This window comes from Ursus arctos, unplaced genomic scaffold, assembly GCF_023065955.2.
Source record: "Ursus arctos isolate Adak ecotype North America unplaced genomic scaffold, UrsArc2.0 scaffold_26, whole genome shotgun sequence".
NCBI classification, from domain to species: Eukaryota; Metazoa; Chordata; class Mammalia; order Carnivora; family Ursidae; genus Ursus; species Ursus arctos.
Window position 1 is genome coordinate 7,805,971 of NW_026622941.1, and position 135,150 is coordinate 7,941,120.

The window sequence follows — 135,150 nt, forward strand, 5'->3', positions numbered from 1 at the left end:
ACACCCAATGTGGAGCCCAGCACAGGGCTTGAACTCACAACCCCGAGGTCAAGACCTGAGTGGAGATCAAGAATCAGATGTTTGGGGCGCCTGGGTGGCTCAGTCGTTAAGCGTCTGCCTTCGGCTCAGGGCGTGATCCCAGCATTCTGGGATCGAACCCCACATCAGGCTCCTCCGCTGGGAGCCTGCTTCTTCCTCTCCCACTCCCCCTGCTTGTGTTCCCTCTCTCTCTGTCAAATAAATAAATAAAATCTAAAAAAAAAAATAAAGAATCAGATTCTTAACTGACTGTGCCACCCAGGTGCCCCTACCTTCCTAAGTATTTTAAGTATGATCTCACTAAATATTTTTATATTGATTAAATACTGCTTTTAACTCATTTTGCACACTGGAATTTCTCATAAAATTTTATTTGGAAAGAGTTTCAATTATCCAAAGGTACAAAAATGGAAAAGAACAATGATAAGTAGAGATTGTGGAATATATCTTCTGTAATCCTTGGAGGAAAGAAAGGTGACTTTTGGGTTGTTTTAGGTGACGAGCAGGGATGGGGTTATAGAAAAGAGCATTTATTTCACACGGTATCTTTCTGCATCAGTGATTTTAATATGGATTCTAAGTGGTTATCAATAACTGGTCAGATAATTTTTTTTATGCGCTGCTCTCTGGATTCTGACCTAGTAAATTCTGGGCTCATCCCTCCCCCTCCATCTCCTTCTTGATCCAGTCCACATAGTTGAGTAATTTGGTGTAGAAGCCATAGCCCCTGCTGCACCCGATGCCCCAGGAGACGATGCCCGTGGCCACCCAGCGATCATTGTTCTCATCCTTCACTGCAAAGACCCCTCCACTATCCCCCTGACAGGCATCCTGCTTTAGAGACGGGTCCCCAGCACAGAACATGTTTTGAGAAAACACATCGTTCCTCTTATTTTTCCGGAGCCAGCTCTCACACGCCTCTCGCTTAGCTACGGGCAGACGGATAAACTTGAGGTCATAAGAAAGCCTCTCCTCCATGATCCCAAAGCCACTGACATAGCCCATGAGGCCCCTGTCATAGAAGGTCTCATTGTCAGGGAGGCAGATGGGGAGGAGGTTGGGGCCCAGGGTGACACTATTTTCCAGCTCCAAGAGGGCGATGTCCCCCTCGAAATTGTGGGACTCATCCTGGCGGTAGTCTGGGTGGATGCTGACCCTGCGGACAGGGTGGTTTGCCAGTTTTGTGATCTCTTCCACGCTTACGTGGCCCAGGAACACATCCACAGTGGCGTTGCTTTGTGCGTCGTGATCCTTGGGGTAGAGGGTGTGGGCAGCTGTGAGGATCCAGCGGTCGCCCAGCAGGGCTCCACCCCCTCGCCCATAGATGTTGGTGAAGGCCTGCCAGGGGAAGTTGCCCAGCTTGGCTTTTTGCCCTCCAATGATGCGCTGCTTCTGTTCCACAGGGTGGACGGGTTTTCCACACACTGGAGAGGAGAGACAGGGAAGGCAAGACAAGTCAGGCCTGGGCCGCCTTCTTCCCTTCTGTGGTCAGTCAGTTCCCCCTAGGGCCCCTCTTTCGGCTCCGGGCTCTTTCCTCTTTCTCCTCCCATTCCCACACACCCTCTGTCTTTGGCCTTTTGTCAGCCTCTTCTCCTTGTTCTTGTTTATTTCTTCCTGGGGGTTTTCTTGCTCTTTTTATTCCCAGACTTCCCATCTGCTCAGTGAAAAAGGAATGTCAGGACGGAGTCTGATTCGCTGGATTCCTTTCTCCCTTTCTCCTGGAATATGTCCTCCCCTCTTTCCCTTATTCCTTTTGTCTGTTTTTGACCTCAAGCTGGAGTGTCTCTCCATTCACTTTGTCTCCACTCTCTGTGCACGCTTTTCCTGAGGCCCTGCAGGGCTGCAAAAGGCACTGGGGATGGCCCCAGAGGGCTTCCACTCACCTGGCAAACAGCGAGGAACCTTCGATCCTTCCCATTCATTCTTCCAAATGCCCTCAGCAGTGCAGGTATAGGCCCCTGTGGGAAGAGGGGGCTATGATCAGGCTGGGAGGTTGTGGACAGGGAAACCAGGTCTCAGAGGCCAATGGGCACTGAGTGTGCAGGACAGGGAGGCAGGAGATTCGGAACGACATGGACAAGGACAAAGGAAAAGGTTCAAATACATAAGGATGGAATATCAAAAGTGTTGAGAGGCTCTCTACATATATTTTTGTTTTAATGTCCAGTGAAAAAATCAGAGCACTTCACTCTGTTTGATGTGATCCCTATTTATGGAAAGTAGACATAAAAACTGGAAGGAACGTAGGAAAATCTTATCAGTGATTGCTTCTTGGTAGTGGGATAGTAGACGGTAGCGGTAGCTCCATGTTCTGATTGCTGACAGTGCACCATGCATGTTGCTAAGCGCTTTATCTACGTTATCTCATTTAGGCACTGCAGTGACACTTTCAGGGATGCATTATTATCTTCATTTTTTGGAGGAGGAAACTGAACTTAGATAATTTGCATAAGGTCACAGAACTTCTAAGTTCCAGAACCAAGATGCAAACTGCAGATTGTCTAACTTCAGAGCCAAGCTCTTAAATAATACCATATAATCTATATATAAGATTTTTTTTTCCTTTGGATGTTTCAAACCTACAAAGCATGTGATTTAGTTCATTTTAAAGAAAAGTTTTGAAGATGAGTTTGAGAGTCATTTAGTAAGCCTAAACGCAAAAAAATCACAACATAGGAGTCTGGGGGCTATGTGGGGAGAATGCTGGGGGAAGTCCAGTGATCTAGCTGTAGTGTGGTTGTGGTGGTGATGGTGGTGATAGTAGGGGTGGTGGTGATGGTGGGGGGTGGGGCAGTGGTGATGATGGTGATGATGGTGGTGATGATGGTGGTGGGGGTGGTGGGGTGGTGGTGTTGCTGGTGGTGGTAGAGGTGGGGGTTGGTCATGATGGTGGTGATGCTGGTGGTGATGCTGGTGATCATGGTGAGGTGGTGTTGGTGGAGGTGGAGGTGGGGATGATGATGGTGCTTGCGAGGGTGGCAGTAGTAATGGTCATGGTGGTGGTGGGAGGGAGCCGACTGTTTATGAGACTTAGGACTTTCTTTGTATCAGCTCAGTTGCCTCCTTCAACCCTATTAGATGCTCCTTGGCACTGTACTTTAGGCCCCTGAAGCCAGTGTCCAGGGCAGATACCTCAATATACACCCCTAGGGATTATGTTGGGAAAATCTCAGAAGACGTCCTGAGAAGATGGAAGGGAGAAGGCTGCCATTTGCATGGGTCCCTACCTCGTGCGGTCTCGCTGATGCCGCCTCTGGTGTGCATCTTGTAATACGGCTCCTGGCAGTAGTACTGGATACGGGACTGGTAGGTGTTCACCCCCTTTGTGGTGATGTAATTGAAGGCCCCGTTAGCCAGGCTTTGGGGTGGCCCACAGTCCTTGACTTGGAGAGAACACAGGGCAGTATGAGAGCTGAGAGGGATGGTACTGGAAAGTCTGTGGGAAGAACCTGAGTTTTCTGCCCACAGAACAGGCTGAGAACCTTAGGGAAATATGGTCAGTCGGGGGCGCTTGTGAAGGATAGGAACAAGATGGAGTGAAATTTAGTTCTAGGTAGAGCCCACCAGCGCTGCTGACTGGTTCCTGAGGTGGGCCATAGGCTTCAAGGGACAAGTGAGGGGGGAGGGTGTTTTGGGGGGCTCTTCCTTTCATAGCCTAGGTCTCCATGGCTGGGGGGTGGGAGCTCCCCAGGGGCAGGCACTTGCTGAGTTGTGACTTACTCTTGCACCTGGGCATGGCACGATGCCAGGTGCCATCATCCTGACAGACAGCTGTGAAGGAGAGCAGCACTTGGTTTCCCTGTTTGAGAAGAGGCAGACAGAGGTAGAGGTGCCGTTAGCACAAGGAGGCACTGTGGTTCCCTTCCTGCCTTTCCCACACGGGAGTAGCGGGGAATGTCAGACATTCTCAGGCTCTCAGACCTCTGCACCCCCATGGATGTGGCTCCTTTGTTTTCCTCGAACCAGAGTTGCAGATGGGAGCACTGAGTCACGCAGGGGAAAGTCAGAGCAGGGGCTGATTGTCAGACCCGATAATTCTCTCTCCAGACTCTTGTCTGCTTCCACTACGGTCCAGTTGATGCCCACAATTTTATTTTATTTTATTTTATTTTATTTTATTTTATTTTATTTTATTATTTTATTTTATATTATTTTATTTTGTTTTATTTCATTTTATGTAGGCTCCAGGCCCAACGTGGGGCTTGATCTCACGACCCTGAGATCTAGAGTCGAATGCTCTATGGACTGAACCAGCCAGGTGCCCCTGAACCCCACAACTTTAAATTAAAAAAAAAAAACACGAGCTTGGTAGACCCAAGGGTCACTCCAATTGTATGTTTTTTAAAATAGTATTTTAGTTTACCAGCTTTTGTGAAATTAACCAATAAAACCATGGTCTTTCCTGAGCCTGCAAAGCTGAGGACAGGGTGGGGGGCCCAGGGTGAGAACACCATTGTGCATAAAAAAGCCCTGGGGCATGTACTAGGAGATTTGGTTCCAGTCCTCCTGGACAAAATCATTGTGATGTTGAATGAGTCACTCCTTGCACTCCACCCTGCCTTTTCAGTCCCTAAATCCTACCGTTATCACGCTAGGCCAGTAGGTCATAAACTTCTCTGTACATTAGAATCACCTGGGTAGCTGTAAGTAATCCTAGCTGCCCTCGGAGGACCAATGGAATCAGTCTCTGCCGGGGCTCAGACATCAGTGTTTTAAAATTCGAAGGGTTTTCAATGTGAGGTCAAGTTTGAGAGCAGGTAGACCAGGTGATCTTCCAGCCCAAACATGTGTGAAGCCAGCTGGGGCTCAGCCTAAATCTGGTAGGAACCTACCCACCTGAACTGCTCCTGGAGGGCTGGGTCCGCTCTCTCTGTCGGCCCTAGGCTCTTACCTCCACAAGCTGGTAGCCTTGTTGGCAGGTGACAATGAAGTAGTCACGGAACTGGTATTGAGGCTGTAGGTCCTGGATGATGGTGAACTTGTCTAGGGTCTGGGGCTGGGGGCACTTGATGACTGTCGGGGAGACCAGAGGACATATTTATTTCAGAACCACTGTCCTTCTTTTGTCCCGTCTGATTCTGCCCTGTTGCTGGCCAGTGAGAGAGGCCCCCAGGCAACCTTACTTTCGGTGGTATAATGCAGCTTCCAGCCTCGGCTGTCCCCCGACTCATCTGTGAAGAACAGCAGATCCACCGCATTGCTGTTGCTGTCAAAGTCAGCGGGTCTCTGCTTCCCACAGAACTCGCCGATGTTCCTCCCGCTGGCATAGATCTGGTGGGGAAGAGGGGAGGGCCGTCTCTCCAGTTCAGACATTTTCCCACTGGGCCAGGATGGTGGTGGTGGTGGGAACTCTGCTTTGTGTGTATGTTTTCAGCTGGAGGAGGAAAGGGATCCCCGGGACCCACTTGCCTAGCCCGTGTGCGACGTTGGTCATTCCTGTCCCAGTTGGCCAGAGGATCTAGCGGGAAGCAGGGATGGGAGGAAGGGAGAGCCTCAGGGAGTAGGATGGCTGTACCTGTAGCTGGTCATAGGGGCAGTGTACTTGCTGGTGGTCATCGATCTCGAAAGGCTCCAGGAACTTGAGGTGGAGGGTGAGGCCGCGCTCCACTCGGATGCTGTAGTTGCAGCGCAGGTCAGGGGGGTAGGGCCGGGGGTACTCCAGGCTGGTGATGTAGCCGGATGGCTCTGTGTACAGCTCACTGGCGCACTCGGCTGTGAGAGCAGAGAGGGTGGGGGTCACCACGGACTCTCTGGATGGCCCCGCAGTCCTTGCTTGGCCCCTGCCTCCCTCCCACAGTGCCCCAACCTTACCCTGGCAGGAATGCCCATCCTTCTGAAGCTCATAGCCTGGACGGCAGGAACAGAAGTAGCCACCAACATAGTTGTGACACAGGTGCTGGCACTGGGGCTGGAGATTCTCTTCAACTGAGTTGCGCTGGGAAGCACATTCATCGAGGTCTGGAAGACATTCCAGAAGGAAGGGTTAAATTCCTGCCTGTGGGGACTTCTGCCATGGCTCTGCTCTCAGAAAGGTCATGCACCAGAGACACGCACTAAAGACAAAATCATCTCCTGGCTACCTGGAACTCCAGGCCTTTCTCTTTCTCTCTCTCTTTTTTTGGGGGGTGGGGGAAGGGACCGAGGGGGAAGGAGAGAGAGAATCTTAAGCAGGCTCCATGCCCAGTGTAGAGCCTGACCCAGGGCTCAATCTCATGACCCTGAGATCATGACCCAAGCCGAAACCAAGAGTTGAACATTTAACTGCCTGAGCCACCCAGGAGCCCCAGCTTCAGGCCACTCTAATGCTTTCTGGGAACTGGCCCATGGTGACAGAATCCAAGTTGGCAGGCCTCTCCTGGAAAAAGCTCTCTTGAGGGGAAAAATAAGGAAGGACAGGCTTCCTGCTTCAGTGGATTCAAGATTCCCCTTTTTTTGGTCCCCATGCATCATGCCTACAGCCAGAAAAAAAGACACCTAGGGGCCACTCACCCACAGCTTGGTAGTAGGCCAGGAAGCCCTTATAGAACATAATGGTGCCATTCTCCTCATTGGAGAAATCCGTGTGGAAGGTCAGCAGCATCTTGTTCCCTTGAGACATAAATTCCTTTTCTTCTGGAGGGTTGCCCAGTGGAGAACCCAGTTGCCCACAGAACCTCCCCAGCGTTTTTTTGTCAGCAGAGATCTGGTGGAGCAAGACAGGGGTGGGAAGAAGAGCAGCTGAGGAGACCCGTCCCACGTGGAAGGTCAGCAAAGTCCTCCTCCTGTCCCGAGGAGTGAGTGGTGACCCCCCGGCTGGACCAGCTTCCACCTGGTCTCTCCCCGCGGGGCTCTGGCTGTTGTAAACCTCCCCTTGGTGACTTGCTTTCTTTTTGTTCCCCCAGTGACTTTCATCCGTTCATCTGAGTCTTCAGTGGCTAACTCCTGGCATATTATCCTGTGTTGGTACATCACCCCTTCCCTGTTCTCTGTCCCCTGGCATGTTTCAGACCTTTCTTCATTTCCACCACCTGCCATGCTCATCTTCCACTGGAATCTGGTTGTCTCCACACAGCCCTTAGCACCCATTCATTCCTGGGGACCGGAGTGGTCTGCTGTGTTTTCTGTCCAGTTACTCCACCTCACCTTGTGCGAACCATTCACGTCCAGCCGTGCCTCCTGATACGCTCAGCTAAGTGGGAGCCTCTCCAGCCTCCGCACGGGCTAGCATCACCTAGCTTCCCACTTTCTTCACAGGTTCCTTAACCCCTCAGAAGTGGAAGACATCCTGCCCCCACCCCATCCCTCACCATCCCCGCCACCAAGACCCCTCCCCCCAACCCTGCAAACTTCTCCAGTCCTCTGGGGTAGAAGACATATCGTTTTCATGTTATTCTCTCGTAACCTCCAGAGGGTCTCCTGGGAATGGTATTTACTGCATGTGTGTAGACTCTACTTGAATCCCGAATCTAGAATCTCCTTTTTATTGATATGGAAAGTTGAGACTGGGAAAGCACACTTGGCTGTTACAGAGGTGAGGAGACTGAGCCCATGGACCTTGCTGAGGCTTCTGTTGAGCTACCACCTCACACGGTTCTCTTCCCCATGTTCCTGTTTAGGAAGGCAGCCATGGTGATATTCTACACGGAAACAGGGAAACCGAGGCACAGCAGTTTTCCAAAGACCCCCAGCAAGTCAGCCGATGGGGAAGGTTTTTCTGACTCCTATAGACAGTACATTTCCTGGAAGTGAGGCCTGTATGTTCCCTCCCCTGTGTTTCTCCCTTCAGTGCTCACTAAGGGCCTCTAAGTTCAGGGGACGCCCCATCCATGCTGTCACCAGACTCTCCGAACTCCACTTGGCCATCAGCTCTTGCAGGGCTGGGGCTATGTCCGTGGGTGGGGAATGCTATCCAGGCTGATAAGAGCACAAGTCCTCAGTTTCCAGAGACACCCAGCTCTCCCTCTGCCTCCCAACCTGATCCCCTACCTTGACATAGTCATACAAGCAGCCTTCAGAAGGCTCCAGGTCAAACTGCCAGAAGATGAGCTTCACCCTGAATCCTGTGGGCACTGTGATCACAGTGGTTTTCTCAAAGTTGCTGGGGTAAGGCTTGGGGTACAGAGGAGAAGTCACCTCCCCAAAGAGCTTCTGTGAAACGGGGATGGAGTCTCCCACTCGGCAGAACAGGATCAGCACCAGGAGATATAAGAGCCACCTGCCGACAAGAAAGTGGGTGTCTGGTGCTGGAGGGGTGCGGCACCCCTGCCATTTGGGCAGTGCCTGGGGTGGGGGCTGGGATGGTCATACCACTCGGTATTTTCCTCTCTGGCCATTTTAGACCTTGCAGAGATGTTCTAGGTGGGGGTGGTGAAGTGGCGAGGCTGGTCTCTGCAGCCGCGGCGTTGGGTGTCCTCCCCTCGGGCAATGTCCAGTCTAGAGGTCATCATACGCCCTGTACCTCCCTCCCCATCCTCCTCCCCTGCCCTCTCCCACCACTCCCCTCCCCTTCCCGGAATAGGGCTGGCTTGGGACCAGTTAATGGAGGGCGAGGGTTTCCAGTCATGGCTCTCTGATGGGGCTTCCAAAGGCTCCTATCCAGAGGCAAAGGCCTCTGGGAGAAAGGTCCTATGGATATGGAGTCATGTACTGAGCACACCCCTCGTGGGCACAGTGGGTCCCTTCATCTTGCTGCTCCCCTGCCATGAGCTGGGAGGAAGCAGGGAAGATGGCCATTGCCTCATGGGTGTAAGGTCTCCTCCTCAGGAGGAGGGATGGGGGGGTATGTGTTTGCCTGTGCATGCGTGTGCCTACGGGAATAGGTAAGGTATGTGGGAAGGAGGGGTGTTCCTGTCTCCCCGAATGAATTTGGGAGCAGGGTTGCGTCCCATGCCCAGGATTCTCTCCTCTGGCTTCTCCCTCCCTCCCAGGGCCCCATCAGCCTTACTCACATTTCTCAAGGCCAGTTTTTGGATCCAGGACTCTCCTGACAGCGTCTTCATCCACTCTGTGTTGAGGGAGAGAGCGGTCATGCAGGGGAGGCAAGGGGGAGGGAATGACTGTGGAGGGGAAGGAGGGGACCATTCCGGGAGGAATGTTGTAGGGAATGGACTATTTGCATAAACAAAACGAAAAAAAAAAATCTGTTTGCAGTTTAATGTAGTTTTGGTTTTGAAATCCCTGATGGTGGTGCCACCTGCTGGCCGGCCTGGGGAAGGGCCAAGGAGATGCGCCCGAGTTTTCAGAATGGAGAAAGCCTTTGGTCGGAAGCCCAGACTTCTCGTTTTCTAAATCTGATCTGAATTCTCCCTTTCTTCAGGAACTGCTGCTGTGTTTACAAGGTTCTGACGCCAAAGGCAACGGAAATCGCAGTTGAGGGGGGACTCTCTTTTCTACATTGCCCTGGTCCACGAATCTGGTTCTTCCTGCCCTTAGTCACCCAGGAATGGCCAGCGTTTTAAAGTCCAGGATGGTGTGACAGGAAGCACAAGGCAGAGAGGGCACGGCAGGAGCGGATGGAAGAGAATGGAAGAGCCCCAGCCTGCTTTCCCCATGAATGACACTTAAACATGGAACACAGATTGCTATGTCAGGGTGACCCTGCAGCTGCACTAGGGGCTCTTTTAAGACCCTTCCTCCTCACTTCAGTGAACTCAGACTTGCCAGTGAACTTGGCTGTTAGAGACGCAAGGGAAGCTGAGTGAGGGTAGAGACATCCTCTTCGTCTGGGCATCTGCTCAGGTGTGTGAACCCCTGAGAGTCATGGCTGCCTACGGCTAGGCAGACAGTGTGGCTGTGGACCAACGGTGACTTGGTCTTTTCTGAGAGAAAGCCAGGCCTCCGGGAGGGGGGGCACTCTTGTCTCTGCTGTGCATCAGGCTATAGTCTCCTAATTTAAAAGTTTGCTCTCTGTGGAAGCCTTTCTTGCTCAACTCTCCATGGCTCAAATACCCGACGGCACTGGATTCCAGAGGGAGGCTCAGGCAGAGCTGGCCTCCGACTTGGAGGCCTTGATAGTCTATCCTGCTTGTTTCTCCAATTGGATTCATCCCTCCTTCCCCCCACCCACCTACCCACTCATTCACCCATGTATGGACTACCTATCTAATACGCCAGGCACTTTCCCAAGCAATGGATTGCAAGGACTCACGAAGATGGGGCAGTTCACCATTAGGCAGTGACCAAGTCATCACTGCATGTGGTTAGAGAGCAGGTACAGGAATGGGTGAGGTCAACCAGGGTGTGGAGGGCTCCTCCAGCAGGCCTAAATGTCAGAGCTGAGGAATGAACCTGATGGCAGGGCTGATCCATGACATACTCCCTGATATGACCCATCACCTTGTCAGGTCAGAAAAGACAAAGGATAGAGAAGGGTAAGGACTAGATGAGGAGACAAGAGAGAAGGGGATTCTTTTTTTTTTTTAAGATTTTATTTATTTATTTGTCAGAATGTGTGTGTGAGAGAGAGAGACAGCGAGCGCACAAGGAGGGGGAGTGGCAGGCAGAGGGAGAAGCAGGCTCCCTGCTGAGCAAGCAGCCCAATGTTGGACTCGATCCCAGGACCCTGGGATCATGACCTGAACTGAAGGCAGACGCTTAACTGACTGAGTCACCCAGGCGTCCCAAGAAGGGGAATACTTTGCATTAGCATTTTGACAGCACTGTGTGTGTGTGTGTGTGTGTGTGTGTGTGTGTCTGTGTCTGTGTGTGTTGTGTTCATAGTGGAGAAAGAATGGCAGAGACCACAGGTGAGGAGCAGGTGGTCACAGAAGGTAAGTCTTCACTGAAGTTCTCCTGTCCATCCCAGGGATTCTGAGTTCTGTCCTGGCATCACATACCATGGCTGCAAAGTGACAAACCTGGGCTTCATCAGCTTAGTCCCGGCCTGCCTCCCCTCTGCCCGGCCACTCAAAGAACCTTGACTTGCACATTTGTCGTGTACCCTTGACTTACACCAAGGACAGAAAGAAGAAACAGCCATATGAAGATTACTCCTGCACTGGTTTAAAGACCAGTATTGAAGAGATTGTCTGTTTTATTGTTTATTCCTCTTAGGTTTGGGTTCTGGGGGAAAAAGTTTCTCTACTAAAGTAACGGTATGTTACTTTCTGTGGGTAGATCCAGACAGCTGGATCTATATAGCTCTATAGATACAGGTATGTGTTTTTCTGCCCTGGCAGGGAGAAACATCACTTTTTTCAATTATAAAAACAAATAAAATAAAACAAGTACATGTTCATTAAATACAATTTAGCAAAGTTTAGTAATTGCAGAAAAATAGGGTATTTTAAAGTGTTTTAAAAAAAGATTAATTAATTAATTGATTAATTAATTTGACACAGAGAGAGAGAGAGAGAATACAAGCAGAGGGAACAGGAGAAGCAGGCTCCCCACTGAGCAGGGAGCCCGACTCAGGGCTCAATCCCAGGACCCCAGGATTATGACCAGAGCCAAAGGCAGATGCTTAACCTACTGAGCCACGCATGTGCCCCAAGATTTATTTATTTTATTTTAGAGAGAGAAAGAAAGAGCAAACACAAGCGGGAGGGGCAGAGGGAGAGAGAATTCCCGGCAGACTCTGCACTGATCACAGAGCCCTACTACAGGCTCAGTCCCACGTCCCTGAGACTACGACCTGACCAACACCAAAAGTCAGACACTTAACTGACTGAGCTACCCAGGCGCCCCTAGGGTGTTTTTAATAGCCTTTTATACCTAGGTTTAAAAACAGTTTAAAACATCGAAGGAACCACATGTATGTACAGCTTCGAATCCTGCCGTATTTCAAAGATCAATTTAACCTTTAACGAGGTAGCTAACTTGACCTTCAATGCTAGCAAATTTGCTCTCTTCTGCTTTATGGTATTAATTTTCTATTTCCATTTGAACAATTGTATTTTACTTGTGTCTTTCACTGTAAATCACCTTAAGGCCTTATTAAAAGTCAAAGAGCTGGTCTTCTCAGGTGAAGCCCAGACCCGGGTGTCCAGCAGCGTTAGTGGGTGTCAGCTCCAATATCGAGCCCAGGGCTGGGCTCAGCTTGGGGTCTGCAGGAGATGGGGCCAGCAGGAAAGTGTGAGCCAGTTGTTGTCATCTTCACCGAAGCAGGAATTCTCAGGGAGGACCTGTAAGGATGCGGGGATTGGGAAGGGGAAGCACAGTAGGTCTCGAAGACAATCGGGAGCTATCATGGTGTCCTGGGAAGCCCATGGCGGTCCCATCCCAGCTGTGGGTTTTGGGCAAGTCACTTTATCTCCCTGGGCTTCAGTTTCCTCATTTGTGAAATGTGGATAATAACACCTCCATTGCAAACTTGCTGTGAGGAGTCAATGAAATTACCCGTGAAGAGCCTGGTATGCAGAACATGTAAGTCAAAATGGGCTATTTACTAGGATTGCAGCTAGGAGATATGGTGCGGGCTGAAGCCAATAGTTTGAATGTGTGAAGGCCAACTAGAGGGGCTTTGGAATGTTTCGGAAATGAAAGCACTTAAGACCACATCCCCCATAACCCCACTTGAACAGGGGATGAGAAGGTGACAGTCTCCCGGGAGAGTAGGGAAGAAGCCGTGTCCGCAGGAGATGAAGTTTAAAGCGAAACTGGCTGAGATGTGGGCCAAGCGCAAAACGGAAGGAAGGTGGAAGAGGAGGAGGAGGAGGAGGAAGAGGAGGAAGAGGAGGAGGAGGAAGAGGAGGAAGAGGAGGAAGAGGAGGAGGAGGAAGAGGAGGAAGATGAGGAGTCCTCGGCAGCGGCAGGGGAGCTGGGAAGGAGGAGGAGTTCTCTCGCACAGGGGACAGGGCAGCAGTCACTTGAATAGGGATTCCCTCTCCCCGTCCCCATCCCTGAGCCCAGCCCTCCCTCCTAAGCAGCTCCACCGCTGAGTGGCATTGCTCAAGCGCCCCCAGGGTCAGTCCTTCCCGTCCATCACTCCCTTGATCCAGTCCAGGTAGTTGAGCACTTTGGTGTAGAAGCCATAGCCCTTGCCACAGCCGACGCCCCAGGAGACGATGCCCGTGGCCACCCAGTGATGGGCGCGCTCATCCCATACCACATAGACACCACCGCTGTCCCCCTGGCAGACACTCTGCTGCCTCATCTTATCCCCAGCGCAGAACATGTTGGCAGAAAATACCTCAGACCTCTGCTTCTCCAGCAGCCAGGCCTGGCAGGCCGCCCGCGGGGCCACGGGCAGCCGTGAGTATTTCAGCTCGGTGGTTAACCAGCCCCTGTCCACGCCGAACCCACTGACGTAGCCCCACACGCCGCTGCGGTAGAGGGCCTGGCGCTCGGGCAGACAGACCGGGAGCAGGCTGGGGCCCAGCGGCACGGCGCGCTGCAGTTCCAGGAGCGCGATGTCCCCGTCGAAGTTGTGGGACTCGTGCTGGCGGTAGTCCGGGTGCACCACCACGCGGCGCACTGGGTGGCTCCCCAGCCGCAACATCTCGTCGATGCTTGTGTGGCCCAGGAACACATCCACGCTCCGGTTCCTCCCGAGAAAGATGCCGTCCTTGGGATAGATGGTGTGGGCGGCCGTGAGGATCCACCTGTCGCCCAGCAGGGCCCCGCCTCCGCGACCGTAGATGTTGGTGAAAGCTTGCCAGGGGAAGTTGCCCAACTTGGCTCTGGAGGAACCCAGGGCCTCCTGGTTCTGGGCGATGGGGGTGACGGGCCGGCCGCAGACTGCGAGAGAAGAGAGAGGTACAGGGGACATCAGCAGCTCTATTAAGATGCATTTGTTAAAGACTTGCTTCTGTGAAGCTGTCTCTTCCCCCGTCCTGCCCCAGACATTTTCTTTTTAAATTTTTTTTTATTAAGATTTTTAAAATTTATTTATTTATGTAACAGAGAGACAGCCAGCGAGAGAGGGAACACAGCAGGGGGAGTGGGAGAGGAAGAAGCAGGCTCCCAGCAGAAGAGCCCGATATGGGACTCGATCCCGGAACGCTGGGATCACGCCCTGAGCCGAAGGCAGACACTTAACGACTGCGCCACCCAGGCGCCCCCAGACATTTTCTTTTTAAAAAAGAATCACTCTTATTTATTTTACCTTAATAATAGGACTTAAAATTTTAATTCCAGTGTCATTAACATGCAGCGTTATGTTAGTTTCAGGTGCACAATATAGTGATCAGACAGCTCTACACGTTTCTCGGTGCTCATCACAGTAAGTGTGCTATTGGTCCCCTCACCTGTTTCCCCATCCCTTGGACATTGTAAGGCCTCTTCTTCAGACTCTTGGTGGGGCCATCCTGAGCTAAATCATGCAGCAGGCAGTTTGTCCTCAGTGCCTGTTGCCTCTGTTTTCTGTGTCCTTCCTTCCTCGTTGACGTCTTCCGCCATCACCTGCCCCCCAACCCACTCCCCAAACACTGCATCAGCCTGGCCTGAGAGCTTTCTGAGGGTCAGGAGCGAGATCTGAGAAATTTATTCAGATTGGGTTAGAAAGGCAGTGCTTCACCTCAAAAAAATGGATTTCAAAAACGGTGAACTTGAACCCTCGTATCTTGCTGGTGGGAATGTAAAAGGATGCAGCCCCAGTGGAAAACAGCCTGGCAAGTCCTCAAAAAGTGAAGCCTGCAGGTGTGACGTGACCTAGCAATGCCACTCCTAGGGATATGCCCAGGGGAACAGAAAATATATGTTCGCACAGAAACTCGTACACGAACGCTCATAGCGGCCTTATCCATAAAAGACAAAATGTGGAAACAATCCAAATGTCCTTTAATTGATGAATGGATGAACAAGAGGTGGTATATCCATGGGAAGGAATGGAATCCTGACACCTGCTACAACATGGATGAACCTTGAAAACAGGCTAAATGAAAGAAGCCAGACACAAAAGGCCACATGCTGCACAATTCCCTTTATAGAAAATGTTCAGAACACGCAAATCTACAGAGACAGAAAGTAGATTCCTGGTTGCCAGGGGGTGGGGGAGGGGGACTTGGAGGTGCTGGGTTTCTTTCTGGGGTGATGGGAACGTTCTGGAATTAGTGGTAATGGTGGCGCGACCTTGTGAATATACTGAAAAATGACTGCATGGTGTACTTTAAAATGGCTAAGATGGTGCATTTTATGTTACATAAATTTTATCTTAATAAAAAGTCTTAAGAACATGGCCGACTTCCTGGCCCTGCAGCGTGTAGGTAGGGAGATATTTTGAGGACAGAGAGCCTGTGTATCCTTAACGCAGACCATCCCGAGAGAGGGGTTTCTCTTCCTTCTGCTCTTCTGACCCTCTTCTCCTTTACTGTCCCCTCTGATGAACTTCCTTTATGCTTTTACTTTCTCAGTTATCTCTTGATCCTGAATAAGGGACAAGATTCTTGCCTCTCCTTTTCTGGACCTTCTTGGTTCCCCTCTTCTTCTGCCCCTTCTGCCTTTATCTCTCCCTGTCTACCCTAAGGCTTTCCTTTAACCCTCCGTGTGCCGCTCCCACGGGCCCCACATACAGCTGAGGTTTCTTCAGGAAGCGGCCACTGGGTCGGCGCTGGGAGGTCACTACTCACCAGGCACGCAGTGAGGAAGCTCCTCCCCATCCTGTGTCCCCTTCCAGGGGCCCTGGGGTGTGCAGGTGAGTGTCCCTGAGGAGTGAAATGAGGGGAGGCAGAGAAACAGGTTCAGAATTGGGAGGTGGGGGTGGGAGGTGCCCAGAGCGCCTCGGCCTCTTGGTGGGAGGGAGGCAATAGGAGCCGGTTCTCCCGCAGATGCAGGCGGGGACTCACCTGTTGGCACTGCCTGATAATAGGGCTCCCGGCAGGCATTCTGGATCCTGGAGGGGTGGTCTCCAGGTGCGCTGGTGGCCTCAGAGGCTCCCCTGGCCTGGCCGATGGGCCGACTGTGGGTCACACCTGTCGGAAACCAGTAGTCAGGAGGACCCCAAACTGGCAGCCCAGGGATTGATTCTGGCCCAGGGCCATATTCAGTGTGATTTGCACAGTCTTTCATTTAGAACATTTGAACTATTTTTCACTGATCAGATCATCCATGACAAAAAATGATTAAAGAAATGGAAAATAACTGTGATAAACAGGGTATGGGGAAACAGGCATTTTCATACATGGCTAATCAGTACCTATCAGCAAAACCTCTTTGCAGGGAAATTTAGCAATGCCAAAACTTAAATTGCAAATGCTTTTTTGCCTAACATTTCCATTTCTAAGAATTTGCCGTCCTACGCAGGCGCAAGGATGTATATACAGGGATATCCGCAGCAGGACTGCTTGTGGCTGCAGAGTAGGAGCGGAGGACCAGCGAAATACAGGACGCGCAGCAAATGGACACGACGTGGTCCTTAAAAAGAATTAGGCAATGCTAGCCACGTGTATATGGGATGATCGTTAAGACATATTATTGACGGGCGCCTGGATGGCTCAGTCGGTGAAGCGTCTGCCTTCAGCTCAGGTCATGATCTCAGGGTCCTGGGATCGAGCCCTGAGCTGGGCTCCCTGCTCTGTGGGAAGTCTGCTTCTCTCTTTCCCTCTGCCCTTCTCCCTGCTCGTGCTCTCTCTCTAATAAATGAATAAAATCTTTTAAAAAAGATATATTATTGAGTAAAAAATGCTCAATTTAAGACATTGTGAATATTATGCACCCCTCCCCCACCCCCCATGCAACAATATGTATATTTGAATGGCATGGAATGTCTTTGGAAGCACACCCAGGAAGTGGACAACAGGATTGCTTCCAGACAGGGTAGCCAGGGACTAAGGGCCAGAGATCAGAGAAAGACTTACTTCTTACACTATTCCCATATTATATTATTTTTATTTACCGTATTATTTTATTTTAAAAAAAATTTATCATGTGCATGCATTATCTTTCAAAAAAACCTGAGTTACCATTTGAAAATCCAGAATTTCACTTAAAAAATCTGGACTCGCGGCTTCTCTTGAAAGAAGAGATGATGTGCAAGCATCGGGCCTGTACATCCGCATGGAAACAACTGCTGGAGCTGAGCCACGGCTGCCCCTTTAACTGGGCTGCTCAGCAGCAGGGGCACAGCAGGGGTGGGCGGTGGGGTCACTCAAACTTCCACTTGTCCCTTCAGGAGACAAGGGGCCATGGCTATAGGCAGAGGCTGCACACCCAGGAGGGACACTCACCCACAGCTTGGTAGAGGGCCAGAAAGCCCTTGTGGAGGCCAGTGGTCCCATCCTGAGAGGAGGCGGGGGCTCGGAAAGTCAGCCGCAGTCGGTTCCCGGGGGACACAAACTCCCTCTGACCAGGGGGGCTGCCCAGCGGGGAGCCCTGCTGCCCACAGAACCGGCTTGGATCCATCCCACTGGCTGTGATCTGAAAGGGAGAGGGGGCAGGCAGGTGTGGGGTGAATCTGCACCACAGGGCCACATCCTCTAGAAGGTCTGCACACCTCTGGGGCTCAGAAGCTGTCCCTCGGGGAGCTTTCCTCAAGGAGCGTCCTGTCCCATTACTGACCCCCAGGTATCTTTTATCCGTGACCGGATACCTAGTGTATTTCTTTAGCTTACCGTAAGTATCTCGTAAAGCCCACCGGGGCTTCCTACTTTCAAGAAGCTCCAGGGTTTCTCCAAACTGCCTGCTGGATTATAAATTCTAAGAAGGTAGGAACCACGTCTATTTTGCTCTCCACGGACTCCCTGATGCTCCAAATGGGGCCTATGGCACCACAGCCTTGAATTGACAAATATGCAGACGTAAGTCCTTCCCGTCTCACCTCCTCCACCCCTATCACCTTCCACTCGTCCAAAGAACTTGCAGTGGCCAACATCTGTGAAGCAGCAAGACTCTGCAAAGACTTGAGCCCCTTGGGTTCCTAGCTTTTTCTCTTCTCCTTTTGGAATGTTCCTCCTCTCACCCCAGAAACTTTAAGTGAAGCCCCCTGACAAGGTATGAAATCTACGGACACAAAATGTACACGGTGTGTGTACCCTGGCTAAGGTTGCTTTACTATGTGCTTGAAGCAGGGTGTCTCTGCTTCTGTTCCTTCTGCCTGCCTCCCCCCTGCTCAAATCCCTTGTGGGTCCCCCAACCCAAGGAAGGGCACCTTGGAAGGAGTTCCCCTGGCCCATGCTTCATGCCTAATCTCTTCTCTGGGCACACAGCTCACTGGTCAGCTCATTTGATTTCTGACTTTCATAATGACCTACATATCCTGGGTTCTTGCTAGCTCTTTGTTCTCTCATTCTCCCCAAATCTCAAATTCCTTTAAGGCTCCCTCCAGCTCCATGAGTACAGTAACTGGGGAAAGTTGGCACAAAGAAAAGTTTTCAATCACCTAGAATGTCTTGCTTGGGCATGTCTCAATACTTTTCCTCCCTTAGGACATTAACATATTTAATGTCCCTACTTAAGAGACCTACCTCATGGGGAAGAAGCATTTTACTCTAGGAAACTGTCCTTTATTGACAGACTTGGTTGTTAAATGCTCCAGTTTTCTTCTTACCCTTCCGCATGAGTTGTTGGCTAACTAAAACGACTTAGGAGTCTAACTAAGCAAAGTACAATGAACACCCGACTCCCAGTCCTCAGACCTATGTTAAATTCCAGACTTTGCCCCACCTCCCTGTGTGACACGATTGGGGGGGGGATTTCTTAACCCCAGCTCTCAGTTTCCTCCTATAAAATGGTCCATGAGGCCTCTTCTAGCCAGGACAATATCAGGCCCCATGACAGTTGTCCAGAGTCTGCACAAGAAACAGTGGTGAGGAGGACGCTAAACACTTGCTCATCCCAAATTCATTCTGTTGTGTGTTCCAGAAGCTTGGATTTCATTCATTCATTCATTCATTCATTCATCCCTTCAACAGGTACTGATTATGTCCCATGTGTGAGACACTGTGATAGGTGCTGGGGGTACAGATATGAAGAACACACAGTTCTGCTACCGAGGAGCCCACAGGCCAGTGGAGTATATTGAAAAGTAAAAATGGAACTGGACTCCAGGGTTTTAAGTTCTGCATTTATGGTGTCTGTGTGATTTGCTCTGGAAGCAGAGAGGAGGGAAGGCTCCTCTTCCTGGGCTTGAACTCCCTCCATGACAGGGAAGAGTCAGGCCTGGATGGAAACTGCCCACGACTGAGAAGAGCAGGGCCTCAAGCCAGGTGCTCAACAGACATAGGCTGAATTAAACGAAGCATAGTCCCGACTTCCAGGAAAATCTGAAGCAGTAAACACATGCATTTATCTCCTTTCCCACCTCAAAGCCCCCACACACAACAGCAAAGGGATAAAGCAGTGCATGTAATCGAGGGCAAGGAAGTGAGAGGACGTGACAGCAGAGCAGGGGTGTCGACATTTTGGAAGATGGGACAGAGATGGACAAAAGGCAATGAGCCTGCAAAGGTGGAGGCCACCAGAAAGCAAGCAGGTTCTCAGCACAGAACCCAAGGATTTTCAGAAATTGGGGTAACCAGGCACCCCCGAGGATGAAGATGGAGGAAAGGCTGATGGAAAGCCGGCGTGGGGAGACCTCAGAACTCTAGGTCCCTTTGCCCACCCTGTGCGTCCAGGCAACTCCCTCAGCTCACGCTAGCAGATGACCTGAGCACGAGCCAGACCCTGGACTTGGGGTCCCCCAGCACACTCAACAGAGGAGGTGAAGACCAGTGAGGGAAACAGAGGGCTTAGGTGAAAGTCTACATTATCAAGCAGTGAGATTCCCTCCTCTGCTTGTTTACCAGAATGTTGGCTAGCCTGAGCAGGAGACCAGAGGATTCCGATCTGAGTTCAGCTACAAGCTAATATTTGGGAGGTTCCCCAACAGCACAAATAGGTCACCTTGTTGAGAACTCTATTTTCAAACCCATCACTTCACAAATTGTAGGTATCCACATGGAGCACCCAGTGCCGTCTGAGTATTTCACTCTTAAATATGGACGGCCAAAGATTCTCAGACACTGTACGAAAGTTTCTAACATGATAAGCAGAGACCAAAACAAATGAACAATAAAAGGGAAACTGGATGAAGTAGAGATAATACAAGGAACAGAAGAAACACTTAAAAATAATCCCTGGGGAGGGAAAGGATATTGCCTCTATGAAACGAGAACAATATTCTATACAAAGGTATGTTTGGAAGATAAGAATGAGCCTTTAGATATGAAAAAATACATTAGCAGAAAATAATTAATAAAAAGTTCGTATTTAAGGGGCCCCTGGGTGGCTCAGTTGGTTAAGCATCTGCCTTCAGCTCAGTTCATGATCTCAGGGGCCTGGGATCGAGCCCCATGTAGGGCTCCCTGCTCAGTGGGGAGTCTGCTTTTCCCTCTCCCTCTGCCCCTACCCCTGTTTGTACGCTTGCTCTCTCTCTCAAATAAATAAACAAAATCTTAAAAAAGAAGTTGGTATTTAAAACGAGGAAATCTCCCAGAAAGTGGAGCAAAAAGAGATGGAAAACAGAACAGAATGGATTAATAAAACTGGAGAATCAGTCCTGAATTTACAAGAGCTAAATTTACTTTCTTTCTCCAGAAAGAGAAAATAAAGAAAGCAGACATCTGGAACTTATTTAAAAAATAATACAAGAGCAGTGGGTGGGGAAATGCGTGAAATAGGTGATGGGGATTAAGGAGTTCACATGTCATGACAAGCACCAGGGGTTGTACGGAAGTGCTGAATCACTATATTGTACACCTGAGACTAATATGACACTGTGTGTTAGCTAACTGGAATTTAAATAAGAACTTAAACAAATGAGTAAATGAGAAGAAAAGTACAGCATAAGGAATATAATCAATAATATTATAATAACAGATGGCGACTACACTCCTTGGGGTAAGCACAGAGCAATGTATAGAATTGTGTTGTCAATATGTTGCACAATTGAAACTAAGATAACACTGTATGTCAATTATACTTCAGTAAAATAAAATAAAAAATAAACAGACATAGGCTCAGAAGCCTAAAAAAAACCAAAAAAAACCAAAAACCAAAATAAAACAAGAGCATTCCCAGAATTGAAGGACTATATTTAAAAAGTCTCTAGATCAGGGGCACCTGGGTGGCTCAGTTGGTTAAGTGTCTGCCTTCAGCTCAGGTCATGATCCCGGAGTCCCAGGATTGAGTCCTGGGATCCAGTCCTGGGATCCAGTCCCGCATGGGGCTCCCTGCTCAGCAGGGAGTCTGTTTCTCCCTCTGACCCTCCTCCCTCTCATGGTTTCTCTCTCTCTCTCTCACTCTCTCTCCCTCAAATAACTACATAAAATCTTAAAAAAAGGTCTCTAGATTAAAAAACCCTGTACAATGAGTACAAAAAGATTTGCATCAAGGTACCTGGGAATGAAAACTTAGAATAGTGGCAATAAGGAAAATGTTCCAAAAGTTCTAGACAGAAAAAACTAAGGACCAGGAATCATACTTGTACCAGACTTAACAACACTAGAGCAAGCAGACTGTCTCATCAAAATTCTGAGAGAGAATGGCTTGTAATCCAGAATGCATCCCCAACCCATTATCCATCAACTGTGAGGGTAGAACTAAGGCATTTGGGGGTATGTGAGATCCTTTACAGCTTATTCCCTCATACCCTTTCTGGAGCAGAATGTGCTCCTCCAAAATGAAGGGACTAAACCAGGAAAGAGAATGGTATGGGGTTCAGTTCCAGCACGGACAGGTACAGGAAATGCCCAAAAGGAGGGAAAAGGGAACTTCCAGAACGCGTGAGGCTCTAGAGAGGAAGGAACTCAGACCGAGGAGATAAATCATCACCAGCTCTTTGGGTGGGAGGTCACCAATACAAAGGAGGACCAAGAGCTTGGGATCTGTAGTTGATTATGTCGAGAGGAGATTAAGAGTTGGGGGAGCTTAGTTACAGACAGAACTGAGCAAACTAAAAATCAAAACAAAAACAAACAGAAAACCCAAAAAAACTCTATGCGATTACTGACTCCTGGGAGACCCAAAAGCCGGAGAAGCAAGGACACATAATTATTGTACAGCATGTGCTCAGAAGGGAATATTTTAAAGTCATGACAATGAAAATAACAAAAAATGCTAATAATGGTAGCTTGGGAGGATGGGGTGGGGCAATGCGGTGAAGGTCTAAGAGACGTAAAGCGAGTCCTCACCTTCTATAGTGGGAAATTAAGTGATCATATGCAAAAAAGTAACACAATAAGCATGCTATTTATACACATGGAAGTAAACGCCAGATGGAGCAGCTGCGTGGCTTGTAGGCGCTGCCGCTGGGAGAGGCGCTGGGGCTGGGAAGAAGGCTGGAGGCTGCTGTTTTCATTATAAGCCTTGTCGTATACTTACTTTTTACAAGAACTCCGTGCATGGATTATTTTGATACGAAGGAAATTAAACCCAAAAGATAATGTAAAGTGCTGTTTTTACAGTGTCCTTATCCTGCAGCTTGAAGAGTCACCTAAACTTTTGTTATTATTTAGGCCCAGCTTCCTGATCAGACGGAGCCTGCACTCCACAGATACTTGGTGGATCTTTACTGACTGATGTGTGAGTCCTTGCTCTTTGACGCCAGGGTTTTGCAGTATGTGTGTGTCCCTTGGTACAAATTCCAAAGGCAGGGCCTGCCCCGCCGCCCTCTCTCTTGCTCTGTGGGGCCCAGATGGTAGCAGGGGCGCAGGCAGGGCTGCTGGCGGAAGGCAGTGCCCTGGGGCAGACCTGGCCTCCCAACTAGGCTGCCTGGGCTCCTGACTTGGGCTCTTCATCCATTCTTTGCCATTCAGGGCACAGCCACGTCCCCCTGCCTCTGGGTTCCAGGCCAGGAGGCTCCCTCCCAGAGTCCCTTCAGGACCCCCACCATAGCTCACTGTGACAGAGTCCTGCTCACAGTCCTGGGACGGCTCCAGGTCGAAGTCCTGGAAGACCAGCCTCACGGCAAAGCCCTCTGGAGCCTCGATGTCAGTGGAGCTTTCTTGGCCTTTGAGATATGGCTCCGGATACCCAGGGGATGTCAGCTGCTCGGGTAGCTGCTTGGCCAAGAGCACGGAGCCCTGCGTGGGGCAAGACTGGAGGACTCCCCAGAGGAGTAGCCACCACCTGTGAGTGGGTGAGAGCAAGATATGGCCACACGCCTATAGCCTGGGGCCTGTGGAAATATGAGGAACAGGGGCAGGCGAAGCTGAGAAATAGAGAGGCCCGCAAAGGCATCTGCCGCTGTGGCCTCCGCCCCTGAGGCCTGGGCACCTGCTGGCTCCTCCCTTAATGCCCCTCCTCACCCTGATTCCTTCCGCCTCCCAGCCCACCTAAGCTTGGACTCTTGAGTTTTCCACCACTGCTCGTGTCCCAGGACAGTCTCAGTCAAAGTAGGGCGCTGTTTTCTGCTTCGGCAAATCCCAATCCCACCCTGGGATCTGGGGGAGCAATGGTGGTAGGAGGGAGGGACGTTTAAATATGTTAGTCCTCCTGGCTCTGAGCCTGACCAACTCCAGGGAAGGCTGCTAGAGGCTACAGGCAACTTTCCAGTTCCCCGGCAGTAACTGGTTCTGTGTGTGTGCGCGTGCATGTGTGTGCGTGTGTGTGCACGTCCCTGGGTCCCACCGTTCCCTCTGCCCGCCATTTTCCTCTCCTCCAGGCCTTTCCGTGGGCACACTCACATCTTGCCTGGGCAGCTTGTGGAGTGGGGGCTTCTCCAGTGGGCATTTCCCCACTCTGAGACCAGGCATCTGGAACTGGACATCTGGAACCAGCGAGAGGACTTGGCCCACACCAGGGAACAGGAGGTGGGGCTGGGGAAGGCCCTGCGGGGGAGGAGGAAGAAGTTACTGGAAATGAGTTAAGTAATTCTCCACTGTTCCCTTTTTCCTAATTCTCTGGGTTGAGCGCCACCTGCTGTCTGATTCAGGAATAGTTTGCCCACCACAATACACAGGAAAAACACCTCCCAAACCCCATTTACCCTCAGAAAGTATCAGGGGGCCGGGAAGGCACCAACTCTTGACTCTTGTACTGTTTAAAACTAATTTTTTACCTCGTGCATGTATCACACGGGAGGGTGGCTCCTGCGTGAAGGCTGTCACCTTTAATGGGCCATACCTTTCCCCTCATTTTGTTACCAGACTGCCTCTTGTAGAAAGTGAAGTTTGTGACCCATGAACTTGAGCTGCTCCTTCCTCCTCTGTCATCAAGTATGGGTGGGGAGCACTCGCTTAGGTAGCCTTTTAAATCCTGCCCACAGCCCCTGGAAGCTGGTTGCCCAGACTTCTTTAGACAGATACCAGAGGCCATGGCAGGGGGCAGAGGCTGCCCTTTCTGCACCCCCAGGAGAGACACTCACCCCTGGCTTGGTAAGGGGCGGGAAGCCCTTGTGGAGGCCAATGGTTCCGTCCTCAAAGGAGGCAGGTATGCGGAAAGTCAGCAACAGCCTGCTCCCTGAGGACATGATCTGCCCAGAGAAGGAGGCCAGTGGGGACACCAGCTCCAAGCAGCTTCCCTGGCTGTGATCTGAAAGGGGAGGGGATGGGGGGAAGCCCGCAGATGTGGGGTAAATCTGCAGCATTGGTTGGCACAGGGTCACGTCCTGTTGTGGACTCCAGCTCCGTCTAGAAGGTTTGCACACCTCTGGGGCTCAGAATTATAACATGTGATGGCTTTGTCTCTCTCCCAGTTCCGCGCACCACAAAGGCTGCCGTATGCTAAGAATGGCTCCTCACCCACTCCAGTGCTCTTGGTCCACTCTTCGTTCAAGAGGCTCTCCGGAAACCCTTAGGGACACTTCCAAGCAGTGCCCCAGGCCAGCTAGCAGGCTCCATTAAGGCCAGGACTGTGGCTACCTGGCCCGCCATCAATGATCGCTAACACCGTGCCTAGCGCATGGACATGACCTTGAAACACATGTGGTTGGATCTTGACTATATGGGTAGAAAGCCTCTTAGTTGGCTTCTTTTCTTTCCCTCCCATACTGACCCTCAAATCCCCCTTCCTCCAGCCCCGCTATCACTTTGCTAAGTACTTTCCTGCTACCACTTTCTGGGACCTGACTTCTGCTGCTTCCCCTTCTTCTGCAGGATACCTCCCCTACCCCGCAGAGGCAACAAAACACATACCCTTGTAGTACAGCTCTCTAATACCAGAGTGAGAAAAATCTAAAGATACAAAATATACTAAAAATGGTATACTCCTGTAATACTGTACAATCCGGTAATGGCAATAAGCAGCTCCTTCCAGGCTCTCCCTGGGTCACCCCAAATGACCAGGCTCCTTCTCAAGCACCATCCCTCTGTGTTCTGTTCTACCCTAGAGCATCCTGCCTCCATCCTTAGTCCAAGGGAGAGCTCAGTAGGCAAGTCCTCTCACCCCCGTTCCAGAAGTAACCTCTACTCTGGGCCCATACACTGCTCAGGTCCCTGGTCGTCTGTTTTCCTCCTTTTCGTTACTTCTTCCTTTATTTGTCCCACACCCCCACTGCTTTCCTCCCTTTCTCCAGGCCTTTGTGTTCTTGCTTTCCTCCTCCTCCCTGATCCAAGCCTCAGCTCCGACAGCTTCCTCTCCTCCAAGCCTCATGTCACCCCCTCTTCCTGGAGAGTCTCTGGCTTGAGAAGGCCGCTGCCTACTGAACTTGAGAATTTTTACGGTCTTCAAGTAATAGGGGTACGGTGGAGATGGTGACCCCAAATATCATGGTCAGGGCATTTGTCTTCCTTCTGTCACTGCCAGGGCGGGGTGGCTATGGGCCACACGTTCCAGATCCCCTCCAGTTAATTGGATTTGGGATTTTGCTGCTTCCCTTCCTCCTTTTCCAGCTCTTCCCATGAGGCTGATTCCCAGCTTTCCTGGTAGATCAAATGGCAAGGATTCCCCCTGTTAATTCAAATTATCACAGACTCTTAAACTCTTTGAAAAAGACAAACAGAGGAATGAGATTTTACCTTTATGCTTGAAAGGATAAGACGGTCCCAAAGGTATTCCTCTGGCCTAACAAACAAACAAACAACAATCTCATAAGTCTTTATGCCTTTTTTGAAATTGAAGAGATTTTTTTCAGGGGCACCTGGGTGGTTCAGTCAGTTAAGTACCTGACTCTTGGTTTCAGCTCAGGTCATGATCTCAGGGTCGTGGGATTGAGCCCCGCCTCCAGCTCTGTGCTGGACATGGAGCCTGCTTGGGATTCTCTCTCTCCCTCTCTCCCTCTGCCACCCCCCCTCCATCCCCGCTTTTGTGCACGCGCTCTCTCCCTCTTATGCGTGCTCTCTCTCTCTCTTTAAAAAAATTAATTAATTAAGTATTATTTTCAGACTAATAAGTTATCAACGGCCAACCGGAGTTGCTGACTTTTAAGGTTTACAAATTACATTGTATTGGTCATACAGCAATCTTCTGTGATGTCTGTCTGCATGTCTTAAAAGATTCCTTTGTGCAAATTACACTTCTAAAGATGATATAAATATACATAGAACAGGATTACATATTTTCACACCAGTGGGACTGAATGTTCTTGATTCACCACTTTATCAGAATCAACTCTATGAAGCAGAATCGTGTTTGATTTTCTGCAACTCTAGGATAAGAGGGACTCTGTTCTCATCTTGCTGAGATTTATTTTGTGAGCATTTACGGGGCTTGCTTTTGAAAACTGAGCACCAGAATTTCATTTTAGGGCATTTAGAGGGGGGAAAAAAGGCAGGCCTGAGAAGCTTCAAATGTACAAAAGATAAAGTTAACAAACGGAATATGAGACACATTCTGGTTTTCACCTATAATTGGGAGACAGGTCCAGTTATTCCAGGGCAAGTGAGAAGGTTTGGCCCAAGCAAGGCAATGGGGCTGTGGCCAGGGAAGGCTCCAGGAGGAGGCAGAAGGTCACTAGAAATAGAGTAATTCCCAGCATGACCTTTAAAAAACTCTCTGGGGTAGACAGCACTTACTTGCCATCTGGCTCAGGGATAGCTAGAATGTTGGAGACAGTTTTTTACCCCAATTGAGGCTGGATGTCTCTGAGATCAAGAAGACCTCTTACCACCAACACCCAGACTGAACTTGAAGGAGAAGCTGAAGGAAAGTTTGGTGGGGGCCATGCCAGCTGTTCATTTTTAAAAATTTCTCTTTCAAAGACTCTTTTCTATTTCCTTCTGCTCCAGGTTCTCTATTAATCACTCCCCAGACTGCGGTTGTGTCTCCTCTGTGCCCTTCTTTCCAGACTGGGTGCTCTGGGGGAGAGGAGCGATGGCCATGTGGAAGCCCCAGGACACTGCCTCACAGTGGAGAGAGGAAGGATCTAGTGAAGGCGAGTAGAATTTACCTCCGTGGACTCCTCTGTTGCTGGCCTGCACTGCTCCACCTTGCCTTCAATTGGAGATCTTGAGATACAGCCGCTGTCTGTGGTCCTGCCTTCTCATTGGATGTCAGAGCATGTGAGGTGGCTGACTGTGGTCTGCGCGGCCCATGGGAGGGAAGCATGAGGGTTGAAGTCCAGGTTGGGCCACTTTGTGCCAATTGCAGCAGTGGGAGGAGCAAATGGAGCGACCATAGAGGAAGACTTCTACTGCCCCCTGCAGGTAAAAAGCTCGGACCTGTGGGAACTGCCCAGGAACAAGAGGGAACCTGGCATGAGCCCCCCAGTGACCTGCCCTGGGAGGAAGGGATATTGAAGCAGCCACTGGATCATAAGTCTTGGGGGCCGGGTATTGTGTTGTCTCTGGTTCTTTGTCATATTCTTTTGATTATGTTTCACTATAGGCACTCCCTCATACACCTGTCTAATCACCTATCAGCCCTGCATTTCTTTTCACCCACCCTGATTCACCCACCCTGATTCAAAGAAATTCTTAGAGGCAGAAGTGCTACTATCTCCTCATCATGGTCATCATCTCCCCGAGGAGGTCTGATAGGCCTAATAAGATTGTTAGTGCTTTACCCACAAGGGTATTATCTCTCCCTCTCTTTGTAGCTTTGGTGGACTAACTTTATCCAATCTTCCAGAACACTGTTAGGGTCATCTGTTGGGAGAGCATATGTCTCAGTTTGGTTGAAACTGTCCCAGTTTACACTGGTTGTCCTGGTGTAATTATTACTAGTGCCCTCCTTCCCTTTCAAAAGAGTCCTGGTTTGGACAACAAGCTATCTGGTCATCCGAGGGCAAGGTGCTTTGCAACTACTTCAATATGGAGGCTCTGCTGCATGAGACCTCCCTCTCCCCAGCCGCACCCACTGTCACTTGTCACTGTGGTCGCTACCCCAGTCTGAGCCCTGATTACCCGGAGCCCCTTCTGGCAGCTCTGTGCCCACTAAACCAGTTAGCATGCTTTCATGAACAACAGGACACTGCTCTGGAATCGCATGTAGGACACGTGCTCACCAACATATCTCTGTTCCCTCCCTCTCCACTGAAATCTGAGCCTCCCTTCTCTTTAATACTTAAAAAAATGTCATCTTAATGAACTCAGGTCTGAAAGGTGGGAGGGGACGACTTTGTCCCAAAGTTCTGAGGTCTGTCTACTAACCCCTAAGAACTCATCATGACAAAGAGGTTGGGAATATCCCCCAAAGAACCCTCCTGCTTCTACCCTGCCAGGATGGCTGGAAGGGAGGGCAGGGAGGAGTCCTCAAAACAGAAAAAAAAAAAAAAGAAAGAAAGAAAAGAAAAAAGAAAAAAAGATGGTGCAAGAGATTTTCAGTGTGTTTGGAATGAAAAAACCACTGTAGTGGAGTAGTATTGTAACTCACTCTGTCTCTTGGCAGCAGTGTAGACTGCCCTGTCAAAAACAATTCACCAGGGGCTCCTGGGTGGCACAGAGGTTAAGCGTCTGCCTTTGGCTCAGGGCGTGATCCCGGCGTAATGGGATCGAGCCCCACATCAGGCTCCTCCGCTATGAGCCTGCTTCTTCCTCACCCACTCCCCCTGCTTGTGTTCCCTCTCTCGCTGGCTGTCTCTATCTCTGTCAAATAAATAAATAAAATCTTTAAAAACAAAAACAAAAACAAAAAAAACGATTCATCATCAGAGAGTGGGGATTTGAAGCTGAGACCTTTCCCCCACAGATCACTCAATGAAAGCATTCCTTTGGAAGTTGAATTGTTATAGAGGGAATTCCTCATATGGGTGGAAAACTATCTGTCCCAACTCCTTTTTCTCCCAGGCCTAAGAAGAACTTACATTCAGACCCCAAGACATGCACATTTAGACACATTCATTTATTCAACCAATATTTCTTTCTTTCTTTCTTTCTTTTTTTTTTTAAGATTTTATTCATTTATTTGACAGAGAGAGAGACAGCCAGCGAGAGAGGGAACACAAGCAGGGGGAGTGGGAGAGGAAGAAGCAGGCTTCCAGCGGAGGAGCCTGATGTGGGGCTCGATCCCAGAATGCTGGGATCACGCCCTGAGCCGAAGGCAGACGCCTAACGACTGAGCCACCTAGGTGCCCCGCACTATATTATTCTTAAAGGAAGTATTCAACAAGTGGATATGACAATTATAAATATATATGCCCCCAACAGGGGAGCAGCAAGATACACAAACCAACTCTTAACCAGAATAAAGAGACATATAAATAAAAATACATTAATAGTAGGGGACCTCAACACTCCACTATCAGAAATAGATAGAACACCCTGGCAAAAACTAAGCAAAGAATCAAAGGCTTTGAATGCCATACTCGACGAGTTGGACCTCATAGATATATATGGAACACTACACCCCAGAACCAAAGAATACTCATTCTATTCTAATGCCCATGGAACATTTTCAAGAATAGACCATGTTCTGGGACACAAAACAGGTCTCAGCCGATACCAAAAGGTTGAAATTATCCCCTGCATATTCTCAGACCACAACGCTCTGAAATTGGAACTCAACCACAAGGAAAAATTTGGAAGAAACTCAAACACTTGGAGACTAAGAACCATCCTGCTCAGGAATGACTCGATAAACCAGGAAATCAAAAATCAAATTAAACAATTTATGGAGACCAATGAGAATGAAAATACAACAGTCCAAAACCTATGGGATACTGCAAAGGTGGTCCTAAGGGGGAAATACATAGCCATCCAAGCCTCACTCAAAAGAATAGAAAAATCTAAAATGCAGTTTTTATATTCTCACCTCAAGAAGCTGGAACAGCAACAGAGGGACAGGCCTAATCCACGCACGAGGAAGCAGTTGACCAAAATTAGAGCTGAAATCAATCAAGCAGAAACCAGAAGTACAGTAGAGCAGATCAACAGGACTAGAAGCTGGTTCTTTGAGAGAATCAATAAAATTGACAGACCACTGGCAAGACTTATCCAAAAGAAAAGAGAAAGGACCCAGATTATTAAAATTATGAATGAAAAAGGAGAGGTCACGATGAACACCATTGAAATTGGAAGGATTATTAGAAATTTTTATCAACAGCTATATGCCAACAAACTAAGCAATCTGGAAGAGATGAAATCCTTCCTGGAAACCTATAAACTACCAAGACTGAAACCGGAAGAAATTGATTTCTTAAATAGGCCAATTAATTATGAAGAAATTGAGTCAGTGATAAACAACCTTCCAAATAACAAAACTCCAGGCCCAGACGGTTTTCCTGGGGAATTCTACCAAACATTCAAAGAAGAAATAATACCTATTCTCCTAAAGCTATTTCAAAAAATAGAAACAGAAGGAAAGCTACCAAACTCATTCTATGAGGCCAATATTACCTTGATCCCCAAACCAGGCAAAGACCCCCTCAAAAAGGAGAATTACAGACCGATCTCCCTAATGAATATGGACGCCAAAATCCTCAACAAGATACTTGCTAATAGAATCCAACAGTACATTAAAAGGATTATCCATCACGATCAAGTGGGATTCATACCTGGGATGCAAGCGTGGTTCAATATTCGCAAATCAATCAGCGTGATACATCATATCAACAAGAAAAGACTCAGGAACCATATGATCCTCTCAATCGATGCCGAAAAAGCATTTGACAAAATACGGCATCCTTTCCTGATTAAAACCCTTCAGAGTGTAGGAATAGAAGGTACATTTCTCAATCTCATAAAAGCCATCTATGAAAAGCCTACTGCAAATATTATTCTCAATGGGGAAAAGCTGGAAGCCTTTCCCTTAAGATCAGGAACTCGACAAGGATGCCCACTCTCGCCACTATTATTCAACATAGTACTAGAAGTCCTTGCAACAGCAATCAGACGACAAAAAGGGATCAAAGGTATTCAAATCGGCAAAGAAGAAGTCAAAATGTCTCTCTTCGCAGATGACATGATACTCTATATGGAAAACCCAAAGAAGCCACTCCCAAACTATGAGAAGTTATAGAGCAATTCAGTAACGTGGCGGGATACAAAATCAATGCTCAGAAATCAGTTGCATTTCTATACATGAATAACGAGACCGAAGAAAGAGAAATTAGGGAATCCATCCCATTTACAATAGCACCAAAACCCATACGTTACCTTGGAATTAACTTAACCAGAGACGTAAAGGACCTGTATTCTAGAAACTATAAATCACTCTTGAAAGACATTGAGGAAGACATAAAAAGATGGAAAGATATTCCATGCTCATGGATCGGAAGAATTAACATAGTTAAAATGTCCATGCTACCCAGAGCAATCTACACTTTCAATGCTATCCCGATCAAAATACCAAGGACATTTTTCAAAGAACTGGAACAAATAGTCCTTAAATTTGTATGGAAACAGAAAAGGCCCCGAATCTCCAAGGAACTGTTGAAAAAGAAAAACAAAGCTGGGGGCATCACAATGCCGGATTTCGAGCTGTACTACAAAGCTGTGATCACAAAGACAGCATGGTACTGGCACAAAAACAGACACATAGACCAGTGGAACAGAATAGAGAGCCCAGAAATGGACCCTCGGCTCTTTGGGCAACTAATATTTGATAAAGCAGGAAAAAACATCCAGTGGGAAAAAGACAGTCTCTTCAATAAATGGTGCTGGGAAAATTGGACAGCTACATGCAAAAGAATGAAACTTGACCACTCTCTCACACCATACACAAAAATAAACTCCAAATGGATGAAAGACCTCGATGTGAGACAGGAATCCATCAAAATCCTAGAGGAGAACATAGGCAGCAACCTCTACGACATCGGCCAAAGCAACCTTTTTCATGACACATCCCCAAAGGCAAGAGAAACAAAAGATAAAATGAATTTATGGGACTTCATCAAGATTAAAAGTTTCTGCACAGCCAAGGAAACAGTCAGAAAAACTAAGAGGCAGCCCACGGAATGGGAGAATATATTTGCAAATGACACTACAGATAAAGGACTGGTATCCAGGATCTACAAAGAACTTCTCAAACTCAATACACGAGAAACAAATAAACAAATCAAAAAATGGGCAGAAGATATGAACAGACACTTTTCCAATGAAGACATACAAATGGCTAACAGACACATGAAAAAAGTTCAAAATCATTAGCCATCAAGGAAATTCAAATCAAAACCACACTGAGATACCACCTTACGCCAGTTAGAATGGCAAAAATAGACAAGGCAAGAGACAACAATTGTTGGAGAGGATGTGGAGAAAGGGGATCCCTCCTACATTGTTGGTGGGAATGCAAGTTGGTACAGCCACTCTGGAAAACAGTGTGGAGGTCCCTTAAAAAGTTAAAAATTGAGCTACCCTATGATCCAGCCATTGCACTACTGGGTGTTTACCCCAAAGATACAGACGTAGTGAAGAGAAGGGCCATATGCACCCCAATGTTCATAGCAGCAATGTCCACAATAGCTAAATCGTGGAAGGAGCCGAGATGCCCTTCAACAGATGACTGGATTAAGAAGTTGTGGTCCATATATACAATGGAATATTACTCAGCTATCAGAAAGAACAAGTTCTCAACATTTGCTACAACATGGACGGCACTGGAGGAGATAATGCTAAGTGAAATAAGTCAAGCAGAGAAAGACAACTATCATATGATTTCTCTCATCTATGGAACATAAGAACTAGGATGATCGGTAGGGGAAGAAAGGGATAAAGAAAGGGGGGTAATCAGAAGGGGGAATGAAGCATGAGAGACTATGGACTATGAGAAACAAACTGAGGGCCTCAGAGGGGAAGGGATTGGGGAATGGGATAGACCGGTGATAGGTAGTAAGGAGGGCACGTATTGCATGGTGCACTGGGTGTTATACACAACTAATGAATCATCGAGCCTTACATCAGAAACCGGGGATGTACTGTATGGTGACTAACATAATATAATAAAAAATCAAAAAAAAAAAAAAAAAGGAAACATAAGCAGAGAAATATAAACTTCTGAAAAGAATCAAATGTAAATTTTAGAATTCAAAGATGCAATACTACATGAAATTTAAAAAGATCACCGGAGGGGCTTAATAGAAGCGTGGGGATGGCAGAAGAAAGAGTCAACGACCTTGCAGATAGATAAATAGAAATTATCCAATCTGAAGGTCAGAAGAAAATAGTTTAAAAATGAGCAGAAACTCAGGGATTTGTGGGACAATAAAACAGACAAACAAACCCAAATCCTCTAATATATGTGTTCTTGAGTCCCAGAAGGAGAGGAGAGAGAGAATGAAGCAGAAAAAAATATTCAAAGAAATATGCTGGAAATTTGCCAACTTCAGTGAAAAACAAACACTTTTAGATTCAGGAAGCTCAGTAAATTCAAAGCAGAATGGAAAGTAAAAATAATAACAACAACGACAAAAGCACATCTAGGCCAATCATAGTCAAACTGCTACAAATCAAAGGTAAAGAAAAAATCTTGAAAGCACCCAGACAGAAAGGGCACACTGCTTACAGAGAACATTTTCAATGTCGCTGTTTTCTCATCAGAAACAGTGCAGACTGGAAGACAGTGGAACATCTTTAAAAATCTGGAAGAAACAAAATTGTCAACTCAGAATTGCTTTTCCAGTGAAAATATTCTTCCAGAATGAAGATGAAATAAAACTATTCTCAGATAAAAGAAAACTCGGAGATTTTGCCGTCAATGAACCTGGACGATGAGAAATGCTAAAGGGAGTGTGGGGGCTGGGAGGGAAGGAATCCAGGCAGAAGATAGAACTGCAGGGTGCAGTGAAGAGACATGGTTAGTTTGTAGCTAAATAGAAAATCTGGCTTTTCTTCTTAAGAAAGGCATACCTGTTTAAAGCAAACATTGTAACATTGTATCGTGGGATTTATAAAACATGTAGATGCAACATACACGAAAACCATAGCATAGTGGATAGGGGTAGACCCCTACAGTTCTGGGGTTCTTCATGCAATATTAACTCTAGGGAGTTGGTAAAGCTAAGGATGGGGAGCAGGAGTTCTCTCCAGGGCTGTGGCTCTCAGCCTCTGGTCTGGCAAGCCCTGGGGGTCCCTGAGATCCTTTTGATATGTGTGTGTGTGGGGGGGCGGTGTGAGGTCAAAATTATTTTTACAATAATCCTAAGATATTATTTGTTTTTTTCTCTTTCTTTTTTTTTTTTTTAAAGATTTTATTTATTTATTTGACAGAGATAGAGACAGCCAGCGAGAGAGGGAACATAAGCAGGGGGAGTGGGAGAGGAAGAAGCAGGCTCCCAGCGGAGGAGCCCGATGTGGGGCTCGATGTGGGGCTCGATGTGGGGCTCGATCCCAGAACGCTGGGATCACGCCCTGAGCCGAGGGCAGATGCTTAATAATTGCGCTACCCAGGCACCCCTCTTTCTCTCTTGAGAGAACCATGGAGTTAGCAGAGGCCACGTGAGGTGTGGTGACATCATCCCTTGACGGTGAATTTGTGTATCCTTGTGTTTTAAAATGTTCTCCATTTTAATTTCTAATACAGTGACTGTGAATAGATATAACCTACATAAACAAAAGCTCTTTGAGGTTCTCAATTTGTAAGGGGAATAAGTTTGAGAAGAGCCGCCTTAAAGCAACCAGCAGAAATACTACACAATAAATACAACACGCTGAATACAGTGTGATATAACACGATACAGTGATTTTTCAAAAAGGCAAAAAAGTATAGCTAAAAGGCCAGTCTATCAATTAAATTAAAATGGAATTCTGAACTGGCTTAATTTGCTGGGCTCGTTTCTAACAGGGTGACCTATTAGAAATCGTTCTGGTTGGTCTGGGACTGAGACGTTTCCTGGGACACAGGACTTTCAAAACTAAAACTGGTTCAGCCCCACGCAAACTGGGACAATTGGTTATTTCTAGCCCTTCGATCAACTACTTTGTCCCCCTTTCCCTTGGCCAAATGTGAGCCCCTCAAGAGCAAAAGCCACATCCGCGCTATGTGTAGGCCCCTGACAGGTGAGAGGCCTGGATGAAGGAGCGAAAGGAAGCAAGCTATGAAATTATAAGTACACCCCATGTTCACAAAAATAGAAAACATCCACGAGAAAAATGTGAAATGAATGTGACCATCTTAGAGTAAAGGGATGTGGATGATTTAAAAACTGTTTCTCTGTTTAGTGAAATTTCTGTAATGTTATTAAATCACTTTAATAATTATAAAGTAAATGTATTTAGAATGATAATTGTAGCCAGGTGGCTCTTTCTAAGCCAGACAAGATTAGAGGGTGAGGCCATGGATCCTGAAGATGACGCTAGACCCTGGCTCTGGGGGCATCTTTAATCTGCGTGATTAATGAAGAAGGACTTTCTGTCCTTTGAAACTCAGGCCAGGCACAGATCCTTTCAGCCTTGGGTGGGCTGCTATCTAAAGACAAGTTGATAGCCCGCTGTCTCAACCCCCCCCCCCCCCCAGTCTCTGATTCTCACTTACACCTTCTGCACCTGCTTCTGGGTCCATTGCATTTCATTTCTCACTAAACGAGGAGAGGCAAAGCGCAGAAGTAGAGAGGGGGCATAGTCTCCGAAGTTGTGAATGGGTTGAGAGAAAGCAGAGGGAGTACGTGATGTGAGTGCAGGAGTGCAGGAGAGCATTTTCAGTTTGGATTTTCAGTTTTAGTTTTTAATTTTGAAATTCCTGTTGGTGCTGCCACCCGCTGTCCTCCATCGGGAAGGGCCTTTGAGGAATAGCTCTGGCTTTTCCAGACCAGTGAGGTTTTCCTGCAGCCTTCATTAGACCCCAGCATTTGGAGAGGAGTTTGTTCTTTCCTGGAATCCAAACAGCCATGGGAGACCCTTTAGACACCTTGCCCTGGGCTGGGACACATTGGGGCTTTTATGCCCCCCATCAGGAGAGAGGTACAGGAAAGCTGGAGCAGAGGGGGCTGAGGAGGCCTGAGTCACCCGGGCTGAGATCCTGGGCTTCTGCCTTTAATGGACACTAGAGCTGTGGACAGGGACACCTGGGTGGCTCAGACAGTTAAGCATCTGCCTTCAGCTAGGGTCATGATCCTGGGGTCCTGGGATCAAGTCCTGCCTCGGGCTCCCTGCTCGGTGGGGAGTCTGCTTCTCTCTCTGCCTGATGCTCTCTCTTCTTGTGCTCTCTCTCTGACAAGTAAATAAATAAATCTTAAAAAACAAACAAACAACCACACAAATAGAGCTGTGGACAGAAATGTTGGGGATGGGAGTGACTCTAACAAGAGCTGAGTCCGTCCGGCAATCTCCACTCTGCCCAAGTCATCTCAGGTATGCAAGTTAGGGCCTTGATGCCTATAGGTTAAGAATATTTGGGCAGAAGCTAAATCAACCCCAAAGGAGTGTCAGCCACTAGTGTTGGCCCTCTGGTCCACCTTCCCTACTCTATCAGCTGTCTGTCTACAGCATCAGGTGATCATGCTTCTCCCCAGCTTAAAACCTTTCAATGAATGCACCCTCTGATCCACAAGACAAAGCCCAAGCTACTTAACCATCGTGCCACATTCTTCATTTGTAATTGGCTCTGCTTGCCTTATGCCATGTGGTTCCCTCCTGTCATATGTGTTCTAGCCTCAATGGTGATCTTACTATTTCTAAACATCGACTTGCATTTGCACATGTGACTTCTTGGCCAATTCTGTGTTTTTTAAGCATCAGAGACCAAAAGGTAGCATAACATAGTGGCTAATGGAGTGGGTTCCAGATTCGTCTGGCTCAAATCCACGCACTGCCTCTTAGGAGCTTTGTGACCATGGCCAGCTTATGCAGTTTCTCTGTGCCTCTAAAATCCTCACCTGTAGAAGAAAGATGAAGACAATGGTACCCATAGGTGTGTTGTGAGGATTACATGAGCTAATAATCAAAATTTCTTTGGAGAATGCCTGGTATTTGGTAAACACTCAATAAATATCTTGCTTAGAAAGGCAGAATAGTAGCAAAATAGTTGGGTCAGTGATTTTCAACCAGGAGCAATTTTGCTCCCCAGGGGATACTTGAAAAATATCTAGAAATTTTTGGTTTTCACAGCTGTGGGGATGCTGCTGGCATCTAGTGGGTAGGGCCAAGGAGGCTGCTAAGCATTCGACAATGCACGAGACAGCACCTTCCGCAACAAAAAATTATCTGGCCCAAAATGTCAATAGTGCTGAGGTTGAGAAACTTCAGGTTAGGTGGTCAGGCTCCTCTGGAACCAATCTGTTTGGGTTCAAATCCTGGCTCTGCCTTTGATATGTGACCTTTGGCAAATTACTAAGGAACTCTATGTTCCTTAGTTTTTGTGATGGTTGATTTTATGTGTCACCTTGACCAGGTCAAGGGATGCCCAGATAGCTAATTAAACGTTATTTCTTGGTGTGTACATGAGGGTGTTTCCAGAAGAGATTAGCATTTTAGTTGGTAGACTGAGTAAAGCAGATGGGCCTCCCACTCGGGGACACCATCATCCAATCCACTGAGGGCCTGCCTGAATAGAACGAAAAACAGAGGAAAGGAGGATTAGCTGGGACATTGGTCTTCTGTCTTTGGACTGGGGTTTATACTTCTCAGGCTTTCGGATTCGGACTACAATTATACCGTTGACATTCCTGGGTTTCTGGCTTGCAGCCAGCAGATCATGAAACTCCTCAGCCTCCATAATTGCTTGAGCCAAAAGCTTATAATAAATCTCTGGAGAATCCTGACAATACAGTTTCCTTACCTGTAAAGTAAAGATATCATTATGTCATAGGATTCTTGAGAGGAGTAAATGAGTTGAAAAGTAAATGTCTGGCATGCAGTAATCATGCCATGGCTGCCATCCATTATTATTACTTCTCTCCTCATGGGTCCCCTCCTCTGGGAAGCCCTCCTGGAGTCAGGGCTTTCCCGAGCTTATCACACATTAGCACTTATCTTGATGTATGATAACCACCTGTTCACTTAGTTATCTTTCTTATAAGACTGTGAGCTCCTTGAGGGAGGGACTGTTCTACTGGTTTCAATATCCCAAGACTGAGCATGATGCCTGGCACATGTATCTGTAGGATGAGCCCATGGGATGAGGTGGAGAGGAAGAGGAATGGACCAGGTATTGGAGTTTCCGAGGAAGGTGCCCAAGGAGGAAGAGAGCATGTAGTAGAGAGACAGGTCCAGATGCTGAGGTTGGCAGTGGGGGCAGATGCTCCAAGAGAGGATGCCTAAGGCTCTTTCCTGTTTTCCTGATACAGAGAGCGAGGGAGTGAAGTTGACCCCGAGGATAGCCCTGCCCCACTTACTGTTCTGTAGTGACAGTTCGGGCCATTGTTATGTGACCTTGCTTCTCACTCTTGGGTAGAGAAAGCAGGCATAGGAAGGCAAGGTGCCCTTGAGAGGGCTCGGCTGGCTCTCACCTGGGAACCCTGGCTACTACCTTCTCTGGGCTTCATTAAGTAATAGGGCTATGGGCACTGGTAGTAGTAGATCTGGTCCTGATGAGTGTTCTGCTTCTCTTGGGTGACAGCAGAGGTTACTGTATGCCAGGCTCAGGGGCTGCCCATAGCCAAGACTGTTGGGGAGAGCATAGCAGAAGAGAGAGCCATTAAAACACCTTCCCTGGTGTCCCCCTCTTTCCAGCCATCAGATTTGGGTTCACCTGTTGGCCTCTGCACATAGCCTTCTCCCAGCTGTGTTTCTCCATTTCACCCTCCCTCTTTTCAACAAAGAAATCTTTGGCTCTGGTATCACCATGCTGGCCTTGGAGGGCTGGGGAGGATCCCAAAGATTCCTTACTCTGTGAGGGATAACTGGGCACCCAGGTGTGGCTCTCCCCTGCCTTGTATGCCCGGACACCGCCTTCTGCTCATTGCTACTGGTCTTAAGGACCTTGATGCTCTGTCATTGCAGAATTTGTCAATAAGCTTCCCACTGGCAAAGATCTGATGCTATCTAAGATATTCTCCCTGCCCCTGGATATGTAATCTCTCTAATGACATGAGGCTTCTTGAGTTGCATTTGTCCTATTAAAGCCACAAGGTAAGCTTATACATACGTGAAAGTGGGGGGTATTACCTGAAGATGCCGGACATTCTTTTTAACAATTACCTAGGGAAAAGGTGGGTTCTCAGAAAGTACTCCAGCAGGTGGACCTAAGAGAGGAAAGAAAGGGGGCACTTGCCTACCTCTGAACTTCACTTTCTTAAAGACTTCTAGGGGGCAGACACTGAGATGTGGGTTTCTGGTGCTGGGTGCTCAGATGGTGTCTGGACCTGGGGTTAGGATGGAAGGGCCTAGGACACTGAGTGTAGAGCCATTCCTTTTTGTGGCTGGACAGGTTTTTATTGCCCTAAGTCATTTGCCCATGTCCTTTTGCCAGCCTGGCAAATATTGAGGCTATGGTGCTAGGAAGAGGGTCATTTATGATGAAATTCAAAGCTAAAAATATGTGTTAGTTTCCTGTTGCTGTGTAATAAATCACTCATACATTTAGCAGTTTAAAACAGCAAACATCTATTATTTTACATAGTTTCTGAAGGTCAGAAATCCAGAAGCAGCTTCGATGAGTGATGTTGGCGAGTTTCTCATAGGGCTTCCATCAAGATGTTGGCCAGGGCTGCACTCATCTGAAGGCTTAGCTGGGGCTGGAGGGTCTGCTTCCAAGACGGCTCCCTCACACGATTGTGGGAGGGTCACTTCCACTTACCTGATACAGGGTAGGAGGAGAATCCACAAGAATGGGAATGCTAGGAAGCAGGGATCACTGGGGGCCATCGTGGAGATCGGTTGGGTATCACAGAAATAGACATATTATTTTAGTGCAATAAACGCAGAAGACCAGTTAGTAGGATGTTATTTTTGCTAGGTATGGTTGTATTTCAGATGCATTAACCTGAAGCCGGAAGGCCTTTGGGGGCTCTGACTCTCTTCTTCACCTTAAGATCTGAAGGGCTCCTTCACTCCTCCCTCAAGTAGCAGGACCATACAGATCAAAGTATGACCTACAGGAGACCAAACACCAAAGAAGTGAGGCTTTGGGGAAATAGCAAAGAGTTAAAAAGGACCAAGAAGCTGTTGAGAAGGAGAAAGAAAGAGAAGCAAGGAGAAGCCCTAAATAGAATGCCTTTTCCAACCTAAGGGAGGGTGACTATAGCATGAGTCTTAAGAATCTAGGACAATGGTCCCACACCAGCAGATTGTCTAAAGGGACAAGTTCAGAGCCTGGAGATTCCAGTTCCAAATCTCCCATGCCCCCTGGGCTTTGTGTAGACTTTCAAGCCTGAAATAAAGTCCTTTAATAAAGAACTCTTTAAACATTCTCTGTGTGTGCTTTGCTTGTTAATAGCAAGGCAGATCTCTATACCCTGCACCATCCCTTCCAACCACAATGAGTTTATGGGCGAAGCTGCATTCATACCTCAGATAATTGACTCATATATTACTCTCTGTTCTATTTTGCTTTTGTTTTCTCCAAGACTTTAATAAACCCTTATTTTAAATGGTTCACCTCTGTCCCATCTGTGCTACTCAGTAAGAAATGAGTGGTGGGGAAGCAGAACAGGGTGGGAGTAGCAGCAGAGGTTAGGGGAGCCACCTTGAAGAGAGACAGAATGCTTTGTGATCTAGCTGTTCCTTTGGGGTTCTTTCTCCACTGGGGGCCTTGCAGGATAGACTTCCGTTACACGAAGGATGACAATTTCCTGACTGCTGGGTCAAGGACAGGGAGCAAAGCTTTTCTAAAAACAGTGGGGAACGAGAGAGGGATCCAAGGGGAGGGTGTGGGTGTGAAAGGCAAGAGAGTAGATCTGTCACAGAACACTGAGGCTGAACAGAGAAATAAAATAATTTGTCTGAGATCACACAGCGAGGCTGCAAGAAATGACTCCTTGAGCAGTGCTTTGAGCTCTGCCTTGCCTGTCTGCTTAGGTCAGTGAATACCCATGGCTATTGTTATGTGCATGAAGGAAAGAGAAGAGTAGGTGCTGGCTCTCAGCAGTCTTGTAGAACAGCGCATGAAAAGGCCAGACGGACAATACACACAGCTCTCCCCACACACTGTCCATGGAAGAGGCATATTGTAAGACAGGCTCAGGAGGGATGTGCACATTCACATGGAAGGAAGACTGCCATTGATGCTTAAGTACACCCTCCTCCTCCTGGCTCATCTGACCGTCAGTAGGGGTGGGGAAGCCCTACTGAGGCTTGAAGGGAGGGATCGCTGGGGCTTCACTAGTGACAAGGAGGACAGGGGATATTCTGCAGGGGATCCGGGGCAGGTGGGTGGAGGCCTCTCAGGCAAGGGGGAAGCTTGAGAAAACCACCAGGGTGAGGGGGCGGGGGTCAAGGTGCTGGCTGGATTTGGCATCCATACACAAGAAGAGTGAGGACCAGGGGGGTCAAGGGAAAGTGGCTGCACCTGCATCTGGAGACCGGAGGCTTCTGGAAGCCTAGTGGTCAGGAGGAGAAGTAGCTATCCAGATTCCAGCACCATCTGGGATGGCCCACTTGTCCTCATAGGGATGAGGGGGCCACAGGATTGAGGGAGAGGTTCTGGTCCTGGAGCCCTGCGGCAGGCAGATGTTTTATCTGCCTCAATAGCCAAGGGGAAGGCGATACTATCTCTAAATCTCTGGTATCACATTTATACTTTGGTATAAATATAAGCCACCTAGTGACTTCAGAGGCATTGGTGGTGACACCTTATCCTTAACTGTAGAGTGTAAGGCTTTGGTTCCAGTTAAGAGAATTTCAATCAGCAAGTGAAGAGGTAAGAGATAACAAAACTAATAATAGCTAAGATTCTCAGTTCTTACTCTATTCTGGGTATTACGCTGAGTGATTTTACAGGGAATCGTCACAAAATTCCTTGGAGGAAGGAAAGGCTCTTGGTATTGCTTTGTATGACTGGCAAATGTGTCTTATTTACTGAAATGGTTTTTTTAGTGGTTGGATACGCTCACACAGCTGGTAAGATATGGCAGTTCGACACCAGAGCCTACTCCCCTGACCACTGTGAAATACTCCTTCCCAATTTTGGGTGTGATTTTAGGTTGATCTAGAATTTCTGAGGCAAGTGATTTATCCACAAACTCAAAGGCCTGGCTACGCTGGTGACCCTCTGCTTGGGCACTGGCCATGGGGGACAGAAAAGAGGCTCTCTCTAAGGGCCAGAACAAAAGGGAGGACAGAGGGAAGTGAGATGTGGGACTGGGTAGGTGGAGGAAGGCAGGAGGTTTTCCCCCTGGCGAGGTAGTGGGCCAGGAAGTCCTTGAGAGAACAGTGGTCTCCTTGTTCTTGCTGAAAGGTCAGCTCCATCTCATGCAGAGGCCAATTAGAATCCAAATGTCTTTGGAATCTAAATGGCCTCTGGTGAGGGTGGGTATACCGTGTGGAGCAAGGTGCCCACAGAACTGGCCCAGAGCCATCCTGCTGGCTGAGGTCTAGAGGAGGAGGGGGAGGGCCTGATGGATGCTGATTCCGGCCCCTGGTCAGGCAGGGCCACTCCTTGCACCCTTGGCCTCAGTGGCTTTGACTTCTTCCTCCCTCCCTCCCTCCCTCCCTCCCTCCCTCCCTCCCTCCCTCCCTTCCTTTCCCTCCCTCCCTCTTTCTCTCTTCTCTCTCTCTCTTTTCTTCTCCTTCCTTCCTTCCTTCCTTCCTTCCTTCCTTCCTTCCTTCCTTCCTTCCTTCCTTCCTTCCTTCTCTTTTTCTCTTTCTTTCTACCCTTGATGCAAACCCAGCTACACCCATCAGAGTCCTTCACAGAGCTGCCTGATTTGGCCATCGAGTCCCCTCACCAGATACCCTTTCACCTCCTGCTATACATACAAGGTCTCCCCCATCCTCACCTGTCCATAATCATGGATACAGCACTGGGATGACTCCAGATCAGTCCTTGGGGGCCCTGATGGCATGGGTGCTACTGTGATCGAGGGGGTTATAGCCTGGAGAAGTCAGGGGAGACGTCCCAGAGAGCTGAGTGGGGGTACTGGAGGTGGTGCCCAGGCTGGGTAGGCACAGCAAGCTCCAGAAAAGGAAGAGTCTATGGCAGGGAGAGGCAGGAGGGAAGAAGCAGGCCATCCTTAGCTATATCGGGAACTTCTGACCTCATACTGACCTTTGGGTACGTGAGCCTAGACCAGATGTAGTTCTTGCCTCATAGGGGATAACATTGGGATTGGGGAAAGGTGTCAATATGGCCAGGCCTCTGCTCTCTCTTGGGATCCCAGGATTTGCAGTGGCTTCTACGGATCCCCTGCTGCCAGTAAGGGGTCCAACCACGGTTATAGGATGGAGCTCCTAGCTGGGATGGCCATTGTGATTTAGAGTTGAGGAATTTCCTGCTTTTGCCTGAGCTTTCTTTTCAACATGCAGGTCTGGGTATGTGGGGTGGGGTGGGGTCACATGGAAGAGAGTGGCTGAAGGGAAAGGGGCAGCGGGGAGGGGTACCTGGCTAGACTTTGCTGCTCCTGCCTACTCTCTGGTCCCCTACCAGAACGTGGACCTCGAGGCCTTGGGCAGCATGTGGTTCTCTGCTTCAGAGGGCACACACCTGCTCTTGGTATATCCACTGTTGGTTACTTTCTTCTGCGAAGAGGGATCTGTAGTGACATAGGAATCGAGACTAAAGGATCATCTGAAGTTCAGGCCAGAAGGTTGTTTGTGAGCATGTGGTGCTCTCTGGGCCTGAGGAGGAGTGGGGTAGGGGCCTGGTGGAGTGGGGCTGGCTTAGAAGGGGGTTTTTACTCCCTCTCACATGGAAATAAACCTTTTGGATTGCTGATCATCTCCCTGGGGGCTAGGATGCTGGTCAACAAAGTCAAAGTCAGTCCTGGATCCTCAGCTTTGTGTGCCCCAGGACAGGCTTGGGGGCGGCACTTCCCTCGAAGGCTATGTCCCTCTCTTCTTTCTCAGTTGATGCCCTGGTAATCATCTCTTCCATCTGAGGACAGACGGAGCAGCCTGATTTGAAGGAGAGGTTGGGGTTTTGAGCAGGTGAGTATGTGGGTTGGAAATTGGTGGTGGTGGTACGGTGTGTGTGTGTGTGTGTGCTGCAGGTGTCTGTGCGGTGGGAAAGGGAATATTCAAGAAGGTGGTGGAGGAGGGAGGATTAAACTTGGTGTGATCAGCACCCCCTGCTGCCCACAGGGGGAACAGCAGCCCAGGCTTCCAGTCTCAGTAGCTCTCTGCTCCTGCCCACCCCCTGGGTGATGCTTCTGAAGCTGCTCAGTCCTCCTCTAATGGCTTGTGCTCTTTTGGGGATCTCCAGGCTTCTTGTTGGACTCTGGCTCCTGAAGAGGTAAGGTCAAGTGAAGGACGTGGACTTGCAGTGTGGATGGCTGGATGCTCATGTCCCAGGCATTTTCGGGGTGTTTAGATTGGACCTGACAGTCATCATGGAGGCCTCCAAGTTCCTGGGTCAGCCCCTCTGGCAAGACTAAAGCAAGCGGCGCTGGACCAATATGAAGAGCACAGAAGACAGTCCTGTGGGGAGAGGCTTGGACCTGTGCTGTGAACTCAGAGGGGCCAGGACATTTCAGTGCCCCGGTGACTTAGACAACAGGTGACTATACATGGAGCATTTTCCTTTGGTTTCACTGTACCTTGGAAAAAGACAAGGCAGGATCCAGCAGTCCCCAGAGCTTCTGCTGGGTGGCTTTGTCCAGAGGAGGGCTCTCTACTCCCCACTCTACTGGGGACATCTGCAGAGAGACTGGCAGAGAGTAAGCTATTCAGTTCCACTCTGAGTTCTTTTCTTTTCTTTTCCAAACTCATTCCAGGGCATCTAGTAGGATCAGTGTTCAAAACTAGTGACTGTCTTGAATGTGTAGGGGCTTAGCCATTGCAGGAAGAGGGGGCAGTGGTGATCATCTAATGAGTATAGGCCAGGGACTTTCCAACAACCTCTGCCTCCCACATAGTCAGGATCTGTCCCCATCCCACACTGAGCCCTCTTCTCCCTGACTCTTGCCCCACAGGACTTTTATTCTGAAAGGACGAAGGTCCCTGGAGGTGGGGAGGTGTCCAGAGGCTGGAGCTGGCCCTGACCCTGAACAGGCCCTGCCCTCTGGGCTCTTTTCCAGGGTATTCTGGGACCCTTAGGGAGAAGCCTTGCTCTTCTCACTTTTCCCTCTCATCCTCTGTCCCAGCCTTGCTGGCCTTCAAGCAGAGGGTCCCAATAGCCAGGCATGTCAGTCTTCTTCCTGCTGTTGCCCTCACACCCCCATGTCCCTCATCTTCCTAGCTCTTGGCCTTGTATTTTCCATCTGTTACCCCTTTCAATCTTTTCTAGCCTTCTTGCTGCCTATGCTTCCCAAAGCAGACATGGAGGCCGGGTCATTATTCTGAAGCTTCATAACCCCCTCCAGCACTAGACAAAGGTCTCACCCTGTCCCATTCCACTTCCCCAAAATGTAGCATGGAAATATAAGATAGCCAGGATTCATTCAGACATTGGTACATGTGGTCTGTTGAACTCTGTGTGGGTGAGGCCTTGCCTTGGGCCGGGTTCTGTTGAACACATGCGGCTTTCTTGAGAATAAGGACAGGAAATAGACAAAAGATTCTACCAGTAGTTCCTGTTTAAATTCTTGAACCCTAGTCAGTTTTCCAAAAGTTCCACCAGGACAGAATTCTTACTTGTCCCCAAATGCTCAAAGCTTATTTCTTTCTTAGATGGAAAATAAGGGACCAAATGAACCAAAGAGAGTTGAGATCCATTGTTTTCAAGGGGTCTTTCCCCTTTGCCTGTTTCTTTCATCCAGGAGGCCAGACTGGGAATTGGATCTGAGGCTACTATAGGGCAGTGGAGTGTGAGGAAAAAGGACTTTGGCCTGGGGGGTTGCAAGTTATAGATTAACATGGGGAGGGGTGAGGAGGGACCCGGAGGCAGAGTAAGTGGCCCGAGAAAGGGACTGCTGACCTGGCACAATCTGGGCTTGAAGGGGTACGAGCAAGAGGAGTCTGGGGACCGGTGCCATCTGCAGGGGCCCTCAGCTCCTCTCTGGCTACTTGACCTTCCTGAAGACCTGCTCGCACACTGCATCCCTTGCAGTCAGTTCCTGGGGACAGAGTAGGAATAATGAGGAGAAAGAAGTTTCTTGCCAGCCAGAGTTCCTTTTTCAAGGTCCTTGAGCTCTGTTTAATCCTTTGGGAGACAACAGCTAGAGCATTTGATGTATGGGGAATTGTATCATTGTCCCACACCTTCAACTTTTCACCCCAGAGGAAGGAAGGGAGCTGGGTCATGGAATGTGAAATGGCTAGGCTCTGTCTCTCTAGTCATGATTTATGGACATTCATCTGACTTGTAGCCAGGGCCCACCTGGCCCCTCTATGTCTTCCTCTCTCTACTCTTGCCAGTGCTTTTGTTTTCTTTTTGGTTGCTCTCCTTGGAGGGGGGCAGAGGGTGGCATAGGAGACTGACTCGATTTGGGCAAGGGGATGAGTCCTATCTGGAGGCCCCTCTCCCAGCCCTCACCCAGCTTACCAGATACAACTTCTCTCCCTCTAGCCAGTGTCTCCAGCCTCGGTTGGGGACCTCCCCTTTCTGCACACATACCAGCTGCTCCTCCTCCCAGGTGACTATTGTCTATAGGGAAAGCAGGAATAAGGGAAGATTTGGAGGCAGAACATCCCAAATGCATCCAACTCAGTCTGGCTGGGCGGCCCCTCTTCACACCACCGCTGACACTGTCTTGCTCCAGCCCCTTCATTCTGAGTAAGATGGCTGCTCTGATTCAGTAGGACTCCCTTCCCCAACTCCCAAAGGCCACTGAGGGGGGCCCATAGTTTGTCTACAGTGACTGCTAGGGCAGAGCAGGGATGGAGCGGGATAACGAGGAGTAGAACTGGGGTGGGTGGGTGATGAAGAACAAACACTTTGTCCTTTGGATACTTCCGGCTGGACTGGAGGGTCTTTTGGGAAAGACCAGGGAAGTTGTAAGTCCCACCAGGGAATCTCTCCTCTTTCTTGGTTTCGAGGACAGCTGAAGTGTCCCTGAGAGTGAAGGATCACCCCCAGCCCTGAATCAGAGTGGGGTGGGCCTGGGCATTCCAACCAGCATGTATTAAAGCCTCCCATAGGATAGGCCCTGCTAACCAAGGAGCTCAGAATCTTGGTCAGACAGAGCAGGAAGCAGGTACCTGTGACACCAGGCAAGTGTTGGGGATGGGAGTGGGGAGGGAAGAGCTGAGTCTTCAAGGAAGCAAGGAGTTAGTTAGATTGGAGATGCTGGGAAATTTCTAGCAAGAAAAGGAACAGCATAGAAGAAAGAAGGCCACATAGTTGTTAAGGGCTCTTAAGTAGAGTGGACCTCATCTGGAACATAAGGGATTGTCACTGAGAGGGTTTCATTCATGATGATGTTTATATTTTAGATAAATGCTTGTGGCTACAGTATGCAGAGTGGGTTAGAGAAGGGTTAAGATTGAGGGCCAGATTTGGGCACCAGGCGAGAAATGAGGGCTTGAATGAAGGAGGCACTAGAGGAAGGCTAGGAAGAATCAACAATGTTCAGTGGAAATATAACGGGCCATAAACACAGGCCACATTAGAAAATGCAAGATTCCTAGTAGCCATGTTAGAAAAGGAAAAAGAAACAAGTGAAATTAAATTTAATAATGTATTTTATTTAACCTAGAATATATAAAGTATTATCATTTCAGCATGTGATTAAAATCAAAATCACTGAGATGTTTTACGTTGTTTGGTATTGTCTCAAACCCCACTATGTATGCTATACTTATAACACTCTGTTTGGATTAGTTACATCTCAAGTGTTCGAAGGCCATATATGGTTAGTAGCAACTATACTGGACAGTGAAGACAAGTTATAAAGACTTCTTGACCAACTAGATGTGTGTGTGTGTGTGTGTGTGTGTGTGTGTGTGTGTGTGTTGGGGTGCAGAAGATACAGCTGTGACTCCCAGGTCTCTGGTCTGGCTGGTTATTGCCATTAATAAAGACAGGAAATATAAAGCAGTAATAGTTTGGGTAGGAAGATAATGACTTTGGCTTTGAGCTTGGGGCATGCGGTTGGAAACATCATACAGGCAGATGAAAACTTCACCGTGGAGCTCAGGAGGCAACTCTGGCTGGAGAATCCATGTCAAGGACAGTTTACAGATGGTAGCAGAAAGCATGGGTATAGATGATTTAGCCCATGCTTTGGTGTACAGACAAAAGAGAGAAAGGCAAGAACAAAATACTAGGGGAAACCCCAGTTAAAGGGATTAATAAGAGAGCTAGGGTCTGCAAAGGAGACCAAAAGGAAGGCTTAAGAAACAGAAGGAAATAGAGGATAGTGGACTCATAAAGGCTAAGGGAAAAGAGAGTTTGCAGTGACCAAGAAGGTCACAAGCTAGAGGGTGAGCAAGTATTTCTTCTTTGGACTGATGGTGACCTGCCTTTTTTGTCCTTTCGGCTGGCAATAAGAGGGGGCAGGAGAGAGCGACTTGGGTGACTGTTACCTTGGGGACTCTGCAGCCTACTGTAGTGATCGCTTTTCTCTGCCTCTGGCTGGGAAAGTGCACTTTGTTTTGCCCCAGATTGTTAAGAGGCCCCCACCCGCTCAACCACGTGCCCTCCCCCAAGCCTGAGGGAAAGTACCTGGCATTTTCGTCCATCCACGTTCCTTAGATCCTCCTCAAACTCAACTCCCACCTCGAATTCCAGAATGTAGTTGTGGAATGTGCTGAGGGTCTTCACTGTCATGTGGTTGCCCTGATGGTCAATCTCCTTGTCCGGCTTGAGCAGCAGCGCGATCTTCCGCAGAGCCATGCCGATGTCTGTGGGGGCTACCTCTTAGTGGGGCTCCTACAAGCCAGCCAGGGCTGTGGGCTGCCCCTTAGCTGGGTCTGAGACCATAGACGGACTCTTGCTACCAATGCCCTGGCTAGAAATGGATCCCAAGTCAGGTGCCACCACAGCATCCAACCCCAGAACTCCCTCTTCTCAATGGGACAGAGAGGCAGGGAGGGAAAGGGGAGAAGAGGAGTGAGAGGGGTCTGGGAGGGTGAGGCCATTACTTAGGGCTTGCAGGTAGTCCTCCATGTTCTTCTGTGAGACAAAGCGGTAGTAGCCGGTGAGGTTGGGAGGCATTGTCTGGGCTGGCCAAGATAGAGATCGAGATTTCAGGAGAATATAGCAGGCAGGGTGCGGAGGGAGTGGGTGTTGTCTGGCAGGTGAGGCTGAGAGAGTCCAGGCTAGACTACACACACACACACACACACACACACACACACACACACACACACAGGCTGCGTAAAGGTCTATGCTTACCAGGGTTTTTATAGGGCTGGGCCCTGTTGCAATAAGAGTTCCTACCAGACTTCCTCCCTCCTCTCATAATGAGTTTGGGGCTGGTTCCTGCCATCTGAGGGAGGGGTGGGAACTTGGCAGCTTGGTGCCTGACCTTGGCTTTTCCTGAGGAAGGAACCTGGAGCAGGATCTGGGGCTTTCAGTCATCCAAGACGAGCCTTTTCGAAGGTCAGTTTTGGCTTGCAGCCCATTGTCCGCAGGCTTGGGAAATGTCCCAGAGCTCTGAGGGGGGCGGTCTTCCCTAAGAGAGGTCTGGTCTTGCTGTGTGGAGTGGCAGCCTCCAAGCTCATCCGGGGATGAGTTCTAACAATACCCTGAGATCCTAGGACTGAGTCAGGGATCCTGAAAGGTATGAGGGGGAAGAGGTGGGGAAAGACGGGGGACAGTCAGCTGGCCAGAAGCCACAGTGAAGGAAATGCTAGAGTGCTACCTCCTACAACTCCCTCAGACAGCTTCGCTGAGTTGGGGCCCCGACTCTGGAATTCCAAGCTCTTTGTCCTATAGGGCCATTAGGAAGGAGGCAGAGAAACTGTTCTGCCCAGGCACAGAGGGGGTTGTCAGCATGAGGAGGTGTTGAGTTCAAAGTCTGGAGCAGAGAGTGAAGGAGGTGTTTGGTTGGCTATCCTGGAAAATTTTGACTTGGGACCCAGGGGTTTCCCTGTCCCTCTGTAGTCACTGATGGTACCATCACCTCCAGTTCCCAGCCTTTGGACAGCCCACGCTTACCAGATGTATTACCATGACGGGGGCTGCCTAAATTACCGTGTACCTCACCTCCGCCCCCAACCCTTTCTCCCTCTCTTTCAAACCTACCAACTTCCCTGGCTTCAGAATCAGCTGGGTTGGTTCATCATGGTTTAAGGTGGGAAGTTTGGGGAGAGGGAGGGAGCCTAGGCAGTGGAAAAAATCCCACCTAGTAGTGAATCGTCTGGACAGGTGTGCGTGTGTGTGTGTGTGTGTGTGTGTGTGTGTTGTGTGCAAATCTCTCACTCTTCCTCCAGTCCCAGAACCCTTTCCACCTCCCTGCTGACCATCCCATGGTTTCCTCAAACACCTGGGGCTGGGAACGGAAATGCTAGGATCTCTTGGGTTCAGGCTGTGGGTTTTGCTTTACGGCTCCCAGGAGGCGCGCAGCAGCGACCTGCTGATGGGATGGGCTGTGAAAAGAGGTTAATGCAGAGTTGTTGGTGGTGTGTGTGTGTGGGGGGGGGGGGGGGTGACGTGATACTGCCCCTCCTCGCCTCCCTCAGGTCTCCGTTGACGTCTCCCTTTCCCACCCCCGGGCTTCCAGCTTCTCGATTCTCCCAATGTCCCTCTTATTTCCCACCCCCTCTACGGTTTTCCAGCTTCCGCCCCAGCCCCCGCAGTTCCCTTGCTCCCCCAAATTGCAGTCTAGGGAAAATGCCCTAACACAGTCTCCCGCCCCTGCTCCCCAGTCCCATTGGTTCCCTCCCCCCCTGCAGCACCTGGCCCCCCCCAGCCACCCGATTGGCCAGCCGCCCCATCAGTCCTCGCCTGGCTTGCTGACGTCATCCTGCAGTAGCGGGGATGGGGTGGGAATGAGGGAGAGAGTGAGAACGCCCGGCTCGAGAGCGAACGAGAAGCCTCTGCAAGTCCCCCACCTCAGCCACCTAGGTTGGGGTCTGCGTAGGTCTGCTCTATGGACTAGTGTGCGCGGCGGGCTCTTTTCTGTCCCTGCACTGCGGCCCGGCCCGCTATCTTCCCTCCCTTCCTTGGAGAGCCCCTGCATCCCTCCCCCAAGGTGGAATCAGCCGGCTGGAGGCTCTTGGGGGAGAGCGATCGCCTGGCCCTGCCCTGCCCTGCCCACACCACACCATGACCCTCCTGCTGTTGCCCCTCTTGCTGGCCTCCCTGCTCCCCTCCAGCTCCTGTAACAAAGGTGAGTGAGGTGGGGGAAGGGGGGCACTGAAAGAGGGGTATCCGGCAGAGCCATGTGCGGGCAGGGGTGAGCAGGGGCTGTTGAAGCTCTCTGGCAGATGACAGGTGTGGGTTCTTCCGACCGTTCCCCTTCTCATCCGTTTTCTGAGAGCTGCCCCCTTCTCTCCCTCACATCCCCTTCCCCACACCGTCCTCTCTGGGCTGTTTTACCCATGTGCTTCTCTGGCTCCCATTTGGTCCTCATTTCCATCTTGGGGTCTCTGTCTCCCCCTCCTCCAGTTTCTGCCTGCGGGAGATATCTCAGGTCGCAGAAGGACTTGCCCCTGAAGGGTGATACACATCTCTGGATGGTTCTCCGTGTGCACTGGGGTGTGCCCACACTAAGGGTGTGTGGCAGATCCATCTGGTTCATATCCATCCCATCCTTGGGAGAAATAGTTCCTTGCAGCTCAGCAATTCGGAGCACGTATGTTTTGGCGTGTTCCTCTGCATCCGTACCCTGAGTACAGCTGGGCTGAGGGTTACCAGAGCTGCCCTCTCTGGCAGACAGCAGAGAAATTCAGCTGGGTGAGGCCATCAGAGGGACCAGGGCGGAGGCGGCAGGGAGAGAGGGGTTGGGGGAAGAGGGCTCAGGTAGGTGGAGAAAGGCAGATAAGGGCAGAAGTGGGTGTGTGTGGGGGGTGCTAAATGAGTGGTGAGAGGGAAAGCTGAGAAGGACAAGGGAGAAGAGGTGTGGGAGGGGGATGAGAAGGAGGGTAAAGAGGGTAAAGGTGGAGGCAAAAAAAGAGAGAAGATTGAAAGGTAAATCTAGAACAGGTGGGGAGAGGGGGAAGGGAAAGTCAAGGAAGGAAGGGCAGGGAGCCAGGAGTGAGTGAAGGAAATGAACACAAGCAGAGTCTGTGGCCAAGAAGAGAGGAACAGGGAGACCTGGGGGCGAGCTGTGGAGAGGGTGCCCAGCACTGGACTTGCTACACTGCAGCCCCTTCATCTTCAGGCTGTGGCTCCTCACCTCAGTCTCTGACCTCAGCCCAGCTTCTTAGGCTCTTGCCACTTCCTGTGCTTGCCTTCTGAGCACCATCTTGTGGCTTTCTCCTCTGCCATTAGAGAAAGGAGTTTTGGTGGTCATCTGCAAGAAAGGGGCAGGCATTCCAGTACCAGGAGGCTTTTTGTGGTGTGGTTGGAGGAAAGACTGGAAATAAGGATGTTTTGTTCACCGTCACGTACTGGGCATGTTTCCTTTTGGTGACTCAGTTTCCCTATGATGATATGTCTTCCTCCACCCATGTTTCACTGACAGGCCATCATGAATGTGCTTTGGGGTCCTGGTGGTTGGCATGGTGGGATTAGACAGAGCAAGCAGTGGCAGCTGGAGTGGGGGGTGGTTAGAGGGGAAGGGAACATACTGTGCCTTCTCTGTAGCTCCTCACCAGGCTAACGGGAGATCAGTACTGGGGAGGAGACACAATTGAGTGAGCTGAGTGTTGCAGGAGATGGGGAAATCTAAAGGCTGACTGAGTCCTTCACCCCTCCTGGTTGGCTGGTGGTTGAAGGGAAGAGGGGTGGGGTAGGCAAGAAGTAGAACTAAGTCATGGGTCTGTATAAAAAGCGGGGTTCAGGGAGTATGGGGTTTGGTGGCCTTGTGGGAGACACAGAGATGTGCTGGCTGTGAGTGTGTTCTCTTGAGTGTAGGGATGAGAAGTAGGGAGGGGATTTGTCATGTTTCTAGGCCAGTTCAATAATCCCTCAGGATGTCGGCTGTGCTGGGTCCGGTCATTTGGCATTGATTCCTCTGCTCCATCCCTGTCCCTCTCTGTCCCCCTCCTTCTGTCCTATATTTTCCCTTCTCTTAGGTTGGATGGACTTAGGTTGGGGCTTGGCTGGGAGAAGTGCAGAGTGGAGGGATCAGGACTGAAATGGGGTGATGGTGACGGTGGAGAGGGTAAACACTCAGGATCTCAGGAAACATCTGGATCTTCTTTTTCTAAACTCAACTCCGCCCTTAGTCTAGGCCTTCACTTTCCCAGGGCCTTCTGATGGCCCACCACTGCTCCCTGAATCTCCAGTCTCCACTCTCTAGCACTTGAAATCCCTAAAGAAAATTCTTCACCCTCTGACCACGTCTCCCAGTGGAGATAGTTGTCCCCCTCCTCCCCCAGGATAGGGTGTTGCCACGGAAACCACCTATCTTGCCATAGGAGAAGGCTGTGACCTCTCACAGACCCTCTGACTCCTCTAATGCTGATTTCTTCTCCTCAGCCCTTCCTCCTGCAGGTGTTGCTGCAGCGGGTAGAAAGGGTGATAATGCTGGAATCTAAGTGTCTCTGGGTTGTGTGGGAGTGGAGGGCCAGCTCACAGGTGCTTTCTCTCCTCTCCCTGGGTGGGGGTCAGCCAACAAGCACAAGCCATGGATCGAGGCAGAATACCAAGGCATCGTCATGGAGAATGACAACACGGTCCTGCTGAATCCACCACTCTTTGCCTTGGACAAGGATGCCCCCCTGCGCTATGCAGGTGATTGGGGTTGGGGGATGGCAAGGTGGGTAGGACGGAGAAAAGTGGTTGGGAAGGCAGAGGGCAAGGGAAGAGAGGGGAGGAAGTCCCGAGAGAGGGAGAGCAGTAGAAGTGGGGAAGAGGCCGTGACGAAGTGGTAGACGTAGGCTTAAGGATGTTGGCTGAATAAAGGGAGCCAGAGAGAAGGACATGGGCAGGCAGTGGTTAACTGCATCAAGATTTTGTCAAATCTCAGACCCAGTATCTCTGAGAGGTTGCAGCTCGGGGAAGCTGGTGTTGGAGCTGTATGTCTGATAATTAACACTTTCACGTGTACAAGAGAAGGGCTGAGGTTTGGAAGGAGAGGTGAAGCAGAACCCAAGGCAGAGAGGTTGAGGCTGGGAAGAAGATGCTGGAAGTGGCAAAGGAGAAGGAGCCTCATCCCTCCCTCTCCCCTGGGCCAGGAGAGATCTGTGGCTTCCGGCTCCATGGGTCTGGGGTGCCCTTTGAGGCCGTGATTCTGGACAAAGCAACTGGAGAAGGGCTGATCCGGGCCAAGGAGCCAGTGGACTGTGAGGCCCAGAAGGAGCACACTTTCACCATCCAGGCCTACGACTGCGGCGAGGGCCCCGACGGCGCCAACACCAAGAAGTCCCACAAGTGAGGAAGCCCTTGTCTCCTGCTGCTGGGCTCTTCTCTCTCCTCCCAAGCCCCTCACCATCCTCTGCCCATGCTGTCATTGATACCTATCCCGCCCCTCTCTGTTCATTGGGGTCAGGGACGGAGGCCGTGTCCTCCAGGAGCCTTCACTTAAGGTGATAGAAACATGTAGTAGAACTCATGGGATCTAATCCTGGTTCTGCCATTTATGACCCTGGGCGACTTACTTAGCCTTTCTGGATCTGCTTTTACTTCTCAGTAAAATGGGGAACATGATAATCCCTATTTCTCTAGGTTGTTATGAAGGGTAAAGGAGATGGTTTATGTAAAAAGCGTGTACCGCAGTGCCTGATACGTGGGAAAGGCTCAGTACATGGGAGTTATGATGATGAGGAGCATAACGAGGAGAAGGACGATGAGCATCTCAGCACACATCCGGATTCCTTCCACCTGCCCCACCACTTTGCAGCAGGCACATACTCACACACACGGTATACTCATGCACAGCGCTAGGTGAAGGTGGGCAGGAGAGAGCTCCAGCATGAATGAAACCAGGGCCTGAGAATCCCATGACTGTGCCCAGCTAACTTCTCGTCTGAAAATGGGAGAAAGATTGGTAGCCAGTGTTCCTGGGCCACTAAGAGGCACTGGTAATAAACCGCGCCTTGTGATTCAGTTTCCCATTTGGAGATAGGACCTGCCTCTGGGACCTGGGTGCCTAGATCTTGGTGAGGGGCAGGGCTCAGCACGAAGGGCAGAGCCCCAGGGCTGCTTGCCCCACAGGGCCTGAGTATAGGGGGGGCACATCTGACATGCACACTGCACATGGATGTACAGAAGGCAGCACTCCTCTTGCGCTCATGTCAGATGACTAATGGCTTTTATATAAATACCACTTCCCTTCTCCTAGTTGGTTTTAAAGATTTTATTTATTTATTTATTTATTTATTTATTTATTTATTTATTTTTAAAGATTTATTTATTTGAGAGAGAGAGTGGGAGTGCATGAGCATGTAGCTGGGAGGGGCAGAGAGAGAGGGAGAAAGAAACTCAAGCAGGCTCCATGCTGAGTGGGGAGCCCAATGTGGGGCTTGATCTCAGGACCGTGAGATCAGAACCTGACCCAAAACCAAGAGTTGGCTGTTCAACTGACTGTGCCATCCAGGTGCCCCATAAGGATTTTTATTTTTAAGTAATTTCTATACCCAACGTAGGGCTCAAACTCACAACCCTGGGACCAAGAATTGGATACTCCACTGACTGAGCCAGACGGGCACCCCATCCCCTGGTTGGTTTTAATTTGGCTTTTATTCCGTGTCTTCCTTGATTATCCCATTGGATTTGATTATTGTGGAGGAACAACCAGCTGGATACAAAATTTTGTTTTACCCCTTGTCTTGGCACCCAACCTATAGCATTCTGTACAGGATTCATCCAAGTCAGCTGCTGGTGTCCCCTGGGGTTGTTCCTTACCCCTTACATCAGTCACCCCTTCCCTTGTGGGGCCTGGTGTCCTGGAGGGTGGGATGAGCATGCCCATGGCCCTAGGCTCAGGACACACTGGCTTCTGTCTGCTTTGACTCCCTGTCTGCATTCCTACTTGTGCCTCTCTTTGTGTTTTGAGGCTGGCTGACTCTTCCTTGTCCCTCCTCCTGCTCTGGTACATGCAGGGCGACTGTGCATGTGAGGGTCAACGATGTAAATGAGTTTGCCCCCGTGTTTGTGGAGCGGCTGTACCGTGCTGCAGTAACTGAGGGGAAGCTGTATGACCGCATCCTGAGGGTGGAAGCCATCGATGGTGATTGCTCCCCCCAGTACAGCCAGATCTGCTACTATGAGATCCTCACACCCAACACCCCCTTCCTCATCGACAATGATGGTGAGTCCATCCCCTGCCCACACCAGCTGCCCAGCCCTGTACACCCATATCCATCAGAACATCCCGGGACTGAGCTCTCCATTTGTGCTCCTCAGATCCTCATTCCATAACCTCCTTCCCAAGGTAGAGCCTTTCCCCCAGATACCTCCTTCCCAACTTCCTGCTGCCTAATTCATCTGCTGCCCAGTTGACTCATGAGTCTTCACCTTGCCTCCCTAAGCTTTCTCTAGTGTTCCTTACCCTCTTTGTCTCCTTCCACATCCATCCCAGGAAACATTGAGAACACAGAGAAGCTGCAGTACAGTGGCGAGAGGCTCTACAAGTTCACGGTGACGGCTTATGACTGCGGGAAGAAGCGGGCAGCAGATGATGCTGAGGTGGAGATCCAGGTGAAGCCTACCTGTAAACCCAGCTGGCAAGGTGAGGAGCTGCACTCTGACTCATCTTGTGAATTATCTTTCACCTTGGTCTCCCTTCTTGTCCATTCTGACAATAATAGGGCTAGCTTAGGAGCCAGGGGAGAGATATTTGGGGACAGGCTTGCAGCTGTCTACCCTGGCTGTCTACCCAAGAATGTCAGGGGACATGACAAGAACAGAATGGATAAGAGGGGCTGCCTTCCTCTCCTCTCTCTTCACTACCCTCTCCCTTTCCTCTATGCAGGCTGGAACAAAAGGATTGAATATGCACCAGGTGCAGGGAGCTTGGCTTTGTTCCCTGGTATCCGCCTGGAGACCTGTGATGAACCTCTCTGGAATATTCAGGCCACCATAGAGCTACAGACTAGCCATGTGGCCAAGGGCTGTGACCGTGACAACTACTCAGAGCGGGCCCTGCGGAAACTCTGTGGTGGGTGTGCCCTCCCCTCTCCAGACCTCTCCTGAACCCTCCTCTGCCTCTTTCCTAAGACTCTGCCTTATACCTTCCCTTGCCCACCCACAAGTGTACATATCCACAGAGGTTATAGCATGTGGTTAACTCTTGTGGCCCCAAAGCAAATCAGTGTGTCATTGCAAAGATTCATGATCCTAGCACAAGACAGTTACCAGGTACATTGTGGAACAATGGTAGGGAGAAATGAAGAGTTGGAGAATGAGTTAATTAGAGAGCCATTCCTAGAAGAGAGGTCCACCCTCTTGTGTCTTTGAAAGGCCAAAAGAGGCCATGAGATTAACTGTGGGAAATCTCTCCCCTTCAGTTACTCTTGCCCTGGCTGCTTCCAGTTTCCCCATCTGCTGCCTCGCAGCTCTGACACTTGTGCCTTCTGGGGCTTCTGCAGGTGCTGCCCCTGGGGAGGTAGATCTGTTGCCCATGCCCGGCCCCAATGCCAACTGGACGGCGGGACTCTCGGTGCACTACAGCCAGGACAGCAGCCTTATCTACTGGTTCAATGGCACCCAAGCTGTGCAGGTGCCCCTGGGTGGCACAGCTGGGCTGGGCTCTGGACCCCAGGACAGCCTCAGTGACCATTTTACTCTGTCCTTTTGGATGAAGCATGGCGTCACTCCCAACAAGGGCAAGAAGGAAGAGGAAACCATCGTGTGTAACACTGTTCAGAATGGTGAGCCTTCCCCAGGGCACTGGTCTGAGAGTGAGGAAACTGGCTTCTTATTCCTGCCTCTGTCACTGCCCAGTTTGTGGCTATGGACAGGTCACTTCCTCTCTCTTCATTTGTAAGATGGCAGTGCTAGGTTTGATGCTCCCTGAAATTGTGTGGCTTACTGCCTGCATCACAGGTTGAGACCCTACTGCTCTCAGAGTACAATGGGACCACTCACTGCCCTTCTCACCTGCGATCACCCAATCCCCCTGCATCCCACCATGTGGTAGGCTACCCCCAGTCTACTCCTATTAAGCCTGTCCACTGCAATGGAAAAGCATGGATAGTGGTGTGCCCCATTCTTTCTCTCCTGCCCCCTCCCTGCCCGTCCTCCTCTTCAAAGGGCTAGTGGGCTCCATTTCCAAGTCCCCCTCTTTCCTCGACTGCAGTGGCACGGTCGCTCTTGGCTCGGTCTTGTCCTGACCTTTCATTTCTACCACTTCTCCAAGCTCACTTTTCTTGACTTGAAAAGGGTTGTCACCCATGGAGTTTGCATTAACCAAAGGACCAGTAGAAATCTGGGTGGGAGCAGGGAAGACCTGCGGGGACTCTGAACCAGTGTTGCATCTTGGCCAAACAGAATGCTCGAGAAGCCCTAGTGATCACTTGGGCTGAACTCTGTGTGTCAGAGGGCGAGAAAGAGAGGAGACTCTAGGGAATACGGTGGGAGAGCACCTGAGAGTAATGAGAATTCCGCGTTTTCTCCCTCTGGTGCTTTGAACCTGTTCTTGCCTCAGGCCCTGTGTTTGACCCCTGTCTTCGTCCTCTCCCCTCAGAGGACGGCTTCTCTCACTACTCACTGACTGTCCATGGCTGTAGAATTGCCTTCCTCTACTGGCCTTTGCTTGAGAGTGCCCGCCCAGTCAAGTTCCTCTGGAAGCTGGAGCAGGTGAGGCCAGTGCCAGGCTCCTGAGAGAGCTGGGTGGGTGTACCTTACTTCCAGGCAAGGAGGGTCCTGGGGCAGAGGTTGGTATTTTCTGGGTTGCCCTGTATCCCCTTCGTGCTCCATTTTCAGTTCCTGACCATTCTACCCCCAGGTTCTCTTGTTCTCCTTTTCTAAGGCTTATCTCCTCAGAAAGCTCTCTGGGATTAAAAGGAAATTGGGAACACATTACTACTAACATCATACCCAACCAAACATCTTTTCTCCTTTGTTTTATTTCATCCCTTTCTTACCTAGAACCTTAACAGTACATATCCCTGACTCTCAAGCAGTTAGCATGTTGTAAGCCAGAAAGTAAGTAATTCTGGGGTATGCAGATTGGGGTTGAGTCTGGCCATGGCAACTCACTAGCCATGAAATCTTCCTTGGTATGTCTAAATCTCAGTTTCTTGGTCTATTAAATGGGGCCCTATCTCCCAGGGTTGTTGCAGGATTAAATGATGTGATAGACCTTATAAGTCAGAAGGAATGTTAATTCTCACTACTATTCTCTGTGATTATGAAGGACAAATAAAAATAGACAAGAAAATGTATAAAATCCTCTCTAGAGTGACAGTTGCAGCCTGTGCTTTATTCATTCTCCACGGGGACCAGTGGGGACTAATTTGAGTTCCCATCTCCTTTTATCTTTCTTGCAAGCCCCAGTGGAGTGTCAAGTAAGCAAATAGCGGGAAAAAGACAGGACGTGGAAGAAAGAGAAAGGAAAAGGAAGAGTCTAGAAAATCCACAAATTAGATAATTGAGGGCTGTCTATAAAAGCTTTCGGTTTCTGTGGCACTCTTTAAAAGAGACAGTCTGCCATTTGCTGCTTCTTGATTGAAAGATCAAGATCGAAAGAACAAGATCCCTTGTTGCTAATATTAGTAACATGACTCTGCTTTTCTTTTATTTTCCCTTATTTATTCAACAAATATTTGTTAAATATCAAGTAAGGCTCTACCATTCTGCTTAGTTCTGAGGATACAATGGAGTATAAGATGAAACAAAATCTTTGCCTTCTTCGAGCTTACATTTTAGTTGGAGAGGTAGATTTTTAAAAAGTAAGTCATATACAAACAGTGAATTGTAAAAAATTCTCTGAAAGAACAAGCAGGGGACTGAAGTAGAGGATGGGAGAAGGCGATGGCGGGGGGAGTTCACCTTAGATCAGATATTCAGGGAAGGCCTGATTGAGGTGGAATTTAAGTTTTGTTCTAAAGGATGAGAAACGGGTGAGAAGAAAGTGTTTTAGGTAGTGGGAAGAGCTGATGCAAAAGCCCTGAGGCAGGAAAGCACTCAGCATGTTCCAAGCATGGGAAGAAGGCCAGTTGGGTTAGAATACAGTGAACAAGGGGGAAAGCCTGGGCGTGAGGTTGGGGAGATAGGCAGTGATAAGGTTCTACGGTGGACTTCGTCAGCTGGAGTTCATTTAGATATTGTCCTATGAGAAACAGGAAGCCTTTTGAAGGGTTTAAAGCAGAGAGGTGATCTGATCAGATTTATTTTAAGATGATACCTTTGGCAACTATGGGAGGAGTGTATTGAAGAGATGTAACAGTGGAAGGACCCAGACAAGGCTGTTGCCACGGTAAAGGTTGAGGACTTGACCGATGCATGGCAACGTAGAGAACTGCACAGAAATCTGCAGCTTTGAGCTCTGTTTGGACCTGGGATCAGCAGCCCCGCTAATGGATTGGATGTGGAAGATGAGGGAAAGAGAAGGATCAAAGGTGTCCTGTAGGTCATCCATTGGAGGAACTGGATGGACAGTGGAGTGTTTATGCTGCCTCAGGAAAAGTGAGCGTATTGCGAAGTGGTGTGGACTTTCATCTTACACATGTTAAATTTGAGAGACCTGTGAGACATCCAAGTGGATAGCCCAGCATTCCAAGGAGAGCTCTGGGCTGGAGATGCAGATTCTGGAGTTATTGGCATAAATATGGTATCTGAACCCGTGGGAACAGATGAGGGCACTCCTAGGAAGAGCATGTATAGAGAAAAGGGAAAAGGATCAATGTTGAATCTTGAGGCGTTTCAGCACATAGAAACTGATAAGGCAGAGAACTCTCTACCCCTGATTCCTCTGACTACCCCCACCTCCATCTTGACTGATCCTAGGAGAAACCTCCAAGGGGAGCCTCTTTGTTTTATTGTTGGGTGACAAACTTCTCTAGACCTTTCGGTGCCATACATACATACATACATACATTTTCGGGGAAAAATTTATTCACAAAATAGTGTGTTCCTTCTCTTAGGAATGTTTATAGTTTTAGAGATTTGCCTAAAGAGTGGAATTTTGGGTACTTGGTTGGTGCCTGATAGATTTTGGGCAGGGATGTTATTTCTTGAGCTGGGTAGGCAGCAATTCACTAGTAGCCCTGCTGATAGAGCTGGGAATATGAGGGACTGTACCCTGTCTCCCAGCAGAAAGGGCAGAACCTAATGTTAGTTCCCTGAAGATAAATCAACTGAGGGTTCTTGCCCTTATGCTGCTTATTCCCCCCAGGTCTGTGATGATGAGTGGCACCACTATGCTTTGAACCTGGAGTTCCCCACAGTCACACTTTATGCCGATGGCATCTCGTTTGACCCTGCCCTCATCCATGACAATGGTCTCATCCACCCGCCCCGAAGGGAACCTGCTCTCATGATTGGGGCCTGCTGGACTGGTAAGTCCGCTTGAGCTTCTCAATGAAGACACTGAAGTTTGGAGCCCCTAGTGGCTTAGGATTATTGGGGAAGGAGCAAGGGCAGCTTGACTTCATTTATCTTCCTGCAGTTGGACGGGATGACTCAGAGAGACCTCCAGTGGAGGAGATCACAACCCCCCCAGTCCCCTCCCCACCATCTGCAACCTGTTCAACTAGTCATCACGGCAGGCAGCACCAGAATCTCTCTTTGTGTAGCTTTGGCCAGTGCCCATATTGTTCCATCAAAGGGATGATTTCCACAGTACATTCCCTTGCTGGAGGTCAGAGAGTCATCAGTTTTCCTTAAGCTATTTCTTTCATTTTTTTTCTTCTGGGAGCATGGGTGCGTGTGTGTGTGTGTGTGTGTGTGTGTGTGTGTTACCAGAGCCCTTGTGTTTTCTCAGCAACATATTTGGGGGTTGGTCTCTAGCAGAGGCTGGAGAGATTGAGATGTGACATTGGTGGACAGGTTGCCAGTCCTACACAGGCGGGGACAGAGCAGGGAGGACCTCTTTTTCCTTGCTGCCAGTCTGTCCCCACAAACTTAAACTCATTGCCACTTTTTATTTTCCTCCAGAGGAAAAGAACAAAGAGAAGGAAAAGGGAGGAGACAACAGTACAGACACCACACAAGGTACTCTGTGCGAAAGAACTGGAGACCAGAGAGCTCTCACCTTAACTTTGTGCTGTGCTTCCAATTCCATCCCAACCCAAAAACCCAGCCAGCCTTGTAGTTATTGCTACCCACGCCACCAGGGGGCAGAGCCTGCACGAAGTACTGCAAGGGAGGGCTCCCTTGGAGAGGTAAGGCCAGATGGAGCTTGGTGGCATCCTTCTTGCCCACAGAAGGAAGTGGAAGAGTTCTCTTGCTGGCTTTCCACATAGTGGATGGGACTGTGGGAGGCAGGAGGCAGTCCCACGCAGGGAGATCTGGGCATCTGTGAAGCTCCACACGTCCCCCTGGGTCCCCTTGCATGCCCTGTGACCATGCCCTCTTGCCTTCTCCTTTTCCTCTGCCGGCTCTTCTTTCCTCCCTTTGGTCCCACTCCTGTCCTTCCCTTTCTCCCTCTCCTGGGAGCTTTCCTCACTTCTGTTGCTCTGTTTTTCACCCTACTCCTCTCTTGGATTTATTCTCTCTCTGGTCTTCCTTTCTGTTTTCTCCAGTCTCCCCCCAGCCTCACTTCCAGGTCTTTTCTTTCCTTTTCATTTGCACATTTCTCCTTCCATGCTCTTCCTCCAGCCTTGTGCCCTTCCTCTCTGCCCCCTTTCCTGCTCCAGCTGTGTCTCCCCTCACCCACTCTCACCTCCTGTCCGCCCCTGTGTTCCTGCCCTAGGAGACCCCTTGCCGATCCACCACTACTTCCACGGCTACCTGGCTGGTTTCAGCGTGCGCTCAGGCCGCCTGGAGAGCCGCGAGGTCATCGAGTGCCTCTATGCATGCCGGGAGGGGCTGGACTATAGGGATTTCGAGAGCCTGGGCAAAGGCATGAAGGTATAGCCCCTTCCTCTAGCCCTGTCCTTCCAGGCATGCGCCCTGCCCCCGAGCCCGGCCCACCCCTCCTCCTCTGCTCCCTTCCTCTCCCGCCTCCCCGTCCTGCTCTCAGCTGTCTGTGTCTGGGGCCCAGGTCCACGTGAACCCCTCGCAGTCCCTGCTCACCCTGGAGGGGGATGATGTGGAGACCTTCAACCATGCCCTGCAGCACGTGGCTTACATGAACACTCTGCGCTTTGCCACGCCTGGCGTCAGGCCCCTGCGCCTCACCACTGCCGTCAAGTGAGTGTTGGGTGGGGGTGGGAGGAAATCACAGAGCAGAGCCAGACAGTGTCAGAACTCCTTGGCCTTAGAGGTCACCCGGGTCTAGGCACACCTCCCTCCCTGTATGGATGGGGCAGATTGGGCCCCCAGAGACCACTGACCTGCTCAGTTGACATAGCAATGTTTGTAGAAGAGCCTGGACTAGACTCAGAGTTAAACAACGGATTCATTCCTGTTTCCGCCAACCACCCTTCTAGGACTTTGGGGTTTTAGTTTTCCCTGTGCCTCTATGCTGATATGTAAAGTGGGACAGACAGGGTACTGTATTGGGAGCTGGGGGATCTGACATTAATTCTGACTCAATACTAATTGCCTGGATGACCTTGAGCAAACAGCTCTAGTTGTTTCACCTATTTTAGTCTTGATTCATCAAGTTCTTGCAAGGTCAAATAGGATGATCTAAATCCAGGCCTTGGCAACCTATGGCTCTGGGGCCAAATCTGGCCTGCTGCCTGTTTTTGTAAATAAAGTTTTATTAGAACACAGCCATTCCCATTCATTTGCATATTAGTTCACACTATGATGGCAGAGCTGAGTAGTTAGGACAGAATCTGTAGGGCCCAAAAGCCAAAAATATATATCGTCTGGCCCTGCACAGAAAGTTTGCTGACCTTTGAATTCTAAATAAATAATTTTGATTCTTTAAAAGAAAAATTGTAAATTATTTCAAGGTGTAAGTATATTAGGTGTTTAAAAATACAGATTAATTGAGAGGTAATGAAAACACAATAGCTATGGACATATTGTCTATTACGGGCTAGCTTTTCACATCAAGCAAATGCTGTAAAGCAGGGATAACAATAGAAGCTTTTTTTTTATAACAATAGACTCTAACTCATGGAATTGGTATGAGAGCTAAATGATACAGTCCAGATCAAACGCCTAGCAGAATGCCTATTCCACCGATGTTCGATGTTCGCTATTACAAGCAGGCATTTTCACCCCCTAGAGTGTTTGTAGGGCAGTTTTTAGGAGATACTGCCATCTAGTGGGCGGATTACACAATGTAGGAGTCAGGATTCCTGAACAATATTCCCTTCTCCCCTGCTCTGCCTCAGTTTCTCCATAAGCGATATGAAGATAAACATTTCTGGGTTGTCCCTGTCCTGGCAAGGGTGGGTTTAAAGAGTAGAGAGGAGAGAGCTCTGAACCTTACAGAGTGACCGCGCGTGATTTTCAGGTCTCACAATTAAGTTCTGCAAGGCCGGGACAGTAGCTTTTGGGAATCGCGCATCTGGCCTGTGGTGTGGTCACGGTGTGGAGCTGAAGGCCACAGGTAGCTGGAGTCACGTGGGCACAGACCAGAGCTGAGTGTGCCCCCTCCCTACGTTCTAGCTGGAACTCTAGTTGTTAAAGGGCAGTCATGCAGTTTTATAGGGTTTAACTCACCAGAAATCAAGCAATTGCCTCATGCCCTTCACCAGGCTCAGGAGCCATGTCAGAAGGGAGGGTGCTGACTTTTGGCTTAGGGTGGGGCTCTGCAAGGGGGGTCCCGTAGGGGAGGAGTTGACCTCCTCTGTGCTGATGGACTCATCTGAATTCCTCCTCTGTCTTTCATGCCCACGCAAGAGGCTTATCCAAGGGCTGGGAACCTAACTTTGGTCTTTTAGTAGGGGGAAGGCATCTTGTTTTCGGTATGAAGTCAAGAAAGAGAGCTCTCATTTTTCCATTTATGGGGCTACCATGGGGTTAGTGCTAACCTAATACTTCCTTGAGGTCATTGGAGAAAATAGAAGGGTGTGTGTGTGTGTGTGTGTGTGTGCACACCCGTGAAAGAGGGAGAGGCAAGTACCTAACAGAACCTCCCTATCTCTTGTACAAAGCCTTGCCCTAGTCCATGTGGCTTCCCCAGATTCCAGAGTTCAGTTCTTAGAGCTCTGTCCATTTAGAGCCAGATTTATGCAACTATTTGTCAATGCAGATTTTCCCTAAGGTTTTTTTCCTCTCTTTACTGGAAAGCCCATCTAGTTTGTGGCATTAACCACTGAATAAATGGCTACCACATCTTTTTGTCTAACTTTGTCCTTTTCCCTTAGCCCTTGACTTTCTACCTGCTTGCTATAACCTCTATCTAGAAGTTCTGCCAGCACCTCAAACAGACAAGCTGAAGGTGAAATAATGACCTTTGATACCCAAACTAGCCCCTCTCCTGAATTCTCTATTTCTGTGATGGTGTCTCTGTCCTTGGATTCATTCAGGCTTGAGACCTCTGAGTCCTCTCAGATTTCTCCCTGTCTGTCCTCCACACTCCATCAGTTGCCGGGTCACCCTGATCCTGCCTGTGCCAGGTGTCGGGTAATGTGTCTCCTTTTTTCCCATTTCTGCTGTTATGGCTCCAGTCCTGGCTCTGATGATCCCTCACCTGGCCTATTGCCATAACCTAACGAGTGGACCCATCTCTAGTATTCTAACTTCAGTTCACCCTCCACCAGAGGCTAGGTTAGTGGTCGTAAATCAGAATTTTCCTCCTATTTCCCCGATGTAGAAGATATCAATGGCCTTCTCTTGGCCAGTGCTCAAAAACTGCCCTTAAAGCCCTCACCATCTGACCCCAGCGTTCCTGCCTCATGTTCTTCTCTTCCCCTTGGTATACCCCTCACTGTCCACTCGAGGGTCTACCTTCTGCCTGCTGAAGTCCTACCCTCCCTCAAAGGCAGCTCAGTTGCTACTTCTTTTGACTAGTCCTGTCCTCCCTTGCCAAATGCCCCAGTTCCATCCTAACCAGAAATAACCTCTGCCTCTCTAAACTCTCGTGGGTTTTTGTTTGTTCCACTTACATGATGGTGACTGTGTTTGCCATTGTTTTGAGGTTGTGTGCCATATCTCAGCTCTGGACCAGATCATTAGTGCCTTCGGGTCAGGGCCGGCCCCCTGTTGCCCTTCGGATCTCCTTTGGATTGCTCGCTGCAGTGGGGATGGTTGTTGCAGCCTGTGCTTTCAGAGTCAGCTGACGTCGTTTTCCAAGAGGCTTTGATCTGGGCCCCTTGGAATGACCGTGCAGATTCTTAGGTCTCACTCCCTGTGGCACAGGAACTCAGCAGGTTGTGGACATTGGTAACATTAGCGGCTCTGAGTTCATTGTGTCTGAGCCCCCTTTTGGCTCCTGTGGTCAAGCTGGGCACGCTCAGTAACACCCCCTCAGTTAGCACAAGCTTATGGACCATTGGCCCTGCTTCTGAGTTACCAACTGCCTTGTGAGGGCTGCTTGTTCAAGGGGTACTTCTTTATAAATAAATTTGGTGCAAATCCAGGCCCCAAATAGTAGCTGTGGTTCAGAAAGAGTGTGGAAAGAGTGTGACCTTAGAATAAGAAGAGCAGGTTTAGACCTCGGCTCTGACACGTATTTCTTGTGTGGCCAAGATGCTTGATCATCTTTGGTTTCTTAACCCGAGTCCACAGCACTGAAATAAGGTTGAATAAAATAATATGTGCAAATGCTTCAGAAACTAGCAAGTGTGATGAGAACGCGAGGTGTCATTCTTATTGATCGGCAAAGCGTGGGGCTGGAGGTGACCCTGGGAACACCTTCCCGAGCAGCTGTGCTGTGGGTTGGTTGGCCTGGCTGAGTATTTTAGGAGGTCAGTGAGGCTACGCGGGACCATGGAGGCAGGTCTAAGATTGTCACATTAGCTCACCTACCAAAGTAGTTTTCTCTGATATTGAAGGGAATGAATGGAAGTTACACCAAGGAGGAGGACATCCTTGGAGAGGCTCTCCAGCTTTTGTTGTTGAGCATTTTTGGACATGTATCTGCCAGACATTTTGCTGAACACACATTGTAATTTAAATCTCCTGAGTCAAGAACTGTGTATGTGTAAACATTCTCGTAGGTTCAGTTCGTAGACTGGAGTTTGATAGATGTTCCATAATCTTGGGTTAGGGCATTGATGATGTGCTCGGCCGTGTATGTCAGGGTCACCTGCTCCGTCCTTGATCCTTTCCCACAGTGGCTTCCTCCCCGGAAAGGCTGTCTCCCCTCCAGCTTTGATATGGAGGGGTAGTGGTGCCACTGCAGAGACACTATCCCTCTCTCTCCCCCTCCCCATCCCTGACATGGGGTGCTCTGTTGTAGAGATGGAGGCCTAGAAGGATGAAACAGAGTATGGATTGTAGGGGAGGAGGTGTTGGGGTCACAAGCTGCCTCTCTCCCCTCTTGTCATTTAGGTGCTTCAGTGAAGAATCCTGTGTCTCCATCCCCGAAGTGGAGGGCTACGTGGTGGTTCTTCAGCCTGATGCCCCCCAGATCCTGCTAAGTGGCACTGCTCATTTTGCCCACCCGGCGGTGGACTTTGAGGGACCTGAGGGGATCCCTTTGTTCCCTGATCTTCAAATCACTTGCTCCATTTCTCACCAGGTGGAGGCCAAAAAGTACGAGAGTTGGCAGGGTACAGGTAAGGATGACTCCAGGGAGTGATGTCATCCTGAGAAATGGCCCATGTCTAGAACCAGAGGGAGGGAGAAAATCTGGGGCTAGACATGCGAGTGACTGCATCTTGCATTTGCTTGCCTAGAACCATTTACATGAGGACATAGAGCCAGGAGGAGGCCTCTGGGTGTGAGGAAAGTATGGGGAAATGGCATTTTTGAAAATGATGCTGACTACTCTCAGGGGCTGAGCCTGGAAGCCGGGGGGGGGGGGGGGGAGAATGGCCATGAGGTGGGCCCTTTGGCTGTGACCCATATGCTGACTCTCTCCCATCCAGTGACAGACACACGCATGTCAGATGAGATCGTGCACAACCTGGATGGCTGTGAGATTTCCCTGGTGGGGGATGACCTAGACCCCGAGCGGGAAAGCCTGCTCCTGGACATGGCATCCTTGCAGCAGCGAGGGCTGGAGCTCACCAACACGTCCGCCTACCTCACCATCGCCGGTCAGTGGGGACTGAGAGCCTGTCTTCTTTTTCTGTGTGCACCCCTCCCCATGATCAAGTCTCTGGGAATCTCAGGGGGTCCTCCTTCCAGGCCTAGGGATGTGACCAAGTGCCATCTTGCACCTTGCCAGCCTGGAAGCTCCTCTGGTTTCCAGACTGCCACTAGAGGGGCTGTGCTGGGGTTTGGGCTCCCAAGTGGTTCTTTCTCCCTGCTTCTCTCTATACCCTGGCTCCCCTGTTCCTGGTTTCATTCCTTCTGTGGCTCAGTCTTCCCTAATGAGCTTTTAATCCTCTAGCTGTTTGGTCCTAGCTATCTTCTCTATGTCTTCCACTTCTCTGATCTCTTGTACACAGCAGAGCTTTAACTCCCATGCCCACATCTTAACGAGTAGTGGTAATGACTTTGTAGCTTGGTAGCCTGCTAGTCTCCGCAGGACCCTCTATAAGGGAGGGTGGGAGAAGGTGGTCATAACTGGTTCCCTCCTATTTCCATTCCCTTCCAGAGACTCACCAAGGACTTCTTTATTTTCCACTCTTTCTGTTTCCCTCCTGCTCGCCTCCTCCCTCCGTCTTGCAGGGTGTCCTTATTGCCTTCTCTTCAGCCCTACCCAGAAGCCTCAGAGTTTTTAGAGAAGAGCAGAGCAGGAAATGGACCCCAATCCCCCTATCCCAGTCAGTCAAAGCTGGGCTAGGCGTGGAGGGGTACATCTCTCAGGAGAACTCAAGTCACACCTCTGCTAAGGAAGTGGGACTAGATAGACCCATGCTGTGGCTGTGTGTGCTATCAGCTGGTCTGAGAGAGAGGGTCCTGCCCTGAGCTGCTTCCTCCTCCCACAGGGGTAGAGAGCATCACTGTGTATGAAGAGATCTTGAGGCAGACTCATTATCGGCTAAGACACGGAGCTGCCCTCTATGCCAGGAAATTCCGGCTGTCCTGCTCAGAAATGAATGGTCGTTACTCCAGCAATGAATTCATCGTGGAGGTATTCAGAGAGTCTCCTTCCCTCCACGGCTCCCCCGCTGTCAAGGAGCCTGGGTGGAGCGGACTGAGACCCAAAGTTGGTGGGAGTGGGCATCAAAGCACGGAGGAGCCACCTGGCAGTGGCAGAGACAAAGATGCTGTGGGTCAGGGTTAGTAGGTGGGCTCTAGCGAAGTGGAGTGGGACCTGCAGAGAAGCGCGTGCCTACTGAGCTCTCCCTCCCCAGGTCAACGTCCTGCACAGCATGAACCAGGTGGCCCACCCCAGCCACATGCTCAGCTCCCAGCAGTTCCTGCACCGTGGTCACCAGCCCCCCCCTGAGATGGCCGGACACAGCCTGGCCAGCTCCCACCGAAACTCCAGTATGTAAGACCACGCCGGGCAAGGCAGGGCGGGGTTGTGGTGGGGAGTGGGCTGGGCACAGGCATCTTCTCCTCCACCACTGGGAGGGGAGGAGGCTGATGGAGCTATGGTTCTGTTCCCTGTGCTGCCTGACTTAACTGACCACTCTGTGCCAATCCCTGTGATCCCTGGACCATTAACTTTCCCTCAGGGAGAATATGAGCCCGTGCCATTCACTGCCGGGGGCACTCATGCCCGGAATCATAAAGTTGGTGTGGGGTTTAGGTGCTTTTGTTGTTCCTGCTGTCCTCCTCCAGCAATATCAAATTAGCCCTGGACCTGGGGATCCTCTGTAGTGAAGCCATCAGGTATTTATGAAGCACCTATTGTGTACTAGCACTGTCCTAAAGTGCTATTAGGAACATAAAAGAATTAGATGATAAATAGTTTCTATCCTCAAGGAGAAAGTTGGTGCTCTTACATGTATTATTATGTACTATCTATAAAGTCATAAGTCTTTGTAAAACAAAGTGTTCAACGAGGTAAAGTACTAAATCTAGATGGAGAGCTGCCCTTCTGAGGAATCTTGTTCCCTAGCCTTGGTCTTTTACCAGCAATGCAGGGTTTAATTCCCAATTTGAGAGTTGCTAAATTGTAGACCAACTAGACACTACAAGTGTAGAGAAGAAAAATTAACGATGATTCCATTGCAGAGAAGGAGCCATTGTTAACGTTCCAGTTTTTTTCTGTGCCTATTTTTTTTTCTTTTTACAAAGTTGGGATCAAACTATTTTATAACCTGATATTTACACCTAATATTATAAAATGACTTTCTTCCACATTATTAAAATCTGCATAGATGATTCTGACGATGCTGAAAATGGCTTTTGGAATCCCTTTTAGAGTTGCTTTCAAAGCCAATTTATGTGATGCAGTTATTTTTATTACATTTTAGATACACCTTGCTTTTGACCCATTTCAGTATTACCCAGTTTCATCAGCCACTTTCATCAGAATTGGCTCTGGATATCATTTGAAGTTTTTAGACATACAACCCACTGTCAGAGGGCCCAGATTTGTCACTTTTGAAAAAAGTCAAAAGGTGTATCTGGGCTCTGAAGGCAATTCCCGAAGGAATTCTGAAAATGCTTCCTTGGAAGAAGTCCATGGTCACCAAACACAACTTTGAAAGTTACAGAGCTCATATCAATACATTTAATAAGAAGAACAGTGAACACATCGATGTGTACTAGGCACCATGCTCGTGGGCTTTTACACATACCAGCTCATTACAAACAACAAATGAGATAGGTACTAGAATTATCCCCTTTAAAAAAGGCAAGGGAATGGAAGCCCACAGAGGTTAAGCACTTTATACAAGATCACGCAGCGAGAAAGTGATAAGAGCCAGGATTCAGATCTGGGCAGCAGGATTCCAGAGCCTGTGCACTAACCATTGACTTCCATACCTTCTCCAGGTATGTCTGATGCTTGCTTGCGTTTTCTTTTCTTTCTTTTCTTTTTTCTTTTCTTTTCTTTTCTTTTCTTTTCTTTTCTTTTCTTTTCTTTTCTTTTCTTTTCTTTTCTCCTTCCCTTCCCTTCCCTTCCCTTTCCTTTCCTTTCCTTTCCTTCCTTTCCCTTCCCTTCCCCTTTCTCCTTCCTTCCTTCCTTCCTTCCTTCCTTCCTTCCTTCCTCTTTCATTACTTTATAGTTGCATCTAATTTGGGGGAGATCCTGAGGACTTCCTAGGGCTTTTTTTGACGGAGGTCAGCTCCCCGGTACCCCCAGGGATTCCGTCCGATTTCCTCCCCTTAAGTGGTGGCCACCACTAGAGTCCCCTGTGTTCCCTTTCCCTGGGGCTGACTCCCTTCTTCCGTGCTCTCTCTGAAAATAACTGCAGGGGCTTCTGTAAGTGCCTTTACTCACTATAACAAAACAGTTGGAGGTAGGAGTGGAGGGAGTAGGGAAGTAGGGGTGAAGAGGAAGCATAATGCGTAACCAAGTTGCAAAGGTTCATAGAAACTTCACACAATCTTTAGAGACTTGTGAGCAAGCTAAACCCGTTCTTGTTAAAAAGACCCTCGGATCCAGCTTCCCACCCCTCCCCCCAGTGATTCCCTAGCTGTTTCTTCAGTTCTTCCCTTGGGAATCATCCCACTCAACCTTGTCTGGGTTGGATACTGGGTCCTGCTACTTTGCATTGACATTACTGCTGGGCCTGGTGAATTCTCAGTCTTTGTTCTCTGCTGGGAGGGAATACCTGTTGTAACTACCCCAGAGCTTCGTGCCCTGAGTGGCCAGTTGTCCCACTGGCCGGCCTGGTAGGCCGTGTTTCTCACCCCTCATCCCCTGAAGCTGCCTGGATGTGCTCCAGGGTGTGTGAGGGTTGCCTTGTTTCACCTCCTCAGAGTGAAACCCAGCCTCCCCGTTCACTGTTCTGAGCTGATGTCTAGGCCAACCAAACTTCCCTCTGAGATTTCAATTGATAGAGGCAGCTTGCTTTTGCTTTCCCCTTATTTTGGCCTGAGTAGGATGCAGAGTTCATAGTTCACCTAAAGCCATTGGAGATGGACATCTCCTGAGCATACCAGGAGATCCACTTCATAAAACCCATCCCATATACCTTCTCTGACTCTTCACAGTGTTCCTTCCGCTCTCCTCCCCAGTGTCCAGGAACCCTCCCAACTGCAGGCGTGGTGTTATGGAGTGGTGACTTTGCAATTTCGAATTGCTCCAGCCAGGGGGAAACCGAAGGAGGCATAATCCCCTCCAGTGGGATAGGGGATTCATTTCTCTGAAGCTCCTACGAGTGCCAGAAAAGAGATATCAGTGTGAACTGGGACAGTTAGGGAGGGTTTTATGGTGCAGGTAGAGTCAGAGCTTGGACCTTGAAGGGTAGAAGGGATTTTGGATGAGCAGAAGAGAGAATGAGAATTTGAGAATTGGGGGTGGACAGCTGGTTTGGGATGTTCATGGTTAGGGAGAGAAGGTTGTCCCAGAAGGGAGAGGCAAGATGATAAAGACAATATTTACCTAGTCATCCTGAATTCTGATACACCTTGGATGGGCTGGAGAGTTGTAAAAAGGCTTGGTGCCTAGGTTACTTTACACCCCATACTAGTTAAATCACATGGAGGTGGGAGCCAGGCATCAGTGGTTTTTAAAGATCTCCAAGTGATTCCAATGTGCAGCAAAGTTTGGGAACTGTTTCCCTGCTTTGTTTCCTACAAGTTTCTGAAGCTTTGCAGGAAGACCTACAACGAAATAGGGTAAGCACAGGGGCACCTGTGTGGCTAAGCATCTGACTCTTGGTCTCAGCTCAGGTCTTGATCTCAGGGTGGTGAGCACATGCTGGACGTGGAGCCTACGTTAAAAAAAAAAAAAGGAAATAGGGTAAGCATAGAAAATGAACTAGGGAGTGGGGAGGAAAGGACAATTCTGAAAGAAGAATAAAGTGCAGGTGGATATGAAGTCCATCCATAAAATACACATACTCTGAAATACTTGGGGTTGCCAGAGTGGGCCAGAATTTGGACTCTGAGCTTCCTTGCAGCTTAAGCAAAAGGAGACCTGGGCACTTATGGGAATCGTATGATAAGAGCCAACCAGTATTTCAAGAAAAGTCCTGGGACTGAGAGCAGAAAGAAATTTCTCCTAAGGCTCATCAGAAAGGGGGCACCAAGCAAGACTGTGGACAGGGCTTTCAACAGTGTCCTCACAACCAACTGAAACAAGTTTCTCAGGGGCCATTTGATAAAACACCCCTTCATGTTGGGCATTCAGGTCATTCAAGGCCAGAGTTAACTGCTTGGATCTAATGCAGCAAGAAAGGTTCACTGCACTTTTTATATACTCTTGATTTTTGTCTGTCGCTAATTTAAAAATGCTGCCATCTCGCTGGCTTCCCAGGCTTATTTTAAATTAATTAACTCTACTTGTTTGCCTGCAGATACAGGTCTGCATTTTGTCTTTCCGGGGCCATTTCTTATTCCTGGCAATCAACTTGTCGTTTCCCCCGCCAGGCTAAGCCAGAAACTTCGGCTTGCCATCGCTGTGCTCCTAGAGCAAGTTTGCCAGCTACGGTCTCCTCTATGAGTCAGGGGAGGGTCTCTACTCCTTCTGGAGCCTGGGCTCAGCCACAGGGGCCATCTCTTGGCCGGATTCCTGTTCCTGGATCTTGCCCACTGACACGGAGACCTGGGAGGGACTATTTCCTGTAGGTGGTCAGAAAAAGCACCTCTGTCCCCTTCTTCCCTTCTCCCCTATCCCTAGGCAGTTGAGAAATGCTGAGCTAGCCATCTCTGCCCTAGAGCCAGTACCCAGGGAGCCAGCTGGCCCTGTTTAGCAGGATCAGCTCTCATCGACAAGTGGCCCCAAGTGAGCTATGGGTCGGGTCAGGATGGGGACCAACTTGGCAGAGAGCCATCAGGGTGGCCTCAGGGAGGTGCAAGGTTAGCGTGCCTACTCACGCAGGGCATTCTCCACACTCCTGGCTGGCCCCGGAGCTTGTGGCAGTCTGCAGGTGCTGGTGGCTGGGGAGGAGGGGAACGCAACAGGCTGTGTGCGTGGCTGCCCATGCTGTGTGCCTCTTTATGTTCTGCTCTCTCTCTCAACGTGTGAGCCTTCAAGGCTGTGGGGAAATTCGGGCCTGGGAGATTCGTGTGTGGGCTGTGTGCGTGTATGGGATGCATATATGTAATCATCCCTCCGCCGTGGGACTGTCCGGATCCTGGGCCCCACGAGCCCTCCGTGGTTGGGTGAGCTGCTGTGCACACAAACAGTGAGCAGGGTGTGCTCGCATGTGGGGTGCAGTGACCCAGCTGCCTGTGCGGGCCCTCAGCCTGGGGACCTGGATGTGGGACCGCTGCCTCCACGTGCTGTCGGTGGGGCTGCGGGCTCTCCTGCTTTGTCTGCTCCTGCCGCTCCAGGCTCTGTGTGTGTGTGCGCGACAGGTGGCCATGGCCATGCTCGCAGCTGCTTGCTCTGTGGCCCGCGCTGCCCGTGTCTGCGCTGTGTACATCCTCCTTCAGGGCGTCGCCTGGTGCGCCCAGCTGGCGGGGAGCTGGGTGACGCTGCAACTATGGCTCTGCTACGCCTTGCTGGAGACCCTCAGACGCCTCCCTTTGCTCCTGCTCTGTGCGCAGGCTGCCAGGTGGCTGGCGTGGGCGGGGGTGCAGGCTGGCAGAGTCCTGGCTCGGGTGCAGGCAGTGGCGGCTCTCGTCCAGCTGTGTGGCCACACGCTTTTCATGGGCACGTGCTTGTGCATCCATGTCTGCTTGGCCGCCATCAGCTCCAGGGTCCGTGTGCGCGTGCACGCGCCTTTCTCTGTCTCGCTGCCCTTCAGGGTCCGTGCTCCCCTGAGCCGAGGCATTCAAGTGAGGCTGTGGGGCCAGAGGGGTGACGGGGCCGCGGGGGAGGTGGGTATACCTCAGGGGGAGACTTGGGAGGAGCAGGAGCCCCGGATGCCCAGGAGCCCTGAGCCCACAGGGAGAGGAGAGGTGTCACAGAGCAGGAATGAGCTCAGTCCAGGTGGGTAAGTGAAGGGGCTGCTGCTTGCCCCTGGGGCCTGTCCCCCAGCCTGGGGCGCTAGTATCTCCTTCTGGCTGCCAGGCCAGGCTTGGGGCCTGCTTCGCCTCTTAGGATGCAGGAGGACATTCTCTCCTCTTGCACCATTGTGCCTGTGTGGCTGCCTCTCTCCTCCCCCCCCGCCCCCAGGCGCCAGGCACCTCTTCCCTAGGCTGAGTGACCCCTTCCTGAGCAGGGAAGGCATGGGCAGAATGACTGTAGGCTCCAATCCTTACACCTGTGTCTGCTGAGAACAGGGCTGCTCATGACAGCATTGTGCAGGGAGCTCTCCTCCCCTGGCCCATGCCCCGCTTGGGACACCCTCTCCCTCTGTCTCTGTCCCTTTGGCCTTAGCAGCTCTTCCCCCCACTTTCCTCCCTATCTCCTGCTCTTCTATTTCAATAGGGCTCTCTTCGTCCTCCAGCTTGCACAGGGTATTCCCCCCTTCTGGGCCATCAGGGATCCTGTCTTTTCTTACTCCAGGACTCCCTCTTCCCCTGGGGCCCCCCATCCCCCGCTCCCTGCTGTGCCAAGTCCCTGCGGGGGTGCCTGGCGGTCTCCTCACTGCACGCTGTCCCTGCAGTGGTCCCCAGCGCAGCGACTCTCGTCATTGTGGTGTGTGTGGGCTTCCTGGTGCTTATGGTCATCTTGGGCCTCGTGCGCATCCACTCCCTTCACCGCCGTGTGTCAGGGGCCGGTGGGCCTCCAGAGGCCTCCAGTGACCCCAAGGACCCTGACCTCTTCTGGGATGACTCAGCGCTCACCATTATCGTGAACCCCATGGAGGTGAGTGGCACTGGGAAGTGGGGCAGTCTACAGTCAAGATGCAGCTGGAGCATCTCCATGGCCGGGCCCTGGGCAAAAAGCTCCAGGATGAGCTGCCTTGAGTGGGAAGGAGGAAGGTTTGAGGGTGTGGGGTAAGGGGCCCGAGGGAGCGTGGTCCCCACAGGAGAGGCTCTGGGGTGTGTGTGGACCACTGAGCCCGTGCTCTCTGCTCCCACTTTATCCAGTCCTACCAGAATCGGCAGGCCTGTGTGGCAGGGGCTGCTGGTGGCCAGCAGGAGGACGAGGACAGCAGTGACTCAGAGGCAGCGGACTCCCCCAGCAGCAATGAGAGACGCATCATTGAGACCCCTCCACACCGCTACTAAGGCTACACTCCTCCCTGAACAGAGAATTCTGCGCTGGTGAGACAGAGACACCCCCAGAAAAGAGACAAGGACATTCTGAGAGAAGAGACCAATAGAGAGAGAGTTCTTCAGAATGAGTCATCCTTTAATCCCCGAATCCCAATGGGCCCCGCTGGGATCCACCCCCCCTGCCCCCCACCCCCAGCCCACCTCTCTCCTGTGCCTCTGGGCTTCAGTTCCCCAAAAGACTTGGGCTGCCTTCTCTGTCCCCAAGGCAGTGGCCGCTTAGCTTGCCCAGGTCTCTGTCCCCCCCACCAGCCATGTGCTGCATGGGGGATGGGGTTGTCACTAGCGGCGGGGGGGTGGGATCGAAGAGAACCTTTCCCTACTCTCCTGTCCATGGAGGCCTTCCTTCCCTGGGACTCCCTCAGCTGGGCCTTCACAGCTTCTCTTCTGTCCCCTCCCCTTTCTCTCTTTCCATTTCACTCTGGGGACCCCTGCTTCTTCACCTTGCCCACTCTCCTTCCTTTCCTGTCCTCTTTCCTCTCTTCTCCTTGCCTGAGGTCCTGCAGCCCCTACCCCTTCCAACGTGACCTGGTTGTGGCCAGGTTGTGGGGATGGCAGGCGGAGTGGCGGGGTGGGGGCCCAGGTATTATATATAATGTATATTTTTTCATGTTGCTGTGAGCGCAGCCCCTGTGTTCCGTGTGCAGCTCACAGCCTTGTGTGTGTGTGGCATCGTCATGTCCTGGGGTGGGGGTAGGGGGTTGGGTGTGGTGAGGGAGGGGACACACCCTAGGGTTTTCAAATAAAACAACCAGAAAAAGCTCTGTGAGCCGCCTCCTGCCTGCCCGATCCCCTGTGGGTGTTGTGTAGGTGGCAGGCTTTCCGGTCCCAGGGCCCGTTGGGGTTTTTGAGCGGGGCTGCAGTGAGAGGGCAGGGTGTCAAAGCACCCCCCAGGTAAATCTCCAGAATCCAGGCCACTGGGAATGTGATACTATTGGCCCCACTGCCTTCTTCCTTCAGCACCCCCAAGAAAAGCATAGACGATTCAGGGAGCGCCCGCATGCCTGGGCTTCGGGGGAGACCCTGTCAGCCCCTCCTCGTCTCTTGGAGATTCTGCCTGGAGCTTCTAGCCCGGAAGTCCAGGGCGAGAGGGCAGGCTACCCTACTGTTTGTAACGAGAAAACAGGCTCTGGTTCACGTTCCCCAGGTAGTAAGGAACAGGAAACAGATGGGCTCATTTCAGAAGAGGGAACTGTATTGGGAGCATCCTTCTGGTGCTCTCCCTGTCCCAGAAGTACCAGGGATCCACGTCTTAAGTCCTTTCTGTCCCATGAGGAGCTTGGAGCATCAGTGGTTGTCTGTGATTCTCAGTAACTCAGTTGAGGGGGCGGTGGAGCTCACTGGCCCCGCCCAGACTCCACCCAGAGCCCAGTCTGACTCCTGCTGGGTGCCTCACCTTACCTATGGCTTCATCTACCAGCTGTGGGTTGACGCCACCACCTGTGTGGCTCCCTCCCACATCCCCTTCCCCAGCCCTGTGTACAACTACACATTGTTGTCTCCACCCAGGCAGCTGGGGCCTTGAAGCTACCCTTTGCCGGATTCCACTCTTCTTACTCCCTTGCCTACCTATCCCTTTCCTCTTTCATGCATTTACCGAAGCCAGAAGCCTGGGAGTCTGTCTCCATTTTCCTCTCTCCCTTAACCTCATGTCCAAATGGTGACTAGACCCTGTGAATTTTACCCCTTAAGATCTCTTGAATGTGTCTTTCTTTCCCTTTCCCCTACTGCTGCTGCTGTCTCAAGACATGCCTGTTGCCTATCTGTTGCAAGAGCCTCCCTCCTACCCGCCTCGTCCCACCTGTTCTCCTTGCCCCGGGGTGTCTTGCTGTAGTCCATCTCAACTTTGGATCTGAGTGACCTTTCTAAAGTGCAGCTCTGGTTATGCCACTCTCCTACTGAGAGCTGTCCCAGCCTCCCTGTCACTGCCAGGGTCAAGTCCTGACATCTTGGGAGGTCTTCTCATGCAGGGGGTCAGGCCCTGTCTCCCTCTTTCCCTGGCCCTGTCTGCCCACCTCCTCTGTGCACCTGGGCTCCCGCCGCACAAACCACTGGCACTTCTCCAAGCTCACCCTGCTCTTCCGGTGCCTCCGTGTCTTTGCACGTGCTGTTCCCCCGTGCCTGGTGTGCTCTTTCCCCTTCGTGCGCCTCGCCGTCTTCCGTGCATCACTGGAGACTCAGTTGGAATGTTGCCTCTTCCAGGAAGTGTGTGCTCTGGTGCCCCTTGATCACACCCCTGCCACAGCCCCTCCTCCAAGGCTGTGGCACGTGTCTGTCTCCACCAGCCGGTTGGTTTGCTGTATCCTCAGCAACTCGCACAGTGCCTGGCACACGGTAGGAGCTCCGGGAATACGAGCGAGGTGATGTGCATGGCTCTCAGGCTCAGAGAAGCCTTTATTAGCAGGAGGAGAGGGGCTCTGGGGGCCTCTGGCCTGGGGGGTCAGTGCACAGAGCACCACGCAGATGCCCCGCAGCAGCCCCTCCTATAGTCGGGGCCTCCCAGCATGGCAGCTGCGGGAATACCAAGTGGGTATTCGACCTACCTACCTGTTTGACCCGGACTCCCTCAGAAGCTCCGGTGACGGCTCCACAGTAGAGCCTTCAGACATCTGAGGGCCTTCACTCTCAAAGGGTGTGAGAGAGTTTTGAGTGAGTTACCTCCTTCTCCTCCCTCCTGCTATCCCTTCCAGTCCTCACCCGGCCCTGGTCTCAGAGACTACAGCTTCCCATGCAGGGGATCCCATTATTCTTGTGTTGGCTCTTGGAGCCCCTCCAGTGTGGCTGAGACTGGGGTGTTTATTTACCTCTGGCTCAAGCCTTGGCTCCAGGGAGCAGGTGGAGGAGAGGGCAACCTTGTGAACTTGCCCACCGCCCCCCGCCCCCCGATGTACAGACACCTGCAGCATGCAGAGCAAGTGACAGCATAGAGACTTTCTCTCAACATCTGCCAAACCTTGGTCTGACTTCCGGTCTTCCTGGGTCATCTGTCTTGGGAACCAAACGGGTTTCTTCTGAAGTGTATCATTCTGCATTTGATTCCCGGAGACTCCACAGTCAGAATCACTGATCCCCAGTTAGGTCGAATAGCTGTAAGCTTTCCTGTCTCTCCTCATCACCCTCCCTCAGTGTCTGACACCCCAGATCTCAGCCCTTGGTGACCACTCTCTCCCTCTATGACAGTTGGGCAGGTAGATGTGTCATGAGGGCTGAGGGTGGAAGTAGGAGTCTGGAGGCCTAGAGAAGACCTTGAACTCCTTGGGCCACCACCTGTCTCAAACTGTTGCTCTTGCTTGCTGGCCCACCCTCCCTCTCGCAATCTCTCTGTCCCTGTCTCTTCGTCTCTCTGTCCTCTCCACACCCCCCCACTACACACACACACACACACACACACACACACACACACACACACAAACACGAGAAACAGGAGTCATGAGTGAGGCAAGATGCCAGCTACAATCATGCAGAGAAAGGGCACCAGGCAGGAGTCCAAATGGGTTTTTATTTTGTTGCTCAAGATCTCCTAGAAGGATGCTCTCTACCCTCCCTCACAGCAGCTGGTAAAGCCTCAGGATGCCAGGCCTTGGGCAGGGTTTCCAATTTACCTGTTCTCAAGTTAATTAGAAACAGCAAACACATCTCCATTGGCCTAACTCAGATCTTTCCTTCTGCATTGGGAGGCTGTTTTCCCCCTAGGTCCATTCTCTGCAGTGTAAATTGATTAGCTTGCTGAAAGGTGCATGATGAAAAGCTGTGCCATTGGGAAAAGCCACGCTGTCACCAGTTCAAGACAGAGTGTGTCCTTCCTGTTACCAGGCCAGAGACCTGAAAACTCACCTGTGCCTTCTGGGCAGGGGGACACAGCACTCTGCCCACTTCGAGAGTCTCTGATTCCACTCTGCACCCTGGGGGCTGATGCACTAATCAGCAACAATAAGGAGGCCTCCATTTCCCCCCTACCAGCCCCCACCCCGGAGCTTGTTGGGGGAGGTCAAGAATGACGAATTTGCTCCCGGTCTTCTAGGAAGGCTATGGAAGATCTCATATTCCCTTCAGATTTTAATCTCCATCCTGGGGACTCCTGAAAGCATGTCCCCTGGATCCCCCAGACTTATGACACCTCAGGGCTCCTCTGGACTGTGTGTTGATCCATCTGGTGAGTCCCTCGGACACTGGGGTGTTTCACGGCACTGTCTGCAAGCATGAACCAAGGATGAGCTTGTGTCTGTTATGTTCTTCTGTGGTTCTGCTGGGACCTCTGTGGTACTGTGGCTCCTATCTTCCTGGACTCCACCTTCCGGGGATCCTCTCCTCACGCACGGTCCTGCTGAGGGCTCACAGTGAGCTCCCTCCTGGGAGAGAGTCAGAGCAGGGGGAAGGGGGCTAGGTGAGGAGGAGGATGGGTGATTCCCCAGCAGGCGGGTGCATCTGACAGACAGAGGGGAGAAGCTGGGGTGCTTATTTTCACAGCGCTGCTGTCACTGCGTCTCCTGCGGCACACGCTGTCACTCCCTTAAAATACTCGCATCCTACAGGAAAAGGACAGATGAGGGTTTAAATTTAGCAACAGTGGGTAGGAGGAGGGGGGATAGAGGCTCTGGGATGTGGTGGAGCTGGCTCAGTCAGAAAAGGAGTAGGAACCCCATGGGACCTGGTGAGGATTATAACCCACAAGGGTAAGGGAACCTCTATCCCAAACATCCAGTCTCCAGGACCTGACCCCAAATTTTGAAGTTCCCACCCCAACTCTACAGTCCCCCCCTCCCCCATCACATGTGGTCTTTTCTCCTCAAGCGTGTGTGGGTTGGGATTATGCTGCCCTCTTCCCATGGGCTGCAGTATGGCTGCCTCTGGGGGGTTATTAACTGGCCAAAGCAGCATTTGAGAAGACCTCTGATTTTTGCTTAGGCCACTGGAGTTAGTCTTCCTTCATTCTGCTCCACTACAGAGAGGGTAGAGTCCAAAAGGCATGAAGCAGTGAAGAGAGGGTAATGCAACTTCCACCCAACAACTAGGCAAGGGCCCAGGGCACCGAGTGCAAGGTGGGCTTGGGCTGTTCACACTACCTCGTCTCCTGCAAGTTCAGCTGTCCCCTCACAGACCACTGGGCCAATGACTTTCTAGCTCAGGACCCTATTCTTGAACTGCCATCTTGTCACTTTGAGAAAGTCCGAAAGCCCAGAGGGGCACCTCTTGCCAGGGAAGGTGGTGGGGAGGAGGGGTTGAGGTGGGCTTTGCTGTCAGGTTCCTGTGTTCGGATCCCAGCAACTTAGGGTCCAGTCTTGGTCTTTAACTTCTTTAAGCTTTTGTTCATCACCTAACAAGGGGAATTGCTTACTCAAAGGATGAGTGAGGGTTAAATAAGGTAACTCTTTCTGTAGTAACTCAGAATCAGCGTATTACATTAGCTATCATTATCATTAATTATTGGGAGATGGGCAAAACCATCCCCAGCCCCAGTGGCAATGGGGTCTTTAGAAATGCAGTCTTGGTGAAGGCAGGATCCCTGAAGTTTCTTTCATCCAAAGCCCAGCCTTGTGGTTTTGAACACATACTTTGGAGTCAGGCGTGCTTGGGGTTCCTCTCACCTTGGCAGCTTACAGAAGCTGGTTATGGCTAATCACATAGGACAGTGACTATTTTTATAGTTACCGGGCTGTTTTAAGTGGGCACAGGGTTATTTTTTAATAGGTGGGGGCTTCAGCAACAGAAACTGCTGGGATTTTAGTAGTCAAGGGTTCACAGGCTTTCAGGTGCCGACTCCTGCGGCTGACCTTGAGCCAGGTGGGTGAAGGTGACCTGGAGCTGCAGTTAAAGGAAAAACAGAGATTAGTTCACCCAATAGATGGTCTTTTGATCTCACTTCAAAATGGGCAGAATTTTAGCTATGAAGTCTTTCTAGGCAAGGTGTTGGTAGATGGAATAACTTCTTGTTCTGGTGTGTTTTTCAGCCAGGTTTTCAGGTTGGGCCTCACACGTCACAGGAAGCAAATGACACTCCCAAGCGTGTTTGTGTGTGAACTTTGTGCAGGCGCAGATGGGCTGTGCCTGGTCAGCCTCTTACTGTCATTAGAGACTGTGTTATGCAACAAGGGGATGGGGTGTGGGGAGGCCTGGAGTTACCTCCAGTCATTTCAAGGTGGCTCTGAAATTGTATCCTTTATACTCCTTTGGTTAATTATCCAGTCCTTGGCCATGAATTTGAATCTTGTAGACCCAGACTGCAGCTTCACCTACTAAGGCTGGCGTATTTTTTTCCAATAAAGAGTTCAAAAGAAGTGGGGTTCCTTTATTATATATATGGGATATACCATTTTCTTGTTAAGGTAAATAATTGAACTGACAGCAAACCTAAAGGCTCAGGAAGGTGTTTAAAAAGGTCTGTGTCTTGAGTTTTCTGGCTCTAAGAATCACGTTTGCTCAAGAAGTTGGGAAGAACTGCTTGAGAACAACACCACAATCGCTTCTCGGCCTTTTGGCTAAGATCAAGTGAAAAACAATAGCAACAACAGGAGAATTTGGTTTTACTCCTGGAACAGAAGAGGTGGAAAACTGAAAGAAAGATAGAAGGCTGGTTAAGCTGGAGGAAGGGATAGATTTCATTGGAAGAAAGGCTTATGGTCTTTGAAGACAGGCTAGACACATAGGAAAGGAGCCTGCGATCTCAGAGGTCAGGCCAGGTGGGTATGAATAGGAAAAGATCTATGTGAATTTGATACCCCTTAATTAGAAGAGAGGCCAGTGACAGGGCTAGAGCGTTGGGTAAGACAAGCAAAGCAGAGAAGGAATGGAGGACCAAATCAGCGAAGGGAAATTTGCTGAGAGCTAGGTGGGGTGCAGTAGGGGTTCATCTATCCAAGATGGGATCAGGTAGCATGCAAGAGATGCCCTGATTTGCACTGTGAATTGTGAGCTGGTCTAACTGAAAGCCCAGCCCTCCGTTCCACACAGGAAGCTCTACCAGGAGAACGCGCAGTGAGCTCACTGGTGAGAATTATTCTGACAGCATGTAACCCCTTCGCCCCTGAGTGCTCCTGTCCTGCTCTTCAGTCTGATAACTAACTGTTTTATTGGCACTAATATTTTGACCTAATAACCTCGGCCTTCCTGATGTAGTCAAATTGATCTTCTGAGAAGGTATAAAATTTGGCATAGAGACAGTGAAGTAAATCATAATATTTTGATGTTAAATTTAAGGTAAGTTTAAAAATCTGTATGAATTTAAGTTAAGGTTTGCATTTTCAGCTTGGAGTATCTGTTGATTCTGACTTTTAGTTGAAAGTTATAAGATAGTGCTCACGCTTATAGACAGTATTAGGACATTTAAGACAAATCTAACATCTGAACAAGGTACGTTAAGTAAGGAGATTTACAAGTTGCTTATGTATAAGAAAGATTTTGCGTGTAAGGATTTTAACCTTACCTTGTCAGGCCAGTAAAGTGAATGAGGAAAAAAAATAAAAAATCAAATGTATTAAGCATATGAATTTGGTCTAAAACAGTTATGGAAATTTTAGTAAGTTTGTGGATGGGAGTAATTGTTAAGGAAATTTGAATCCCTTCAAGTTGAGTTAAACACCAATCAAAGAACAAGTGGAAGTGATTAAATGTACCATTTGGCACATTTATAAATAGAATTTCCGGATTTGTAAGTTGAATGTAAAGATTTAAGCAAAACTAGATTTTATACTTACAATTTTAATAAATTACATATTAAAACCCAGATAACTGGAAATAGTCCCACACACACTAGACATTATAGCTCTTCACAACGATGTGGTGTGTGTGGCGCTCATATCAGTTGTTGAATCAGAAAGAATGATGGGATCTAAAGAAATCTAAGACGTTAGAGACACGTCCCAGAGAAGACCAGAGATATCACGAGAGAGCTCCCGGCCAGGGCACAGCTGCGAGGCGGCTCCCCAAAGCTGCAGTAGAGCCCATGAAGGAACAATTCAAAATCAGAAGATTGGAAGATTGAAGATTGGAAGATTAAAACAGCTACACCGACCTGTTGATTGGCAAATCCTTTCAGTGGAGTTTAAATTCAGAGTCACTGGCATAGCCTGATACTGGTGAGCAAAAGGGTATGTAATTCACACACCATATTTGCCTTATTAAAATCCCCAAAGTTTTGAACACTAAGACACATCTGGCTCCAAGAGTTTAAGATGAGGGACTGTGGACCTGAGAAAATGTGGGTCTGGGGTGTGTATGTATTGTCCTAGATTCTGGGATATCTTGCTTGGGCTAATCAGTTTTGAATTAGAAACTCAGGCTAATACCTTCTGGTGCCTCTGCCGTTTTCAACACATGATTTCCAAGGTCACTGGGCATGGACAGCTGCACCAAGCTGGAAAGAGCAAGAGTCCGAGGGTGGCACGTGGGGGGATTTCAGGCCAGACCTGGAAGGAGTGCTTATCCTTCTGCTCCGGTTCTGTGAGCTAGTGTTTAGTTACTTGGCCGCCTTAACAGCTAAGGGAGCTGGGAAATGTAGTTTGGCTGCGTGCCCATTCCTCCCATGAGGAAGAATGAGGCTTTGTAATTAGCTGGCAGTCTCTCTACGACAGTCCATCCTTCTGGTATTTTTAGCAAAATATCCATTTCATCCTCCTTCCCATATAGGGAATACACTCACCCCTTTCCCAAGGGACAGACCCAAGTCCCAACCAGGCATTTCTGGATGGTGTGTAGTATTCTCTAGGTCATTCCTCAGGGTCTGGTGACTTGAGAGCTAAAAGACAAGTTATCTGAACACTGCTATGACTGCACTGGAGTTCAACTTCTTTCTTTGCTCAGTCCTGCTTTCTTTGCTCCACCATACATATCGATCCTAGAGGCACTCCCCAATAAGCCTTGTGCATGCGAATTTCTACATTCAGGTCAGCTTGCAAAGGAGTCCAACCTGTGACAAAAGAGGTACGGGACTTAGTCTCATAATTTTAAAAAAATTTTCCTGGTTTGTTTTTGATTATTTCTTCCTTGTCATTTCTTAATTTGTGTATTTATACTTCCCCTTTTGCCCCTTGACTAAGTTTGCTAGTAGTTTATTTTCTTAACTTTTTAAAAAACCATATTTTTAATAAATTTTTTTGCTATTTACTAATTTAAAAAATTAATAGACTTTATTTTTTAGAGGAGTTTTAAGTTTACAGAAAAAGAGCTTCAGGTTTTACAGAAAAATGAGCAAGAAGTACAGTCTACATATATCTCGTCATACCCCCCTTTCCGCTATTATTAATATTTTGCTTTAGTGTGGTTATGTTTGGTACAGTTGATGAATCAATACTGATATATTATTATCAACTAAAGTCCATAGTTTACATGAGAGTTCACTCTTTGTGTTGTACACTTTATGGGTTTTGACAATTGAACAATGTCATGTACTCGCCACTATAGTATAATACAGAATAGTTTCACCCTGTGCTCCATCTATGCATCTCTCCCTCCTCCCTGTCCCTGTTGGAAACTACTGATCTTTTGGTCTTTTCACCATCTCCAGAGTTTTGTTTTTTTCCAGAATGTTACATAGTTGGAATCATAGAGTATGTAGCCTTTTCAGATTGACTTCTTTCACTTAAGGTTTCTTCATTTCTTTTTTATGGCTTGATAGCTCTTTTTATTTTTGAGAGAGAGAGAGAAGTGCGTGCGTGCACATGTAGGGATGAGGGGCAGAGAGAGAAGGAGAAAGAGAATCCCAAGAAGGCTCCATGTTAAGCAGGCTCCATGCTCAGCGGGGCTCGGTCTCACCACCCTGAGATCATGACCTGAGCCGAAATCAAGAGTCAGATGCTTAACTGACTGAGACACCCTCATTTCTTTTTCTTTTTAAGTTTTAGCACATTTCTTTTTGTCACTGAATAATATTTCATTGTATTAATGGATACAGTTTATCCATTCATCGACTGAAGGAATCTCGGTTGCTTCCAAGTTTTGGCAATTATGCATAAAGTCACTATAAACATTCATGTACAGAGTTTTGTGTGGGCAAAAGTGTTCAGTTCATTTGGTTAAATACCAAGGATCACTACTGCTGGATTGTATGGTAAGAGTATGTTTAGTTTTGTAAGGAACTTCCAAACTGTCTTCCAAATGGCTGTACCATTTTGCATTCCCACCCAGCAAGAAATGACAGTTCCTGTTGCTCCACATCCTTGCCAGCATTTAGTGTTGTCAAAGTTTTAGATTTTGGCTATTCCAGTAGGTGTGTAGTGGTATCATTGTTATTTTAATTTGCATTTCCCTAAGGACATAAGATGTTGAACATCTTTTCATGTACTTATTTGCCATCTGTACATCTTCTTTGGTAACATGTCTGTTCAGATCTTTTGCCCATTTTTTAATGGGGGCTGTTTATCTTCTTCTTGAGTTTTAAGAGCTGTTTGTAAAATTTCGCTGCCACTTCTTTTCTTTTTTAAATCAGGTACATGTTTTGCAAATTTTTTCTCCTAGTCTGTGGCTTGTCTTCTAATTTTCTCGAAATAATACTTTTTAGAATCAATAAATGTAGATGAGGTCTCAGGGGAAGTCAGATTGGGAAGATGGGAGGGATAGAATGCTCCTACGGGCAGGGAGTGTTTGTGTGTGGTGGGGGAAGAGGGGTAGGTAAGGTTAAACCTGGGAGGGGATTTAAAGGTAATGTAAGTATCACGGTAAATGCCCAGTGTCAATAAAAAGGAATTAAGGAATTAGCACAGGGATTTGAGCTCAATACATACTTGCTGACTTAATGAATTAACTGTCTGGCTTTTATATAGGACATCTGATACTACTCACTGCATGACAGTCACAGATTTTAGAGACGGAAGCCTTTTAGAGATGTAGTGAATTCTATCCCTGCCCCGGGTGTAAATGAGAAAATGAGGTGTCCAGCCAAAGTTACTGCAACTCATAGATGGGATTCAAATCCCAGATTTCATACCTTTACCTAATGCTTATTCCAAAAAATAAAAAGTGGTATAACGATGCTTCGGCTACCAAACATATTTTAGAAAACTCAAGCATATTATATTTGTCCATATTTTTGCTTACTGTATTCTTTCTTTTATCATGATTTTGCATGTTTTTTTATTTTATTGTTTCTCTTCTGCTCAAAGAACTTTTTTTAGCCATTCATTTAGGGTAAGTCTGCTGGTGACAAATTCTCTTCCTTTTCCTCCATTGAGAATGTCTTGATTTTGCCTTCATTCCTGACGGATATTTTCACTGGGTATGATGCAGAATAATGTTCCCCAAAAGAGGTCCATGTCATAATCCCCAGACCCTGTGATTATTTTAGGAAAAATGGGTTGTAGATGAATTAAGATTGCTAGTCAGCTGAATTTAAGATGATCTGAATGAGCCCAATATAATCACAAAGGTCCTTATGAGGACTTTTAGAAGAGGGAGGCGGAAGGGAGAGAACCAGAGGAATGGCAGGGTGACAAGAACTTGGCCCAACCTTGCTGGCTGAAGATGGAGGAAGGAAGCCATAAGCCAAAGAACGTGAGTAGCCTCTAGAATCTGGAAAGACAAGGAAACAGATTTTTCCCTACAGCCTCCAGAAGGAATACAGCTCTGCTGACACCTCAGTTTTAGCCTGATGAGACCAATTTCAGACTTCCGACCTCCAAGACTGTAAAATAATAAATCTGTGTTGTTTTAAGCCACCAGATGTGTGATGCTGTTTTACAGCATCAATAGAGAACTAAGGTTAATATATCCTAACAATACAGGATTCTGGGCCAATAGCTCTTTTCTTTGAACACTTGAAAAGCATTGTGCTGCTTCTTTCTGGCCTTCTTGGTTTCTGATGAGAAATCTGCTATTATTTGTTGTTTTTTCCGCTATGGGGAGGTTTCATTTTTCTCTGGCTGCTCTCAAGATTTTTTTTTTTTTTAAGATTTTATTTATTTATTCGACAGAGATAGAGACAGCCAGCGAGAGAGGGAACACAAGCAGGGGGAGTGGGAGAGAAAGAAGCAGGCTCATAGTGGAGGAGCCCAATGTGGGGCTCGATCCCACAACGCCGGGATCATGCCCTGATCCAAAGGCAGATGCCTAACCGCTGTGCCACCCAGGCGCCCCTGCTCTCAAGATTTTTAATTTGTCTTTAGTTTTCAGAAATTTAATTATGATGTATCTTAGTGTATATTCCTTTGGGTTAATTCCGTTTGGGGTTTGCTCAGGTTCTTGAATCTGTAGGATTATATGTTCTGCCAAATTTGGGAAAATTTTGACTGTTATTTCTTTAAGCTCTTTTTCAGCCCTTCACCTCTTTCCTCTCTTTCTGGGACTTTGATTACACAATGTTAGATCTTTCGTTATAGTTCTACAGATTCTGATCTTTCTTTCTTTCCTTCTTTTTTTCTTCTTTTTTTCTAGTGTACTTTTTCTCTGTTGTTCAGATTGAGTAATTTCTACTGTCCTATCTTCCAGTTCACTGGTATCTCCAGCCCCACCCCTGGCCCCAACTCACCGTCCTATCCTGTCTCATGTTGAGCTCATCCACTGAGCTTTTTATTTTGGCTATGGTATTTTTCATTTCTAAAATTTCCATTTGGTTCTTTGTGATAGCTTTTATTTCTTTGCTGAGGCTCTCTCTATTTCATTTGTTCCAAGTATGTTTGTAATTGCTTGTTGAAGCATATTTATCATGGCTGCCTGAAAATAATTCCAGTATTTTCATCTTGGTGTTGGCATCTGTTGGTTGACATTTTTAAAAAAAGATTTATTTATTTATTTTAGAAAGAGAGAGAGAGCGCACAAGTTGGGGGGGGGCAGAGGAGAAGGAGGGAGACCCTCAAGCAGACTCCATGCTGAGCGCAGAGCCCAGCTTGAGACTCAATCCCACCACCCTGAGGTCATGACTCGAGCCAAAACCAAGAGTCAGACGCTCAACTGACTGCGCCACCTGGGTGACCCTAGATGACATTTTTCATTCAGTTTGAGATCTTCTTGATTCGTGATATAATGAGTGATTTTATATTGGAATCAGGACATTTTTACTTTATGTTATGGAATCTGAATCTTATTGATGACTTCTATTTTAACTGACTTTTTTTGGACACCACTCCTGCAAAGAAAGAAAGTACACCATATCACTCCTGCCATGTGGAAGTAGAAGCCCAGGTTTTCCATTTGGCCTCCACTGACACGTGAGAGGCCGAGGCCTCTCTTAACTGATGGGCTGGGTAGGGGTATTAATTCCAACTCTCCACATGGTGTCCCCTGACATTGCAGGGAATGGAGGAGAGCCTCATCGCTGGCCTGTGGGAAAGGGGTCTCTACCTGGCCTTCTTTGATACCATCCCACAGTAGGTATTGGGGTATCTTGTAGGTATCTTGATGTAGCCTCATGAGGGTGGAGATCTGGTCTTCACAACGCTTGGCCTTTGCTGGTGTGAGTGTGAGTAGAGCCATAGTTTTTATTTCATGTTTTGCTGGAGCAGAGTGGTTGTTTAGAAGATTCTGTCTTTGCAGGCTAAGCCTTTCCTGGTCTTTTGGCCGGAGAGAGCTGGGCTTTTATTGGCGCTTTTTGTTTGTTTGTTTGTGCATGTTGGTGCTAATAGGCTGCTGACCTTTCTAGCACCCAGTGTGGGATATAAGAGGCAAAAAGAAAACCCATAAAACTGACTATTATGTTGTTTCTTGGGTTTTGAGGTCCCTAGCTAGTCTGCTTTCTTTTTTCCACCTTTTGGACTCTCCTTATGTTTACTTCACATACAATGTCCAGGGTTTTTAGTTGTACTTAGTGGTAGGAATAGAGAAAAGTATGTCTACTCCATTTTTCTTTTTTTTTTTTTTAAAGATTTTATTTATTTATTTGAGAGAGAGAGAGAGAGACAGCTAGCGAGAGAGGGAACACAAGCAGGGGGAGTGGGAGAGAAAGAAGCAGGCTCCCAGAGGAAGAACCCGACGTGGGGCTCGATCCCAGAACCCCGGGATCACGCCCTGAGCCGAAGGCAGACGCTTAACGACTGAGCCACCCAGGTGCCTCCTACTCCATTTTTCTGAGAGCAGAAGTCTTGCGTTTTCCTGAAAACAAATACATTGCTTATCTATGTAAGCTATGGATATTTGGTGAAAAATCCTGAAGAAGGAGCAAAACTCATTTGGAGAAAGACTCCCAAGTCAAAAACCTTGACTACTTTTCATTCTTCTTTCCATTCTTTGAGGGGGAGAGGATGGAAAGGTTCCCATTGGATTTTGGCAAGGGTGACATATTCTGAAACTTCTCTGGATTTCTAAAGGTGGTACAATTCTGCTACAAGCTTAGGGGTAGAGGGAACATGTACTACAGTCCTTATTGCTAGCTGGGGGAATTCCCTGCTGTGTGTCCAGGAAATGGAGTTAGGTGCTTTGCACCTAAAGCTTGGTTGGTAGTGCTGAATACACCTAGGTATATCTAGCTCTCACTATTCTTTTTTTTTTAAATTTAAGTTCAACTAATTAACATATAATGTACTATTAGCTTCAGATGTAGAGTTCAGTGATTCATCAGTCTTTTATCATATCCAGTGCTCTTTACATCACATGCCCTCCTTAATGTCCATCACCCAATTACCCCATCCTCCCCCCCTCCTCCCCAGCAACCCTCAGTTTGTTTCCTATGATTTAGAGTCTCTTATGGTTTGTCTCCTTCTCTGATTCCGTCTTATTTTATTTCTCCCTCTCTTCCCCTATGATCCTCTGTTTTGTTTCTTAAATTTCACAACTGAGTGAGTACATCTCATTATTCTGAACACTTAAAGCAAACTGAGATTTTTGTCCAAGTATATTTAGATGGGCCCAACTTTGGGATTTGCTGTGTCTCACTACACATGTAGCTTTCTTCCTCTGCCCGAGTTATCTCTGCCAGTGATGGTACTGAGGCTGAAAGGCTGGTAAATCATAACCAATAAGCTCTGCCAAACGTACAGGTATAAAGACTGTATATATTTCCAATTTCCAGAGCATGGACAGTTCCATAACACTACATCTTATGTCATTAAAAAACCAAAGAATCAAACCAGAGGAGGTGGTTCCCCATTTCCAACTCCCCCCCAACAAAAAGAAATACAGAAGTCAACACTTCTACAATAGTTCGTTTGCTCCAGTGAAGTTGAGTAAAGCAATTGGTTGCACCTAAATGAGACAATAAAAGCTAGGGAAAATGGAAAACTGTGAGTCAGGTATCATATTAGCTGAAGGAAATGGCCTCAGGGACTATGATACAGCAGACGGAACTCATCTCTAAAATTTGGCTGAGAGTGTTCACTTATTATTCAGACAGCACTGTCTTGGGAATAGGTAGCTCCCAAGTCTTGTGTGTTGGTCTCAAATCTCTGGCTTTTAAGGACCTTTACTCTGGTTCCAAATTTGGCCTAGTAATCTTGACCTACCCGAGCCAGTAAATTTACTTTCCAGAGGTATAAGTGACTTTATGAATTAGAATATTTGATGTTTAAGCGAATCCGATGTATTAGCCTTCAATTTGGGAAGTAAAATTTTAGACTTGAGATTTTAAAAGGACTAAGGGAATCAGATAAATATTTATAAGTTTGATTTATTAGATGTACAGGGTTGAATAAATCTAGAAAGGTTTTGCCTGATAAGAGTTGGTGGCCCTGTCAGGCATTCAAAATGCTTAAAATATATGTATATTAAATGCCACGTAGTTAAAGATATTTAAGGAAATGTAATTTTTATTTTTAAAAAGGGGAAGTCTAGCATAAGGTTTAAGAGCATGGCCTCTGGAACCAGATTATGTAGGCCTGCTGCCTATTTCTGTAAAGTCTGCAAGCTAAGGATGGTTTTGACGTTTTTAAATGGTAAAAAAAAGATCAAAAGAATTCTTTTGTGATGTGTGAAAATTATATAAAACTCAAATTTCAGTGTCCATAAAAAATGTTATTGGAACATGACCATGCTCATTCGTTTGTGTATTATCTTTGGCTGTTTTCATGCTAAGAGAGCAGAGCTGAGTGTTTGTGACAGAGACTGCGTGACCTGAAAAGATAATATTTACTGTTTGGCTCTTTACAGATAAAGTTGGATGACCCTGGCATAGGTTACAATCACAGCTTCGCTACTTATTAGTATGAGCTTGGGCCAGTCATTTAACCTCCCTGTGCCTCGGTTTTCTCTTCTGCAAAATGGGGAGAATTATAGTTTCTATTATGAACTTATTGTGAGGGACACCTGGGTGGCTCAGTTGTTAAGAGTCCGCCTTTGGCTCAGGTCATGATCCCAGGGTACTGGGATAGAGCCCCACATCAGGCTCCTTGCTCAGCAGGGAGACCGCTTCTCCCCCTGCTTGTGCTCACTCTCTGTCTCTGACAAATAATTAAATAAAATCTCTGAAGTTATTGTGAGGATGAAATAAACTGATACTTGAAAAATGCTTAGAACAATGCCGGGAACACAGCAAATATAGTCTATGTCTAAAAATTGGAGAACTTTAACCCGTTAAACCTGAGTTAATCAACCAGTAGTCAAAAGAATAAGAATCTGGGGCTCCTGGGCAGCTTAGTTGGCTAAGCGTCTGCCTTTGGCTCGGGTCATGACCTCAGCGTCCTGGGATGGAGCCCACGTCTGGATCCCTGCTCAGCGGGGAGTCTGCTTTTCCCTCTCCCTCTTCCCCTCTCTCCACTTATCTCTCTTTATCTGTCTCTCTCTACTTCAAATAAATAAAATCTTAAAAAAAATAAGTAGAGGGGCGCCGGGGTGGCACAGCGGTTAAGCGTCTGCCTTTGGCTCAGGGCGTGATCCCGGCGTTATGGGATCGAGCCCCACATCAGGCTCCTCTGCTGGGAGGCTGCTTCTTCCTCTCCCACTCCCCCTGCTTGTGTTCCCTCTCTCGCTGGCTGTCTCTATCTCTATCAAATAAATAAATAAAATCTTTAAAAAAAAATAAGTAGAATTAAACATTGAAGTATGAAATGCAATTTTCATTTAAAAAAACTTATTACTTTTATGAATCGAATAATAATTTAAAGTTGAACCTAGTATTTTAAATCTAGAACTTCAATAAATTGAATGTTAGACACCCAACTACCTTTATTAGTCCTTTCTTAGCCCCCGAATCCCTCTTGGACTTGTAAGCCAGGTTCTGTGCAGAATTCTGTGGCCTGGGAGACAAAGCTCTCTGGAACTTATAAATAGGGCTTTTCTGAGATTGGGAGGCCATGTTTCATAATGGGTAGGTATTTGGAGTTATGTCTGGATTGAATTTTGACTTTCTAGCTGTGTGATTTTGGGTAAGTCTCATCTGCAAAGTGGGTTGGCAATACCTATTTCATAGGGGGTATTATGAAGAATAAAAGCAGTACAGCCCATAAAGTGTTTAGTGCAATGCCTGGGTTTTAGCAAGCATCAAATAAACCTCAGTTATGATCATTATTATCATCTCCTCGGAGGCAGGCACATAATGAGTTATAGATAATCAGTTACTAAACTCTTAGCAGAGCAGGTGGCTATGTGTGTGGTATGGTTTGAGTGGTACTGGGAAGTCCTTTCTGGCTGCCTTGATTTTCTAAAATTCTACCATATCATATGGTTTCAATTAAATGTTTATTCCCCTCTCCAGGGATCCTTTACATCTTACAGAGCGTCCCTTCCTCCTCGACATGGTTTAGTTTATTAGGTACTAGTTATTTTCTTTACAGCGGCAGCTGAGAACAGTGAACATGCACTGGGATGGCTGGGATTTGTGTTCTCTAGGGAAAAGGAGCAGGGTAGGGGGTGCGGGGGTTCTGGAAGATGGTGAAAAAGTAAGGAAAAGGAGAAATTCTGCACAATCTCCAGGTTTGCCCTGCCATTCTGTTCCCTTGAGGTGTCAGAGCAGCTTCTTTCCTTTGCCAGGGAAGTTTACAGAGCCAAGCCCCTCTGATCCCCTGGGGCGTCCACCTTTGAAATCTGCTGGGCAACCAGGAAACAAGCCTGGCCCAGGGCACCATCTGCTGTCTACCTGTCTCCTCTCCTGCACTCTGGGCTAGGATGGTGCTTCTGTCCTTTTGGTACTAACCCATCCTTGCTCAATTACTAGCAGCCCTGAGCCCCTTCTGCCCTTCTTTGTGGCACCAGGACTCCCTTAGTCTTGGAGCCAGGTGAGATATAAGGGTTTATTTCCTGGTGACCTTGAAGTTTGACATCAGAGCCAATGTTGCGGCAGATGGTGGGGCCTGAGGCTTATTCCGTGATTGAAAATCATTTCTTGGATCATGTCTGTGCTTTCCCAGTCTGGAGCAGTGGGAATACGGCAACCATGGTGACCTTGACCATGGGTGAAGGAGGAAGGAGGGGAGAAGAGTGATTCACTGTGCACCTTCCCTGTATGTTACCAGCTTGAGGACTCAGAATGCGTTGGACCCTATTTTAGTCTCCGGAATTTGTCATCATCCAGTGATATTTTCCCTACTACGCAGAAGTGGCAGAGGGATTGGGGGCAGGCTTCTGTCTCCAAGGAGACTGTGACGATGTCCCTCTAGGGGCAATTTGGAAGTGGACATCCTTAGAGGGCTGGGGAAGGCCTCGGATTTGACCCCTGCAACTCCCGTGTTAGGGCCTTTCTCTTACCTGCTTTGGGGCTTAGGAAGACTAGTCAGCCCCTTTTTAGAAGGGGAAACTGAGGCCCAGAAAGGGGAGGAAATCCCATTGGGTCACAATGTGCCGCCAGGGAAGAGTCAGGATGGGCTGAATCCAGGATTACGCTCCCTCGGCTTTCCCTCAAAGCTCAGGAAGCCCCTCCTAGCTCCATTCTTCTTTGAGCTTTCCATCCAACCAGTCCTAGAGCCGGTGATCCTTTTAAACGCTCTAAGCGTCGCCGCTCCAAGACTTCCCCTTTAAAAGACTTCCCCTTTAAAACGGTCTTCCCCTTTAAGATTCACAGCTCCTTCCGTCACGCTGCGTCGCAGCCTTAAGGCCCCGCCCCTACAAGCAGCTTTCCGCAGGGCAGAGAAGGCTGTGCGGTCGCCACGGCCCCTTTAAGCCCGAGCCCCGCCCCTGGCCTCCCACCCCCTCCTCTCCCCTCCCTCTTCAGCCCGCACCAGGTGCCCCGGCCGGTCTTGTGGCGCGGCGCGCTACGGTGAGCGCAGGGTCCCGAGGGGCCGCGCGGAAGCGTTCCGGTCTTCCCTAGTCCTCGCGGGTCCCGGGGGCGGAGCTGGAGCTGCGACTGGGGCGGGGGAAATGGGTGGTCCGGAGCGCAGGAGGGGTGGGCCGGGACCCGCCGAATGGGGGGAGGGGCTCAGGTGACTTGGGAAGGAATGGCTCCCCGCGGAGCTCGCCGGACGACAGGGGGTTTGGGGGGACAGGGCTTACGCTCTGGCGGGGTTCCCACTCTTTCTTGCCCGTCCAGTGCCCCGGTAAAGCCCAACTGCGGAATTGTCCCCCTTAGTCCCTTGGGGCCCAGGCCCCTTTGTGGGGGGCGGCTGCCGGCCGGTGCCGCCGCCTGCGACCGCAGTCGTGGAGGCCTCTGGAGAGGCCCAGGCTGAAAGCTGTGGCCTTTGAGGGGGGCGGCAGGAGAGCATCGGCCCCCTCTCGGACTCCTGGCAGAGGTGGGGGCCATAGCAAAAGGTACAGGGGTGGAGGGTGGCGAGTGGCTAACAACCTGGGACAGAAGTCCGCCCGCCTCCCCCCAGATTTGGGCAGAGTTGTGGAGTGGGAAAGGATCTGGCAACGGGACCTCAGTTCCAAACCTTCACTACCCATCAGTGAGCTGGCGGTCACCATGGCAATGCGGGAGCTGGTGGAGGCCGAATGCGGGGGTGCCAACCCGCTCATGAAGCTGGCCGGGCACTTCACCCAGGACAAGGCCTTTCGGCAGGAGGGGTTGAGGCCTGGCCCTTGGCCCCCAGGAACCCCAGCGTCTGAGGCGGTGAGTGTTCTTGAGGTAGAAAACTGGAGTGGTGGCCTGGGATGGAGGGGCCAGATGAACACTTTGGGATAACTGCTTTTTCTGTTGTGTTGCAGGTTAATAGTAGTTATTACTTAATGAGTGTTTACTTAACACTGTACTGAGCATTGTACATCTTTATACAGCTGAAGGCAGTCATTTTGTAGGTGAAGAAACGGGCTCAGTGAAGTTTTGTGACTTGCCAAACAAAGGTCACTCTAAATGCTAGAGCTGGAATTTTAACTCCTGTTTAACTGAGTTGCTTGTGTGGATTTCATTACTGTACCATATTGCTTCCCTTTCTTTTCTGTCTTAGGTCTCTAAGCCTTTGGGAGTAGCTTCTGAAGATGAGGTAAACATACCAGTCTCTTCTGCCCCATTTTTGTTTTGCCCATTGTGTTTTTACTTTAAATGTGGCTCATTGATATTTCACTCTTTGGAGCTTCCTGACCAAATGAGATTTGCCTTATTTCTTCTCCTGCTTGTTTTTAAAAATGTATTCTTTGAGATTTCCAAATCTGTAGTTTCTGTGTTTCCCTTTCCTTGTATTTGATGTTAGTGTCTCCTGGTCATTGGGCCGTGAGTTCATCATCTTTTTCCCGGCAGCTGGTGGCTGAATTTCTCCAGGACCAGAATGCACCACTTGTATCCCGTGCCCCTCAGACCTTCAAAATGGATGACCTCCTGGCAGAAATGCAGGAGATTGAACAGTCAAACTTCCGCCAGGCACCCCAGAGAGGTGGGTCTAGAGTCTGGTGGGAGGGCAGATCACCATTTTCTGTGCAGACAGGACCAAGGGGGTTCCATATTTGGATGCTGCAGGCACTGGGGAACTGAGATGCAGAAGGAGACAAAAGGGACAAAGTGTTTTCATGTGCGCTCAGGGTTCCTGAGGCATGATAGAATGATATGCATTTCTTTTCTTTCTTTTTTTTTTTCTTCTTAGTTCTCTCTCTTTCTTTTAAGCTCCTGGTGTGGCAGACTTGGCCTTGTCTGAGAACTGGGCCCAGGAGTTTCTTGCAGCTGGAGATGCTGTAGATGTAACTCAGGATTATAATGAGACCGACTGGTCCCAAGAATTCATCTCTGAAGTTACAGGTGAGGTTTGTCATGGGTAAACCTAAAGTGGTTCATATGGGGTAAAGTTCTGTTCCCCCAGCTCAATCTTAGGATATAGAGCAATTTCTTCTATGGCTTTTCTGGACTCTTGACTCATTTCTCTAGGGCACTGAATCTAATTTCCCTTAGGTGATAATAGGGAGTTATTGAAACTTACATGAAAGAGGGGATTGGGTCTGAACTGGATAAGAGATTTTGGAGATGATATTTATGTATCTCTTTTTTTTTTTTTTTTTTAAGATCTATTTATTTCTTTATTAGACAGAGACAGCCAGTGAGAGAGGGAACACAAGCAGGGGGAGTGGGAGAGGAAGAAGCAGGCTCCCAGTGGAGGAGCCCGATGTGGGGCTCGATCCCAGAACGCCGGGATCACGCCCTGAGCCAAAGGCAGACGCTTAACGACTGCGCTACCCAGGCGCCCCGATATTTATGTATCTCTTTATATCTTTATATAAAGACAGAATGGGAGAGAGGATGAGGAGAACACGAGGAGTTAGGTACTTCTTTGTTATCTGGAACTTTATTGTAGTTTGGTGGTGAGGATTCACAGATTAGATGGATGGCAATGTCGCCCAGGAAGAAATACTAAGCATAGCCAGTGGGATTCTGGTATTAAGCCCTCTTGAACAGAGTTGGGGCCTTGGAAAATGGAATTGTGTTCAAGGGCCTGAAGTATGAGGTCTTAGAGGGCAAAGACCATATCCTGATGATAATAATAAATACTCATAATAATAGCCAGTGTGTACTTACCATGTTCGAGGCTTTGTTTTAAGTGCTTTCAGTGTATTATCTGTTTAATCCCCACGAGAATTCTTGAGGTAGCTACTGTTTTTATTCCCAGCACATAGATAAGAAAACAGGCTTTGAGATTAAGTGATTTGCCCAAGGTGATACAGTTTTATAAGTGGTGGAGTTGGGGGATTTCACTCTGGGATTGAATGATTCCAGACCCTGTGTGGGCTGAACCATGGTGCTCTACTGCCAGGCCTGCACCCGAAGCTCTTCAGGGTCCCAGCCTAGTTCTCCGTCTTTGAGAATGTCCGTGCTCATCCTGTCCTTTGGGATTGATTCTTCTCCTCCAAACCTGTCTGATTAGGGGCATGCGGGAATGGCATTCTCTTTAACTTTCTTCTTCCTCATTGCTTTCAAAGAGAAGCATTTGTTAGCCTTTTTCCAGTTTAAGAAATTAAGAATAACAAGAGCTACAAATGGAGAAATTTACAAAGATTCTAAACTCTCAGGGCATTCCCATCGCCATAGATCTTGAACATTCCTGAGATCATTAATGGCACCTAATTGTTTTCTTCCGCCATCATTTTTATTCTCTAAAATAGGGCTTTCTGTTTCTAGGGTAGAACCCCAAATCTAACAACTAAAACTCATCTTTAATAAAAGATGTTGATCTCTTTTATCATGACTCCCTTTCCCACCCTTAAGTTGGAGTTTAAGGTAGAACAATAGATATTCTTTGTTTCATTAATAGTACTTTGTACTTTATAATCTTCAATTCATTTGGTCTTCACAGTTATATTTACCTTGTAGGTATTCCTTCCCCATTTTATAGATAAGGAGACTGAGATTTGGAAAGGTTAAGTACTTTGTTCAAAGTCACTCAGTAACAGAGAGGACATTCAGACTCCTGTCTTTCTGACTTGAGGCTTCATACTTAGAGCCATTATGCTATCATTGAGAATCTTCTTCGGGGAGTCTGCCTCAAGTGAAAATCTGAGTTGTAACAAACACCCTCCACCAGACAAACTCAGTTTTTCATACAAACCATAGACTTAAATGCCATCTCTTTATTGTAGAGAGACTTCTTTTGTAATGTGTGGGCATCTGTCATTTTTGGTAACTCAGGGAAGAAAAAGTCATTGCTACTATAAGCATTGAGATTGATGAGATTTTTGTTATAATTACTGAAATTGCTTGCAATCAGTGAACTCTTCCTTAACCTTTAGGTGGAAAACAACTTTAGAAAAATCTGTTGGACGTCTCTTACTTGTAAAGTCGTCTTTGGGAGATTTCTTCTGTTTCATACATTCTTTCGGGACAGTGCCTGCTTCATGGAGGTGGGGAGATGGAGAGCTGGAAAGGGAACTTGAGCTATTTGGGGTCTGCCTTTACAAAAATGCCAAATGTAGTAGTATATTGCTTTATATGTACCGGACCTTCAGTATTTATTGAGCAAATGAATTGAGATTTGGGAGAAAGCTAAAGGAAATTAATTTTGCAGTAATTCATTTTTTATTATCCTCATAGTGTTTGTGGCTGCTAGTGTTAATTGATGATATAGGTTACCTATTACTTTATGGATAAGTAGACTTCAAAATGAAAGGAGGTTATATTTAAATCCTTATTATCTTCAAATCACTGTTGTTAAGTTTCTGGACTCAAGTTTAAAAGGAGCCTTGACAGTTCATTTTTTTTGTTTTTTGTTTTAATGTTTTATTTGGAAGTAATGATAGTTTCACTGGAAGTTGCCAAAAAGTGTAGAGGAAAGTTCTGTGTATCTTTCTCGCTGTTTTCCCCAGTGGTAATATTTTGCATAACTGTTAGTAATGTACAGTAGCAAAGTCAGGCAAGTCCATTGGTATAGTCCACAGAGTTTATTAAATTGCACCAGTTTTACATGCCTCTGTGTGTGTGTTTATGGTTTCATGCCGTTTTATCGTGTGTGTAGATTTGTGTAACTACCACCACAATCGAGTTACAGAATTATTCCGTCACTACATGAAGCTCATTTTTGAGTCTGCCATATTTCTTGATGCAATCCATTCCCCCACCTCTGCCCCTAAATCTCCTGGGCCAAATAATTCTCCATCTTGTGACTCAGCTGTAGGGATGAAATACGTTTTTAAGGGGTTTGAGTGTAGACAGCCTCAGCTAACGTGGTGTGTGCGAGGTTCCAGCGGTAATCATGAGAGAGAAGCCTGCGCGTTCCTAGGAGAAGCGGTAGGCAGCAGTAGCAAATGAGGAGTGGCAGTATTTCTCCCCTGATGGCCGCAGAGAAGGCTGTGGAAGAAAAGGAGTAACAATCTCGTTGCGATGTTTTCTACTTTCGGTACAGGTTTGCTGTGAGCAGACAGTCATGATAATAATAACTAACACTTGTTACTCCGTGCTTTCTATATGCATCATCTCACTTGGTCTTTACAACAGTCCCTATGAGGTAGCTATTATTATCTCTGTTTTATAGATAAGGAAAGGGAAACTTAAGGGTTAAGTACCTTGCACAGTGAATAAATGGTGGTGTTGGTATTCGAGTGCCCAGTAGGCTGATCTGGAACCTACATTCTTTACCATTGGGTTATTTAGCAAATAGTTCTGAGTTTTTGATTTTGGAGCTTGGGCTAGATGTGCCAAGGAACACAATGAGAAACTAAGTAAGAGAACATTGTGCATTGGATATTTGGTATCTAGATTGTTGGTTCTAATTCTACTAATTTATGTGACCTGGGGTAGTCCCTTCCAGTCTGTAGGTCTTTATTGTTTCAATTTCAGGTATCCAAGTGGATCTGATTTTCTGTGAGAATTTTTTGAAAAATAGCATGAAGACCAAAGAGAATTCTTTTCATCATTTCATTTTGACTCCTTCTGACAGGTTCCCAATGCCAGAAAATTCTGAGGTTTGTGGTTAGTGTGGCCAAATACCAGGTTACGGCTGTTTGAGGATGATTTTTCTCACCTCTGGGGTTTTTTTTTCTAATCTGCCTCATGTCTCTTTTAAAGTCCACATGGCTTTGTATTTTTTCCATTGCTTCTTGTCCTTGAAAGGAGCATTTCACAGAAACAGTATGCTCTATAATTTGAGGAGCACTGCGACCAGAGTATGTTTCTGCAAAATCCTCTAGTTGAGAGGAAGGATTGACTGGAGAGTAAGGAGAAAGGGTGTCTAGTTTTAACAGAATGGGACAAAGGGACCAGGAGGCATTGTAAGGTTTACTTAAGTATCAAGTATTTCCTTACTAGGTCTCCACTCTTGAGCCAACAGTCTAGTTGGGGCAAAGGAAAGAGAAATGTTGTCTGTAAGAACTAGTGAGGGCATCTGGATAAAAACGTTGAGCGTCCTTGACGTTAAGAGATCGAATGATCAAAAAAAAGTCATCAGCCACATCTTTTATTATATTAGTAATATTTATTATTTATAATTAGGTATATTTTGAGAGTCTGGATCTTTTTTTTTTTTTTTCAGATTTTGACATTACTTTCTCAGATTTGTGTTGACTTTGTTGAAATTGTTCAGGCAGGGGCGCCTGGGTGGCACAGCGGTTAAGTGTCTGCCTTCGGCTCAGGGCGTGATCCCAGCGTTACGGGATCGAGCCCCACATCAGGCTCTTCCACTATGAGCCTGCTTCTTCCTCTCCCACTCCCCCTGCTTGTGTTCCCTCTCTCGCTGGCTGTCTCTATCTCTGTCGAATAAATAAATAAAATCTTTAAAAAAAAAAAAAAAAAAAGAAATTGTTCAGGCAAAGTCTCGGTAAATAGGATAGACAGTTCTGTTATATATTTAATATTGAGGGGATGAATCTGCCTTGTCAGTGTTAAAAGCACTGACAGATCTTTAAACTGGGGACAGAGACAGGATGGGCACTTCAGTGTTGATGTGGAAAGGTATGAAGGCAGAGCAGAGGGAAAACGGCACGTCCTGCCTTCTCTGTGTTTTACTCATTCTTTTGGGCACTTTTGAACAATGTCTTAATGCTTTTGTTTTGTTTTAGTTTGGGGTTTTTTTTCCTGCCCCAGAATAGTACAGGACAAAGTCAGAGGTGGAGAAAGAGTTTAGCGCCCTCATTCGATCTGTCACCTTGGTATGTTTATTATGATGTTGTGGTGGCACCCTTTGTCACTAGAGCTTCTGAGACAATTTCTAGTATTACACTTAAAAACATAGCCCTCAAAATGAATCGAAAGTGACAAGTCAGACTAGTGTTTCTTCCTGGGGGAGAGGCAGTCTGAGGGAGCCTGTGAGAGAGCTGTCAACCTGTGTCTTGATCTGGGTGGTGGTGATTGAGTGTATTCGTGGGTAGAAGTAAATAAAGCGGCAGACTTAAGTTTGGTACACTGCACGTACTTTCATGTTTGCATGTTACATCTCAGTGAAAAAACTGAACAGACATCCAATGGGAGGAGTGGACCAATGTATTTTTAAATTCTAGCCCAGCATTCTGCTTCTCAGATTCTCTAGGTAGTTATATTAAGATGAAATATAATTGCAATTGTTTTCTTGGGAGAGGGTGAACTCTGTTGATGGAGAACGGACCAGAGGTTTGGTTAAGAGGCAGGGGCTCTTCTGTTCTCCCTTAGCTCCTTACCAGTTGCCTGCAGTACCTTTGAGGAAGGTGGAGGCCCTGAGTGCCTGCTGTTTCTTATTGAAGTCTCTGGCACTTCAAGCAGAAGGGTTTGGTCCATACTCCTTCCCTGCGTCTCCTCATTTGTTTTCTTGTTTCCAGCTCCGTAAACTTCCACCCCAGGCCCCTTGGGAGTGGGTTGCATATTGAGAATTCGGTAGTGTTTTCTTTTGACCAGGAGTCTCTGAGGGATTCAGTAGGATCTCATCTGCTTTGGCTTGGATAAGAGGGTCAGTTGTACTCTCCCTTTCCCTGATCCTCACTGAGCCCTGTGTGATTTCTCCACCTCTGCTCCTTGCAGATCCTTTGTCTGTGTCCCCTGCCCGCTGGGCTGAGGAATATCTGGAACAGTCAGAGGAGAAGCTGTGGCTGGGAGAGCCTGAGGGAACAGCAACCACGGATCGCTGGTGAGTCTAGCTACTTCTTTCTGGATGGATCCCTGTGAAAGGAGTACTAGATAGTTTTCCCAGCCTCCCTCACTTTCTCCATCCACATTCTCAAACTGACTTGCAGCCCCCTCATTTTCTGTGGTAAGGTTCTCGCTTATGTTATTACCCCTAGAAATTTGTCTCAGATATAATTGAGTTAAGGATTCTAAATGTCCTAACCGGAAGTTCGTAACTTTACCTTATGCACCCTGTTCCCTCTTTACTTTGGAGGCTGCTACTGTATTCCTTCTCTCTATAAACAGAGGTTTGGGAATGGGAAAGATAAAAGAATGTAATTAGTGCTTTGCCACTTCCGTGCAAGTGTCCTTTTTTAATGTGAATTGGAATTTGTAGGTCCTCAGTGAGAGAGCAGAGTCTTTCCCTCCTCCCCTTTCCCCCCTCCCCCAGGTACTGTGATTGCCATGGGCTGGGAGTATGGAATAGTGTGGGGAAGGTGGTGGTAGACTAGTGTGTGGAACGAGTGTGTCCTTCCCTTTCCTTCCAGGTATGATGAATATCATCCTGAGGAGGACCTGCAGCACACAGCCAGTGACTTTGTGGCCAAGGTGGATGACCCCAAATTGGCCAACTCCGAGGTGAGCCACATCCCACTGCTGCTTTGCCCAGCAGAGCTGGTCTTGGAAGTCAAGAATCTAGCTTCTCTTACCCCAGTTTAAAGAGAAGGAAATAAGATCTGAAGTCTGTTCCTTCCTGTCTGGAGAACAGAGACTTAGGTTCCTGCTTCTTCCTTCCAATATTCTTTCCCTCATTTCCTTGCATACTAACCCTTTCGCTTTTCTGTGTCTTCACAAATCTTTAAGGCCAGAAATCCCTTTCTTTTTGCTCTTGACATTTTTCAGGGTCTTTAGCAAATCTCGTCTGCAGCTAGAGATGGTCAGGGGGAGGGGTAAGTGCAGGCTTCTCTTGGGCATGGTTGAGAGTGCACACCTGAAAGTCCTCTCCCAAGTGGCCTATGTGTGTCTCTGTGCCCCAGTTCCTGAAATTCGTGCGGCAGATTGGCGAGGGGCAGGTGTCCCTGGAGTCCGGTGCAGGGTCGGGCCGAGCTCAGGCAGAACAGTGGGCAGCAGAGTTTATACAGCAGCAGGTAGGACGTCGTCACTTCCTAGTCCCACTTCAGAGCCGGCTGGTGCCCCAGGCCTTGGGTTCAGTGTTCAGTGGTCCCGGACGGGGAAGGGATTTTATTGCCAGCTTGTCTTGGTAGCATCCAGGTCCTGAGTGGGTGGGAAAGAGATTCTGAGAATGTTCTCAGAAGTGTCCAGGTTGCTGGTGCTGAGTGGGTGTCACCAGAAAGTTGGTGGTGGTATGATCATCCTTCTTTGTCACAGGGTACATCTGAGGCTTGGGTTGACCAGTTCACAAGACCAGTAAACACAGCTGCCCTTGATATGGAGTTTGAACGAGCCAAGTCTGCTATAGAGGTGAGAGCAGATAGCACAGGAGCAGACACCTCAAGGGAACCCACTCCACTGGAGAGTTGGTGTTTTAATATCACAGATGATGAACATTGTATGCCATAGTGTTCTTGGACCTGCTGTGTCAGAACTGCTGGGGGCAGGATGGGTAACTGTCAAAAATGCAGATCCCAGGGCATCACCTCCCACCGCAGAATCAGAATCTGGGGGTAGCATCTAGGGATCTGCATTTAAAAAAACTCTTCAGAGGCTCTTGGACGCTTTGAAAGTTAAGATTTACTGCCTTAGGGAATCCATCCTAGTGACGCTGAGGGTGGGGTGGGGCGAACATGATGGATCTCCTTTTCTACCTGCCTTCCCTTCCTTACAGTCTGATGTCGATTTCTGGGACAAGTTACAGGCAGAGTTGGAGGAGATGGCGAAACGGGACGCTGAGGCTCACCCCTGGCTTTCTGACTATGATGACCTCACGTCTGCTTCCTACGATAAGGTAAGAACTCGGTTCTCAGATTGCAGGGTTTCCTTGTTGTGTTGTTTCTCCTCTAATCCTGAATTTGAAGGGTACTTACTTTCAAGTAATTACTTCCTTGGGCCCCTTTCTATGAAAGGAAGTCTGAATCATTCCCTTGTCCCACTCTTCTTCAGTAATTGAGGGTAATGCTTTATTCCTAGGACATACAGATTAATAATAATAGACTGTCCTTGTCAAATAACGATAAGACGGTGACATAATACCTGTGACAGATTTGCACACGATGCATTCAGAACACAGATGAAGGAGCGCTGCTTTGGAGGTTGATTGAGAACATTTTTGAGGAGATCGGTAACTCCTTTGGTAGAGAGTGGTAATTGGTAGACTGTCTCTCTGTCTCTACACCTTAATACCTATTTACTTTTTTTAACTCACAAATTTATCTTAAGTTTGGATCTGTTCCTCTAAGTACTGACCACTTGTGCCAATTTAGAGTGTTTGCAAAGAATTATATTAAATAAAATGTTAGGAAAATTTCCCAGTAAGTCATTGGTCAAAGATGATCTAATTTTGTATATAGCATAGACTTAGACTTAGAAGCATATGCTAATTGAGAGGTGTCACTGTAGGAAAAAAAATCTACTTTGAGGTTGTAGGGTATTTAGGGATGTGATTAATAATTGAGCTTCTGAGTTGAAGCATGAGGGGGAAGGGAGAGAATTGTTGGGTTTTGAAAGAAGCAAAACAGGAACTGAGGAGGTGAGTAGCGATACCTCTTCTCAGCTCACATGTGGTTGGGAAAGGATTCTGGGACTAAAACCAGGGCCTGAGATGTAAAGCAGGATGCTCTAGGTAGATCTTGACATCAGGGAGCTGTGTGTGTAAAGATAGGGAAGAGTGAAGTTCAAGATAACTTTGGAAAGGCTAGCATTTGAAAGCCAATGAAAAACTTAGTACTGGGAAAAATAGGATTTTGTTTACTATTGCAGCGTGATTTTTTATGAGCTATCCTGTTATATATAATAGAAAACAGCTTTCTTCTTTGATCCTGCCCTGTGTTTTGCCATAATAAGAGTTTCTTCTATAGAATTCTGAGGAGGAAGAACTCAAGGAAATACGTGGAGATAATACATTTATTAACTTGTATTAGCAACTTGGTAAGTTGCATAGGTTCTATCAACTTACAAATGGCAAATTATAAATTTTAGGTGACAATTTCTGTGCTTTTGATAAATATAGACATAGCACTGATTTTGTATGCATTTTTTACTCATGTTAATGACTTGCTAGGTGGAATAAAAATTTTTTTGAATAAAGCTTTTTTTTTTAAAGATTTTATTTATTTATTCAACAGAGATAGAAACAGCCAGCGAGAGAGGGAACACAAGCAGGGGGAGTGGGAGAGGAAGAAGCAGGCTCATAGCAGAGGAGCCCGACGTGGGGCTCGATCCCATAACGCCGGGATCACGCCCTGAGCCGAAGGCAGACGCTTAACCGCTGTGCCACCCAGGCGCCCCTTGAATAAAGTTTTTAATTCAAAACTTGAAAGTAATGTTTTTAGATTCTTGAACCCTATTTGATATCATTGATACCTTGAGATATTGCAGATTTAGGACTAGAAATATTTGCATTAATGTTCCACAGAAATGTGCTATACTTTGTTATTCACCAGTAATGAACAGTTCAGGTTTTATCTGGCTTTATGCTAACTGTTTCTGAATTATATGTCAGTAGTGCTTTTTTCTTTGTTTTTAAATGTGACTCTGACCCTGATTGTCCTATAAATTCATGGGTCTCTGAAAATACTATTTTTTACTGGATGGTCCTTAAATTTTCAAGACAGCTTAACATCTGTAGCTCAAGCAGATAGTGTATCCTTTTAGCATAAAGGAGAAGTTTCTGTGATGGGACAGACTCTTAGTAGTGATCCTGTTTCTGCCGCATGATCCTGTGAGATTTCGAAGTAGACCACACAGTGGATCAGACCTAATGACTGGCTCAGATTAGACTTTTCGGTTGCAACAGCGATCATAAGCTCATGCTGCATTCTTTGGTGGGCTGTTGAAGCTTCTTCCAGCATATTCTTGTTCCCATTTCTGCAAATATTCTAAATGTGAAAATTCCTCTCTGATCAGCAATTGATAAAATGGCAAGGAGGCTAGACAGCACAGACGAGAGGGCACGTAAAGAACCCTGTGGTTGCAGCCTGATGGCCTTGACGTATTACATTGTCTTTCCAGGATAATACCTATTTTATGAATAGTATTTTATGTTTTTTGATAGTAAGACCTGGGCGAATATTCTCATTTGATGCTCTCAATAGCTCTGAGAGGCAGGCATTAATTTCATTAAGAAATTGTGTTATAGATGACAGTGATCTCTGTTTCCCTCAGGGTGGCTTAAAACGTGGATCGATGATAGATAGGAGTTGAAGTTGAATGCGGGGGGCGGGGGCGGGTTGGTGATTTATTTAGTGGAAACCTGTAGTCTAGGGTAGGGGTCAGCAGACTGTGGCCCGCAGGTAAATCTGGCCTGCCACCTGTTTTTGCCTGGCCGGTGAGCTGATAGTGGTTTTAACATTTTTAAATGGTTAAAAAAAAAATGAAAAGTACTATTTTGTGACATGTGGAGATTAAATAAAATTCAAGTTTTGGTGTCTATAAATCAAGTTTTATTGGAACACAGTCATACTTGTTTGCTTACCTGTCTGTGGCTCCTTTCTCTCTCCAAAGGTGGAGTTGAGTAGTTGTGACAAAATATTTATTTTCTGGCCCTTTACAGAAAAGGCTTGCTGATTCCTGGTCTAGGGTCATTTTCTACCTTCAAAGTTTTCGTATTGTACAGAGATATCCCAGGCACATTACCTATTCTCAATGTGAATATACTTTTAATACAATTATTTGTAATCCATCTCCTATAACATGTCTTGTTTTTTAGACTTCCATTGTAATTATGTAATTTCTGTTCGTTATAAATAATTTACATCTGATGACTTATCATGGTTTAGAACTTGACTACGAAGATTTAAGTGTTTCCAGTTCTTTAGCAGTTCCACAGTAATAGTGAAAAAGGGCCTCTCTCATGTCCGTATTATGTATGGTTTCACTTGTATGTGTCCTTAGCTACATTGAGAAGGGCTCTGCCTGATATTTTGCGTCTTGTTTTCATTCTGGTGTGGTGTTTGTGTTGGTAACCATTTACTCCCCCAAAAGGACATTTTATTTGCTTGTCTCAAGTCATGCAGCTTACTGGTGACTCCCATTTTACCTTGTTACCTCTTCGCCTAACATGAAATACCAGCAGACAGGGCTTTGCATGTAGCATCATAATTCTTTCCTCAAATGAGAAATCCTCAGTGAGAAGAGAACAGTATCTTTCTGAAGCATTTTCTGCCGTCGGGATTTTGGGATTTAGCTTTCATTTACTATCAGGTAGAGATTAATATTAGTGAGTTTTAAGAGTGAAATTAGCGAACAACTAAAATTTTCAAAGCGCCTGAACATCCAGTCAATGCACACGGTGACTCTGTGAGCTAGGTGAGAGTGGCATCTGAGTGGTCGGGCCTCTGACTCCACATTGCATTTCCATTATTCATTTTCACACTGTTGCCGGAAAATAAGAAGTGCCCTTTGAATAGCTAAGGAGAGCTTATCTTATAAGATCTCATAAGATCTGCTTATCTTCAGCAGATCCTGTAAGAAATGTGTTCTGTCCAGTGGTGAGAATCAAGGATGTGGAAATACAGGCCTTTAAGGGCTTCCTAAAATTAGCTTATTCCCAACATAGAGCAGAGTTTGTAGACTTGCTTAGCTTTTCAGGAGCTAGCGGCATGAGCAGGATACTGAGTGGATTGACTGTAGTCGTAGATGATCTCCTTTCTAATATGGAAAATTTGCCGGCATTCAATTGAGATACCTTTCTGGAGGCCTTCAACTTCTCCACGTCTGTCTTGGTTGTCATCTCCCATTCCTGCTGCTTTGACTGTGATGGCTCTTTGTTAGGTTTTCACTTGGCTTCCTTTCCCTCCAGGGCTACCAGTTTGAGGAGGAGAACCCCCTGCGTGACCACCCCCAGCCTTTTGAGGAGGGGCTGCGGCGACTTCAGGAGGGGGACCTGCCAAATGCCGTGCTGCTCTTTGAGGCGGCCGTGCAGCAGGATCCCAAGCACATGGAAGTGAGTGACTCATTACTCGGACCTCATAGGAAAGACTGCTTCCATCAGTTTTGAGGGAAGCCCCCCAGAGTAGTGCAGATGGATTAGGGCCTGGGTGATGGCCTGGGGTGGGTAGTAAGAGTGAGACGCTGAGTGGGGGAAGCCAGAGGAAGGGAGGTTGGAAAGGTGAATGTAGGAGTAATGGAATCTGGCACCTTCTCTCTAGGCTTGGCAGTATCTGGGTACCACCCAGGCGGAGAATGAACAAGAACTGTTAGCCATCAGTGCACTGCGGAAGTGAGTACCTGAAAGGTGGGGTGAGGTGGTTCTCGGGCTCTATAAATAGCTTAGAATGATAGGGTTCCAGCCCGAGATCCTTGTCTTCTTTTTGGTCACTAGCAAGAGTGTTTTCTTGTGTGAAACTCTTCAGGTTTGGAGTGAATTGGAGATATCTGGTTCCATTCCTTCATCAGCTTTTTATTTTATATGTGGGACCCTCACTGGTTCCTTGGTTGCTAAGACATTCCCCTTCTCATATCTGTAATTTTTTTTTCAATAACTCCCATGTAGAGCGTTCCTCCGTATCTTTAATCTGAGGGAGCTGGCGGGCGAGGCCATCATGACTGCATTCCATGACTACATTTCAGTGTCACTGTGGATACCAGCTCTGCCCACCTCTGTCCAAACAGGTGTCTGGAGCTAAAGCCTGATAACCGGACAGCGCTGATGGCACTGGCTGTGAGCTTCACCAACGAGTCCTTGCAGCGACAGGCCTGTGAAACTCTGCGAGACTGGCTGCGCTACACGCCGGCCTACACCCACCTGGTCGTGCGTGGTGAAGAAGGGGCTGGGGGGCCAGGGCAGGGCCCCAGCAAGCGCATCCTGGGGTCTCTGTTGTCAGAGTGAGTGAAGGATTCATGGGGTGACAGATGGTAACCTTTTGGAAGCTGGGATGGATCGAGACTCAGGGACCTCAGAGTGGGATGGAAAACCCAGGATGCACTTGAAGGAGGTCTGCATTCTGTGGTGCAGTGCTGGGATGAAATAGAAAAACATGTTACTAAAGTGAAATTTGAGAGTAGGAGGATGACTGATAGGTTGATGAATCTTGGGATATGAGTGACTAATTAAGGAATTATTTTGGAAGGGTAGGAATATAGACACATTCATCCACCTATTTTTGTATTTTTTTTTTTCTTTCCTATTTATCCAGCTCCCTGTTTCTTGAAGTGAAAGAGCTCTTCCTGGCTGCTGTGCGCCTGGACCCTACATCCATTGACCCGGATGTGCAGTGTGGCTTGGGAGTCCTTTTCAACCTGAGTGGGGAGTATGACAAGGCGGTGGACTGTTTCACAGCTGCCCTCAGCGTTCGTCCCAATGTGAGCCTCAGGGGAGGAATAGAAATAGGACATGATTGCGTCTTATTGAAGGATCCTTTGTTGGGACCTTCGGAGTCACGGGAGCTTCTGTTCCATATACTGATTGTCTGGGGAGAATTGGGCAAAGAAGGCTGGGAGTGTAGGGTCATCTGGACTAGACGTCAGGGAGTCTGCGTGAGACGAGAGCAGTTACAGTGTGTCACGCAATGAACAGTTGAGGAGAAAGGAAGGGATAGTAACATGCGTTAGCTAAACAGAATTGTGACCCGGGGAGAAATGGGCAGAATTGGATCTGAGCCTGGCTCTTGTGTCTAACCCTTCTCCATCCCTGTTCTAGGACTATTTGCTGTGGAATAAGCTAGGGGCCACCCTGGCCAACGGAAACCAGAGTGAAGAAGCGGTAGCTGCGTACCGTCGGGCCCTTGAGCTACAGCCTGGCTATATACGGTCCCGTTACAACTTGGGCATCAGCTGCATCAACCTCGGAGCTCACCGGTGAGAACATCTATTGAGTAATTAACGAATGAGCCCTTTTCCCTGCCTTTGACCCTAGCTCCTCATCTCTGATCCTCTGACTCACCAGCCCCAGCTTTCTCCCCATGCCAGCTGACCTGCCTCCTTCCAGTAATGTTTTGCTCACCAGCTCTCATTCTTCTTCCCGACAGGGAGGCTGTGGAACACTTTTTGGAGGCCCTGAACATGCAGAGGAAAAGCCGGGGCCCTCGGGGTGAAGGGGGCGCCATGTCGGAGAATATCTGGAGCACCCTGCGTTTGGCATTGTCTATGTTAGGCCAGAGTGATGCCTATGGGGCGGCTGATGCCCGGGATCTGCCCACCCTCCTAGCTATGTTTGGCCTGCCCCAGTGACAGTGGGATGGGCTGCCCTGTGAGTGTCTGCTTGGAGGGTCCCTGCTCTGGATGTGACTCCCTCTCCCCAAATGGGCCTATTAAGGGGGTGGGCTGATGGCCGCAAGCGGCGTGGCCTCTCAGGAGCTGCCTCAATGTAGGGGTGGGTAGTCTGTGTGCTTCCTACATCGCTGTAGGCAGGTGAGCTGTGTTGTCTCTGAGTCCCTTGGTAATTCAGGGGTTGTACGTCCAGCCACAGATCTCTCTGCTCATCATGGCCTTTCTTGGTGCTGCTTTTTGGGTAGGACCCAAAGATATAGGGTAACTTGTCATCAGCTGCCATTTCTGATAGGGTCTACCACAGTTATGATGTCTGTCCTTCCCCGCACTTACCGGGAGCTGATGACAGTACAGCTTCTTGGGCAGCTGTGTGTGGCAGTTTCTTCTACTGTGCACCTCTGTGACGACCGTATCTGGGGTGGGATGTTAGGAGTTGGCCTGTTGGGTTGAAATTTTGCTTTGGCTCAGCAGAGCTGAGTTTTGATAGAGGTGCTCATAGTTCCGTTGCTCCTGGACCTCTCCTGGCCGTAGTTCAGCTTCTCTGGGTACAGTGCTGCATGCGGTACTGCTGGCATCATCACTGAGGGGTCCTTAGGAGTTGCCGGGGTCAGTTGTACAGAGAGTGTTTGTGTGTGCGGCAGGGAGATGGCGTATTTGTGGAATGAGCCTAGAAGCGACCAGATGGGGTCACATCAAGGGCTCTGTTTTGGGGTCTTTGGTGGGAGGACAGAGCAGGTGGGCTGGGGGTGTGGTGAGTGCAGCCAGCCCTCCTCTTAGAGAGGCCTGCGAGTAGGAATTGAGCTAACTCTTCTAGAAAGTTGGTTCAGAAATGACAGCCTTGCCAAATTCCTAGCAAAGAGGCAGTTAAGTGTTACCATAAGCCTTTTGTTTTACTTCTTGAAATGTTTCTAGGGGAAACCATTGAAAAATCCCTTTCCCCCATATTACCTCCACAAGGTGAAGATTGAGGGAGCAGCTTGGATTCTTCTCAGCTGTCCCCTGCATGGGAGATACACTAACCCCCAGAAATGACTGCTAAGCCTCTTGCCTTGTCTTCAGTAGCTAATGATCAGAGAGATTTTTTTTAAACTACCATGGTCCCAAGGTTCCATCCTGAAATTTATTTTTCTTTGTATGAATATGTGTAAATGATTTAAAAATAAAACTGTATGAATAAAATTTGTATGAAGAATAAATGGAACTGACATGGGTGTGAGTTCTGTTGCCAGGCTTCATGAAGTTGGGGTATGGGAGGTGGGTTGGTGTTTGGAGGATTGGTATTTAACGGTTTTCCTCTTCTCTCTTTGTCTCTCAAATTCTCATTGGTGTATTGATTATCCATCCATCCATCCATCCATCCATCCATCCATCCATCCATCCAGTAATATTGAGCACCTAATATATGCCTGGTACTGTGAATAAGATGGACAAGATCCTTGCATTCACGGAACTTAAAGTTTAGCAGGAGAGACCACTGGTTAACAATCATGCATTTTTCCTACTTGTGATAATACTCTAAAGGGAAATATGGGCTGTGATAAAATTGGTATTGTTTTCATTCTGAATTACATGGGAGGATTATGGTAGTTTTTCCAGTGCTTATGCTTTCCAAAGGTTTTTATCTGGCTCTCCCAGGTTTTATTAGGAACTATATCAAGAGCCATATAAAGATGGGTACTGATCCTGGGGAATTTTTTTTCTTTATTTGAGAGCGAGAGAGTGCACGAGCAGGAGGGAGGGGTGGAAGGAGAGGGAGAGAGAGAATTTTTTTTTTTTTTAAAGACTTTATTTATTTATTTGACAGAGATAGATACAGCCAGCGAGAGAGGGAACACAAGCAGGGGGAGTGGGAGAGGAAGAAGCAGGCTCATAGTGGAGGAGCCTGACGTGGGGCTCGATCCCGTAATGCCGGGATCACGCCCTGAGCCAAAGGCAGACGCTTAACCGCTGTGCCACCCAGGCGCCCCGGAGAGAGAGAATCTTAAGCAGGCTCCACACTCAGCACGGAGCCCAACATGAGGCTTGATTTCACAACCCTGAGATCGTGACCTGAACTGAAATCAAGAGTCAGATGCTTAGTCCACTGAGCCACTGGGTGCCCCTATCCTGGGGAAAAATTTTAAAATAGAAACAAGTACTTATATTTGGAGATAAAGGTCCATACTCATGTTAGAATTGAACAACAACAAAAATGTCTAAAAGAGAATTGGTTCAGTAAATTATCCAGACAGCGAAGTATTTAGCTATTTAATTCTATTTATGGAACAATTTCCAATGACAATAAATGCTAACATAATGAGAAAGAAAAGGTTAGCAAACTATTTCTAGGCTATCTGAAGAAAACCATGCATTAAAAAGAGACTAGGGAAATATCCCATTATGCTAAAAATGTGATCATGAGTGATTTTTCTCCTGCTTTGTCATACTTCTCTGTAATTTTCAATTTTTCTTAGTGCATGGGTAATACTTTCATAGAAAAACCCAACAAAACACGTGGGGGGAAGAGAAGGGCATCTGTTGTCACCACCTGGGTGATCTTGGGACAGCTGTGTCCTGGGCTCTGAAGGGCAGGCAGGCAAAGCCACAGGCCTGGCTGTGGGCTGGGCAGGCTGAGGCAGCAGTTTCTACAATGTGTAGATACAAGGAGAAACTCCTGGCTGGAGAGTGGAGCTAACTTCTGGTTTCATTGAAGTCTCCAGGTTTACCTGCTCTGCCTGCCTTTGGTGGCACGAAGGTGTCCAAGAGGATGCTTTTCTTGCATGGCCAGGGCTGGGCAGCTCTTGAACGCAAATCAAATCCAGGTGATGGTTATTGAGCCCCTAGCATGTGCCAGGTGCTGTTCGGGCACCAGGGATGCCATTCTCAAGGCAGACAAGGGCTCTCTGTTCTCATGGCTTACATATGGGTTGACAGAGAGAATATACAAGTTAAAAAGAAAATGCCAGTTAGTTTTACGTTCTGTGAAAAAATCAAAATGGCACATTGCACTAGAGAGTAAAGGGGAGGGCTTGCGGGGCAACACTGTGTGTTCAGGAAAGGCCTTTCTCCCGAGGTGAGCTGAGTGTCCGGGAGGAGCCAGCGCCGTGGAGGCTCCGGTGGAAGCTTGGCCCAGGTCCCAGGGGGCAAATATGAAGGCTGGGATCCGAGGGTAAAAGAGCTCTCTCTGTGCACCCTAACGGAAGAAGGCTGCAGTGTAGAGGAGAGGAGCAGTGGTAGGACAGAGGGTAGAGGGGTGGGCAGGAGCCTGGCAGGAAGGCTCTTTTCAATTACGGTGAAGAGTCTAAATTTTAAGTTCCCAGGAAATCACTGGAGAGTTAAAACAGAAAAGTGATGTGATTACGTGTTAAAAGACCATTCTGGCTGCAGGGTAAAGAATGGATCAGGGTAGAGGAGGCTGGGGTGGGTTGGCGCTGAAGCAGGTGGACCAGTTAGGCAGTAAGGCCACTGAGAGACGTTGGTGGCTTAGTTAGGGTGGAGAGGGAGTGCAGGGGAGGGCTGGATGGATAGAATGCAGAGGGAGGAAGTTGCGCAAATCTAGTATATATTTTGTAGGTACAACTGTAGGACTTGCCGCTGGGTTGGATGGGGGGCGAGGGAAAGAGATGAAAGATGACTTCTAGGCTTTTGGCCTGAGCAATTCCAAGAACGGTGGTGCCCTTAACTGAGAAGGGGAAACAGTGGGCAGAGCAGGTTTGGAAAGGCAAATATGAAGCTCCATACTGAACACATTAGATTGGAGGTCGAGATCTCTCCAAAAATAGATACCAAGTAGATATAGCGGATATATAAGTCTCAGGGGGAGAAGTCAGGGCTACATGCTTAAATTTCAGAGTCTTGTTTACAGAGATGGCGTTTAAAGCCCTGGGACTGGGGCGCCTGGGTGGCTCAATCATTAAGTCTGCCTTCAGCTCAGGGCATGATCCCAGAGTCCTGAGATCAAGACCCGCATCGGGCTCCTCTGCTGGGAGCCTGCTTCTTCCTCTCCCACTCCCCCTGCTTGTGTTCCCTCTCTCGCTGGCTGTCTGTCTCTCTGTCAAATAAATAAATAAAATCTTAAAAAAAAAAAAAAAGCCCTGGGACTGGGCAGGTTTGCCTAAAGGGAGAATGTAAATAAAGGAGGTGGAAGGCTCCAGGAGACACTGAGACACTGATTACCAGGCACGCAGGATCCCTTGAAGCAGCTGTTTGCCCTGTAGGATACAAATCTGTTAAGGGTGACCTTGTTAAAACACAAAAACAAAAAATGACTTGGAGGTCTGCAACTTTAAAGAAACAATTTAACTTTTAACCCAAGGTTTTCTTTTTCCGGGAAGATGTGTAACTGGCCTAGGATCTGTGTGTTCATTTCAGGAAGACCAGGGCATTCTCCCTCTATAGGCAGACTGATAGGAGCTGAATGGTTAAAAGCCTTTTTGGTCTGTGAGGGAAATTGAGTTCATGGCCCCAGAGCCTTGCGGCTGATGGGCCAACTCCACAATCCTATCAACCGAGTGGACAAGCAGGCAAAGCACGCCAGGCAGCCTCTTCTCCAACTGCAGCTTGCACGGGCCCTGAGGGCCTCCTCGAGGTTCCTCTACATTTTCTTTGTTTTTTTAATTAAAAAAATTACTTTTTTTTAATTTAAATTGCATTAAAAAAATTTTAAAGCAGTTTTAGGTTTACAACAGAACTGATAGAAAGGTGCAGAGATTTCCCACGTGCGCTCTGCTCCCTCACTGGCACGGCCCGCCCCATAACAACATCGCCTACCAGAGGAGGACTTTTTTTTTTTTTTTTTTTTTTTTGTTACCAAGGATGAACCTATGTTGACACATCATAATCATCCAAAGTCCATAGTTTACTTTAGGGTTCACTCTTGGTGTTGTGCACTCTGTGGGTTTAGGGAAACGCATAAGGACTATATCCATCATTGTATCACACTGAGTACTTTCGCTGCCCTGAAAATCCTCTGTGCTCTGCTCTTTTGTGTCTCCCCCACCCCCAGGTCTGACCTTTTAATTGTCTCCATAGTTTCGCCTTTTCCTGAATGCTGTAGAGTTGGAATCATACCATCCGCAGTCTTTTCAGATTGACTTCTTTCACTTAGCAATATGCATTCAAGGTTCCTCCATGTCTTTTCATGGCTCGATAGGGGTTTTGTTTTGTTTTGTTTTGTTTTGTTTTGTTTTGTTTTGTTTTGTTTGTTTTAGCACTGAATAATGTTCCATTGTCTGGATGTATCTCAGTTTGTTTATCCAGTCATGCTGAAGGGCATCTTGGTTGCTCCCAAGTTTTGGCAATTACGAATAAAGCTGCTATAAACATTCATGTGCAGGGTTTTGTTTGGACAAAAGTTTTCATGTCCTTTGGGTAAATACCAAGTAGCATGATTGCTGAATCGTATGGTAAGAGTATGTTTCTTTCTTCTTTTTTTTTCTTTATTTTTATTATTTTTTTAAAGATTTTATTTATTTATGTGACAGAGAGCCAGCCAGCGAGAGAGGGAACACAGCAAGGGAGTGGGAGAGGAAGAAGCAGGCTCCCAGCGGAGAAGCCCGATGTGGGACTCGCGGGATCACGCCCTGAGCCGAAGGCAGACGCTTAACGACTGTGCTACCCAGGCGCCCCTCTTTTTTTTCTTTAAAGATTTTATTTATCTGACAGAGAGGGAGTGAGCACAAGCAGGGGGAGGGGCAAAGGGAGACGGAGAAGCAGACTCCCTGCTCAGCAGGGAGTCTGACACAGGGTTCGATCCCAGAACCCTGGGATCATGCCCTGAGCCAAAGGCAGACGCTGAACGACTGAGCCACCCAGGGGCCCCTAGACTTTTTTATTTCTAAGTGATCTCTACACCCAGGGTGGGGCTCGAACTCACAATCCCAAGATCAAGAGTTGCACACTCTACTGACTGAGCCAGCCGGGTGCTCCTAGACCCTTTCTTTAAAACCTTGAACTGGGTTTAGGTTATTCTTTTTGCACAGGAGCTATTAAATACCCTCTTTGTACTCAGAGGCCGTACTTGGCAACTTTCTACGTGGCAACTCCCTCTCTTTTCGCTCCGCAGAGACCCTGCAAGGTCATCAGGAAAACGCTGTATAAATGTTCTCACCTGCCCCCTACGAGTTTATCTCTGCTTGTGTCCTTTGGGTCCTTCCTCCTTTCCTGCTGCGTTTTGGGGGAACAACTACCGTCTGCCTCTTCAAGAATAATCCCTTATTCTGGTTTTTAACTTTCGGTCTTAGCAGAATTGCTTATCTAGACTTTATCTTTAATTTCTCCCTCCCTACCGGCCCTTTTTTTTCATCCAGTAACCCTGCTCAACTCTTTCCCATCCTAAACCAAGTAAAAACCTAACTGATCCGCTGACCGATCAACCAAACAAAACAACCCTTTCTTGGCCACAAACCCGCCCCCAGTAGTGTCTTCCTCCTTCCTCATGGCCAAGTTTCTCCCGGGCGTTGGTCACGCTTACTGCCTCCGGGTCCATTCCATTCAATCTCTCTCTGCACTCTTTGCTGCCCTCGCCCCACCACTGAAACGCTTTGCCCAGGTCACCATGACTTCCATTCATCATCAAAGCCAACGGGCATTTCTGATCTTACTTGACCAAAGTGTGGCGTTTCATCCTAAGGCAGTTCTGCCACACCTGCTTGTGCAGACGGTACACTGTGTATCTTGGGGGTGCCATCAATGTAGTCCATGTGAATGATGCTAGCCGGCGTTGTGCAGTGTGCAGTCTATATGGCTGTACTCATTGGCCTGCATTGATGATGACTCTTTCTTTTAAATCCTCTCCCCTGTTTCTCTTTTTTTTTTTTTTTCTCTTCTAAGATTCTGTCTTATTATTCTCCTTTATGTGCCTCTGTGTCTATCTGCTCCTTAAATGTTCTTTACCTGCTTACCTGGCTTTATAGGACTCTTTGTTGGCTTCATTTACCCCAGTGGCTGTAACTACCATTTAAATGTCGATGACAATTTAACCTAAATCTCATCCTGGGCCTTACCTACGTTGCTCAGTTATGTTCCATCTCTTCCATTTGGATGTCCCCAGCTACCTTAAACTCAACACATTCAGAGAAGGAATTTCCTTCTAAAATTGCTCCTCGTATTGTATATTCTTGGTGACATCATGGGAGAAAACAGTGAATGGATCTGGATGACTCCTTATTGTCCTGTAATACTTCTTCAGTCACCAAGTCCCACAGGGTCTCCCTCCTCAATATAGCTCACAAGCGTCCTCTGGTCTCTTTATTTTTGCTATTACTTTTGTTTAGGGCCATATCATGTCTCTTGGATTATTGCGATAGCTTCATGTTTGTGCATGTCCTTCGTTTGCAGCCCCTTGTCACTGAAACAAATGTTCTATCATCTATCTATCTATCTATCTATCTATCTATCTATCTATCATCTATCATCTATCATCTATCTATCTATCATCTATCTATCGCAAGTGAGGGTGGGAGGGGCAGAGGCAGAGGGAGAGGGAGAGAATCCCAAGCAGGCTCCACGCCCAGCACAGAGCCCCACACAGAGCATGACATGGAGCTTGACCTCACCACCCTAGTATCATGACCTGAGCTGAAATCAAGAATTGGACGCTCAGGGGCGTCTGGGTGGCACAGCGGTTAAGTGCCTGTCTTCGGCTCAGGGCGTGATCCCGGCGTTCTGGGATCGAGCCCCACATCAGGCTCCTCCGCTATGAGCCTGCTTCTTCCTCTCCCACTCCCCCTGCTTGTGTTCCCTCTCTCGCTGGCTGTCTCTATCTCTGTCAAATAAATAAATAAAATCTTAAAAAAAAAAAAAAAAGAATTGGACGCTCAACCCACTGAGCCACTAAGGCACCCCTTTAGGAGAGACTCTGAAGAGTGTACTCTCTTTCAGAACAAAACTATGGAGGGAGTGAGTCAGAGACCTTGTTCGGCTGCCTTTCCTACGGAAGGGAGAACAGCTCCTGCAGAGGGACCTCTGCGAGGGATGGGCTGTATGTCCTTCAAAGAGACTCTTTGGTGCCGGGGCTCGGTGTCAGCAGCTATGCGGTGTGGGGAAGAGCTCTTTGCAAGCTGCGGCTTGGCAGCACAGCTTACCAGTAATCAGTGAGGGGCTCCTGGTGCTTTGTGCCAGAAGAGAACAGCACCATAGAGACAGTGATGGTGGCAGGGTACCGCGCTATGACTGAGCAGTGATTGCCTTGACCACCAGTGGCATGGCAGGGGACACTGTATCTGGATGAAGTGCTTTCTGGTGCCTGGCGTGGGGCACCTGTGACGGTCCTGCTTTCGTTTACACAGGGTGGGGACGAGGGCACCTGTGACGGTCCTGCTTTCGTTTACACAGGGTGGGGACGAGGAAAGTATTGGGGTAGAACTCAACCATAGCCCATGGCCAAATGATGAGAGAATCAGAAGAGAACCTCAGTGACAACACACACCACACACACACACACACACACACACACACACACACACACACACAGGAATTCTCAAGAAAATGCCAATAGAGTACAAAAGGATTCCTAGAACCAGTAGATGTGATTTTCTAAGTAAAAATGCAACAGGGAAACAGAAACAGAGGATGATCACCACTGAGGACTAAATTAATGGTCTGAAAATACAAAAATTATGGATACCTATAAAAACATAGAAATAAAAATTAAAAAATTAAAAAAATTAAAAAACCCCATAGAAATGAAAATGAGGGAAAGATGGGATTAGGAGGACAGATCTAGGAAATCTAATATACAGAATTCAGACGACTTCCAAAAGAAGAATAAATTCAATCAATAAATGAATAATAGAAAATGGTCCCTGGGCTCAAGACTTGATTGAAAAGCTATACTGAGTCCTGTATAAGACTTGGTTTCCTAGGGGCGCCTGGGTGGCGCAGTCGTTAAGCGTCTGCCTTCGGCTCAGGGCGTGATCCCGGAGTTCTGGGATCAAGCCCCACATCAGACTCCTCTGCTGGGAGACTGCTTCTTCCTCTCCCACTCCCCCTGCCTGTGTTCCCTCTCTCGCTGGCTGTCTCTCTCTGCCTAATAAATAAATAAATAAATACACACATACATACATAAATCTTAAAAAAAAAAAAAAAGACTTGGTTTCCTAGTATCAGTAGAACAATAGGATTCTAGAACAGCAGAGGCTGTAGGGAAGCACTTAAGCATGAGAGGAAGGTGGGCATAATTACCACAGTAGATGGTGAAGTTGGGTGGGAATCAGGGGATTCCCTTAACTCCTAGGAAACTATGGTGAAGGTTAATAGCATATGGTGTTCCTAAGAGTAAGAGGTGGGTAGCCAGTGGAAGTACTGCAGAGGACTCACGTCAGCTATGACAATGGAAAATCATGATCCCTTCCTCAGGTTCCAGATCTGTGTCAGTTATTAATTGAAAGAGAGGATAGTTCCCTTTAAAAAGGAACCTTGCAATGCCACCACAAGTATATTCAATAAATATTCCCCAGATCCTCTCTCAAGGGACCTACGGCCATATACCAGGGTGATCGTATACTAGGGAAAGGAGAATACTCAGATTTTCAGGGGACTTAAATGCTGTTATGACCCTGGTTGGTATACTGGGGAGTGAATGAAAGCCAGACACAAATGGAGTCTTAGTCCAAGTCCTTCTCATAAAGGGTCTAATGTGATGTTTTTCTTTTTCAACATTTAGCTTTTCCTGACTAATACAATTAGTTATTATGAAAACCATCACCTCCCTTCAGTTCCCCAGACTGGAAACCTTAGTTCCCAACTCCCCCTCACTCCCACATCCCATCAGTTACTAAGTTGTAACTGAAACTTTCTTGTTCATTGTTTAAAATCATTTATTATATAACATTCGATACAAAGAACACATTTAACATGTAATTTACAAAGCACAATAATGAAATTCATTCCCTTCAATATCACAACCAGAATGTTATCAGTAACATTGAAACTCTGTGCTTCTCCTCTGTTTTCTCTCCTTGACTTTGCCTCAGAAGGAACCACTATCCTTTTTATAAAAATACTTTTTAGCACTCATGCATGCTTCCCTAAACAATAGTGTGATTATTTTCAAGTTTTCTAAAAATGGTATGAGTCTGTTGTAATTTCCTGGGATCTGCTTTTATTCATTTAACATTGTATTTCACATTCATTCATATTTCAGCAAACAGCTGCAGTTTACAAGTATACCACAAATTATTTGTTCAAACTTTTGTTGATTAACACTTTAGTTGTTTCTACTTTTGGCTATAAGCAACAAATCATTGCTCAAGTATTCTTGTAGCTGTCTCCTCGTGCATATGTGCAAGCGATTTTTGGGTATATGCCAAGGAGTAGAATTGTTGAGTGTTTAATTTATAAGGTAATGCTGAATTGTTTCAAAAGTGAGTGTGCCAATTTCCATTCCATCATATACACCTGTCCGTGTGTATAAGAATTCCTGTTGATCTATATCACTCCCACACTTAGTACTGTTGGATTCCAACTTGTTCTCTCACTCGGTATTGTTAGACTTTAATTTTTACATTACAGTGATTTTGAAATGGTATTGCACTGTGATTTTAATTTGCATTTCTCTGATTAATAAAGAAATTGAGCATCCTTCCATGTTTATTGGCCATTCACATTTCCCCTTCTGTGAATTGCCTAATTTATGTTTATTGCACAATTTCCCATTGGCTTATCTTTTTTATTTCTGATTTTAAAGAAGATCTTTGTATATTCTGGAGACTACTCCACATGTATTACGAAAAACTTCTCCCCTGTCTGTGGCTTGTCTTTTCACTAACTTTCTGGTATTTTTTGATTAACAGAAGTTCTTAACTTTAGTGTAGTTGAATTTCTCACTCTTAGAAAGATGAGTAGTGCTTTCTGTGTGTAAATAAAAAAAGTCCTTGCCTACCTCAACGTCTAGAAATATCCTATATATTATTCCGTAAATGTTAATGCTTTGATTTTCACATTTAAAACTTTAACCCATCTCAAATTGATTTTTTCACATATTGTGTGAGGTAAAGACCCAATTAATTTTTTTTCCCATTTGGAAAATTAATTACTGTAGCACTCCAGAACCATGCATTGAACAATTTCTTTTTTCTGGTGATTTATAATGCTTCCTCTAGTCATCTCTCCAGAGCCCACATACATATGGATCTATTTCTGCCTTTCTATTCAGTTTCATTTATCTTTTTATTTATCCCTATGCCAAAACTGCTTGTCTTCGTTATCTAACTTCGTCATAGTCTTTGTTTCTTTCAGAGAAAGTCTCTTCTCTCAGTTTGTTCATTTTAAGTTTTTAAAAACAAAGTCTTGAGACTTTGCTCATATATATTTATTTTATATGTATTTATTATATATATTATATTTTATTTATTTATATATTATATATATATTATATATATTATTTATATATTATATAACATTACATATAACATTTATTTATTTATTTATTTATTTATTTATTTATAAAGATTTTATTTATTTATTTGACAGAGATAGAGACAGCCAGCGAGAGAGGGAACACAAGCAGGGGGAGTGGGAGAGGAAGAAGCAGGCTCATAGTGGAAGAGCCTGATGTGGGGCTCGATCCCAGATCGCCGGGATCACGCCCTGAGCCGAAGGCAGACGCTTAACCACTGTGCCACCCAGGCGCCCCTACATATAACATTTATATGTAAGAGTTAAGAGTTTATAAAGTTCCACAAAAAAGCCTATTGAGATTTTAATTGGGATTGCATTTAATTTGTAGACGAATTTTGGGAGAGCTGAGATCTTTACAATGATTCTTCTGTAAAACTTACAGAACTAAAACTTTCAGTTTTACGTAGATCTTTGTTATTGTTTTAATGTAAGGTTTTAGAATTGTTAGATTCGTTTCTAGGTACTTGTGTTTATTATGGCTATTGTTATTGTCTTTATTAAATTATGCATTAAAATTGTTTATTTCTGGTGTATGAAAATGCAGTTGATTTTTTTTGTATAGTGAACTTATATCCAGTTATCAAATTTTCTTATGAAATCAATACGTTTAATTAATCTGACAGTATATTCTTTTAGATCATACCGGATCATATCATAGAAAACCAGTGACCTTTTTATTTCTTCCTCTTCAATCCTTGTGATTACCTTCTTATCATACTGTACTACCTAGAGCCTCCAGTAGAATATTAAATAAAAGAGTTCATTCTTGGGGCGCCTGGCTGGCTCAGTCAGTAGATCATGTGACTCTTGATTTGGGGGTTGTAAGTTCAAGCCCCACATTGGGTTAGAGTTTACTTAAAAATAAAATCCTAAAGGGGTGCCTGGGTGGCTCAGTCAGTTAAGTGTCTGCCTTCAGCTCAGGTCATGATGCCAGGGTCCTGGGACTGAGCCCTGAGTCCCCCCCCCTGCTCAGCAGGGAGTAGCGGGGAGTCTGCTTCTCCCTCTCCCTCTGCCCCCCCACCCCTCCTCCGCTGCTTGTGCACCCTCTCTCTCGCTCAAATACATTTATAAAATCTTTAAAAAATAAAATCTTAAAAAAAGTCTTGGGAGGAGGACTAGATAGTCTGGTGGGACGATCCTTCATCCCCTCAGCAGTGCCTTCAACCTTTGCCCCCTCACCTACTCCTGCTGTGATCAGCAGTGGTCTGAATGACCTGTGTGAACTCTCCACGGGAATAGCCATGGCACCTGGTGGATATGTGGCTCCCAAGGCTGTCTGGCTGCCTGCAGTAAAAGTAAAGGCTTGGAGATTTCTGGAACATTTACTCACCACCAAGGGCACATTTATATGGGCATGAACTTCACCAACAAAACTCTGCAGCACGTGACACATTTTGCAATCCGGTTTAACAAGAATAGCTTCGGGGTCATCCCCAGCACTCCTCTGGCCATCCATGCACCGCTGATGCCAAACCAGAGCATAGATGGCTCCCTGCCTCTCAACACTTTGGGCCCAGTCATGAAGACGGAACCTCTGTATAACCTGCAGGTGCCTGTGAAAAACAATATCTATGTCTTCTACTTCAGCTGCCTCATCCCACTCAATGCGCTTTTTGTAGAAGACGGCAAAATGAAGCACCGGGTCTTCCTTGCCACATGGAAGGATATTCCCAGTGAAAATGAACTTCAGTTGCAGATTAAGGAATGTCATTTAAATGCTGACACTGTTCCCAGCAAATTGCAATACAACAATGTTTATATGATTGCCAAGAGGAACGTGGAAGGGCAGGATGCGCTGTACCAATCCCTGAAGCTCACTGATGGTATTTGGATTTTGGCTGAGTTACGTATCCAGCCAGGAAACTCAAATTATATGCTATCGCTGAAGTGTAGAGCTGCTGAAGTCTCTCAGGACATCTATCAGGTCTACGACAGCATTTCGAAAAACTCATAGACTTGTGTGGGGCCCTCCAAGCACCCTGTGATTGCTGCAAGCCAAGAACTCTTAACTGGAAGAAATTGTATTGCCGTATGAAATCTGAACCCAAACACACTGAGGCCACCCACCAAGGTAGTGACTAGTCTAACCTGTGCTAACATTAAGGCATGACCCGTTGGATAGGTCCAGCTTCCTATGAACATTTCTAACCACTGCTTGGATCACTTCCCACCTCTTGCCACCTGATGCTGCTATCTGTCCTTTCTTGTGAGCTTCTCCGCGGTGTGCCAGTGGCTGGCAGTTTTGAGTGTAGCTTGATATTTCGTAATTGAGAACTCATTTCAAAAGCAGAAAAAGAAAAAATTTTAAAGCAAGAAAAAGTGTCACTGAAAAAAAATGTGTTCTTGCTTGTACATTCAATGCTTCCTATTTTTCACAAGAATGATTTTGCTGTAATTTTTTTTTTTTGGTAAAAACAATTTTATCAATTTACAGAGGCTTCACTTGCTAAGAGATTTTTTTAAAAATTGTGATTGTTGCATTTAAAAAAAAACATGAATAGGTATTGAATTTAATGACTTTAGAAATCTTTAAATAAATATAGATTCTTCACTAATTATTACCATATTGTATTATTCCAAAGTTCTAAAGTCATTTTGGGATTTTAGAAATGGTATCGAAGCTAGCTTCAGTGAACAATATAATTACCGTTGATAATGAATTTATCAGAGAAATGTGGCAACTTAAAATTTTACTCAGATTGTGGATGTAAAGGTAACTTTGCAGTCTACATAATTTGTACTAATGACTAAGATTAAGAAAACCCTTATATAAAGATACTAATTATCTCAATTATTACATTTAAATAGTAATTACATAGAAGTATTTAAACATTCATTTGCATATATATATACACGCACATTTACATACTGTTAAATAATGGCAGAGGTAACGACTTTATCTCTAAGGCAAGTGGACATAATTTAGTAGGTTTCATTTAATCTAGCCTTTTAGAAAGCAAAATCCAGTCTTACATAAACTATAATGCCACATTTGCTGTTTTATTTCATACTGTGGGGAAAATTGGAGGAATGTATATAGAAACCTTGTTTATCTGAAATTCATACACCAGTTTCTTTAATCCAAGGGAACTTGTATTAAAATTTAGTTCTTATATTTATTTTTGCCATCATAACTTCTAGTTTTGGGTTTTAAGATCTTAGGATCCCAACAAGAAGGTTTTCAAAAAATATCTTTCAATTTGTAATAATGTATTTGAAGGGAATTTAGCCCTGGAATCTCCAAAGTTTCTTCTGGCTGGTTTTATTCAATTTACCTATTTCTTTTCTCCAAAAATATACAGCAGACACTGCTTCTGAATCAAAGGCTGGCATTCCCTTGGGGTCCTGAAATTGTCTTGGGCTCTTTACTCACCATCTTTCAGTTTTCTTGGGCATTCATATGGGAAAGCAAACCTTCACTTGTTCAAATGAAAGATGACAATTACTGAAGTTTGGTCACTAGATATTCATGATAGCCTTGTATTTCAAAGAAAGGAAAAGAAAAGACATAATTGAATCAGGGGGAAAACCCCATCCCCAATCTCAGAATGAAACACCTTAAACGGCTTGTTCTAGGGTTTCCAGCAAATCACACATTTATTCTATCCTCTAAGGTAGTAGGTCCCTTGTCTGGATGAAGGGCTGCCACTGGGGCCCTATCTTTTTGTTTCTCCTCTAAGCTCTACTCTAGCCAAACTTTTCTGGTAGCCTGGGAACTCTTGTCCCCTGATCCCTGCTGGATGGCTTAATCTCAAATGTCACAAAGAAAGAACGTGTTTGTCTCCAGTTGGGTTAATATCTATCTAAGTCGATAAAATTTTCAAATAATTGCCAAAATTTCCAAGAGGACAGAGTTTAAAGGTTTATTTATTTATTAGAGAGGGGGGCGGGGTAGACAGAGAGAAAGGGAGAAAGAATCTCCAGCAGACTCCCCACTGAGTGTGGAGCCTGTTGTAGGACTCGATCTCATGACCCTGAAACCATGACCTGAAGGAAACCAAGAACCAGACACTTAACCGACCGAGCCACCCAGGTGCCTCCAAGAGGACAGAGTTTAAACCACTTTTCCTTTAAGTTGGACTACACAGGCTTTATCAGCTAAAAAATTCCTGTGCTGACTCCACTAACAACATCTGGCAGCCACTACTATGTAGCAACAACGACTACTACCACCATTACATATTTGAAATTCTTTTACGTTCTGCTGGTTCTCAGCTCAAGTTACCCTGCGTTGTTTGGATCACGTTAGAAGAAAGCACAAGTCACACCCAAGATACAAAGGGAGGTGAACTCATCCTTGGGTCCTCATTCTCTGCCTTTTGCTTCTTCTCAGTTTAAACAGCTAGTTCAAGGCAACACTTTTTTGTTTGTTTGTTTGTTTAAAAAAGAACCAAATAATCTCAATCTCTTTGGTTGAATAAATGACCCAACAGAAGAAGAAAACATCATATGCAGATGTTTCCGTAAGAAGAAGAAAAAACGTCAGCTATCTAGGGAATCCAAACCATTTGGTATTGCCAACCCTGGACCAACAGCAGGGGGTGCCAAAGGACTTTCCATGATCTTAACCATCTCATTCAGGGATCTTCCTTCTTTCTCCTTTGAGGACTACAACTGGGTTTAAAAAATGTATGTTGTTTGATGTGAGCATTTTGACGGGCTTTCTCCTCTACTACTTCTAATCTCTACCTTATATCAATAAACAGTATCACAGAACCTTTTTAGTAGTACTCTTCTTCCTGTGATATTCCTGTGTGGTTTTACTTGAAAAACAACCGAATGATAAATACATATGTAAATACCCTGTCTCTTCCGTGGTGTCTGATTAAGATGTAATAAGTTTCCACCTGTTAGTATGTTGTGGTTTGTCCTATGTATCTTTGGAGACAGAGAGACTGACAGCATTTGCTGCTAATGATACATTCGTGGGTGATAAGCTGCTTCTGTTCTTGAAAAGAATTCGTTAACGGCTGAAACTTATGCCCTTGAAGCTAAAACATCAATTACCTAAGTAATATTCTCAAAAATAGCTCTTTTGACACAAGATCATTTCTCTTAAGTGTCCAGCATACTGTTATTTATTCAATAAACATTAGTTAAGCATCTAGTAAGTTATAGACATTGGAAATACAGAGCCACTCCCCTCCAAATCTAGTTTAGAAGAGTAAGTGGCACATAAATAAATGAGTTAAAAATTTCAGGCACTCTGGTAGCAGTAGCTGGGAGGCAAAATAGGGAATATAGGCTTTACCCCAACCTTTGGGTCTGCAGGACCTCAGTAGCTGTCTGTAGCCTGCAGGGGTCTTAGTTAGCATGCCCAGATGGGGAAGGATTCAAAGATAAAGGAAAGAGAACCTGTTTGCAGACTTTTTAGATGTGAAAAGGAAGAAGCAATGTGGCTGTATTTTCAGTGTTTCCAAGCAGGTCTGCGGTCAGGACTTTAAGCTGCACCAAAGCTCCGTGTGCAACTGAGCACCCATGTGGGAGCATGTAGCTTTGAGGTCTGCGTGCCGGCCACAGACGGCTCAGATGCTCAGATTCTGCTCTTCTTTATTTGGTTTTGAACTGACTTCTGGGTTGGAGAGCAAACTGTGCTAGCACTAACCTTGGATTTAAGGGGCTCAGGAATCACCACCCACAAGAACTCAGATTGCTCTGGACTGGTTAATTACCGGGGCTCTGGCCAGAGATGGATTAGTCACGACGCTAATAAAGTCGAACTTCCTGGCCTCCCACTGTATGGGCCCTTCCCAGGCCCTGGGAGGGGCCCCAGCGCTGTGCTCACAAGGGCATATATTTTGAATGTGCCATTTTTCTCGGGTTGAGGAAAAGAAGCAATTTGGGGAAGTTATTTCTTTTCTTTTTTAAAGATTTTATTTATTTATTTATTTGACAGAGAGAGAGAGAGACAGCCAGCGAGAGAGGGAACACAAGCAGGGGGAGTGGGAGAGGAAGAAGCAGGCTCCCAGCAGAGGAGCCTGATGTGGGGCTCGATCCCAGAACACCAGGATCACGCTCTGAGCCTAAGGCAGACGCTTCACGACTGCGCCACCCAGGCGCCCCAAGGGGGAAGTTATTTCTTACCCAAAGGCCACGAAGGTAATTAAAGCCTGAGCATGGAACACTACACCCAGGAGTCAGGTTCGCTCAGGAAACCAAGAAGCAGTGGAAGAGGTTTAAAGCACACCCCGCCTTTTCCTTAGTAGGGGAATGTGGATGGATGAAAATAAAGTCAAAGGTGATGGACTGACTAACCTGGAGGAAAGGAGAGATGGTTACAGATTAAGGTCAAGATGGTGAGAGGTGAAAGCAGGGAAATGGGAGTGTGACTGTGAGCACAGACTGAGGTAAAAGGAGAAAGGAGATGCAGCCAGGTCCACTTGCTCTTAAAAGGGGGGTTTTGATCTGGTTGTCAGGGAATCAGAAGCGGTAACTGGGAACCAGCAGAGTCCCGCAGAGGAACACACTGAGATCTGAGAGAGCAGCTTGGAAGGAATACCCAGGACGAGGCCTGGACGCAGGAAACTATGAAGAAACATCTTCTCTATGTGGCAGATTCCATCTTCTTTCCAAGTCTTCTTTCTCCTTGACATCAGTCAGAATAGACTACACACTATGCCGTGCAACAAGTTAACACAGCAATCTCCGTAGTTCACATACACACACACAGATTTATTTATCACCATGCTACAGATTTGTGGTCAGTGGAGGGCTCTGCTCTCCTTAGTAACTCTGGGACCCAGGCCGACTGAGGCTCTGCCATCTTGTCGATGTCCCATCTGGAACATGCAGTTCCTGGGGCAAGAAAGTGAGAGACTAGAGAGTTATCCTTGGGCTTCTCACTGCCTCCACTGGGAAGGGGCACATGTGATACCTAGCTGCATTTCATTGGCCAGAACTAGTCATTAGCGCCTAGGAAAGGGAATATTTGATGGGTATGTTGCTGCCTATGCCACACCCTTCAATCAAACTTTTGATAGCAATGCTGTCAGTCTTTTCTTGGAGAAGCTTGTGAGGTACAGCTCTGTGCAGAAATCAAACACATTTGAACTTCCCCCTGAGTGGGTGTTGAAGATATTTTATATCTGATTCCACTTTAGTCTGTGCTGAATGTGATTAGTCAGATTTTTGTCTTCTCTGTTTCCTAGCTTCCATGAACCCCAGGAGTTATGAACTGCAGGGTTTTTTTCATCCTTTGTTCATGCATCCATTTCTTTCTTTCTTTCTTTCTTTCTTTCTTTCTTCTTCTTCCTTTTTTTTAAGGATTTTATTATTTGTTTATTTGATAGAGAGAGAGAGAGAGAGAGCGCGAGTGCACAAGCAGGGGGAGGGGCAGAAGGAGAAGGAGAAGCAGACTTCCCTCTGAGCAGGGAGCCAAATGTGGGGCTCCATCCGAGGACCCTGGGATCATGACCTGAGCCAAAGGCAGACACTTAATTGAGTCCCCAGGTGCCACTCCGTTTCTTTATCCAATATTTATTAAGCTCTTACCATGCACCTTTACTTGGCCCTAAAGAGACATTGAAGAATAAGACACAGTCCCTGCTTTCAGGAAGTTTCCGATGTGGAGACAGTAAGCACATTTGTACAGATTAAGTAGACACAGCAGTGATTTCTGGCTGGAAGGATCAGAAAATGCTTCACAGAGATGATAGCTCAGAACATTTATAAATTCAGGAAAGACCTAAATGTGAGACCTGAAACCATAAAAATCCTTGAAGAGAGCACAGGCAGTAATCTCTCTGACATCAGCCATAGCAATATTTTTCTACATATGTCTCCTGAGTCAAGGGAAATAAAAGCAAAAACAAACTGTTGCGACTATATCAAAGCACAAAGTTTCTGCACAGCAAAAGAAACAATCAACAAAAATGAAAGGCAACATACTGAAGGGGAGAAGATATTTGTAAATGACGTATCAGATAAAGGATTAGTATCCAAAATATGTAAAGAACTGTTACAACTCAATAACCTGAAAACAAATAATCCAATTAAAAACGGGCAGGAGACATGAACAGAAATTTCTCCAAAGAAGATATAAAGATGGCCGGCAGACATTGAAAAGATGCTCAATATGACTCGTCATCAGGGAAATGCAAATCACGACTACAGTGAGAGGGGCACGTGGCTGGGTCAGTGGGTAGGTACATCACGCGACTCTTGATGTGGAGGTTGTGAGTTCAAGACCCACGTTCGGTATAGAGCTTACTTAAAGGAAAAAAAGAAAAAAAGAAAGAAAAAAGAAAGAAGAAAAAAAGAAAAAAGAAAAGAAAAAAGAAAAAAAAAGAAGAAAAAAAACCCCAACAAAACAAAAGCTACAGTGAGATATCACCTCCCACCTGTCAGAATGGCAAATATCGAAAACACAAGAAACAAGAAGTGTTGGTGAGGATGTGGAGAAAAAGGAGCCCTCATGCACTGTTGGTGGAAATGCAGACTGGTGCAGCCACTCTGGAAAACAGGATGGAGGTTCCTCAAAAAATTATAAATAGAACTAGCCTATGATCCAGGAATCACAGTACTGGGTATTTACCCAAAAAATACAAAAACAGTAATTCAAAGGGATGCATGCACCCCTATGTTGATAGCAGCGTTATTTACAATAGTCCAATTATGGAAGCGGCTCAAGTGTCCACAGATAGAAGAATGGATAAAGAAGGTGTGGCATGTATACACAGTGGAATATTACTCAGCCATAAAAACAATGAAATCTTGCCATTTGCAACAACTAGAGAATATATTGCTGTGTGAAATGCGTCAGTCAGAAAACTCCAGGCGAATAACATATGCTCTCACTCATATGCGGAATTTCAGGAACAAAACAAGTGAGCCAAGGAGGAAAAAAAGAGAGAGACAAACCAAGAAACAGACTCTTAACCACAGAGAACACACTGCTGGTTATCAGAGGGGAGGTGTGTGCTCTGGGGAAGTAGGGGGTGGGGATCAAAGAGTACACCTATCATGATGAAAAAAAATAAGATAAAAAAAACTTGGGAAGATTTGGGAATTACCTCTCTTTAGTGGACTAGAGAACGTCCTCTAGAGCTCAAATAAGCACAAATGTAGTGTTTTCTATTTTTGTAACTGATTTTATCTTGCTCACAGGCAAGGGGTGTTTGTGTGGATTACAAATTTCCATAAAGTTAACTCTCTTATTTAAAATGTGTTGTTTAAGTTTGCTCGGGTTCAGTGCAATAAATTGTCAATTCTAGATTGAGACTCTGGGTTGGAGTTTCTTTTTTTCAGGGATGAATTTCCTCTCTTTCTCCTTCCAAAGGTGGTGTCTGGACCAGGGGGCTTCTTATTACCCTAATGGCAGTGGAGAAAGCGTCCTCGTTCTCCACTTAGTCTCTGCTTGTCTTGATTTAATAGGTTGATCTGATCTGGTTTCTGGGCATCATGCGCTGGATTTGTGGAGACGTGAATGAGGCCTCTTCAGTGCGAAGCTCTTTGCTAGGCGTTGCTAGCCATAGACTGCAACAGGCTGCACAAGCATGGGCTGGCCCTGAGCACACTCATGCCTCTGGTCCCTTGAAACGAAATGGGCTTTGCTAAAGGAGCCTTTCCTAACCCTGGCACCATCCATATGGAGAACACAGATTGGTGAGGTGGATCTCCAATGCTTGGGTAAAAAAAGTTAATTAATAATTTTTTTTAATGTTGCATAGATCTTTTTTAATTCATAAGGGATATTTTATTTTATTTTTTCATAAGGAATATTTTATATCTTAGTGGGAATATTTTGCATCTTGGTCACTCTATTTCTGATAGCTTTTGACGAACTCTCCCTCATGTAAGAATGTTTAATATTAACTTTCTAGAAAAGATACTACTTAACCTCTTAAGCCATTTTCTCATGGGCCAACTGGGAATGATAACACAATACTGTTGTAACATGTTGCATTGTTTTACAATCCATAAGGCCAATCAAACAGGTATCCTAGGTAAAAAAAATTCTTTCTGCTCCTTACCTCTATATTTTGTATTCAACATAGAAGATGCTGAATTAATATTTTTTATAACCAAATTTTCTTCCTGTTACAGTCGTGTGTGGTTTTAATTGGAAATGTGTCAAATGATAAATAGGTAACATCCTGCCGACTTAAGCCCTATCTGATTGAAACTAGAGTAAGAGGCTTCATGGTCTTCACCTGTCAATGTGCTGCCGTTTGTCTTCTGTATCTTGGGGGTACAGAGAGGAACCCGTAGCATCTGTTTTTTGCAACTGGCGGTCTCATCACTGCTGTGCGAATGGGGATGCATTGGTTTCTGGAACTTGGAATTGACTGTATTCATTGCAGAAGCATTGTGTTGTTTTGAACCCTTGCTCATACCATTTAATGGTATTGTATGAAATATATTAATAGAATAGCCTTTACGGCTACTGGATGATCATTCTCTCAAGTGATGTAATTTGCATTGTGATGTGAAGCTCTCATGACATTGAGGTGAATGATATTCTTGAAACAGTTCTTTTTAGTTGAGATGGTTTGTATAAAACACCTTCCTGAGTGCCACTGAAATAGGTATAATTTGGGATTGTTTAATAACCAGGCATTGAGGAGATAGAGGTGAATTAGATGCAGAGCTAACACCCAGAACATTGGAAGATAGGAGATAAAATGAATAGGTAAATAAAGAGTTAATGAAAAAGTTGTAGATGCAGGGCTCCTGGGTGGCTCAGTCAGTCTGCTTTCTGCTCAGGTCATGATCCCGGGATGCTGGGATCGAGCCCTGCACTGGGCTCCCCGCTCAGCGGGGAGGCTGTTTCTCCCTCTCCCTCTGCCCCGCACTTGTACTTGCTCTCTCTCTCTCTCAAATAACTAAATAAAATCTTTTTAAAAAAAGAGAAAGGGTTGTAGATACTAAGATACAATTTCATGATCAGTAGAATGGGAGCACAGAAGAGAGGGGTGAACTGCAGAGCCGCACGAATGGGGGCACCACCAGTTCTCAGTATGCCATCGAGCCACCAATGCATGTGGTTCCATGATGGATTTTTGACAGGCTGGGGGTAAAAGAATTTAATTGCACATTCTAAAGTTCTGTGATTCCTGGGGAGGGGGGGATGCCCTGATACTACTTCTCCACTACTCCCATGTACTACTGATGAGGGAATGGAAGCAAGCTGAAGACAAAGCAGAAGCTGACACCCTACAGTCCCCCCCTCCCCCACTGCCATGTATGCAACACTCCTCAGCACTCCTGGCTGCCCTAAAACTAAGGAAAGGACCTGCAACTCATTGATAAGGACACAGTGATAGTGTGGACAGCCTTGGCTTGATGGTGGTGGGGCCTCCAATATCCTGCAAGTCTTCTTTGACATATGAAGATATCTGCAGCTCATTGATAAGGACACAGTGATGGTGGACAGCCTTGGCTTGACCATGGCAGGGCCTCCAGTGTCCTGCAAGTCTTCTTTGACATATGAAAGTGCTTTCTCAGCCTCCCTTTTTCCTCACCTCCCCCAACCCCATGGTATATAATCAGCCACCTCTCACAACCTGGGGCAGCAGCTCTTTCTGCCCACGGGTCCTGTCCCCGTGCTTTAATAAACCACCAATTTTGCACCAAAGACGTCTCAAGAATTCTTTCTTGGTCATCAGCCCTGGACTCCACCCCACTGAACCTCACCTATATTCCACAACCTCATCATATGGTGCCCAAATGTGGGGCTTTGAGTCTTCACATCCGGACTTTGAGCTCTGGTGCAAACTTGGTATTTTCTCTACTCTTCCTTTACTCTCACTTCAGGGGCTCTTCAAGGAGTACGGTCTTATTGGAACACTTTCACGTCAACTGCTCAGGCTGTAATCCTCTAGCTCATGGCTACTCTATGGGGAGGAGAAAGCTTGCCTTTTGGCTGGAAGTTAGTACCCTGGCCAGGATGGTAGTAAGACCCAGAAACCTGATGCCCTCTCTTTATTGCTGTCCTTATACAAAGTCATCTGTCTTGGGCACGGGACAGCCACCTAAGTGACTAGCACGGCTGCCAATCTTAAGACTCCCGTGTGAGGTTTCCTCCTGATTGATCTAATGTGATCCCCTCCTCATCCCTGGTCTAGCCGCTTCTGGCTGCGGGACCTCCACTCGGAGCTGGCCGAAACCAGTACCCAATTGAACTAAAACCCAACCAGGGACCGTTTCCTAGGGAAGTTGGCTGTAAGGACCACCTGTGTTGGAATGTCACTTAGACCATGATGGATTTCTATCTTTACTGTTTTCCATCAATGTACTCTACTAATTACTTAGGCTACAAAATTTGGTAATTCCCCCTTGTTAAACTTTTCTAGTTTTCCCCATGG

General features: G+C 47.4%; 5 protein-coding genes across 31 annotated transcripts; 2 read left to right on the forward strand and 3 right to left on the reverse strand.

Moving 5' to 3' along the window:
- Positions 1–379: 379 nt before the first annotated feature.
- On the reverse strand, positions 380–9,481 carry C1R (complement C1r). 2 transcript variants are annotated; one of them, XM_044385261.3, is made up of 12 exons: positions 8,967–9,125; positions 8,326–8,451; positions 8,005–8,233; positions 6,529–6,721; positions 5,851–5,997; positions 5,555–5,751; positions 5,163–5,310; positions 4,931–5,052; positions 3,760–3,838; positions 3,267–3,422; positions 1,923–1,997; positions 380–1,463 (listed from the first exon to the last, which is right to left on the reverse strand). In XM_044385261.3, the coding sequence occupies exons 2-12, from the start codon at positions 8,349–8,351 to the stop codon at positions 694–696; spliced, it is 2,142 nt and encodes a 713-aa protein (XP_044241196.1). In that variant the 5' UTR covers positions 8,352–8,451; positions 8,967–9,125; the 3' UTR covers positions 380–693. The 2 variants fall into 2 exon arrangements, with proteins under 2 accessions (XP_044241196.1, XP_026358329.1); XM_026502544.4 differs by lacking the exon at positions 8,326–8,451 and having other exon boundaries at positions 8,967–9,481.
- Positions 9,482–10,997: 1,516 nt separating this feature from the next.
- On the reverse strand, positions 10,998–27,356 carry C1RL (complement C1r subcomponent like). Of its 4 annotated transcripts, none has more exons than XM_026502539.4 (7): positions 27,197–27,356; positions 25,827–25,872; positions 23,556–23,699; positions 17,121–17,310; positions 15,741–15,866; positions 15,525–15,599; positions 10,998–13,695 (listed from the first exon to the last, which is right to left on the reverse strand). In XM_026502539.4, exons 1-7 carry the CDS (start codon positions 27,352–27,354, stop codon positions 12,923–12,925), a joined length of 1,512 nt encoding a protein of 503 aa, XP_026358324.3. In that variant the 5' UTR covers positions 27,355–27,356; the 3' UTR covers positions 10,998–12,922. The 4 variants fall into 4 exon arrangements, with proteins under 4 accessions (XP_026358324.3, XP_044241195.2, XP_026358325.2 ...); XM_044385260.3 differs by lacking the exon at positions 27,197–27,356 and adding an exon at positions 22,770–22,998 and having other exon boundaries at positions 25,827–25,871; XM_026502540.4 differs by lacking the exons at positions 25,827–25,872; positions 27,197–27,356 and adding an exon at positions 22,770–22,998 and having other exon boundaries at positions 23,556–23,786.
- Positions 27,357–39,636: 12,280 nt separating this feature from the next.
- On the reverse strand, positions 39,637–49,580 carry RBP5 (retinol binding protein 5). 6 transcript variants are annotated; one of them, XR_006409861.2, is made up of 6 exons: positions 49,429–49,520; positions 49,176–49,256; positions 48,757–48,935; positions 46,636–46,737; positions 46,069–46,207; positions 39,637–39,855 (listed from the first exon to the last, which is right to left on the reverse strand). XR_006409861.2 is itself a non-coding variant. In XM_026502542.4 (5 exons), the coding sequence occupies exons 2-5, from the start codon at positions 49,246–49,248 to the stop codon at positions 46,154–46,156; spliced, it is 408 nt and encodes a 135-aa protein (XP_026358327.2). In that variant the 5' UTR covers positions 49,249–49,256; positions 49,562–49,580; the 3' UTR covers positions 42,786–46,153. The 6 variants fall into 6 exon arrangements, 3 of the variants coding, with proteins under 3 accessions (XP_026358327.2, XP_057174993.1, XP_057174994.1); XR_006409860.3 differs by lacking the exon at positions 39,637–39,855 and adding an exon at positions 42,786–44,848; XR_006409859.3 differs by lacking the exon at positions 39,637–39,855 and adding an exon at positions 42,786–44,859.
- A 61-nt stretch (positions 49,581–49,641) lies between these two features.
- On the forward strand, positions 49,642–77,140 carry CLSTN3 (calsyntenin 3). 2 transcript variants are annotated; one of them, XM_044385258.2, is made up of 18 exons: positions 49,642–49,816; positions 53,755–53,877; positions 54,321–54,516; positions 56,187–56,395; positions 56,666–56,815; positions 57,059–57,244; positions 57,675–57,956; positions 58,772–58,884; positions 61,424–61,586; positions 62,185–62,241; positions 62,942–63,099; positions 63,233–63,381; positions 67,588–67,814; positions 68,127–68,297; positions 69,135–69,280; positions 69,504–69,639; positions 75,768–75,970; positions 76,195–77,140. In XM_044385258.2, exons 2-18 carry the CDS (start codon positions 53,802–53,804, stop codon positions 76,333–76,335), a joined length of 2,763 nt encoding a protein of 920 aa, XP_044241193.1. In that variant the 5' UTR covers positions 49,642–49,816; positions 53,755–53,801; the 3' UTR covers positions 76,336–77,140. The 2 variants fall into 2 exon arrangements, with proteins under 2 accessions (XP_044241193.1, XP_026358322.1); XM_026502537.4 differs by lacking the exon at positions 49,642–49,816 and adding an exon at positions 50,732–51,367.
- An 18,116-nt stretch (positions 77,141–95,256) lies between these two features.
- PEX5 (peroxisomal biogenesis factor 5) lies at positions 95,257–112,662 on the forward strand. Of its 17 annotated transcripts, none has more exons than XM_048216587.2 (17): positions 95,268–95,422; positions 95,732–95,910; positions 96,049–96,211; positions 96,546–96,581; positions 96,836–96,968; positions 97,196–97,327; positions 102,998–103,103; positions 103,630–103,720; positions 104,119–104,229; positions 104,471–104,563; positions 104,928–105,047; positions 109,059–109,202; positions 109,408–109,478; positions 109,871–110,083; positions 110,395–110,560; positions 110,898–111,055; positions 111,226–112,662. In XM_048216587.2, exons 3-17 carry the CDS (start codon positions 96,065–96,067, stop codon positions 111,425–111,427), a joined length of 1,923 nt encoding a protein of 640 aa, XP_048072544.1. In that variant the 5' UTR covers positions 95,268–95,422; positions 95,732–95,910; positions 96,049–96,064; the 3' UTR covers positions 111,428–112,662. The 17 variants fall into 17 exon arrangements, with proteins under 17 accessions (XP_048072551.1, XP_044241189.1, XP_048072554.1 ...); XM_048216588.2 differs by having other exon boundaries at positions 95,283–95,422; positions 95,732–95,891; XM_048216591.2 differs by having other exon boundaries at positions 95,375–95,422; positions 95,732–95,891; positions 104,952–105,047.
- Positions 112,663–135,150: the final 22,488 nt, after the last annotated feature.

Excerpts from the sequence above, each read along its gene's own strand:
- PEX5 (XM_044385254.3), top strand. The coding sequence starts at position 96,065 with ATGGCAATGCGGGAGCTGGTGGAGGCCGAATGCGGGGGTGCCAACCCG. Across the intron at positions 103,104-103,629 it reads ACAGCAACCACGGATCGCTG|GTATGATGAATATCATCCTG; the intron begins GTGAGTCTAGCT and ends CTTTCCTTCCAG. Across the intron at positions 109,479-109,870 it reads GCCATCAGTGCACTGCGGAA|GTGTCTGGAGCTAAAGCCTG; the intron begins GTGAGTACCTGA and ends CTGTCCAAACAG.
- RBP5 (XM_057319011.1), bottom strand. The coding sequence starts at position 49,522 with ATGGCAGGAACCAGCCCCAAACTCATTATGAGAGGAGGGAGGAAGTCT. Across the intron at positions 49,257-49,428 it reads CCAGCCCTATAAAAACCCTG|CCCAGACAATGCCTCCCAAC; the intron begins GTAAGCATAGAC and ends TATCTTGGCCAG. Across the intron at positions 48,936-49,175 it reads GGACTACCTGCAAGCCCTAA|ACATCGGCATGGCTCTGCGG; the intron begins GTAATGGCCTCA and ends TAGCCCCCACAG.
- CLSTN3 (XM_026502537.4), top strand. The coding sequence starts at position 51,304 with ATGACCCTCCTGCTGTTGCCCCTCTTGCTGGCCTCCCTGCTCCCCTCC. Across the intron at positions 61,587-62,184 it reads GATTGGGGCCTGCTGGACTG|AGGAAAAGAACAAAGAGAAG; the intron begins GTAAGTCCGCTT and ends ATTTTCCTCCAG. Across the intron at positions 62,242-62,941 it reads CAGTACAGACACCACACAAG|GAGACCCCTTGCCGATCCAC; the intron begins GTACTCTGTGCG and ends TTCCTGCCCTAG.
- C1RL (XM_044385259.3), bottom strand. The coding sequence starts at position 23,518 with ATGGCGGGCAGAGGGAACGGTGGGACCCAGGGACGTGCACACACACGC. Across the intron at positions 22,999-23,204 it reads ACTCAAGAGTCCAAGCTTAG|GTGGTGGCTACTCCTCTGGG; the intron begins GTGGGCTGGGAG and ends ACCCACTCACAG. Across the intron at positions 17,311-22,769 it reads GTGAGCAGGACTCTGTCACA|ATCACAGCCAGTGGGATGGA; the intron begins GTGAGCTATGGT and ends TCTCCCTTTCAG.
- C1R (XM_044385261.3), bottom strand. The coding sequence starts at position 8,351 with ATGGCCAGAGAGGAAAATACCGAGTG. Across the intron at positions 6,722-8,004 it reads GCTTGTATGACTATGTCAAG|ATCTCTGCTGACAAAAAAAC; the intron begins GTAGGGGATCAG and ends TTGCTCCACCAG. Across the intron at positions 1,464-1,922 it reads GGTTCCTCGCTGTTTGCCAG|TGTGTGGAAAACCCGTCCAC; the intron begins GTGAGTGGAAGC and ends TCTCCTCTCCAG.